Source organism: Saccostrea cucullata, unplaced genomic scaffold, assembly GCF_032062105.1.
Source record: "Saccostrea cucullata isolate Sc308-1 unplaced genomic scaffold, CSIRO_AGI_Scuc_v1 ctg121, whole genome shotgun sequence".
Lineage (NCBI taxonomy): Eukaryota > Metazoa > Mollusca > Bivalvia > Ostreida > Ostreidae > Saccostrea > Saccostrea cuccullata.
The window spans coordinates 200,704-327,555 of record NW_026928084.1 but is presented as its reverse complement, the minus strand read 5'-3'; the positions used below and the strand labels follow the sequence as shown (position 1 = coordinate 327,555).

General features: G+C 33.8%; 5 protein-coding genes across 5 annotated transcripts; 2 read left to right on the top strand and 3 right to left on the bottom strand.

Moving 5' to 3' along the window:
* Positions 1 to 16,381: 16,381 nt before the first annotated feature.
* Positions 16,382 to 18,748, bottom strand: LOC134276354 (uncharacterized). The gene is made up of 2 exons (XM_062758614.1): positions 18,688 to 18,748; positions 16,382 to 18,463 (listed from the first exon to the last, which is right to left on the bottom strand). Exon 2 carries the CDS (start codon positions 18,460 to 18,462, stop codon positions 16,417 to 16,419), a length of 2,046 nt encoding a protein of 681 aa, XP_062614598.1. The 5' UTR covers position 18,463; positions 18,688 to 18,748; the 3' UTR covers positions 16,382 to 16,416.
* A 5,863-nt stretch (positions 18,749 to 24,611) lies between these two features.
* LOC134276352 (integral membrane protein GPR180-like) lies at positions 24,612 to 31,303 on the top strand. The gene is made up of 9 exons (XM_062758611.1): positions 24,612 to 24,932; positions 25,980 to 26,126; positions 26,290 to 26,496; positions 27,357 to 27,537; positions 28,466 to 28,515; positions 29,198 to 29,349; positions 30,114 to 30,305; positions 30,541 to 30,618; positions 31,078 to 31,303. The coding sequence occupies exons 1-9, from the start codon at positions 24,749 to 24,751 to the stop codon at positions 31,231 to 31,233; spliced, it is 1,347 nt and encodes a 448-aa protein (XP_062614595.1). The 5' UTR covers positions 24,612 to 24,748; the 3' UTR covers positions 31,234 to 31,303.
* A 4,279-nt stretch (positions 31,304 to 35,582) lies between these two features.
* Positions 35,583 to 40,282, bottom strand: LOC134276351 (RNA-binding motif protein, X-linked 2-like). Its single transcript, XM_062758610.1, has 5 exons — positions 40,213 to 40,282; positions 39,645 to 39,803; positions 37,906 to 38,035; positions 37,089 to 37,269; positions 35,583 to 36,492 (listed from the first exon to the last, which is right to left on the bottom strand). Exons 1-5 carry the CDS (start codon positions 40,224 to 40,226, stop codon positions 35,963 to 35,965), a joined length of 1,014 nt encoding a protein of 337 aa, XP_062614594.1. The 5' UTR covers positions 40,227 to 40,282; the 3' UTR covers positions 35,583 to 35,962.
* A 1,446-nt stretch (positions 40,283 to 41,728) lies between these two features.
* Positions 41,729 to 77,171, bottom strand: LOC134276369 (NALCN channel auxiliary factor 1-like). The gene is made up of 3 exons (XM_062758637.1): positions 75,660 to 77,171; positions 45,462 to 45,633; positions 41,729 to 43,768 (listed from the first exon to the last, which is right to left on the bottom strand). The coding sequence occupies exons 1-3, from the start codon at positions 76,158 to 76,160 to the stop codon at positions 43,512 to 43,514; spliced, it is 930 nt and encodes a 309-aa protein (XP_062614621.1). The 5' UTR covers positions 76,161 to 77,171; the 3' UTR covers positions 41,729 to 43,511.
* A 34,294-nt stretch (positions 77,172 to 111,465) lies between these two features.
* Positions 111,466 to 119,276, top strand: LOC134276353 (monocarboxylate transporter 2-like). Its single transcript, XM_062758613.1, is given in 6 exon segments — positions 111,466 to 111,483; positions 114,746 to 114,893; positions 115,190 to 115,438; positions 116,151 to 116,528; positions 117,461 to 117,586; positions 118,992 to 119,276. Coding segments are annotated over 6 exon segments (1,116 nt in total). The 3' UTR covers positions 119,189 to 119,276.
* Positions 119,277 to 126,852: the final 7,576 nt, after the last annotated feature.

Here is a 126,852-nt window from a genome sequence, read left to right as displayed (position 1 = left end):
AACATAACTAGATAGGTAAACCCTTCCATTAAAGGCAATAAGACAAGATTTCATGCTATTGGACTGTGTATGTACGGGTGTTAGAAGACGAAGTTTGACAAATCCTGATGGTGTGTCAGAATCTTCCATCAGTATTATATGATGTTGTGAGTTATTGTAAATCGGGAAATGGGAGATGTCAGTTATTTATTTATAATCCCACGACCAAAGCATCGTGTCTATGTCAGATGATCTCAACCTAAATCCTTCTCTATAACTACCACTCTCAATCCTAACACATCCTTTATGAATAGTAGCAGTTTTCTTTATCATCTCAACCATGTCCATCACGTCCCTTCTGATGGCCACTTCTGTCGGTGTCCCTATCTTACGACACAGACCAACATACAGGACCTCTGATAGACGGGGAATGTGCTCTATTCTATATAAAAAGTCAGGTAAATATGCTATCTTTTATATTTTAAGAAAATAAATATCAGTAATATGACAATTAAAAAATGTATTCAATACTGAAGAGTGTACATATACTAGATCTATGAGTTTAATATCAATAGGCATTAAATCTTTTGATGAAGGTATTATACAGCTTAATTTCACGAAAAACCCTATAAAAATAATATTACTTTAAGGACTTTCTGTGATCTGTAGTTATAGATACCAGTAAATCATGTGCTTATGTTATGCCAGCTTGCAACCTCTCCGCTGGCTATTAAGGGTTTCTGATACGCAACTCTCCCTATGAATTTATAGCATAATGGTGCAGTCAAAATAAGGAAATATTTCGTCACGTGCTCATGAATCTACCAGGTACGTACAGATCACTTCATCGGCAGAAATAAAGAAGGATATTTTTAAAAATCAAAGTTTTTAAAGAATAATTAAGAAGCAAGTATTGGGTTATTCTTATCTATTATTTAAAATACAAACCTACGGCTTCAATTAAGATTCTTTGTCACATATTTTGAAGATATGATATGTTATCGTACGAATAGTTGTTTACATCAGCTTCAATATAGATTCTTAATCACACATTTTGAAGATATATGTTATCGTACGAATAGTTGTTTACATGCGTTTTTCCTTCCCGAGATTAAAGAATTACGATATATCCCGAACGTAGATCATCTACAAAACAAAACAAAAAACCAGTTGCTGATTGATCGAGCTGGCGGGTGTCGATCGACTCCAATCACAACTTGACCAAAAAAAGCAATAAATTTTCTAAAACCCACTACGCCAAAGGTTTATGAGGAGAGTATCGTATCAGAAACCCTTGGCTATCGAAGATGATTAGCACTCTGATATCTTAATTAAATTAACCTATATGTAGTTTTCCTGACTTAATTATTTCTGCAAATGGCGGCCTGTATTGCTGTACATTTCAAAGGGAATTTCCGCAAATCTTCTTTCGTTTTCTATTTAGATCATTTTTAAATTAATAAGTTTGACTCTCCTGACCGACTTCTTAAAATGGTCCAATTCAGGGGTTTTGTAAAATCATGTGTGATTTATTTCATATATTAATTATTATATTATCTTATTTTTTGAAAGCATTTCGAGGGACGTTAAACAAGATACAGTCAGTCAATCATTTATTGAATAAAACTACATTTTCGACATCAAATTGTCTTTATTGAATTATATTTTAGATGAATGACACCACAGCGATCATTTAAACGCCTATTCGTTTCTATTTATATCTTTATTCAATTGCAGTAGTATAGCATAGTATACAGTTATCTTCAAGTATATCATTGAGGGAGTTAGCAAGATTCCAGTTACCCAAGACCAGGACTATTTTCGGAGGCGCAGCGCGCCGAGGGAAATAGTTTTGGTCGAGGGGAACTGGAATCTTGCTAACTTCCTCAATGATATATTTTAAAGAGGCTGGGTGGTCGTTGCCATTTTTAGACTTTTTTATCTCCTTAAGAAGAAGAGCTCCACATTAAGATATAATAAAATGATCAAATTTTAAAATTGAAATTTTTCTCTGCTAAATGATGGTTGACAGCTTAACATATCATATCCCAAAATTTAAGTTATATCTGGTGGTTAATAAAACAATAATTTGTTGACCACCTAGCCTCCTTAACTGTTTTATTATACCGATACAAATTTAAATTGTAAAGATAACCTTTTTAAAAAAAATTCATTAACAGATTAACTAATCACAACTGAATAAAATCACAATTTATTTTTATTGAAAAAAAAAAATAGGCGATTACGGATAACCGCGAATTAGCTTTCGACGGAGGGATTAGCTCAAAAAACTAACGCACGAGGATTAGCATGACTAGTTTTCGACGGATGGATTAGCTCAGAAACTAACGCTCGGGGATTATACGATTCACAGCGATTTTTAGGGAATTGTTCAGATCTAATTACTTTATTTTGTATAGTGAAAAATCAGTAGAGGTATAATAACAGGAATTATGGACTGTGGTTAGGTGGTGAAGGATCTACATTTTATAATTCAGAATATTTTTTACTACTAAGTACATCTAAAATCGATGCAGACACAATGTTTGGTAATATAATTACTATGGAAGTAAAGACGAAAAGAACTTTTATCCATCGAGTTTTGTATTTTAAGGATCGGGGATAATAACACACGAGTTGGATAAAAATCATAAATGTATCAAACTACAAATCATAGGAAATTTTTTTTTTATCCCGTGATTAATTCTTCATAACCAAACATTTTTAACACTGTTTTTATACTGGATGTTTATTTAAGGGGGCCGACTATAGTTTTATTGTGTGAAAACTACAATAGCGAAACTCTTTATTTTTATATCATATATAACTTACATTAACTTCAGTGTACATGCAAAGTTTGGGGAAATTCTACCGTCCAGGTATTTTTGAGGGACTGTCTCAAAATACTATTATTTGATTTAGCGTGTTAGCGTCGCTGAAGCTTCATTGTGACGTCATGTTAGTGCATGTTTCTCCGTGTATGTTTCGACGCGTGAGTACACACGAAAATGGTTTTCAAATTCTAAATTTCACAGTTAGTAAGTTTTGTGTGAGTTATTGGTGTGTGAATCACACAGACTTGTCACGTTTGCACATTTCATGAAGAACATTCCTCATATTTACATTTTACATGTTTAGAAGACTCAAAATATACTCAATATTTGATTTTCTCGCTACCCTTTATCGTTATACTTTTACTAATGTCACTGTACCCTCGTTGTGATGTCACGTTAGCGCACGCTTCTCCGTGTATATTTTTACACTGAGTATACACAAAAATGGTTTTCAAATCAATTTCACAGTTGGCTTACTAGAAAAACACTAAAAATGTGAATATTATTAAAAATAATTGCATGTATGTTTTTTGTAATGCCCACATCATGTCCACATTGTCAAAACCAAGAGGGCCAAACCCAAAATGGATGAAACTTATGTGTAAGTTACGTATCGTATCTCACGTGGTCGATCATTTTAAAAAAAATATTTCCCTACAAACCTGAAGGACAAAAATGAATTTTGTCCTAAATACACCACCGTATAGGACCCCTGGCCCTCTCTTTTCAGAAAATCCTATGTCTAATTATGGTATCCGATCGTCATAAAAATACCTGTTCTATCCAGGAAAAATGGAATATGGGAACCAGAAAAGCTTTGAAAGTCTCGGGATCATGTTTTAATTTTAAATTAATTAAGACGTGCTAAAAATTAATTAAATGTCTTTTAACTTAATGTAAATCCTTCTTTGTTTTGTTACATCTATAATTAATATTGTTTTGCAAGTTATTTGATATTCCCTGCATGGCCGAATAGAGTGGTGGATCGGTATGTTTTAATGTCACGTGACATAGTCATATAAGTAACAAGTGAGTGCTTTTCAAAATAGTCACTCTACTGACCATAGAACATTTGATTGATTTGGAAATGGAAGCCAGTAAGTATATTTCTATAAATTTATATGTACGAGGGCCGTTCAAAAATTACGCGGACTGTGCTATTATTTACTCTTACAGACGTCACATAGTTATGAAATTTCACAGAAATATGTATCTTAAAGATTCCAATAAATTTTGGGCAAAATTTCTGTATTTAAAAAATTTTTTTACTAATATTATCGGTATGTTGATATCGCTGATGGAGAGGTACGGAGCACGACAAAAAATCTGAAGCAAAAACATGCGGAATCCAAAATTAAACTCACTAATTTTCTATAATTCGCGATATTTTTCAACAATTTTATCAAATGTATTCTTAAATTGTTCTATTATTATTGCCTTCAGATTTCTGACGTGATATTTGAAGTACTAACAGAAATATAATGATTTTTCTCTGATGCGTTTCCCGTGAAAATGACTGAAAATTACGTCTCTTGAATTGACGGCGCACCGAACTTTTGTTAAATTGTGTGTAATGCTCGAGATATCGCCAACTCGGATCCAAAATATGCATAATAAATCATATAGTAAACTAGGATATTCGTGTCATTCATCCACAAAAAGCAAATTGAAATTTTAGACCGTTAGACCTCTGTAAAAAGGCTATACGGGAGGACGGGAAGAAGATTATCGACGAAAACTTTATCCGGGCTGTAAAGAACGTGATTGAGAGTCACCAATATCACATTTTATTTCCTACCTAGCTTGTAACACGAGCTTTGATTGGTTACAAAGTCGGGTGTAAATATCCGTGCACCCGACTTGAGCCGGGTGTAAATAAAACGTGACGTCACAATGCATACATAGTTATCTAATAGATAGATTGAGACAAACTTTGATGTGCACAAAGCATTTTTATGGGTACAATGGAAATAAATTCGTTATCCAGGTCCAATCAAGGGTGTACGGGGATTTACCCCGGGTTGTATTCCATACACCCTTCGGCCTTCGGCCTCAGGGTGTATGGAATACAACCCGGGGTAAATCCCCGTACACCCTTGATTGAACCTGGATAACTGATAATATCCCATAAATACCTGCAGTTTTTGGTTTTAAAGCAAAAATAATATTCTTTACTTGTTTAATAGATTTTAAGCTTGACAAGAAATGGTGTCTGGATGTTGAGTAGACAAGGTAAATCAAACTGTACAGGAACTCTTGGGAAAATGTTGAGAAAATGAAAGCTCAATAACATATAATTTTATAATGCGTGTGACGTCGAAGATTTTGCTGCTCCATGACCTAATGATATGTCCTGAAAAATAACTCAAAATTGATACCAATTTACAACATTTTGATAGGAAATTTTGAAGACCATACAAGTAAAGATTCTTTATATTATGTGTGACATTTTGCCCGATTATGTCGTCAAATATTTTTTCTGTACAAAAAGTCCGCGTAATTTTTGAACGGCCCTCGTATATTTCTTTAAAATTATATGATTAATCGTCAGAGTGACTAGTAATGCTTTCAGATGTTGAATTTGACGAGGGAATTCTATTAGATGAATTTGTTATCTTTTCAAACTTCTTACAATATTCTAATATATTAAAGAATTTTCTCTTATATAGAGTAGTGGACATACTATCACCTACATCAAAGGATATAAGCGTACTTGGATGTAGGAAAAAGCCTGTCCACTTCTCTAAAGAGAATACTTAGAGTTAAATGAAAAATTATATTCTGTTGCATGTCCATCTTTAAAAAATGTTTTATTTTCCTTTCCCGGTTCATGTTTCTTTAAACAAAGATCTGTAGACACTTTTATGTTAGTTTTTGTAATGACCTTGTTCGTAAATATAACCTTTAATTTTCATTGGTCCATATTCTGACTTGTGTTTCATATCAATTGCAAGGCCTTAGTTTCTATACAAAATCTGACAATAAAAATCATGTTCCGTCTAATTCATAAATGTCTTAGGTTCAATGAAGTGACCAGTCAACAGGGGAAGCTTATGTGGACTACCCTTATGATCCGTATCCCATCTCTGCAATTTCCTGGGATTCGTGTTCTATGCCCTGCTCACGCGATCACATAATAATATGATACTGTAGATTCCTAATTATAAGCGAGGGATAAATTTCCGTGTAATTTCGCGAGAAGCATCACTCGCGAAATAATAAAACTCGCTTTTATTTTCAGGGTGCTGAAATCCATATAAATTCTATTGATCAACGGTCCATTCACAAATTATTATTCTCGAGATTTGACGTTAAAGAGTCAGTACGAGATAAAAAGTACTCGCCAAAAATAAGGAATCTACGGGATGTAGATTTTTCTTATCTCTATTATTGTTCGTTATCCTTACCTTACTTTCTTGTTTAATATATAATTATAAGTTGGTATGAACGGTCTCTTGATTAGATTATTTCTATCTGAAGTATATTTCAATAATAAATATTATTTCATAGTCGTTTTCTAAGTGGATTTTTCTCTAAATATGTAGTTCATTTCCATGCGTTATATTTCCTGACTGTCCAAATTCGATAACGTTATTCTGGTGTTATAAATAAAATGTAATGCTATTAATCTTTCTCCTTTTAAATTCTCTTTACTTACACCAACTTTCGTACATTTACAAAATTATATCTCACAGTACCTGTATGCAATACATATTATTTTTAAAGTTAAATGGATTAGTCTTAAATAATTGCTAAGACATTGAAAAACAACAGTCAAATTTAGATTTAACTCAATAACTGTGTGTACATGTATATGCATTATGAAGGGTGAAATACGTTGGCCTTTGCAAATATTTACACTATAACAACTTTTCTGTACATAGAATTTACTTTGAATTTTCAGCGGACCAAGTTTAGCAAAAATGCTTATTGTTACAGACTATCTATTTTTTTTTAAAGATATGTTAAAAATTAGTTTAATATAAAATCAAAATAAATACATGTATTGCAATACAGTGATTAAAAATGTATAAAAATAAAAAAAAAATCAACATACATAAATGTTCACGATATAAGATTACTAGTACATAAAAACTAAGAGCATCTTTATCATATATAATCATAATAGGCTTACCAACAAAATATTTTAAACAGATTAAAACATAAGCGGATGATATGATGGTAGTTTTCTACATGTATTTTATAAAGGTGAACATAAAGGTGAAAGGTCAACCACAAAAAAAATTTACCGAATTTAAGAAAATATGCCTATAATGATAAGTGATAACTTTTTTTTTGCATTTACTGTATATTACGTTGAATTGATAGACATTCGTAGATCAGTGTTAAAAATTATGTTAAAAAATATAATGCGATATTACCTGTATACAGTACTTTGAATAACATTTACAATGTATGGAATAATACAAAAATATTTTCTGCTTAATTTGCAAACCACGTGTAGTAGGAAAAGTTAAACCTGTTTAGGAAAGATCGAAGTATTGCTTGTAAACTCTTAGATCATTTTTTGAATTTTTTTAAACGGTAATGTTTATATATTTCCCTCTAATTGATCTTTAACCCATCTTTTTCTAATATATGTAGCTTCTTGTATTCCATGGAATGGTTCCTGTCTAATTGACTTTTCATAGGACTGTAATGCCCCGTGTAAGTCTCCCACATCATGCTGACAAATTCCTAGAATCTGCCAGGATATGTCTCTGATGTGTAAAGGAACGTATGTCCCGTCATCATAGAGCAGCAGTGTTTGTAGGTCTTTCAGTGACTGTAAACACTGACATTTGTGACCAAGTCCATAGTGAGATAGCACAGACAACATATATACTAAAACAAACGGTGGTATATGTAACTTTGGCTCTTGTTGCATATAATTTTGTTCTAAACGCAATTCTTCAATATATGGAATGTTCTTCAAAACATCCACATCTTGCACCCATGCTCTCTTCATCTTTCTAGATGGAGGGAGATTACATACAGCTTCAATGTACCATTGCATATCATAAGTATTATTATACATAATAAAGTTCTGTGACAATCTTTGCCTAGCAAGAGAGGTTATATTAAGTGCTTTATCATATCTACCAGTCTTATAGTAATACAATGCTAAATATAATAATTGAGACACGGAGCCTAACTTTGCTGCAAGTTTCAGCATGTTACAGATCATTCTATCTAAGTTATAGACATTTTTATGTGCGCTATCTAAGGCATTATTTGCCTTTTTGAATGCTAAATTAACGAGAGTCTGAGCGGTACAGTACTGTAATGTTAACAACCGGTGAGGTGAGATTGGCAATAATAATAGCTTATCAATTTGTTTCAAGTACAGAAAACAATCAGTTAATTCTTCAATAGCAAACAAGAGGCTGAAAATCTCCTCCTGGTCACACAAATCAATATCAATAATATTCTCAGAAAAGGCTAAAACAAAGGACGGGCTACTGAGGGCTGGTTCTAGGATTGATCTGAGAGTCGGACTCAGCAGTAAACAGGACACACCCATTCTGTAATATTGATAAAGTTGTTGGAAAAGAGATTCACGTGTGACACCCAATACTTTGTTAAGGAACATGTTGTTCTTTTGAATAAAGAAATTGGGAAACACTCCACGATAAACCGAATGAACGAGAAATTTGTAACATTTCCAAAAGCATTCAAGTAAATTGTTTGGGTGCCATTAAACGTTTCTCAGTTGCATTATCCAGAACATTGTGGTCTTCATGTAATATGAGCACAGTATTGTCTCTTGTCGGTAATTCACAACTTTTCAGAAGTCCGTAACAGAGAAATTGTGTATGATTCATGGTACACACTAGTTGCTGTTCGGCTTGAGAAAACGATAACCTCCATTCCAGTTCGTAAAAGGTCGATACTTTTTTACTTCCAACTGGCACACAGTGACATCCATTTCTTAGTATCTTTTCTAACACAGGTACAGGTGGCCAGGTATGTTTCTGGCATATTTCTACAAAACTTTTTAAGAATTTTCTGCCGCAAATAGTTGCAAAACATAGGGCATAATCAGTTTCCATAGATTTAATATAGCTATTTGTACAAGGGCCATGGATGGTGCTATTCGTTAGTAAGGAACCAGTCCTGCTAGTCGTATGAAAATGAAAATGGTTTCCCATCCATATAGAACTCGATATGTAAATCCCGCCATTAAAGGCAACAAGACATGATTTCACAAAACTGGATTGTGTAGGTATGGGTGTCAGGAGACGTAGTCTGACAAAACCTGGTGGTGTGGCAGAATCTTCCATAAGAATTATATGATATTTTGACGTATTAAAAATCCGAATATTGGAGATGTCAGTTATTAATTTATATTATATAACTTTGTGAAATCCGGTAATCTGATTGGTCAATACAAAGTACTTATTTTTTAATAACGACCGCTGAAAGCGAATAATGACTCGCACGAGCTGCCTCGTTTTAACTTTCGCTTTAGACAAACATGGAAGTTCGCAAGTTGTAGGTGAGGAAAATTTAAAACATAAAGTGAAGAACTCTGAGACTGATAATACAAAACAATTACTAGGATATTCGTGAATATTTTTCGGGAATAATTAGCATATACCATTTCATGGTTGAATTCGACCTTTCCACTCAGCCAGCAGAGTTTTGACGCTGTTTGTAAACGCGATTACGGAGACTAAAGAAAATATAGACAAGCATACCATGTAAGATTGTATTTATTCTTAGAAGACATAGGTATTTATATTTTTTCAGTGCATTTCGTCTGAGACTGATAATACAAAACAATTACTAGGATATTCGTGAATATTTTTCGGGAATAATTAGCACATACCATTTCATGGTTGAATTCGACCTTTCCACTCAGCCAGCAGAGTTTTGACGCTGTTTGTAAACGCGATTACGGAGACTAAAGAAAATATAGACAAGCATACCATGTAAGATTGTATTTATTCTTAGAAGACATAGGTATTTATATTTTGTCAGTGCATTTCGTCTGCAAGTGTAAACGAGAGGAATTCTCAATCTGGGGGAGGGGGTACTCTGTGTTATTGGGAGACAGATATCTTGCGTCATTTTTATGATATAGGAAATTTATTGCCAAAACAATTTCCTCTGAGTAATATTCAATGAATTCTGAAACATTTACATTCAACTTATTTATGGTTAATACTATCTCTGTAAATAATAGGATGATATACATTGCACTAATAAATTTGGGAAATTATTATTTATATAATATAATAAATATGGACTCAATGCACGGTCAATATGCATTTATAATGACCCAGAATGACAGATATTGACCTCAGATACATGAAGTATATCGACCTCGGGCTAGCGCCCTCGGTCGATATACTACATGTATCTTCGGTCAATATCTGTCATCCTGGGTCATTATAAATGCATATTGACCTACATTGAGTCCATATTTGTATAATAATTAAGAAACCAGAACATCGTTTCCGTGTCCGAAGATCGCAACCTGAATCCCTCTCTATAACTCCCACTATCCATCACAGCAATTCTTCTGCGATTATGGACAGGTTTCTTTATAATTTCCTCCACGTCCAGCACGTCCCTTCTGATGGCTACTTCTGTCGGTGTCCCTATCTTACGACAAAAACCAGCGTACAAGACCTCTGATAAACGGGGAATATGCTCCATTCTATTAAAAGAAATACAGGTATATAAGCTATATTTAATTTTCTTAAAGAAAATTAGTACCAGTAATATGATTTAAAATGTATTGAAGGATGATTTACATCTATATTAGTCTAATATAGACATTAAAACATTGAATGAAAGTATTTTACAACGTAAATTCATGAAAAACCTTTGAACAAAGTTTCATTTAATTGACTCTATGTGATTTGTAGATATATCATTATTATGTGTTTTATGATATGCCAATTCGCACCCGGATTTTTATACAAACTGTTTAATAAACACTAGTATACATGTATTCTACCTACACTGTATAAACATGAGTTCAATTTAACTTTATCATTTAGATAAAACATTCAAAACTTACAATAGCAGTTTACCTGGCTAATCCCTTACTACAAATGGCGCACTAAAAAGGGAATTCCCGGGAAATCTTCTTTCGTTTTCTATTAAGGCCATCGTTATCAAACTCTCTCGAGTCGCACACTAAACATGGCCTGACTCATTTCATTTATACTATTTATGTTAACTTGGTAATATTATATTTCGGGTCCTAGTAGATAATGTTATTTTTATGTAAAAAAAAAAAAGAAGAAGAAGAAGAAGAACATATATAATTTAACAAATAGACACCACATCTGATTGGCAATAATGTTTTTCTTTTAATTCTTAATATCCAGGGAAAAGATAATGACCTCCATATCAAAGACCATGCTACTGAAATCAAACGGTCAAATTTGATCAGACTTACATGTATACCATCATCTACATGTAGTAGTATCGTCTTTTTGAATCCATGAAAATTTCATTAATTTCTGAATATAAGAAATAAAAAAGAAAAATCCCTCCTAGTGTTATGGAAAAATTATGACAAACCAAAATTTAAGAAAAAAAATCATTTGCTAAAGAAGAATTATACCATCACCTAGTGATATTGTCTTCTTGGGTTTGTCAAAACTTTATGAACTTCTAATTAAAGACAATAAATATGAGAAAAAACCCTATTTATATTTGATAAAAATGAAGGCAAACCAAAACATAAGATAAAATCAGTTGCTAAATTAAAATTAAGCAAGGAAATAACTGACAATCAATTTTCTGAATACATTTTTGAATATATAAATTTAAAGTTGATTTTCTGCTCTATCCAAGATAAAATGATTTAATGTTAAAACTGAAAAGGAATTTTGAAAAATGTAAATTAAAATGACCTTTTATTCGAAAAAAAATTATCGAATCGTCAATTTTCTTAAGTATTCCAAAATATTTCCATTTATTTCTTATTTGTATGTACGGAGGAGAAAGCTTTCAAACAATGATGCAAAGGAAAACACCAAAGTCATATTACATGTATTAGTCATGTTGATTTTGAAGCATAGGTATTATTATACATGTATGTATATACGTTTCGCTCTTTAAAAATCAAGATACATTGTATTATTGAGTAGCAATGCATGCACACGCTTACATGCACAGGAGTGTCGTTTTTCATTACACAGATACATGTTTATATATTTCTATTTTTTATCGTTACTTAGTCACGAATAGCAGCATCCACGGCCCATATATCCATATATTTTCAATATATATAATGTATTTAAAATTGATTATAATTTGATATTTTATTATTCACATTTAGTAAAGGATTCTAAATATGCTAATAATAAATATCAAGTCACCGTTTTTAATTAAATTTGAGCTTGTCCACGAACTTTACGGACAACCTTCGTATGTAGAAAGTTTATTGTACTTTAAAGAGGCTGGAGGGTGGCAGCCATTTTCAGACTATTGCGATCTCCTTTAAAAGAAGAGCTCCATGTAAAGATATACAAAAATGATCAAATTTTTAAACTAAAGAGTATGATTTTTTTCTTTGGCAAATGATAGTTGACAGCTTAAGATACCGTGCCTAAAAAAATAATTAAATCTGGTTAATTTGTGTTTAATTTTATTGACCTCCCAGCCTCCTTAAAGACGGCTTTAAAAGTGTCATTACGTCGTGCAAATTGATAAATATGAAAATCATATATAATGCAATGACAAAATAAGAAGTGTTATCCGGTATAATACATGCGGACGATAGAAATCTTAAAATATTTCCCAACAAAGAAATGAGAGGGGGGTGTATACTGCACTAGATGAACAATTGTGTCGTACTCCTTCGTCCTCCCTTTTCAGAATTCGTCGATTCTAAAATTGGTATGTAATCGTCATTAAAAAAGCTTGGACACTTCCTGGAATGTAATACTTATATTTAATAAAAATTGACCTTTGGACCCATAGAGGGCTTATAATTGTCAAGAGGCACAGCATTCTCTAACTAGCTAGGGAAACATTGAAAGGGAATCGAGGGGGGACCGTGAGGTTTGTAGCTCTCAGCATCATGTTTTTATTTTGGCTCAATAAAGACACGATAGAAATTAGGTAAATTTCTTAAAACTAAAATGTAATTAATTTAATTTCTTAAAACTGAAACGAAAAGTTTGAAAATTTCTTTAGGGTGTATATAGTCAATATTATTCTTGCAGGTTATTTGGTATTCCCTACATAGTCAGATATAGTAGTGGATCTGCATGATTTAATGTTATGTGGCATGGTCATCTAGGTATTGTTTAAAAACACGTGACTTTGTTATCTAAGTTACAAGCGAGTGCTTGAATAGTCACTCCACCGACCGTATATAACATTGGATCAGTTTGGGAATGGAAGTCAGTAAATTACAGATGCATCAATATATATTTCTATTATTATATGATTAATCATCAAATTGACAAGTAATGCTATCGGGTGTTGAATTTGAATGTTATACTAATAATATAAAATGTGATGTAATAAACGTTTTGACGAGGAGCATTCCATTGAGTTTGTTATCTGTTCAAACTTCTCGCAAACTGATAACAGCCAACAGAGTAGAAAAATAAATTGGTTCATATTTTGATTTATGTGTTTTATATTAATTGCAAGTCCTTGGTTTCTATACTAAATTTGACTATGAATATTAATATTCCGTCTAATTGATAAAAGCCTTAGGTTCATTAAAGTTACCAGTCAACAGGAGATGCTTACATGGACTACTCGTTTGTACCTTATCCCATCTCTGGATACTCGATGAATCCGTGTTTTGTGCTATGCTCACAGATTTTTATGATAGATTGTGCTGAAATCGATCATTATTTCTTATAGTTTTAGCTTACTTTCTAGTTTAAAATGATTTAGTATGAATAGTCTCCTGTTCTGCGTACCGTACATATGTATATACTCGCCTTTAAGTCGGTTGTATTTATGAGGTTATTTTGCACGGAAATGTCATTGACCCGCTTATACGTCTGTGCATCTTTTTGCCAGAATCAGATGACGATATCTATTATTACATGTAAATGCTCTGATGTTTTAACCTGATTTCAATTAATATTTTTAGAAATCGATTGATTGATTGTATGTTGTTCAACGTCCCTCTCGAGAATTTTTCACTCATATGGAGACGCCACCCCTTGCCGGTGGAGGGCTACAAATTTTGTCCTATGCTCGGCACTCAGGGCCTTTGAGCAGTGAGGGATCTTTTTCGTGCCAGCACCTACTGCGACACGGGGCCTCGGTTTATACGGTCTCACCCGAATGACCGGTCTCCACGTCCCACAATAGGATTCGAACCCGCGACGTAAGGATTGACACCTTACTTCGCTACTCTAGAGCAGACGCTCTAACCACTGCGCCACGCGGGCGACTTTTAGAAATCGATATTTAACTTTAAATCATTGACATGTATAAAATATTTAAAAAAAATGTCCTCTTAAAGGTACTTGGACACAGATTTGAAGTCATCGACACATCCTTGCACTTTCACAAATTTTAACCTTATTCTTAATCCTTAGGAAAAGTTGCAATATTGTTGTGTATTATTGAGAAATATTTAAACTTTTATCCAGAAAAATAATTTTATTCAGAGTAGAAATGTTAGAAAGCAAAACCCCTTCACAAGTATCGTCATTCCGAACTAAGAGTTGCGTATAGAGTTTAGCAAATCGAGCACAATTGTCACAGCCTGCTTACCACAACTGCACGGACTGACAATATATTGTATGTTTGTTTTGCTTTCGAACATATCTGCTCTGAATTTTCTGGATTAAAATATTAATATTTTTCATTTTTACACAACGAGATTGCCACTTTTTCTGAGGATTAAGAATTGAATTAATTTGTGAAAGAGCAGGAATGTTTCAATCAAACCCACCAAAAAAATTAAAATTTTAATATCTTTAATATGAAATAAGATTTTTAGTTAATTTTTGTGTGAAATGCTATTAAAATATATAAGTAGTAATATTATAGAGAAAATGATAACTTCAAATCTGTGTCTAAGTACCTTTAAGTTTAAAAAAAAAATAAAATTATTAAATACATGTTTTTAAATACTTATACTCTATGTGTTATATATAAATACAAAAAGATTGGTATATCGATCCATGCACACTTTGTTCAACGATTCTGTTGAAAATGGATATAAGATACCGGTAGTTCTTTTCAAGCTACATGTATTTTTCAATAACAAATATTATTATTACCGGGTACACAGTCATTTTCCAGAACGGGAACTTTTTAAATATTCTGTAAATTTCCATGAGTAATATTCACTATTACTGTCCAAATCTGATAACGATATTCCTTTGTTAAAAATTAAATGCAATCAACAGATCTGTTTTTAAATCCTCCTTTACGAATACGAACTTTAATATATTTACAAATAATCATATATATCACAGTATAAAACAAATAAATTATGACTTCTACGTTAGAGGTACTCGGCTAAAAATGCAAAGACAGTGAATAAAGAAATGTTTTATCAAATTTAAATTAACTCCATATCTAGATGTACATGTATTATGAAAGGTAAAATATATCAATAAATTTGGCCTTTGCAAATATTGACAATTACCCTAAATTAACTTTTATGAATATTAAGTTTACTTTGAATTTTCAGAGGACCAATTAATATCAGAACAGATTATTAATGTTACAGACTCTGAAAAATGCTCAACATTGATCTAGTACGAGACAATTTCAAATCCAAATGGTACAGAAGGAAAACGATGCCAAGAGAAGAAATATCTTTAAATAAATTATTTTGACCTCTTGGCTTCAATATTTTTGTAATTTTAAATTCAAAGCATTTAGAACAGTAAAATTTAAATTACGTTTACATTTGACGAAAAAACACATAATAAAGTTTTACAGGTTTTTCTCTTCATTTTACTTTATTTGGATTTGTATTCTTTGGCGGGGGTACAAAATATATCATTTTCAATATTGAAAATTAGTTCAAAGTACAGATATTTTTGTAATTTACTTAGTAATTTAAAAATGTATAAAAGTAAACAAAAATTAAATCAACATAGACTTATGTTCACAACATTAAATAAAATAAAAACTACTTTAAGCACATCTTTATATAATCATAATTATCGTACCAGCAAATTATGTTAAGCTGATGATTTACATATGTGAATAAACATTCGCTGATGATCATGTTGGTAGTTATAATGGTGAATACGTATTCAACCTATTTTCAACCACCTATCGATATATCCGACTTTTAAGAAAATTGGCTACATGTATAACAAATATATTAATTGATTTCTTTAGGTATTTTTAATGGTATTTACTGAAAACTGTATATTTCCTTCGATTGACAGGTATGCCTATATCTGCAATTAAAAACATGTCCAAAAATATATAATTCAAATTTACCTGTCCATAACATGTACCGCAATAATGACATTTTTTCAAACCCATGTATTTGCAAACCATTTACATGTACATGTATTAAGTATGAAAATTTAAAAAACCTGTTTAGTAAAGTTGACCAATCTAAGTACTGGTTGTCAAACTCTCAGACCATTATGATGAATCATTTTTGGATTATTTTTTTTAACTGTAATGTTTATATATTTCTGTCTAATTGTCCTTTTACCCATCTTTTTCTTATATCTGTAGCGTCCTTTATTCCCTGGAATGATTCCTGTCTGAGTGACTCTTCATAAGACCGTAACGCCCCGCTCAAGTCTCCTACAACATGCTGACAGATACCCAGTATCTGCCAAGATAGGTCTCTGAGTTCTAAAGGAACGTATGTCCCGTCATCATAGAGCAGCAGTGTCTGTAGGTCTGTCAGTGACTGTAAACACTGAGATCTATTACCTAGTCTATAGTGAGATAACACAGACAACATTCCTACCATAACAAAAGGTGGTATCATTAAGAGTGCGCCTCCATTATGTTGACTCACAAACTGTTCTAAATATAATTCTTCAATATATAAAATATTATTTAATACACTCACATTGTCTACCCAGGCTATCTTCATTCTTTTAGACATAGACAGATTACCTACATCTTCTTTGTACCTTTGCCTTTCAAAAATAAAAAATCCACGCATAATAAAGTCCTGTGACAATCTTTGCCTAGCGAGATAAGTGATAGGTAGTGTTTTATCATATCTCCCAGTCCTATAGTAATACAGTGCTAAATATAATAAATAAGACATGGGACCCAACTTTGCTACTAGTTTTAGCATGTTACAAATCATTCTATCTAAGATGTAAACATCTTTATGTGTGCTACTGAGAGTATTATTTGCCATTTCGAAGGCTAAATTAACGAGAGTATTGGTGGTACAGTATTGTAATACTAATGATTGGCACGTTGAGATTGATAACCGTGAGACTTCATCAATTGATATCAAATAGTGAAAACAAGCAGATAATTTTGAAGTAGTAAAGACGAGGCTGAATATTTCCCTCTGGCCACACAAATCTATGTCTGTAACAGTCTCAGAAAAGGATAACACTAAGTAGGGTCTACTGAGGGCTGATTCTAGGATTGAACTGAGAGTCGGACTCAGTAGTAAACAGGACACGCCCATTCTGTAATACTGGTAAAGCTGTTGTAATAGAGATTCACGTGTTTCGCTGTCTAGTTTGTTCATAATCATGTTGTTTTGTGGAATAAAAAAATTGGGAAACACTCCACGATAAATAGAATGAATGAGAAATTTGTAACATTTCCAAAAGCAATCCAGTAAATTGTTTGGGTGCCATGTAACGTTATCATATTGCATTATCCAGAACATTGTTGTCTTCATATAATATGAGCACAATAATGACCCTTGTTGGTCTTTCATAACTTCCTTCAGAAATATTTTCAAAAGTCCGTAACATAAAAATTGTACATGACTCATTGTACAAACTAGTTGCTGTTCGGCTTGAGAAAACGACAACCTCCATTCTAATTCGTTAGAGGTCGATACTATTTTACTTCCAACAGCCACACAGTGACATCCATTTCTCAGTATTTTTTCTAACACGGTTGCAGGTGGCCAGGCATGTCTCTGGCATCTTTCCACAAAACTTCTTAAGAATTTACTGCTACATATAGTTGCAAAACAAAGAGCACTATCGACCTCAATAAATTTAAAATAGCTAGTTGTACAAGGGCCATGAAGGGTGAAATCCGTAAGTAAGAAAGCAGACTCGTTAGACGTTTGAAATTGGAAAGAGTTTTCCATCCATACAGAACTAGATATGTAAATCCCGCCATTAAAGTGAACATGGCATGATTTTACAAGACTGTATTCTTCATGTTTGGATGTCAGAAGGCGTAGTCTGACAAATCCTGGCGGTGTGTCAGAATCTTCCATTAGTATTATATGATGTTGTGAGGTATTGTAGATCCGGAAATGAGAGATGTCAGATATTAATTTATAATTACAAATCCAGAACATTGTGTCCTTGTCCGATGATTTCATTCTAAATCCCTCTCTATAGCTCCCACTCTTCATCATAGCAATTCCTTCATGATTATAAACAGGTTTCTTTATCATCTCCTCCATGTCCAGCACGTCCCTTCTGATGGCCACTTCTGTCGGTGTCCCTATCTTACGACACAGACCAACATACAGGACCTCTGATAGACGGGGAATTTGGTCCATTCTATACAAAAAGACAGGAAAATATCTTTCATCGTGTATTTGTAGATATATTTGTCGATTCATTATATAATGTGTTTAATGTAATTCCAGTTTGCACCCAGAGTGCTATCTTAAAAGAATCTGCTCACGTATATCTTAATATATACAATGTATATACACATCAATTTTATTATAAAGATATTTTGATCCCAACACATTTCAAATAAACCTACCTAAGTAGTTTACCTGATTTAAAATTCTTTCTGCAAATGGCGGTCTGTATTGCAGCAAACTAAAATGGAAATTCCCAGCAAATCTTCTTTCTTTTTCTATTAAGGCCGTCTTTTAAAAAGACAATATATCGATCTTCCCGGCCCGATTGACTGGCGAAAATGGGCCGACTCAGGGATTTTTACCCTAAAAGATTTAAAAAACAATAAAATAAAACTAGTGAATTTATTGTAGAGAATTACATTTTAACTGTAAATGTGGATCCAAGACTGTTTTTTTTTTTTTTTTTTTTTTTTTGCTTGTCAAGAAATTTCTGGTTTGGATATTTTTTTGGACTGAGGTGGACCCCCCCCCCCCTCTCCTGGAAAAAATTTCTGGATCGGTGCCTGGTGTCATCTCTAAAAAATAATATATAGACTGATGTAGATGAGGCAATGTAGTTAAGTCTATTTACAAGATGGATTTGAGTCTTATTTAGACCAAACACCATTTTACGTTTCATTTATGTTTGCATTTTTGTCGAACTATAAACCACTTTGTGAGTTTGGTGTGTAAAATGTTGCATTATTATTGCGTTGAAAAGTGCTTTTAGTTTGAAATCCCCTCTCTATATGTACACATGTATATTAATCAGTATATGGACCATTCTACCTGGGATAATATTCTTGGGTAAAGGGGTTCATGCAGGTCTTTTCAAATGGAGGGCTAAGTCTTCGAAGTCTCTCAGGAAATTAAAAATAAATAATGCTTTTTCTTCTTAAAAATCACATGGCCAGAAAAGTTGAAAATTATATGTATTTTTTTTTAGAAGTGTGGATTCCTGAAAGTTTTTTCCGATATACTTGATCAACGGAGGAAGGGAAGGGCGTAAAAAAGGCTCAAAGTTTAACAAAGTATACATGGAAATGTAAATGTAGGAAGAGACATTTTAAAATCATCTTCAGCAGAACACGCAGGCGCTTGAGATTTTTAAGCTTTCTTTTCATATATAAAAAATCCCAATACTATATATAATTATACTGTACATAGTAAAGGAAGTTTTTTATGTATTAAAAAAGGTTATAAACCTAAAGCGCCAGTGGAGCAGGACCATGCCTATAACATATGTAAAAAAAAAATCTAGTCTGAATTGGATCTCGAACTCAAGGCCTCGATCTTGTGTAACGTGCCAGCGCTCTTACCAATTATCTGCATGGGCTATTGAGAGTGGGTCTATTGACAGACTTTCATGCAACCTGTGAATCCTATGTTATATATACAATATCTTCTCTATATATATATGGAAGCAGAAGCATTCTCATGTACATAGCCTGGAATTATCATTCAAATTCTTGGGGGGTATACTGCCCTACTGTAATAGAATGAGGCTACAATATGGGGTTGAGGATATACATGTACAGGACAGGATCAAGGACCATGATCAGTGAAATTTATATGGAAACATCCATAAGATAAGGGCAAGATGGCTTGCAGGATGCCTAATGCATATAGCTTCACATATATTACTTATAATTCAGTCTGTGAATTACGTTTATAAACATTTAGAACAACATTCTCATTTTTGAAATTTTATGAGGTTATGAGAAACAAAACTTTTCAGTGAAATATTTTTGGAATTTTTTTTATTTAAAAAAGAAAAGTTCATTCTTCGTGTAGTTCGAACCCTAGCACTATATCCTGATTATCATTTTCCTTTAACAGTTAAAGCAATATGAGCTGCATTTTTGAAATTTTATTTTGCAGGTAAAATATGCTATTTTGATTAATTTATATGTAATTTAAACCCCTATGATCAATAAGCCCAAAATAGAGTTTAAAAAATGTTTCAGAGGAAATATTTCTGAACGACTGAATATACAGTATTATATAAGAAATCATTACTGTACAGGACGACAATAATTCAATTTTGCTTCAATCAAAGCTAATAAAAAACTTTCCATCGCAAATATGAACAAAAGAAGTGTATGAATGTTTTATTTTTCTGTCATAGAAATAGTTAATAATAAATTTGCAACAAAATTTTCCAATGTCAAACATGAGGCTCATATTGCTTTAAGTATTCGGTTTATTCCCACTTAGCCAAAATTCTGAATTTCTTATTCTCATCTAGCCAAAATTGGGATTTTCACACCTGCGTGGTCACCTGTGTATAGTCTGTTTTAGTCTTATTAACTGTAATAATTACCTGTGGTGCACTGGTTCATTATTCATATAAATATGAATATTTGTTTTAGATATAAGACTTATTAATAAAGTTCTACTTTGTATCAATTAAATATTTAAAAAGAACATAAAATAATATTTGTATTTTAAAGCACAAGTTATGGCAATAGCTAGGAAAAGAGAATGGAGAATGTGTTACGGTGTAAAATACAACATTTTTGGACTTATTTTAAATTACAGTGTAAATTAACTTTTCGGACTTTCTGTAAATTGTTGTCAAAACTTTTCTTATATTTCGGCAAATGTGATCAATTATATAAATTCCGCACAGCCTTAATCTCACCTGAGGCATCGTCAGGGATTGGACAGTTAATTCTTTAATTGACATCTGTTTATATTTATTGACACTTAATCTTTCATCTTTAATTCTATTATATACATACTGCTAAAATGTCACCATTCGCTCAATAATTGTTTGATACTTGATTTCTATATATCTTTTGTTAATCCTTTTATTTTACTCCGTCTTTGTTCAGTATGTATGTTTTGTTGTGAAAAATTATAGTCAGTTGGAATCAGACCTTCAGTACTGATACATCCCAAACTCGTGTAAAAGTATATTTCTTTGCTGATTCTATATAAAAGTAGAAAATCTGTATAACTCGTGTTTGTGTCTTGAGGTTTTAAAGAATCTAGGTTCAACATAAGAGGAAAGCTCACGGTTGAACCAGAATTAGTATTGACGAACGAAAACGTTCACGTAAAAAATGTTAAGTATGATTTATTTAAATGAATTAATTAAAAAATGATTTAATAAATTGTTTTTCAACATTGATTTAATTTTTTTTTTACTAATAACTAAAAAATAAAGAGATCGATAGAAAAATTGAAAAGAATAGGAATTGAGTTAAATTTATTGTGCAGAAATATTAATGCTAATCATTAGAACTTGTGTACATAGGCCTACATGATTGAAATTAAGATAAGTGCTTTTATGCATAGGTGTTTAAAATTAATTTATTATACGCATAATTACAATGCACATGCACTTGTTTCGGAATAAAATTTTATCACATAGTATGTTATTACTATAGTATGGTTAATTCTTTTTAGTGCTTGTGGTACAATGCCATAGAAGTCTTTTTCTGATAAATTTGTTATCCGATAAAAATAAATATTGACAAAAAAATCCAAACATTATAAAACACAACTCAGATAATCCTCTATTGTTGTAATATTGAATTTGTATAAATGATCATGATATATTTGATTAATTCAGTATACTAGAAAATGTGTCCGAACTGATATTTAATTCATAATGTACAAAAAATCTTTTAGAAGTAGAATCTTTATAAAAATGTCCATATTCCTTTGTAATTGCTTGTTTATAAGGATTAGAAATCCAGCATTTTATGCATGAAAGAAAAAACAAACCTTAGTATCAGATGCAAATTTAAAATGAACACTATTTGCAGTAACATTAATTTTATAATACAATCATCCTATTAAATTCAATTGTTTTTTTTAAATTTGATTTTTTTTAACTACATGAATCAGAATTTTACTGATTTTCGTTTAAACACATGATTTACGGTACAGATTCCAGATTTCAAAAGCATTACCAGTACCTTACTTTTGCATGACTGTATTAATTTTTTTCACCAGTACTGTGACACAGAGTGTAATAGAACTGGCACTTAAACATTTCAAATAAGTTAATATATCAAATCTCATGAATTAAAAATGAGTAGATATAAAATAAAAAAAAAATACAAATTAAATCAATGCAAATAAAATAAAAAAAAATTATTATAATATTTAGTAACAATTAATTTGAATTAATTAAAATATGAATTTATTAATAAATATTGATTTCAGTACAATTCATGAAATTGTCAGACTTTTTCTAGTGTTCATTTTAAACAGACTATAGGTCACCTGTAATTAATTTCTTTTGTTCTCTCCCTCCCCTTACCTGTACACCATTCCCACTTAGCCAAAACCAGTCACCAGTAACATTTTCAGAATTTTGGCTAAGTGGGAAGACACCAAGTATTCATAACTCTAGGTCGACAGTAGAACCGAATTACTACTTTTATATTAATTAAAATACAAGCTTCCGCATAGGGACTACATGTCCTTGTATTGGAGTATTTCTCACAAAGATGTTAATGTTGTGTCATAATTTAGTGTAATTGTATTTTTTAAGGTATAATGGGTCTTTGCTCTATCTTTTTTTTTTTTAAATAACCAAACATCGTTTATATTTATGCAAATATTCAGGATTAGTTTTTAAAGGAATTAACCATCTCGATGTGAATGTATGAACCGAGTGACTCAGGAATAAAAAAGGCGATATCTAGACGATTTTATTTTACTGTAAAACACTTGTAAATATCACAGGTTCTTGGGGGACATCCCACCCCCACCTCGTCCTCCGTACCCCAACTTGACTTATTCCTCTTCGCTCCTTGGGGAGCATAGGGCAGCAACCACACTGCGCCATCGGACTCTGTTTTGGGCTATCCCCTTTAGTTGGGTCCAGGTAAATCCAGCTTCTTTTGCTTCTGTTTCTATTGATCACCTCCAGGGTTGCCTTGGTCTCCCATTCCTCCTCCTTTCCCTGTGGATTCCAATCCAGATCCTGTTTAGTGGTGTTGTTTGAGGGTTTGCGTAAGGTGTGTCCTATTCCAGCCCCATTTCCTCTTCTTGATGTCAATATCTATAGGATTTTGGTTGGTTCTCTCCCATAGGCTGTTGTTCGATATGGTGTAAGGCCATCTGATGTTAAGAATATTGCGGAGGCATTTGTTGATAAAGGACTGTAATTTGCTGTTTATTGTTTTAGTAACTTTCCAGGTCTCGGAACCATACAAGAGAACTGCTTTAACATTTGTGTTAAAAATCCTGATTTTGCTGTTGATGGAGAGAGCTTTAGAATTCCAGATTTGTCCGAGGGTGTGGAAAGCATGTCTTGCCTTATTTATCCTGCTTTTGACGTCGTCATCTGCTCCAATCAATCAATCAATCTCTACCCAGAGTTGTCGTTCGCTTCGCTATAAGTGGAACGATTACTCTGGGTAGATATCGGTTGACAATGCTCCCAAGATAGGTTAATCTGTCAGTTTCTTTGATCTTCTCCCCATTCAACTGAATCGGTGTCTCTGTACCACAAGGGTTCTTTGAATTTTTTTTTTAAATAAATTTTTCTATCATGACATACTCACAAAGTATATAGCTTTACAACTGAAAAGTAAAAAAAAAATTAACTAGACTTTCATAAAAAAAAAAAAAAAAACTCAACTTTTAGTATCAGAGAGTATGCATTTTTTTTATAATAGGCTAGTTTTATCTTAAATTTTGGGTTTGAGTTGTACATGTAATATTCTTTGTGAGTACACAGAAAAATATCTGGGACAAAATATCTCATTTAGAAAAAAAAGATCAAAGAGGGATGCGCAAAATGGGTGGGGGTTTATCATAAATAATTGGATGCGTAAATTTTAATTGTACAATTTTCCTTGGGATAGTTTTAAAAGCACTTTTTCAGTCGGTTTTGCGAGGGCAAACGAACAATTATTTTAAGTTGGCCTTACTTGTTATGTTCCTACTTTTACCCTAAGCCAGGTTTGATTGTCGTAATCAATTAACCATTTTCTTGTTTGTCTTAGATAATTAACCAAAATGTAATATTTTTGTAAAATATGTACATTTTGAAAGGTAATTAACATAAATGTTCTTAATTCATTTCCATGATAGAAATGAGAATAAAATTTTACGACAACAGGGACCACCAAAAATGTAAACTGTCCACGTTGGGCAGACGCCGGTTTACATTTCACAGCTGGAGATCGAAAATAGAAAACCCCAGTAGACTGTTTTGATTCATAGAGGAAAGGGATGCAAACATGAAATGAGACCAAAATGTATCACAACTCCAAGAAAAAGAATGAGAGTTTTCTTATGTATTTTTATTCTTTATCAAATATCTGACTATGACAGTTATAAATGTCAAGCTAAAACAGTAGCGGGGGCATTTTCTTCAGTAGCTGCTCAGAGAGGATGGGGGCAGTACGTCACAACGTTTTGTTTTCACGGTAAATGTTTTGGTATATGATATTTTATGTCGTTAATGTATAATATTCAGGGTTAAGGGTTGCCCCTAAGAACCAGTGGTCTGAGCTAGAATTTCCCCACCCATAATGACATACCCCCATTCGGTTATACACTTAAAAGATATACCCCCTCAACCACCTATTATGTTAGAAATCCCGGTTTCTTTAATGCAACTTATCTCAGCAAGATTTTTAGAGACTAAAAATTTGAGTCTAGCTCCAGGTGTCTCTACGAATCTCAGACCTGTGTCAAATAATCTCCTTTGGGAAGTTGCGCTCGGACTTCGAACACTTGTTTCGAATAATGCATGCTGAAATGAATAAGCTGTCCGCTTCAAGTTTTTGCTTCTGAAATCCTTTTAATTAATACCCAGAATTCATGAACATTTTATCTCTTTTATTAATTCATTTAAGGAATAACTGTCTTAAGTTATTTTTCGAATTCATGAAGTGATCAATGGATTGGCTAATGGCTTGTGTGATAATTTGCATAAACGCCAAAGACGTTTATGCATAAAATTATTACACAAGCCAATCCATTGATCATCTTCATGAATTCGAAAAATCTGACAGTTATTCCTTATATTTACATGCGTTGATACCGCCAATCCACGGGCTCCAAGCCTGCTTCTCTCTAGGTGTTGTCCCGCCCTGCACATGGTTTTTTGGAACCGCGCCAAAACATTCATGAGGAAATCAATTACATTTACAATTCGTAATTTTATCTCAGACAAAGACATTGGAAATGTAAATATTATATGGTATTACTAAAATATGGTGTTGTGAAATTTTTGTGATCTACAATACTGTAATTGTTATAAGAAATGATAATTTAATTAATTAAGCTTATACAGTTGACTCTTCATTTTGTCAGTCTCAGTAAGTGTTAGTGTCTTTACATGCAACAGCAAAATTATCAATTATCTTCCATTTATAGATGCATGATCTAAATGACTTTAAATAAATTAATACAAAATAATAAAAAAATATCAGAGAATTTTGGTTGCATTTTGTTGTTTTTTTTTTTAGGGAATGCCTTGATAAATTACACCCTGGAGGTTGGAGAGGGGAACTTAGAGGAGTATAAACCCCAGTTGTTACTGTTCACAAAACAGGACTTAGAAGATCTCGAGGAGGAAGACTGTTCAGAAAAAATCAGCCGAGCCTCATTTACATGTAACATATTCTATAAAAACTTTCTGACTGTCCAAATTAAAATTAAGATTGCAATCTTCCATATGAACAGTTTAAGTAAAATGATGAACACATAAATCTTCTTAATGTAAACTTCCTTTCTAAAACATTTATTTGTAAATGACAAATTTCATATATTTTACAGTCGAGTTGAGAAATACAACAGGAAACCTGAGTGTTATTGCTCCAACCAATCCACACTTGTATCATGTCATGTATGGGGACCAGTTAACATGTCTGGATACAGACTCAAACGAGGACTCAGATTCCAGTTCGTTCAAGTTCAGAATCCAGTTGTTAAATCCAGACAGTCTGGGAAATCCAACCGAACACTTTGGAGATGACGAAACCGGTAAAATCTGCTTCTATATGACTCTATAATTATATAAGCTGGAGGCAAAGGTTAAAGTGAGAATATCTGAAGAGAGTTTTTTTTCTTTTGAGTAGACAGAACTTCAAGTTGGCCAAATTCAACATGTTCAAATTGGGACTCATCGTCAGATACCCACTTAGCTCGTCTTTTGATGAGTAAAAAACAAGATCACCCATGGGTATCCAAAGATGATTGGGGCTTTAAATTTTATATCTGTTTTCTTAAGACTCTTAAAATGTCCAGTCTATTGCATTTTGAGGAGATTTTTTTCCTCAAATTCACAAGATATAGATTTTTTTATGGGTTTTGTAAAATTCTTCTCTTAAAATATTTTTTTGTTGAATGCACATTCTCAATAATAGTCGCGATAGTTGCAAACTTAAATTACATCTTCATGATTATAAACAATGTTTTTACAGTGTACCTCGCCATCAGTATACAGATGACAGACATAAAAAGAGGGATTAGTTTCAAGTATTAAAGGAAAATTTATGTTGTACTGAATTATAAATGTTAATGAGTCGAGAATTAATGATGATAAGTTCTAGCCAGGGGATTCAAGGGATGAATTTGAAATGTTGATTTTGAAATGTAATCTACATGTATGTCCTGTAGTAATGATTAGGCTACATGAATTTAATTCTCTGGTTCTCAGGCTAATTTTCTCTGAAACAGATGCTGGAGGGAGGCATTTTATTAGCAATAAAGTAGATGAGGGAGGTGTTTTTTTTTTAATTTTAATTTTCAATTTTTCTTCAAAATAATGATAAAAATTCTTTGTTCACAGATATACTTTCTATGTCTGATAAAAATGAATAATTGATCATTTGTTTCCACAGGTCTGCTGCGGTTCTATCAGCTGCTGACCCTGGCGTACTTTGTACTTGGCTGTATATTTGCTCCGCGACTCTACGAGACTCTGAGTAAGGGGGGACCCATGCAGCTAGTGATTATACTTCTTACTGTCTCAACTTGTCTACAGGCCACAGGGACCTTTATCATGATGATACATCTGGCCAGGTATTAGTTTACATGTTCTTCATACATCATTAGGTGTTTAGAACAGATTTAGTTTAATATTATTTTATTTGAGCCAGGTTTTATTATGTGACTATCTTATAGTGATCTCCATAATCTACATGTACATGTATAGTGAAACATCAATATGGTACAGAAAAATAGGTGTCTTCCAACCTACACTGAGCCCACATACTTCATACATGTACATGTATTACATAAAAACAAAAATTCCAAAGTTAAAAAGAAACAACCATGCTGTTTTGCAGTCTGATTAAAATCAAATCTAGTCCTTTATTTTGATTGCGGCATGAAAAATCAAATTAAAAAGGAGCTTTTGAAGGATTGATTTTAAATAAGAGTGGGTTTTTTGAGGAGTCATTTGGACAAAGTTCAAACTGAAAGTTCAAGATTTATAGATATGTACAAGTAGTATTATAGCCTATCCAGAATCTACCGTATAAGTTGAAATTTTAGCAAGATGCAAATTTAGCCATTTCTGCCCAATATCTGTTTTTTTTTATTTTTAGCGAGAAGTAATTTTAGCAATTTCAAAATGCTAACTAAAGAAGCTATTACAAACAATACGTAATTAATATTTAACGATATTCAATTTCAGCGATGTCAGCGCCCTGGCTAATAATGCCAAAATTAAATCCTTGCTAAAAATTCTACTTATACGGTATAATATTTAGATTACCTGTTAGAGTCATTTTACAAAATTATTGTATGTGAAATGTAGAGTACACTGTATATAGAATCTTAGATAATCAATTTGTGTGCGAACAAGTTTTCCTTACTTGAAAAGTGATTCTGAAATAATTGTGAAAAATTACAAGATAAAGTTTTGTGAAATACTACATGTTGTAATACAAGGTAGTTATGTATATTTATATAATTATGAACAGAAATTCTTTTTTCCTTATTTTAGATATTCCAAGGATGGAATGGGATCTGCAGCCATTGAGTTCTTTGCTGAATGTGAGCCACTTTTAGAGAAAACTTCCTGCATCAATATTGATATTTTATTTAAATTAAATGTATATAGTACTCAGAACTATGTAGTAGCCCCCCACCCCTCACCCCCCTCCTTCCTGCACCAATAACATAATCCCTAAATGATACAAAGGTATTTTTTTAATCATCAGATTATTGTTTGGAACTATATTTTCAGTCCTTGGATGCATTGTCCCAGTTTGCTATGCTTTATGCTTCTGATCTTTGATGTTTTGGTGTGTTGTCCAAGTTTGTTAAGCTGTACATGCTTCTGACCTGCATAGAAATATATTAAGATGCTTCTGACCTATATTTTCAGTCTTTGATGTATTGTCCCAGTTTGCTATGCTGTACATGCTTCTGGTCTATATTTTCAGTTTTTGATGTGTTGTCCCAGTTTGCTATGCTGTACATGCTTCTGGTCTATATTTTCAGTTTTTGATGTGTTGTCCCAGTTTGCTATGCTGTACATGCTTCTGGTCTATATTTTCAGTTTTTGATGTGTTGTCCCAGTTTGCTATGCTGTACATGCTTCTGGTCTATATTTTCAGTTTTTGATGTGCTGTCCCAGTTTGCTATGCTGTACATGCTTCTGGTCTATATTTTCAGTCTTTGATGTGCTGTCCCAGTTTGCTATACTGTACATGCTTCTGACCTATATTTTCAGTCTTTGATGTGCTGTCCCAGTTTGCTATGCTGTATATGCTCCTGAGCCTCAGTCTTGGCTGGACTTTGGGCACCTCCTATAGATTTGCACACCTGCAGATGGTCAGTCGAAAACCAGCCGCTAAAGTTGTAGGCGTACTGGGAATAGTTCAGGTAAGTGTTTACATACATGACTGTCATGTGGTTTAAATAAATAATATAAATAAATATTTTTAATAATGTAAACTGTTAACTAGCTGTTTAATTTAGAAATATTGTTATTCTTGTTTATGGGCTGTTTTGTTCATATACATGTTATCATTGTACGTGTTATGTTATCATTGTACGTGTTGCTGCATGTATATCATTGTTTATGTATTTGTAAATTGTAAATTGTTTGAGAGCTGTTTTCTTTATGTGTTGGTACATGCATTTCATTGTATTAAAAATTGTGTTTTATTCATGTGAAAGTATATCATTGTAGATGTTTGTAAGGAATTTCCTCATCTGTTGGTATATCATTGTATTTGTTTGAAGGCTGTTTTGTTTGTGTGTGGGTATATCATAGTCTCTTTTTGTAGACTGTTTCATTCACATGTTGGTATTGCATGGTAATAAATTGAAGGCCAATCTGTTTGTGTGTTGTAATATTATTGGAATATCATTTTGTTTAGAGGCTGTTTTTTTTGTGTGTTGTATATACCATTGTTTTTGTTTGTAGGCTGTTTTGTTTGTGTCTGTTTATATAGCGTTGTATTTGTAGGATGTTTTGTTTGTGTTTGTTTGTATATCATTGTATCGTTTGTAGGCTGAAATGTTTGTTTATCATTGTATTTGTAGGCTGTTTTGTTTGTATTTTTTATATATCTTTGTTTTGGTTTGTAAGCTGTTTTGTTTGTGTTTGTGTTTTGTTTATATATCATTGTATTTGTTTGTAGGCTGTTTTGTTTGTGTGGGAGCAGATTCAGGACAGTGACCATAGGATGTACCATGCACATCGTAGCTTTGCAGGAATAGCCCTAGTCATTTTACGAATCCTTCTAGCAGCCTTGTTTGCATGGAATCTTAATGTTACCGTGTCATCAGAGCGCAGTGCTTTAAGACGAGAATTCTATAAATCATTTACTAAGGTACCTATTCATGTAATGATAAAACTTCTTCAAACATTATAACTGAAGGTTTATATGCTCCATGGATCTTAGCTTTACATATACATGTATAGAAATATACTAATTTTTATGTGTGCTATTAGTGGGTTTTGGTTGGGTTTTTATTACAGTTACTGTTGATTTATTTAACAAACTCTAAATATACATACAGCATAGTAAGTTTACGTACTTATTGAACATTGTTTTTATTTTTCAGAGCTGTATGCTTTGGTTTTTATGCTATCCACTTTTAGTTGTCCTATCCTGGATATTCTATGAATATCTACGTTATAAGGTATGTACAATATATAAGCTGCTATTTCTATGTTTATATAATATTCTACAAGTGCTTAAATTCATCGAGCTTATAATGTCCTTATCCAGGATTATCAAAGATTTAGAAAAATTACTTTTAAATTTTATAAACCAGCTCCTTTAGATGCTTGATTAAAGTTAAATTCATAAATTTTTCTTGTCTGTGTTCTTCCATTTTAATATTTTATTATATAACATAAATTGCCAGAACTACATTGACGTTTTCAGTTCATAGGTCCAATGTACAGAATTATGGCCCTTTGAAAACTTGAACTTGTTTTTTCTTCAAGTTTTTTTAATTTCACCTCAGGTTAAAACCTTAAATTTGTTCACAAGCATCAATAACCCCTCATGGCCATGCAGTGACAAAAATGACCTTAAACCAAATGTCTATCACAGTGTACATGTATATTGATCATGTGATTTTTCTCTGTTCCAGCTAATCACAATGGGGGTGGTATTATGTCAGTGCTGTGCCGTCGGCATGTTGTACAAATTGTTCTTCTCTAGAAGTCTGTACTGGGAAATATCTGCACTCTCCAGCACACTTCCACTGAGAATGGACAGAACTTTAGGACATAAACTGTACTCCTGACCAATCTTTTGATCATGTACTGTAGTCCTTATCACTCTGTATTTTGTCTTTCCTTCGAGAAAGACATCTTGGTTTTTTTAGCTCACCTGAGCTGAAAGCTCAAGTGAGCTTTTCTGATCACATTTTGTCCGGCGTCCATCTGTCTGTCTGTCCGTCTGTCTGTCTGTCTGTAAACTTTTCACATTTTCGACTTCTCAAGAACCGCTGAGCCAATTTCAACCAAACTTGCCACAAAGTATCCTTGGGTGAAGGGGATTCAAGTTTGTTCAATTGAAGGGCCAGGCCCTCATTCAAGGGGAGATAATTGGGAATTAATGAAAATTTGGTGACATATTTTTAGCTCTTCTGAGCCAAAGGCTCAAAGAGCTAATGCTATGGCCATTTGTGCGGTGTGCGTTAACTTTTTAGAATATGGGCCATAACTCAAGAACCCCTTGGCCAATCAGTACCAAATTTGTCACAGGGTATCCTTGGCCCAAGGGCTACCATTTATACTAAAATAAGGGTTGGGACCCTAAAACAAGGGGAGATAATCAGGAAAACAAAACCAAAAGTACTGGTTGCTAAAAAATCTTCTTCTCCAGAACCACCAGGCAGATTTTCACCAAACTTACATACAAGGATCAGGATATGTTGAAGATTAAAAATTGTTCAAGGCATGACCCTGGGGCAAAGGGCGTGGTCTCAAGGTCACTTCAAAGTTGACCTAAATTTACAATTAATAAAAACGTGTATATTTTTCTTACTATAAGGACTAGGATCATCAAATCTTGTAAGTTGATGCATCTTACGACTTCACATCATGTTAACTCAAAAGTAGGTCACGGTGACCTACTTTTAAAATTTTGTGGGGATTTGTTTTCAAATTGATTTGAAGGCATATTTTGGACACTTTAAGGCCTATGATCATCAAACTTTGTCAGTTGATGCATCTTGGGTCCTTGAACAATGTCAATTTAAAAGTAGGTCACTGTGACCTACTTTTTGAACTTTATGACTTATCCTTTTAAAAACATTAAATCCCATTATTTCAGACACTGGGAGGTTTAGAATCATCAAATCTTGTACTTTGATGCATCTTGGGACCTTAAAACATATTTATAACAAAGTAGGTCACTGTGACCTACTTTTTAAATTTTGCCGACATTTGTTTTTAAATTGTTTAAAATGCATATTTTGATTACCTTCAGACCTACGATCATCAAACTTGGTCAGTAGATGCATCTTTGGTCTTTGAAAAATGTCAACCAAAATGTAGGTCACGATGACCTACTTTCGACATTTTATTGCTATATTTCAGTATCTTAGGCATTTATTGGCGTAGAATCATCAAACTTTGTGAGTGGATGCATATTTAGTTTTCAGAGAGTGACGACCAAAAAGTAGTTCATGGTGACCTACTTATGACATTTTATGGCTTTATTTAAGTATCTCCGGTACTTATTGGCTTAGAATCATCAAACTTTGTGAGTTGATGCATCTTGGGTTTTCGGAGAGTGACGACCAAAAGTAGGTCATAGTGACCTACTTTTGACATTTTGTGGCTATAATTAAGTATCTCTGGTACTTATTGACCTAAAATCATCAAACTTTGACAGATGATGCATCTTGGGTTTTCGGAGAATGTCGACCAAAAAGTAGGTCACAGTGACCTACTTTTGAATATCTCAGGTACATATTAGCTTAGAATCATCAAACTTTGTCAGTTTAGGCACCTTGGGTTTTCGGAGAACGTCGACCAAAAGGTAGGTCACTGTGACCTACTTTTGAATATCTCAGGTACGTATTAGCTTAGAATCATCAAACTTTGTCAGTTAAGGCAGGTAGTGTAGATTCATGTTTGTTCAGATTATGACCCCCGGGGGTAGGGCGGGGCCAAAATGGCCGACCAAAGTTTTACATAGAAATATATAGGAAAATTCTTTAAAAATCTTCTTCTCAAGAATGACAGAGCCATAATTCATCATATTAATATGGAAGCATGTTCAGGTAGTGTAGATTCAAGTTTGTTCAAATCATGACCCCCCGGGGTAGGGCGGGGCAAAAATGACCAACCAAAGTTTTACATAGAAATATATAGGAAAATTCTTTAAAAATCTTCTTCTCAAGAATGACAGAGCCATAATTCATCATATTTATATGGAAGCATGTTCAGGTAGTGTAGATTCAAGTTTGTTCAAATCATGACCCCCCGGGGTAGGGCGGGGTGAAAATGACCGACCAAAGTTTTACATAGAAATATATAGGAAAATTCTTTAAAAATCTTCTTCTCAAGAATGACAAAGCCATAATTCATCATATTTATATGGAAGCATGCTCAAGTAGTGTAGATTCAGATTCATTTAAATCATGACCCCCAGGGGTAGGGCGGGGCCAAAATGGCCGACCAAAGTTTTTAAAGATATATATAGGAAAATTCTTTGAAAATCATTTTCTAAAAAATAGAAAATCCATGATTGGTCATGGGACTACTTATGGATTTAAACTTTACAATAACAAGCCATTTTCTTCTTTTTCCTACCCTTAGTGCTCAGGAGAGCGATGTGGCCCATGGGCCTCTTGTTTTTTCCTCTTGTTTGTGTTCGTGTTTTTTTTGGTCAGATTTTGTGCTTAAACTTTGTGCATGTATTTATGCTATAGAAGTATTTTTGATCAAGGGTTTTTGGTAGCATTTTATTTAAAACGAAGCTTATAATTAATTCACTTCACATTTTTCTCTTAATCTTTGTGCTTTGTTATAAAATTTTTTACCTCATTAGATACGAATACAGTTTATATAATAATTATTTGAGAAGAACAGTCTGCCAAATGTCAGATGTATACTAGCTTGAAATTTATTTTGATACATTTACAAGTTTATATATTTTCAATAATGTGTACACTTAAATTTGCAATTTAAAATGGCATTGCTTTTCTACAAGAAAGGGTATTTCTTTTAAAATAATAGTGTCTGTAGTTTTGCTACTTGATAACTTTATTAAATACATAAATGTAATTTAAATTTAATACTCAAAGTACAAACTAAATTTTCAAAACAAATATCAGAATATATATTGTATAGTTGCCTGTCCAATTTGAACAAAACATGAATACATGTAACTGTGTGCATCCCAAGGAACATTGTTTGAAAATTAATGTATATCACGGCCAAACTGAATTGATTGTTAAAGACATTCGTTGCATACTAAGAGTGTACCGGTAAATGTGTGTGTGAGAGAAGTTATGGAAATCTGAATAGTAAATGTGTGTGCTAGTTGTACACATGTGTTTGTTGTAACATTTACTTGCATTCATCATCATGATTCGAGAGACAAGTAAAATTTTAGTGGTTGTACAACATGTACAAGTCATTGTCAAACTTATGTAAAATTCAAAAAATTGAAAGAAAATAAATTTTATCATGAATCTTATTTACAGTGTACCTTGTGACTAGAATACTAATTTTTGCCCTCCCTATAATCATGTCTATATATTTGGACCAAACGAAAGGATGTCAAAGCACTGGCAGATGTAATTATCGAAGAGCTAGGTTCATTTTATGCATGAAATGGCCCTGTAGATATACTAGGTAACAATTTATTGGCTTACACTACACGTATGTTCCATTTCAAACATTAAAATGAAGTAGAGATTTTTAAGTACTTTAAAAATCCAATTCCAAAATTTTGAAATTGTCAAGTTCAGAATTTTTAAGGAAAACAGATATTTTTGAGTACATGTACTTTGAGAGAGGGAAATTAAAACGAGCATGCTCCTAGATTAAAAAAAAACATATTTTGTAATCCTCAAAAACAATTCTATCATGTTATACCGTATTAGAATTTTTAGTGAGGATTTAATTTTGGCATTATTAGCGAGGGTGCTGAGATTGCTAAAATTGAATATTGCTAAAAATTCATTGCATTTCATTTGCAATTGCTTATTTAGTGAGCATTTTGAAATTGCAAAAATTACATCTCGCTAAAAATAAAATACCAATTTTTAAGATCAAATTGCTAAATTTGCATCTTACTAAAATTTTCATTTACTTAGTATACGGTAATTGAATATTTTACTAGACCAGAGGTTGCTCTCTAATGAAATTTAACGCTTCAAAGTTTGACGGTTTTGTAAATTTTTAAAAAAGATATAAGGAAAATTATGCAGTTCATGATGTCATAATACAAATATATTGAGTAGTAAGAAAATTTTGTCATTTTTGAAAGAAATATAGACATCAATGCCATGGTCTAAAAATAAAACTAAGCAGTTTCCCTTTATCAGAAATTTGGAGGACCAAAAAAAGTCCAAAGAGATTCTTGTTCTTAAAAAAAAAAGATAAAACTCGACTGACAATCTTCTCTTTAGCTGTAATTGGTACATGTACACTTTAGCTTAATGAGAATACAAGAAATTCTAAATGCATTCTTTTAATTCAATTCTTCTTCACATTATTTCAACATACAATGTAAATTAAATTGATTGTTATTTATCATACTGTACAGACTATTATATTTTGTCCTTGTCTTAATTCTCTTGACCACTCCCTAAGATCCAACTCTTTTATGTATAAGTAGGTGCTGGATCTGTGGTATATTAATGCTTCTTTTTACCATCTCTTATCTCATCCACTTCATAAGACTTGTAACTGAAAATCCTCTCCTCAATACTAAGTCATCTCCTCAATACTAAGTCAGTTCCTCAAAAGTACATCTCCTTGATCTATCTGTGTCACCTCCTCTCATCTCTATCACCTCCTCCTGTCTCTATAATTATCACTATATCTATCCCTAGGGGACCTGTCCCTTCGATGAGGTGAATGCTCTCTGACTTGTCTAATAGGAGATCGATCTCGAGTTCTGGGCCTCGGTGAATAATCTCTTTCTCTGTCTCTTCTGTATGGAGGGGACTGCTCGCGTCTTCTTGGGGATTCCCTGTCTGTTTGTCTGGGGGGAATGTCTCTACCTCTGGGTGATCTGTCTCTATACCTATCATCTCTATACCTGTCTCTATCTAATCTTGTATCTCTATCTCTGTCTTGGTCTCTATACCTCACTGGAGATCTTTCCCTATCTTTTAGGTCTCTACCACTCTCTTTTTTCCTGTCAATTGATGACTGTTGTTTTTGATATTTACTTAGATCTTTGTTGGGTAATTCTTTTGCACCGTGAGATTTTTCACGTCTTTTTTTATTTTTGATCTTGCTAGAGTCTTCACTATCACTTTCTGACTTTTGCTTCTTTGTCTTATTTTTCTTTTTCTTCTTCTTTGCCTTTTTCTCTATAAGTATAAAAGTATCTATCATTCACCATCATTCTTTCAGTGAAGTCATGAATTGGCAGTGCATTTACTAATAGATGCAATTACATGAATCAACAATAAATATATCATTAATTGATTTTGATTGATGAATTTCTTATTGAAATGAAAGTACAGGGGTAATACATTACATGTAATCTCTTTTAATGAGAAAAGTATATGATAACCAGTTGAATATCCTGTATTTTAAGTTTTAAATTGTATCTGAATTTAGGACCAATGTCAGACAAGTTATGGTGTAAAGCTAAAAAGTTTGAAGCAGTGGACTTGATCAATGTACAAAGAACTTTACAATATGAGAACAATTTGCAAAAATTATTCATCATCTACACAAACCACACCGACAAGAACAAGAATTTTTAAAAATTTTGAGAATTTAATACATTTTTCTTTTATCCTTGAAACATTGTACCCCCTAATTCTTCTCCAAACTGCATATACATTCACCCACAGTTTGTAAGATTTTGGAAAATATCTAATTTTTCAAAAAGCAAGAGAGCACATTCAGGAGAAGTAACTCAGTAAGCCATGATCAAACTTATTATTATGGTACTAACCTTTTTTGTTTTTCTTTACTGGGATTGTATAGTCCTCTTCCTCAGAATCGCTCTCTTCTTCCTCTACTTTTGGGGCAATCCCTTCCATCCTCAGTTTCTTTGTAACTTCATCCTCATCCCCATGCTCTTTAGGGACTTTGTAATTTTCCACGTGATCTACACGGATGGTTCTTCCCAAGAGCTGCATGTATACAACATACAAACAAATGGAGGAATGACATAAATAAGTTTTAACAAAAGTCTTGTTTCAAACGAAAGTCTTCTTAAATCTTTGAGGACTCTGATTATGATTTTAAATCAGTTACACTGTAGGCAATTTTTATTTTGATGATTTAACAAATCTCTTCAGCAATATTATTAACAATTATTTTATTCTTGAAATTAAATTTCTATATATTTCATTCAATTTTTAAAAGTTTGATAAGTAAATTTGAAATTGTGATTGTGAGAAAGAGAAAAAATATCCCTGTACAGTATCTTATGAACCAACATGACCAAACCCACGTTATGTTACTTATTTATGAAATACTTTAAAATAATGTTTGTTTGCCCTCTCTTGACTCTGGGTAAAAAAATTGGATTGATAAATAGGTGGGAATATTTTTTTTCTGAAAATTATAATGTATTTGTTGATAAGATCAAGGGACAAAAGGGAAAAATTATTGTTTCCCAGGGGTTAAAAAAATTTTTAAGTCAGTCCTTTTTGAGCCAGTTGATCAGGAGAGGGCTACCAAATCATTTTTTTAAGGTGATCTAATAAATATACATGAACTTTGACTTCTCTAAAAAGCAAAACACTCAGAAGCTTTCAGCATACCTTGATTCCATTAAGATTATCAACAGCTAGTACAGTGCTTCTCTGATCTTCGTAACATATGAAGCAGAAGCCACGAGACTTCCCAGTCTTCCCATCTCTCACTAAGTTGATATTCACTAATTCTCCATATCTTACAGAAAATAAAACAAAATGTTTTACTTTAGACATACATGCTCAAGGACACTTGTAAATAACCACATATTTATGATAAAAAAAATCAATGCACTGTGGTTTCATCAATATTCGTTGAGCACCAGTTTTCAAGGATTTCATTGTTGGGCAGATCCATAAATTTAAATGTTCATTGAATTAAAAATATGTTATTCACTAGTATAGGCACTGCTTTTGTCCACGAAAATATGTATCCTCGAAAACATCTGTTTTAAAAATACACGAAAATTGATACCAACAAAAGCTGATGAAACCACAGTATGTTTCAGTTGAAGTAACTGCTTAATACTAGGGCTGTCACGGTTCCGAAATTTTTCGGGTCGGGTCGGTTCTGATTTTTTGAGGTTCGGATTCGGGTTTCTCGGGTCGGGTAGGTAACTGAAGAAAAGCTCATGATTTGTATTATTTTCAACAATAAAAAGAATATTCTCATTTAATTTTAGAAATAGCAATTAATTTAATAACTAGTTTAAGGTAGCCTCCTGACTAGACAACAACTGTACCAAATTATTTAAATCACCTTTCAGGGTTTCAGATTGAAATAAGTAACTATAGGACATCTGGCATATTTACCAGAAAAGTTATAGGCCATTCTGTCCTAAACTTCCTAACACTATAGGCCAATAGAAAAGTTAAACTAACTCAGATTTCTGTCAGACCTTTACAAAATAGTCATTTTATTACATAAATATTCATATATTAATTTTCCTTTTAATAAGGTGGAAATATTATTTTGTTTCTTTTAAACAAAATTAATATATTGAAACAGAATGGGAATTGTTTTTTTTTTTAATTCCATTCTCAATGGGTACTTAAACTTATATTAGTTCCACCTTTCATTACATGTAAATGTATTTATTTCTTGGGATTACAATTTTTAAAAATAGTAATCCAAAAATTTTTATCTCTGATGATATTCAATGTATAATTACGTTTAAAGATTACCTAGACTATTTTTTTCCCCTTAGGAAAACCTTGCAACATTGTCCGTTTCCTGATATTAGTCCGACCCCATATTCAATCATGGCGGCAAAAATAACAACATGGCATGGATTCCTTAGATGTTTTAAACATTCATCACTACTTAATGCTTCTTGCAGTTGAGTTTGGAAATAAAATTATAGAGTATTTTGCCAAGATCTATTTATAACAAAATATCATTGGCTGATTGAATCGACATTTGCAGAAAGTAGAGAAAAACAATGGGATCTGAATAGAGGAAAAATTATACGACTGGCCTTTACATATAGAAGATAATCGGCCATTGTGTCTGTTCATAAACTTTCATTGGCAAATGGCCGACGCCAATCTGAAACCCTGCCTTTTTAATGACAATTTACTAACAAAACTCGTTTTTGACACCATTTTATAGTAAAATCTACTCTATTATACAAATCGGGGAATTCCACAAAAACCCGTAGGTTAATTGTTCCCGGTTCTTATTTCGGGTACCCGTGACAGCCCTACTTAATACATATAATAATATATAATTTTAATATGAAGTCTATTTACAATAACATTGATTATTAGTATATGAATATTAACAGCCATTAATAATCATTACTAACTGTGAGAACACTGCTATGACATCTCCTTCAGTCAGGTCATAGGGAAGACCTCCAATAAAGATCCACGCACTGTCTTTGTACTGGTCATGCCACGATTTCTTCCCCACCAGACCTAATTCTAGTTCCCTCTCGTTCATCTTCTGAACATTTTTTATGTTTCTGTTAAACAAATTCCATAGATTTTAGCAGTGGATTTGATGAATATTTCTTTGAATAAATAACTAAAATCAATTTTACATTAGATTTTTAACACCAAAATGCCTACTAAGACTAAGAATCGAAAATTTTAACTTTGAAAATAATTGTGAATTCTAGGCACAAATTGATCAGTTGCAGATTTTAATTGATGTCTTGCCCATAAATGTATTTTCTATACTCGGTCTTCACTACATAGCATTTAAATAAAAAAAAATAAAGATACAAGCGCAAGTTAAATTTTATTTCGAATTTCTTCTGAATTCGTAAACAACCCTGCCATTCGCTGATCAAATTTCACAATCTATTAATGATAGAAATTAATTAAAATAAATAATTCCTTTATAACAAATGTTATATAAAGTTTAATTACGTTAGAGGATTCATGATGCCAAGCAGCAAAACGTTTTTCCTTCCCAAACGTTGTTTTTTTTCTGATCCACTTGGTGACTTCCGGTTTTCGGGTGTAAGACAAGTCGTGCGTTTTTTAATTTATTTTGGACGGTGTAATCTGAGTCTTCGTAGGGTAACCTTGTTGAGTTTTCAACATCACATGTATTCTACATATATTTCAAGTGTTAAAGTAATTTTGATAATATGCAATGAAAACATGTATCCACTTTCTCTCATTCCTGCAGTTTTTATGTGGCATCTGACAGTGTGGACAGAATGCTGAATATTTATATAATTTATTTTATTTCAAACAGCTTTCAATTTTTCAATTAAAATTGTTTTTAACACAAACGTGATCACACATTAAACTTGAGATATAATTTATTTTATTTTAAACAGTTTTTCATTCTATGCCTTTTCCCCAAGATTTTATTCAAAACATAAACTTATGTGTTTCCATTTAATACCAAAGTTACATTTTGATTTGAAGTCAGCATTTGGTAAATTTTATGACGGCCTTGTAAGCAAAATTAATGTAACCCTTTTTAATTGGTCTTATTTTGGATGAAATTGTTTCATATCATTTGTAAGGCCTTTTTGCACTAAGTTTGACTATATACGGAATGTCGCATACTTGGTGGATATATATCAATATATATAGGGATGAAGACGGATGTGACTAGTAAACAAGGCATCTTTACTCCTCTTGGGCATCTGATTCCATTTGTTTAATATCAAGTGATCGTTTGTACTAAGTTGACAACGGAATGTTCCGTCTAATTGATCAATACATACATAGGGCTGACAGCGGGTGTCACTAGTCAACAGCTAGACCGGGATCCTTACTCCTCTTCGGCTCCTGATTCCACCTTTGGAATTTCTGGGGGTCTGTGTTAATTTGTTTGTTTTTTTCATGTTTGTTTGTTTGTTTGTTTTGAACATATTTTATTGACAACATGATATCATTGAATCGTTTGTTCATTATCTTCACTTTTTTATGCGCCCGGAGCGATAAATCGGGGCGTATATTGTTTTATTTTGGTCTGTCCGTTTCTCTCTCTGTCTGTCTGTTGTCAACTCTAACCTTCGCCATGACTTTTGAACCGTGAGAGATAGAGACTTCATATTTGGTAAGCTTACTCCACTGTTTAAGATTTCAAATGACACCAAGGTCAATGACCTTGAGACCTTGACTGGGACCTATATGCTAAAAATAGCTTTCTCGACTTATGCCATACTTTTTGAACCATAGGAAATAGAGGCTTCATATTAAGCATACTCCACTAATTAAGTTCTTTCAAATGACATCAAGGTCAATGACCTTGTGACTTTGACTGTGACCTATATGCTAAAAATAGCTTTATCGAATTTTGTTGCCACCGGACGCATAGTGTTTCACAAACACATCCTGTTCACTGTTAAAATGTGTGTATAATTATACATGTATCTTCCCTTTACCTCTTTTGAAAGAATAAATCAATGATGAATACTTTTTTTTTACTTTTAATCAATAAATCTAACCATCTGTCATGAAAATATGATTGTAATGCTTTAAACCACAGTTGACGGTATAGATTACCAAAATTTTTTACAAACGTCATCCTCGTTCGATCAATGTTAAGTTTATTGCTGGTACAATGTGGTAATACAAGACATAAATATAAATGAAATTTGTATCCATAAATTATCGAATAAGTTATTATAAATCAAAACAAAACAACTCGAAACATATTAAGAAATCTTCAACAGATACAGTTGGTCAAAAATTGAACCTGAAAGACTAACAGGAAACTCTCAAGCTTAAGGTAAAACAGAACGCTTAAATAAACTACAAACTATTTTTAAAATTTTGACGTTGTGGTTTCTTTGAGAGACGTTAAATGTACGTTTTCTTTGTTCAAATGTACCCGTGTCTGTCTGCCAGATGTACTTATTTCCTTTTTTTTCGAAATATATAAAATTTAATGCTGATGTAATTTCATGAACAAATAATTTATGACATGTTATTTAAGATATTTTTTGCGGCATAAACCGTTGAAACTCTCAAAGTATGCCTATTTTTAATTTTGAAACCTAGCAGAAGTAATGAAAATAACCAAAATCTCGATTATAACAATTAATGTTGCCTTTGGAAAGTCTTTCCTTGACTGTTTGTTTGAACTTAAAAGTTCTTCAATAGAAATTAGAAAGTAACTGAGAGCCTATATATATTGATCTTCATTATTGCCATTTTTTTGGTTTTGCCCTTCCAGATTAAAAAAAAAGATTTTTCTTTTCTACGGTCATACCAACAAAGTTGAGTTGGTGACATTGTTTTTGCTAGACTAAAAATTTTGGCTGTAAGATTTTAAATTAAACTAAATACAAAAATGATAATCACCCGAAAGAATTCAGACAAAATGTTTTCATTTAAATAGATCTATAAATTTATCATTTTTTTGTAAATTAGAATTTCAATTTAGATAGAGAAACATTAATTTATCTGAATAGAGTTGTATCTTTAAAAAAGTAGATATTAATGTTTTTGGCCAAACCAAGACAGGGTATAAGTATTGCCTACTTTAGGAAACAGTATTTTAAACTTGGAAAGGACATAGACAGAAAGAAAGACTGACTGACAGACAACAAGATAATAACCGCATCAGTATCCTATCAAATACACCCTTCCCCTATATATACAGTCTCTCTGTTTACCAATAAATATTAATTTAGAAAAAGTTTTCTAGTTTTCCATCCAATTGTTGTCAAAAAATGTAAGATTTTTATTTACAGTGTTTATTGTTACAAGAAGAAATATTCTAAGTTTATATCACCTTTGAAAATGAACAGTATTTGGAATCTAGCCCCTCTAAACAATGAAAATAAAATAAAAATAATTGAAAGCACTGTTTCCAGAATGATGCTCATATACAAGCTGAACTAAATTAAGATTTCAAAGATAGATAAATAAAATTATAGACAGCAAACAGTGAATTTAAAAAGTAAAAAAAAAAAACAATATACAGAGGCCACTTTTTTCTATTGAAATAATTATTTATTGTAATCAGCACGTGTGTATAAACATTATTATTGTGCAGATGAACGAGTATACTACAAAATAAATTAAATAACTTTGCCAGTTTGAAGAGCAAGTCAGTAAATATGCTTTATTGCTCATAAAACAAATTCATCACGTGAGACCAAAACTAAGAAACGCAACACCTCACACAAACAGGCTTCACACACGCGCATTCACTTCCAAACTCAGTCACTACTACACCTAAATAAACAACTATTCCATTAAGTTAAACCTATAGAAATAAATAATAACAATGTCCTAACAAGGTATAGACCAATTAGATGCAAACATATCCTTGTAAATGAGTTTGTATAAATGGAGCAGCAGGAGTTACGGTCCGTGGTATTTGAATAGTGGGCAGCACTGTAGTTGTGTCGTGACGGAAAATGACGAAGACATTTTGCATTATTTTCGTCTGTTAAATAACACTGTTTGTAACATTGCTCCGAAAGACTTGGCACCATATCCGATGATGGATCTATAAAGAAGAAAAATTTTAATTTTACAAAAAAGAGACAGATTTTGTAGAAAGAACACAGGCTACCCAAACATCGAACATAATTGTAAATTTATTTTTAGCAAAACTACAAGTACGACATAAAAATGCCTCTGAATGTCTTCTAAACAAATGTAATTTATAACAGGACTTGCAGAAATAAATGAACATGTTGTCATTTTATTAACAAGTACGAAATAAAATACATATATATACTAAGGTTCAAGAACGAGACCGAAGAAAAAATTCAAATTAGAATGAGTCAGTGGGAAGACAGAGATGTCGAGGACTTAGTCAGGGGATATCAGGGAAATGACAGAGACTTAGTCAAGGGATATCAGGGTGTTGACAGTGACGTCAGGGACTTAGTCAGGGGATATCAGGATGTTGACAGTGACGTCAGGGACTTAGTCAGGGGATATCAGGGTGTTGACAGTGACGTCAAGGACTTAGTCAGGGGATATCAGGGTGTTGGCAGAAACGTCAGGGACTTAGTCAGGGGATATCAGGGTGTTGACAGTGACGTCAGGGGCTTAGTCAGGGGATATCAGGGAGCTGTTAGGGATTTAATCAGGGGATATCAGGGAGTTGTCAGGGACTTAGTCAGGGGCTATCAGGGAGTTGTCAGGGGCTTCGTCAGGGAATATCAGGGAATTGTCAGGGATTTAATCAGGGGATATCAGGGAGTTGACAGTGACATCAGGGACTTAGTCAGGGGATATCAGGGACTTAGTTAGATGGTATCAGGGAGTTGACAGAGACGTCAGGGACTTAGGCAGGGGATATCAAGGATTTGACAGGGACGTCATAAAATTAGTCAGGGGACGACAGGGAGTTGACAGTAACGCCAAGGATCAGGGAGTTGACAGAGACGGAAGGGATTTAGTCAGGCGGTACTAGGGAGTTGACAGAAACGTCAGAGAATGCAAATGGGATAGAGAGCGATGTCGGGAACAAAGACAGGGATTAATAGTGGGATGTCAGGGCGAGACAGAAAAGCGTTATGAATTGACAGAGGAACGTCAGGGGATTTTTTTCAGTCGTATGAGGAAAATCATTACAGCATTAAAAATATCAGCTATCTAAATTGAAAGAAAATTGATTACGTTGATTTAACTATAAAGAATACTAAAAGTACGATATAATATATATACTGTTTAAAACCAGAAATTTTGTTGAAAAGTTTTCTTGGTATATTTGGTTGAGACTGAAGAATTCAGAGTATGATCTAATCTTGAAAGATTTTTGGGTTTCCTTTATACAAAAAAAAACTCATCTAAACTGAGGGTCCAGTGGCGTAGCATTGTTTTTGAAAGTGGAGGGGGGGGGGGGGCATAGAATTTTTTTCGACTTACCTGAAAAATTCTTGACAAGCAAAAGAAAAAAGGAAAATTGTCCAAATTTTTCTTTCCATTCTTAATTTAACTGTACTGCAACAAAAGTAGGGTTGAGGGTTGCAACCGGACTCTCAAATGAACATTTACTATAATAGAACAAAGTTATGTCTGGAAAAAAGGAGGGGGCAGACCCTCCTCCGCTCACCCCTGATACTACGTGCCTGGGGCCAAATAATAATTTCTAAAAGAGCTAATAAACAAATACTAATCATTCATCATTTTACTTCTGATGTCGAAGCTGCAAGCCAGCAATCGTTAGTGCACGGAGAGTTACCCACCTTTGCATATAAAACTAGGTTCCCCTGCATAAGTTGACTCGGTCAGAGGCTTGAGAAATGGACACTGTTTTTCTACTCCTGAGCAGAAATCATCACAGGGAGGTAACGGGGAGGGGGAGAGCCGGCTATACACGGGAATATGTTGTGAGCATAACCAGAACTTGTAAGCCTCCTGAAATACAATAGAAAAATTGATGAGAAAAAAGTTGAAAGTTGTACAAAAATGGGTGTTCAAACACGAATGAGTCAAACTTGTGTAGGGTTTTCAACTCTTGCTGTTATAATACTTTTTGAAATAGTTTTTGGGTATGTGGATATGGGAGGGTGTCAAATAACAATTATCAATTGAAATACTCGAAACATATTTCAAGTACCGAATCCATAATAGAGCCATTATAAATGTAAATTGCCCAAAATAACAGTGGCACGGACAATTTCGGACTTGTCATATTCCCTCTAAGGTTACCTGATGCACCCTAACAAAAAAATACTATAGTTAACCATAGTAAACTATAGTTTACTATAGTTAACTATAGTGATAACTTTGACACTTTGAAAACTTTGATTTACTATAGTGATAACTTAGACACTTTGAAAAACTTTGACGAAAACTTTGACACTTTGAAAAACTTTGACGAAAACTTTGACACTTTGAAAAACTTTGACGAAAACTTTGACACTTTGAAAAACTTTGACGAAAACTTTGACACTTGGGTTTTGAAAAACTTTGACGAAAACTTTGACACTTTGAAAAACTTTGGCGAAAACTTTGACACTTTGAAAAACTTTGGCGAAAACTTTGACACTTTGAAAAACTTTGGCGAAAACTTTGACACTTTGAAAAACTTTGACAAAAACTTTGACACTTTGAAAAACTTTGACGAAAACTTTGACACTTTGAAAAACTTTGGCGAAAACTTTGACACTTTGAAAAACTTTGGCGAAAACTTTGACACTTTGAAAAACTTTGACGAAAACTCTGACACTTTGAAAAACTTTGACGAAAACTTTGACACTTTGAAAAACTTTATTGAAAACTTTGATACTTTGAAAAACTTTATTGAAAACTTTGATACTTCAAAAAACTTTATCGAAAACTTGGATACTTCGAAAAACTTTATCGAAAACTTGGATGCTTTAAAACTTTGAAAAAGTTTATTGAAAACTTAGACACTTTAAAAAACTTTATTGAAAACTTTGATTCTTTGAGAAACTTTATCGAAAACTTTGAAACTTTGAAAAACATTATCCAAGTCTTTGATACTTTGTAAAACTTAATCGAAAACTTGAATACTTTGAAAAACTTTATCAAAAAATTAAACACTTTGAAAAACTTTGTCAAAAACTTGGATACTTTAACACTTCGAAAAACTTTATAAAAATACTTTGACACTTTAAAAACTTTATCGAAAACTTTGAAAATTTCAAAAACTTTTTCGAAAACTTTGAAAATTTCAAAAACTTTATCTAAAACATGGATACTTTAACACATAGAAAAATTTTATCGCCAACTTTGACACTTTTAAAAAACTTTATCGCCAACTTTGAAAATTTAAAAAACTTTATTGAAAACTTGGGATGCTTTGAAAAACTTTATCGAAAAGTTTGATACTTTGAAAAACTTTATCGAAAACTTTGACACTTTGAGAAACTTTATCGAAAACTTTGACACTTTGAAAAACTGTGGCGAAAACTTTGACACTTTGAAAAACTTTGGCGAAAACTTTGACACTTTGAAAAACTTTGACGAAAACTTTGACACTTTGAAAAATTTTGGCAAAAACTTTGACACTTTGAAAAACTTTGACGAAAACTTTGACACTTTGAAAAACTTTGACGAAAACTTTGACACTTTGAAAAACTTTGGCGAAAACTTTGACACTTTGAAAAACTTTGGCGAAAACTTTGACACTTTGAAAAACTTTGACAAAAACTTTGACACTTTGAAAAACTTTGGCGAAAACTTTGACACTTTGAAAAACTTTGGCGAAAACTTTGACACTTTGAAAAACTTTGGCGAAAACTTTGACACTTTGAAAAACTTTGGCGAAAACTCTGACACTTTGAAAAACTTTGGCGAAAACTTTGACACTTTGAAAAACTTTGGCGAAAACTTTGACACTTTGAAAAACTTTGGCGAAAACTTTGACACTTTGAAAAACTTTGACAAAAACTTTGACACTTTGAAAAACTTTGGCGAAAACTTTGACACTTTGATTTACTATAGTTAACTATAGTAAACTATAGTTAACTATAGTTAACTATAGTTAACTATAGTATTTTTTTGTTAGGGCACCTTGGGATTTTTTAATGGTGGGGCTGATTTGTCATTTACGTAAAGAGAACTCAGCTCTTTTTTTTGTAGTATTGTAAACGTATTTTTTCTACGGTGTAATAATTCCGCGGAATCTCAATTTCTGTTTAATCCGCGTGTAGAAAATTAAGCGGATTTCCTAGACTGTCACTATATGCCTTACATTTATATTAAGCTTAAGTACGCTTGGACAAATTTACGCGGAAAATTTGTACCAAGCGATCGAAAAAAGTACTTAAGTACTTTTACAGTATATTTAATATAAAGTGGCAAAGAAGAATACAAAAGGGATACGTTTATACTTAAATTCACCTACGAAAAAAATATATACTTGATAAAAATGCTTATCAATCAGACTGTTTGCATTTTATATACTACTACTAGTATATAACTGAAGGACATTTTTTCTCAAGTCTCGAGAAAAACTAGAAAATCCTCGAGTCAAATCCTCTTTTTTACTGTAAAAATGCGGTTGAACAAGGTTGATCATGTTCATACAACCAAATATCTACTACACTGAGAATTATTAGAAAAATAGAATTGCTCTAACGAAGAATACACAAATTTACAAATGAACTTTTTGACCTTATCCTTCCCCTGAACGAGAAAACTAAATATTGGCTTCTATTTTAATTACTAGTATCTCATAAGAGGCTGCCTGCATATCAATCTGACGACTAGCAGCTGTCTAGTTTTAGGATGAGTTTTACAGATTTTTTATGTATTTCTTACATTTTTAAATTCAACAGCTGATTCCGAGGCCAAATTCCAATTAGCTGTGCTATCATCTGAGGATGCTTGCACTTTTATTTGTTTCCACTTTACAAAGCGAAAAAAAAAACTTGAATGGCTTTTACTATTAAAGTTTGCAAAAACTTCGAGGCCCTAAAATCATAATTGACTAAATAAACTTTAGAATGAAATGGTTAAAATAAAAAGACTTTAAGTTACATGTACACAATACATTTTCATATCAGTTACTTAAACAGTCAAGCCACGTTAATCCGCACACATATGAACCCTATAATTAATCGTCCCGAATAATGAAGCGTCCAAATTATTAAAACATGCGCAATCTTGGTAAATATAAACTGCAGCGCAAGAATTTGTCCGGAAAGTCTAATATACGCATTATTGGTGTCAGGGATGTTTGACTCCGTGTGTGTGAAACACTTGTGCCCCCGTATGACAGCTTATGAAGAAGGTTAATCAAAAGTTTCTCAAATTAAGTCAAACTTCAAGGCCAAGCGTGAAAAAAAGGACTTGTGTCAATGAATATATCTGGGAAAGATGAAAGCTCAATGACGCAACAACCATTCAAATGTTATGATCAAAGGTTAATGTTTTCTTAAAGTGGGTCGAACTTAAAGGTCAAGGTCAAATATGTTTACACTGGGAAGATTTCGTCGTTTGTATTTAACCCCAAAGATCCCTCAAAATGTATATTCTCAATTATATACATGTAGTGCATGCATGCAACACTCTTAAACACTCCCTTCATCCCATTCCCATGCAAACACACACATACACCCTGTACAGACAAAGCTTTCATATGACCATAGGGGTGTGACGGTGTGCCATGACGTTGAGACAACTGAAGGTCATTTTGGCAGTTCAAGGTCATCCTGATCATATTTGCGACGAAGTAGTATTGGAAGCCCAACATTGGCACAGGAATTTCAGGTGACCCGAGGCGTTACATGTAGATTCGAAATACATGGACATGTAATTGAGACAAGTTCAGTGTCATTTGCAAATATGACCCTGAACATAACTATGCGGTAAAGAAATAAGTTGAAGGACCTTACAACTTGCCACATTAAATTGGTAATTTGTTCTCTCAAAGTACTTTCACTTTTGCATGTATATACCGGTATGTAGTTCAAATAGATACATTTTTTTCATAACAATGGAGAAAATGGTTCATGATATAGAACTTTCTTGAATGTTTTTGTTCATATTTGATGGTACCATGTATTTTTTATTGAAACATAGACACACAAAATTTAAATATTAGTACACGTTAGCTTCAAACTTCCAAAAATATATAAGCACGTTCGTATATAGAGGGTTAATTATCGAACTTTATAAACTCCTGGAACACAAAAAATTCTTTAAGAGGATAAGCCGAAGGAATTCAGTTGATGCATGCAGTCAATAAAGGTCTTACATAAAAAAATCATAATTTGCAAAACGAGGGTTGAATTCTTTCAAATGCATGATTGTCAAACTCCAAACTTTAAGGGTAAGGTCAAAAGGGTTGATACCCAAAGGAAGTTCTTGTTAAAAGGAATACACCTGTGAAATATGAAAGCCCTATTTTGAACTGTTCAATAGATATGACCAAGCTTAAAGTTTTTTTTTCTAAAAGTTGATCAAACTCTTAGGTCAAGGTCAAAATATTTATACCAGCTGAAAGTTCTTGTAACAATAAATACACATATGTAGTATAAAGCCCTAGCTCCAAATGTTCAAAAGTTATGGCCAAGGTTAACATGGTTAAAATGTGTTAAATTTGGTAAAAGTAGGTCAAACTCCAAGGACAAGAGGTCAAATATGGTGGTCCCCAAAGAAAGATCTTGTCACTAGAAATGCACCTGTGAAATATGAAAGCAATAGAACCCACCCAATCAATAGTTATGGACTAGGTTAAAGTTGACAACAGACAGACAGAAAACAAACAGACAGACAGGACAAAAACAACAAACCCCTGGGATCTTTCGACCCAGGGGCATTAAAGCCCTATGTAGCCATTTAATTTGATTAATAGTACGAGCTACATGTAGTACTTTATACATGTACTGTAACACCATAAATGGAAAATAGAACACTTGAAGCAAAGTTCCCAATATGATTTCATTTGTAAACAAGGTAATTTATCGTGATGACAAGCAACTTCTGTGGACGACAGGTTTGTTACAGATCAGGGAATGAAAACAATCTATTGTCCCCCGTCATTAACAGCTGTGTCACTGCAAGAAATCGTCGAGTTCGATTGCATTGCTATGCACATTTTTATATACTTTCTACGCTTCAATCTTATTAGTTTTTATTTTGTAATTTTTAAAACAAAGAAACCACTTTTTTTGGAAGAAATAATTATGTATTTTTACCCTAGAGGTTGGTGTGTCCTTCAAATTGGTGAATGTGTACTAGTATCTCGTATAAACTAGGCTATAAAATCAATGCAAGATGCTTATTTTAGTCATTTTCAAAGGGATATATCATATCATACATGTTCAGTTTCCGTAGATACATTTGGACCTATTTTTCTTTTTAGCTTGAACACTACTACATGTAGTATAATTTTCTAGCTGATATAATCATAATTCATATCAGCATTTTTTTTTTTTGACGTGATAGATGTATACAGTAACTCTTAAAACTTTTAAAATATTTTCTCACAAGAGAATCAAACTTAAATCTGAACACGATTCGTAATTTGTCAGCCATTTTCGTTTGGTTCCTCGGGAGGTCTGAAGGCCCCTATTTAAAGCCACTCACGTATACACTGTTCAGTGTAATCAATCGTCACCGGTGAAGACGGATGTATGCCATACAGTACTCAGTAGCGACACAAAAAACTGTCTCCACTGCAGGAGAATAAGACACCATAATGAAGAAACTTACAACAGTTGCACAGGTCACTGCAGTATACAAAAACATGCACACAAATAAACGTAACTGCAATAAAATGTAAACAAAGGTAATGCAAGATGTCCAACAGGAACACGTATTGCCATTTAACGCCGATACCCGTGATAATAAAGCAGTCAGTTGTAATCAATGTGAAGAGTTCAACCCGGTGCTGTTATCGTTGACAGTAATATTGAAAATGGTGCATGCGTATTTAGAAAATGGTGCATGCCTATTTAGGAGTGTTCAGCTTTAAAAACTCTTTTAATATCTGTATTTGTGGTAGTCATCCTAGTCATATGTAATACTTTCCACTTTGCGCAACTGCAAGTTGTAACGCCCTAGACAGGAAGTTTGAATCTCTATAAAACTTTAACACTCCTTTCATCCACGCAGTTTTAATGAAATGGTATTCTGCCAATTAAACTTTCATTCGTCAGTGCACTTTAAAAGAAAAATTAAGACTCCTCTACAAATTTTCAAAAATTCATTTACAAAGAAGCCCCCACCTGCCTATTCTTTAAAAGAAAGTCACGAATTTCTCATCCTAATGCAAATCATGTATTTAGTGCTAGCCGATCAGTTTTCGAAGAAACCTATTTTCCCACCTTTTATCACTCCTTTTTATGAGACTTTGCACGTGATCTGTGACGGATCATTATGCTGCGTCTCACATGTGGCTTGTTAATTGGTTAATGTCTACCGGAAACGTTTACGATTGGCAAAGTTTGAATTATGAAAAGTACCCATTGGTCGATCAAGGTCTATAATTACCCGGTATCGGATAAGTGTATTCATCATTCCGTGAATTCTGTTACATGTAGGAAAATCCGTAAATCAAAATACACAACAAAATTAATTATCACATTTACAAGGCATTTAGGAATCGTTTTACAAAAGGACAGCTGAGTCCCTACTGTGCATTAAAAAAATATAAATAATTTTATTTTCACTGTGAGTCTCATTTAAAATGTGCAATGCAGCGAAATGTTTCTTTTTTCAATATAATTAATAGTCAAGAGGCCCAGGGGCTTCAACGATCACCTGCGTAATACAAACACTAACATTAATTACCACATTTATGTGAATAATTAAAGGGGAGTTAGTTTTTTCATAGAAGAGTAAAAAATTATCTACAATTTTCCCTTACAACATAGCCACAACCCATTGGTAGTGTTCGATTTCAAAGATCCTTTGCTTGCTTTTAATCAGCCCGGTACACAGGATGAACATAAAATATACAATGCGGTCAATTGAATGATCACTAAAAGATTTTGAAAATGAATTTACAGAGCCTTGCCATTCAGTCACTGCCATTTAGTCCCCTTTCAGTGGAGTTTCAGTCCCCTTTCAGTAAACTGAATGGTATAGATTCGTCAGGTGTTTGATGCCACGGTGCAGAGAACTGAGAAGATTTCTAAGGAAAATCCATTAATCAATAGAGAATAGTCCTAACATCAGAACCCCCTATCCTAGGCCCAGGAATATCACAATTAAAGTAAAGTCCTTCTATAGTCCCTCATTACTATGCACTTAATTTGTCTCCTTTATAATCGGGAGCAGGGGAGAAGATTTTTAAAGAAATTACATTTGAATTTTGTGTCAGTAGAGCCACCTGGCACCTTACGCACTAGAAACGTTAGCTCTTAAAATTTTTCAATTTTTGTGGATGACTCAATGCTCTTTCAATCATATTAACAATTTGACTGCTTGAAACTAGGGACCATTTTTAAAGATGGTTTTAGTCCCATCCATAAATCACAGGGGGGGGGGCATGAGGTTTATAGATATTTTACAAGAAATATACTTTAATTATAACCTAACAGCAAAGCTTATGATAATAAACGTGATGACTTCATCTTTTCCATTGTCAAATCCCCTTACTTAATATGCAGCAATAAGCTCTTATCATATTGCATATGGGGGTTAAGTCTCTCAGTTGATTCGATACGCAAGATCATGATCTACATATGAACGATTTCGAAAACGAACCAAGCTATTAACGAACAAGTTGCTTTCTACAGTCTCGTTGGAGGTCTTTTCAAATTTTATGGTCAATACAAATAGCTTGTTAACAAACCAATCTCTCATTAAGTCAATTGTTGACTGACGATTTCCATGGTGCTATAATTTTTGATACACCATTATTTGCACATTGGATACATGTATACCAATACATGTGACCGGTCAGCAATGGATGCTCCCTCCTCCATGGCATCTGATGCCCCCTCTGATGTTCTGGAGTATCTGTATGTTCTGTTCCCTATCCGTATTGTTTGAAGTGATTTTGAGCTTTTTTCGTTATTTCATTCAATTTTTTTGTCAATTTATCCAAAGATTCTATAAAAATGGTTGTTAATTGTTCATTGGCTTCAGAGAAGAAGATGAAAGTGTTCAAATGTTAACAGACGCCAAACGACGCCCAATGAAAATAGATTGGAACAGGTCACTCTAAATTAGATATTGACCTGAAAAGCTAAGAAAATATATAAATTAAAGTAAAAACGATTTTCCCCTTCTGATTTGTTTTAGCGTTTTATTTGAGTCTCCTGTTATATAAACTCTAACTGATACAACTTTAATGGCATGGGGGAATACGTATAATTATATTTATCTGGGTAAATAAGCATTATATAAGGAGTTCGTTTCTTTTTGAAATCAAAATTAAACTATCCATTAAGTTGTAAATTTCCTATTTAGTCAGAGGCAAAAAGACACAAAAACTTGTCTAGATCGTGAATTAACTTTTACTCGAACAGATTCCCACCGCACATTCATAAATCTTTGTCCCTAGAAGAATCAGGGTTTTTTCTTTTAGAATTTCCAGGGATGTGACAGCCAATCAGGAAGAAGAGACACCAAATATTCCGATTTTACTGTATACGTAAACCTGGTCGATGGTTTGGCGGAGAACAACTAGGGGATGCTTGGTCCGCAAAGAATGCATAATATAAGAATTTAATTTACAAAACATTTCATCGAAAGGCCGAGCTGCGAAATCAATGAAATAACATTAACCAAGTTATGCGACATTCGACTTTGCTTTATTCCTGCAGCATATGAAAACTACGACATAACACTCCCTATGTATTTACATAAACTGTAGACAAATTCACATCCATAGTCATTGTTTATCGAAGGGCACAGATTATAAAGTGTTATATAACGTGAACATTCTCCCCAATCTTTTGCTTAATTTACATTCATATAATGTGATGAATGAAAACCCTTGGGGGATTCCGAATGTTTTTTGACAGTCTTTATATTGATCAATTAACACAAAAAATGTGTTCACATCAAGGCTTATAGAAAAATCAAGGAATAAATTTTGTCCATCTGGAATTTATTGCTAGATTAGAACTTGATAACCCCCATTTAAGCTTTGAATGGAGAGTAATATTGATTAAACCTTCGATTCTCAACAAAACATCTCGATGACATTAACAATGATTAAGCTTATTTGATTGACACTCATTTAGCTTGTGTGAGTTCTATCTTTTTAAATTTTGTTTTTGCAAAGAAAACTATTACCATAAAAGCATCAGGCACCATACTACTCATCAATTCAAGAATACGAGCAATCGACACTGATCAGATGATTTTTGAGACGCCCCCTGCCCCCGTCAGATCTCTTGATAACATCCGGAGGGGAGCGTTCTGTCAAGCACGCCAAGAACAACCGCAGGAATTCCATTTTCCCTTTCATCTCCAGCTTTGTAACCAATATGCAGTCAACGTGAACATGTTTTCGGAAGGATGAGCTACGTAGGCCTGCTATTAGAATCCCATTCAGAGTGATTTGATTACTGACCCGAGATAGTCAATCACTAGTATATAGAAGGAGTTTTTACCTTGCACGTGATATTCCTTAATGAAAACTGCATATCATTTATTAGTTGCAAGAATATTGTATACCGGTACCTCATAAGTGAATTTCCTTTGAAAAACATTTGAAAGGAAATTTTCAAAAAAAAAAACATAACCATACAATTTTAGCAGTGCATAAGATTTTTGAGGTATAATTATGTGTCCTTATTGATTAATTTTTTTATTCGAAAAAAAAATTTTTAAAAGATTGTTTCTGATATTATAGGCAGTTTTCTGATTTGTCATTTCATAACGTGTTCCAAAAAGACACCATGCTTCTCGGTCACTGGTATTATTTTAATTTTTGAATTCCGTGTATAATTATGTGTCCTTATTGCTTAAATTTTGACTTTGTTTATTCGAATCGATCATTTCTTAGAAAGATGCTTCGATGTTTCTGGGAACTTCATTTTCATTTAATAAAAATATTTTCTATATACATGTTTAGATATTATTTTTTTTATCTGAATATGTAAGGAAGAGATAAAATCCTTCTGTTAATTGCGGAAAAAAAATTATGATTTGTAAAATATATCATTAAATCCTTATAACTCTGTAGTGTTAAGAGACTTGGAAGCGAACTAAAATAAAGCCAAAGCTTTTGGTTCACGGCAATTCTTCCAATATTTATATGTGGTGCCGAAAATGAGAACTTCCCATTGAAAACATTTTTTTTTCTTATATACATTTCTAAGGTCATAAATAAATAAAGAAGAAGTACGTATCACATCATGCGTTCTATAATTTAAGGATGTTGACATGTTTGAGTGCTTCCGGGCCATACTTCCGGAACATATGTCACTGTAATAAGGCATTGATGCATTTTTCATTAAATAATCATATAAGTGAATTTTTCTGATGGGGTCGCTTTAACGTTGGCCTTAAAGATAATGACTAACCGACGCATGTAATTCACACAACGATATGGATCTAAGCATTCGAAGAGGATTACCATGTTATTCAATTCAATAAGTTGGTTGCATAAGATTGCTATCTCTTAGAGACGCTTTATGCATACGAAGCACTGTTTATCGATAGAACCCTGACAGGAATCAATATTCATTACGGTCCCATCGCTCGAGTCCATCCATGGCAAACACAAGCATTTAACCCAAAACTAGCAGGTTTTGTTATCAACATTAGTGTGTGCTGAGAGACCATCCGCTATCAAATTAGAACTATTTATCAAGCTCGCTATATGCATACAACTGTCCCGAACAAAACATTTTAGATGCATTGAGGGTTTTACTCAAGTATCTTTTCGTCATAAAATGCATTGTTATTTTTCCACTTTTGCTTTCGTACATAAAACGTATGCAGATCGAGTCTGTAAGTTTGCAAATGATGGAAATGTGAAGAAGTTTTCAGGAAGTTTTACATAAAAATATTTCCACATGCTTTCTATAAGCGGCGCGCCACCCGTATAAAGTTAAAAAAAACGCCTGTTGTAACGATTCTTTCACAAGTTTCATTAAATGTCATATTTTTTCTGTGGCAGACAGTTTTTAATCCCTTAATTAAGTATGTAATAAAGCAAGTAATAATATAGTAATAAAACAGTGTTCTTAATCCTAGATGATTCTTACTTATCTCCCCTTGAAAAAGAACGAGGTGCTTGATAAGAATAAATTCGAATCTTTATGAAGAATGGATACAACGATTCAGTAAAATATTACATTTGTTCAAATGTTTACTCTATTTACTAATAAGACACACCATAATCCTATTCATGTAACAAGCTTAAGTATCACATGTATTAGTATACAGAAGTACCCTGGGGTATGGTGGTATGCAAAAAAAAAAAATAATAAGAATGTATGCTCCCGGGTCCTCCCAAATTATTTTCCACAATCCGCTTAAAACTTAACTTTGAACATGACCTAAAATTAAGATCATGCAAGGAGCAAGATCACTGTTGACCACACCGGCATATGAGTTTAATAAACGGTCAGTTTGATGTTACAGAGCTAGAATTTCAAAAGCTTTATGTGAAATTGATTCAGAACTCTAATAGCATGGAATTGGCAATTCGAATATGTCCAAGGGAATTCCGAAGCATTAAATGACTGAGATAAAAATACTTTTTTTGAAACCCCCGAGGTTTTCCGGACGCATGCGAGAGTTCTTCTAGACCATACAAATTCATACAGAAAGTTTGTTTCCAAAACAATATTAAAACTACAGGTCCGGTAGATAATTTCTGCCGGATATATTCGATGAAAAGTAAAAAAAGTCCCTAAGTTTCCAAATTTTCCTGAGCTACGTGTCGCTATTTCATGGTTGATTGTCCCATTATACATTGTACAATGTAACGCTATTTTCATCTCTTTTCTATCACAGAATAGTAATATATTTTCAAATTATAGCATTTTTTTTTTAAGTATAATGTTTCAGTTTAGAACCCTAATTATCTATCACAGATCTAGGGGTTCTGTGTGCTAGTACATTGTACATGTACATATACAACGAAACTATTTTATCTACCGAGGTATTTAACAAGGAATTTTATGCATACATATATATTGACATAGTGTTTCAATTAATAATATTTTGTTTCATTTTTATGTTGATTCGACAATCTAATTTAAATCAAAATAAATTATTTCAGAGTCTGGTTTATCATTTCATATCTGGACGTTTTACAAGAGAAAGTCACTGGGGTCAAACGGACGGCTTAACTCTTTGATAAACTTGGTGACTCTCTGTTGTATCGTTATTAAAACATCAATATCATCCTCATTTGCATAATAGTTTAACGTCCGTTAGTTTATTCAGAAGAAAAGGGTATATATGTATATATACAAACATGTGAACGAATAATATCTAAAACAAAGTCAAGCTATTTCATAAAAGTTGGTAATACAAGGATAGCAAAAACATTGTTTAGCATTTCGCAATGCCCTTGTGTGAAAACAACATGTATTTTACTCAAATGGTTAGTTATTAGTAATTAAAGTAATTACTTTCAGACTTCGTATTTTTTCGTAAACCTGATGTTAAAAAATCAGTAAAATGTTAAAAGCGTGTGAAGATCGAATCTGTAGGTTTGCAAATGATGGAAAGCGGATATGTCCGTTCAACAAAGGATGCTTCAACCTCTATAGCACATACTTTTATCAGTTATTAGAAGTAGTTCTAGGTTCTGTTCCTTATATTCGTATCGTTTTACTTTATATTGAATTTTGAGAGTGAGAACTATCCGTTATCTTTACATCTCTGTTTGTTTTTGTTTATTTTCAACGTATGTAGACCAGCTGAGCCCACCCAATTGCCTTAACCTGGAATAAGGTGTCATGCATTCTAGTATCTGGCAAAGGTCTATGCATTCATTGCAGTTACATGTATTTTATTTTTTTTTTTTTTTGTTTTGTTCATTTGATCGCAATTTGTTTCAAAAAACAATGAATTTTCTATATTTTATGTACTCAGTCCATACAGATGTATCTTGAGCCTTGGAATGAATTGTTTTTTCTTATTTTTCTTAGGTTCCAGACTTCAGGGAAGGGCTTTCATTCAATGCCCAAAAAAATTATCAGTACGCACAAGTTCAAGACAAAGCATTGACAACGTTCTTCTTTATTAGGCTCGTTTTAATACCCCTAAAAATGTTTTAAATCCTTCTAGTTGTAATCTGTCATATACTCAGACATATACTCAGTAGTTCAATTTCAAAGAAAAATATCAATATTTTTACGATTGTTATGTTAATCTTAATTTTTTTTCAATATTCCAAACAACCAAATTGAATAATCATACTTATATTGGATTTCAGAACATGGTACTAAGAAGATCACAACTTATTTTGGGTGGTTAAAACTCCAGATATCACGTATGACTTCAACTATAACTGATTTTTCAATAAAAATGGAACATAGATCGAAAACAGGGTATGTTTATATCTTGTAATTTTTAAAATCTAATCTTACAAACAAAATTCTGAAGTGGATTAAAATACATGTACTTGCTTGAACTCCTCTTTAACAGTATATGTGTATAGTCTATGGAGGCCAGGTGTTCCGAGACTTTTAGAATTTCCATGGATACTAAAGGTGTCCCAATAAAAGATTGTTTTGTATTCTAATGAAACAACATACATGTATTCCTTTTTTATTCTACATAAAGAAAACTTGTGTTGTCGCCCTCCATTCAATTTTTATACAAGTTCAACTAAATTAAATAAGAGGTCCATGGGCCATATACTGTAGGTCACGTGAGTATATAGGCCTTATACAGTTACTGTATGTCACGTGAGTACATGGGCCTTATACTGTAGGTCACGTGAGTACACAGGCCTTATACAGATACTGTATGTCACGTGAGTACATGGGCCATATACTGTAGGTCACGTGAGTACATAGGCCTTATACAGATACTGTATGTCACGTGAGTACATGGGCCTTACACTGGCTAGGTCAATTGAGTGTCATGTAACAACTTTTCTACAATTGAATTGGGTTCACTTTTTAAAAAACAGCCAATGACACACGCTTTTGAAGGAGACACCCTTGCTCATCATTACTATACATTGTTAATTTAATACATACCCAGAGGCAGAGCAGAGGATTATTAATGAATTAATGCATTTTCTCTATCATATCAGTTGAGCCCCACGCCAGAGGAACAATTGAATTTCACAATTTTGGAAAAGACACCCTTCCTTCTCAAAACTCTTATTTGAGTTTATTTTCAAGCAGCAGAGAAGATTCTTAAAGAAATAATGCATCATCACTATATATTCAAGAGAGCTCTGCTCTAGCACCAGAACCCCCGACCCAGGGGTCAGTAATTTCACAATTTAGGTAGATATCTTAAGCTTCATTATAATGTCCACAGTTTTACTGCTTGATTTCCAGGAGTAAAAGATGATTTTTAAAGATTGCATTAATTTTGGTGGTTTTAAACAATCCTTCAGACCCTAAGTTGGGGTAGGGAGCATGAATCCAAAATTGGTTGACATTTGTTCAGCATTTTTAAACAGAGGCAGGATACTGACAAATATATTGATGTTACAAGAATTGGGTTAATATTCTATCTAGTGTCAAATTTTTTCAATCTCTGTGGTCGATACATTCAATGCTTTTTCTTTGCACTAACTTAAGACTTAGGACTGGCTGACGGATTTAATACAGATTGTTATACCATTTTGGACTAAACTGCATGATTTGTATACAGAATGCCGATTTGTTACAATCAAAACAAAGGGTTTGAGACGGACGGTCAACAGGAGACACCTTTGTTCCTACATCAATGCATCTGATGTTTTTAGAGGTTCGTATTTGCTTTGCTCTATAATTTTATTGTTAACTAGACATTATCTATATGTTCTTAACATGAAACATATGGAGATAACGAACAGTCCATAAAACAATACCAAATAGGCGCAAGCAAACATTAACCTCCAAAACATCAGAGGTGAGATCAGGTGCCGACCGGTCACACTCGCCGCATGTTCCTTGTCATGATCGGGAAATGACAATAAAATCCATCGTCAATTCAGTATATAAGAAGGATATGGAGATAACGAACAGTATTCAATCTCAAAGTCCATAAAACAATACAAAATAAGAGCGGCTAGAGTAAACACGGACCCCCGAAACATCAGAGGTGGGATCAGGTGCCATGGAGGAGTGAGCATCCCCTGCCAATCGGTCACACCCGCCGTGTCATGATCAGGAAATAACGGGAAAAATCCGTCGTCAATTCAGTGTATAAATAATGAACTAACAATTGGTATGAAAAACGTCAGTCAGCATTTGACTCAATGATAAACTCGTATATTTGATGACAAGGTCATTGTATCGACCATAGAACTTACGAAATGATGACTTTAAACGAGACTGCTGATATTCTTGTTTCGTCAACTTCCTTGTCAATAATTTACCTCGTTTTAGATATTGATCATACGTAGAGCATGCTTTTGCGTATCGAATCAACTGAGATATATAAACTCCGTATGCAGGTGATGAAGGTATATTGCTGCATACTAGTAAGTAAGGGAAGTTGACGATAGAAAAGTTAAAGTCAACACGTTTATCATATAGCTTGGTTGTTAGATTACCGTTAGTGTCTTTTTCAAGTAAAATATCCAAGTATGAAACAGAAGTGTCGGACTTTGTGGTATCTTTTATCTCAAGCTCACCAGGAGATATCGTATCGACATAGGAATAGAAATTACCATTATTAATTGACAATACGTCGTCGATAAATATAAATGTCGAGTTATAGGCCACAGCAAGTGTTTTCTTCTTTTAATGCACAAGATTTTGCATAAATTCTGCTTCATATGAATATAAAAATAAGTCTGCTAATAACGGAGCGCAATTTGTACCCATGGGAATTCCAATAGAGTTGAAATACCTGGTCTCCAAAAAACACATAGATGTTGTCAATCAGAATCTCAAGCATCTTCTTGATGTCAGCTTCAGAGTACGTATGTGTGCAATCATAATCTGTTTTAACAAAATAATTTTGCAAATGACCAGTGACGAGGTGAGTAAATTTAGGAGTTCCATTTTTATTGAAGAAGCAGTTGTCATTGGTATCAAAAAGCCTGGATTTTCATTGTCGTGGTGAATTGTGTATAAAGTTGAAAAATCGTTTTTTAGCTGTTAATTAGCTCTACTGATCAGAGACCAGACGAGCTTATGCGATAGTAATGCGTCCGTCCGTCTGTCTGTAAACAATTTTTCAAAATGCTACTCCTACAGTTTTAGTATTATTTCAATATAACTTGGCACACAAGTAGACTACACCAAGATACATAATTCTGTGCATCGGTTTTTGAGTTCGATTTATAGTGTTGCCATGGTTACTAAAAATAGAAATTTCTTTGAAATTCTTTCAAAATGCTACTCCTCCTACAGTTTTGGTCTGATTTCAATATAATTTGGCACACAAGTAGATTACACTAAGATAATTCTGTGCACCTGTTTTTATTTTGACGAGCGGCAAGGATCATTTTTCTATTCATTGCTGTTTTAAAGTTTCAAGTCCCAACTGCTACTTTTCTCTTCCTTTGTTTCAAGTATAAACCAGTAGAGCTACATTCTTGACAGAGACTTCTGGTTTTTGTAAAGTCTTGTGATTTCAGTGTCCAAAAGTTCTTTAGAATTTTTTAGTATCCACATCTGATTCACACCACTTCTTGAATATATAGTTGCACAGTTCTATTGAAGTTTTTCTTTCACTACTGTCAATATCTTAGTGAGGAGTAACGAAAGAGGCTTGGTTAAACATTTACTGGAACCTGCAATGTATCTTTGTTTGTAAGGTTTCTTATGAAGTTTTGGAATCCAATATATATAAGATAGTTCAAATTCATTTTGGCTCTGTGTATATATATAATATGATAATAAAAGTATTCAAAACTGACAGGTGATTTTGAAGAATTTCTTCCTTAGAAAGGGATGTATGAGTATAAGTAGGATTACCACTTGTAGAATTAAATCCAAATTCTTCTAGAATGCAATTTATATAATGAGCCTTACAAACGAAGACAATGTTGTTACCTGCTTTGTCGGCAAGAACCAGTACGTACTGATCGTATAATCTATCTAACTCCTTTTTCTCTTCTGGTTTATTGAACACAGAAGGATATATGGTTTTCATATTGCACCTCAAACTTTTAATACGGGACTTTAACATGGATCTGATACTTTTAATCAATTCTGACAAGGTGCCAACGTCTTCTTTTTCATATCTTGCCCATCGTCCGGCGTAATTTTCCACAGAATCCATAATATTTATGAAATTCTGACGCCAGTTGAAGGATCGGGGTTCCCTATATTTAGGACCTTTTAAAATAAGTGATCTAAGGTCCTCATTACGAACTACTTGTATATGTACGTCACCTGTAATAACGTGTCCAGCAGGACTATAGTTATAGGGCGAAGAAGAACATGAACACGAAGGAGATTATGTTTCAGATAGTCGGTATCAAGGCCATGTAAAGTGTTTTTGTAATTGAAAAGTTTGGAAGCAGTGGTCGATGTATGTTTGTAGGAAATACAAGATGTAGTCTTTAACTTAAAATATGGTGAAATACAAATAATGGACGAAAACTTGTATGAAAAATGTCTGTCAGCATTTGACTCGATGATAAAAAAAAGGTATTTGCTGACAAGGTCATTGTATCGACCACAAAACTTACGAAATGACGACTTTAATCGAGACTGTTGCTGAAATTATTGTTTCATCAACTTGTTTGTCAATAATTTACCTCTTCTTGGAAACTGTTCATACATAGATCATGCTCTTGCGTATCGAATCAACTGAGATATATAAACTCCGTATGCAGATGATGCAGGTATATAGCTGCACAAGAGGCCCATGGGCCACATCGCTCACCTGAGAAGCTTTGACAATTTAATTCTATACCGGATACATATTGTGACCCCCCTACCCAATTGATCATAATTTAGACAATTTGAAATCTACATGACCATAGGATGCTTTGATTCCCCATTATAAAACTTTGATTCCCCATTGTGGCCCCGCCCAACCCCCGGGATGCTTCCACATTAGTTTAAACTTTTCTGGTCCAGTGCTCCTTAAGAAGAAGATTTTCAAAAATTTTTCCTAAATATTTCTATGTATAACTTTGACACCCCATTGTGGCCCCGCCCAACCCCAAGGGTCATGATATGAACAATTTAGAATCTACACTACCCCAGGATGCTTCTACATAAGTTTCAGCTTTTCTGGCCCTGTGCTTCTTGAGTAGTAGATTTTCAAAGAGTTTTCCTATATATTTCTATGTAAAATTTGATTTCCCATTGTGACCCCACACTACCCCCACAAGGGTCATGATTTGAACAATTTAGAATCTACACCACCCCAGGATGTTTCCACATAAGTTTAAGATTTTCTGGCCCAGTGCTTCTTGAGAAGAAGATTTTCAGAGATTTTTTCCTATATATTTTTATGTTAAACTTTGATTCCCGATTGTGGCCCCGCCCTATCCCCGGGGGTCATGATTTCAACATTTAGAATCTACACTACCCCACGATGCTTCCACATAAGTTTTAGTCTGGCCCAGAGGTTCTTGAGAAGATTTTTTAATAATCCCACCCTATTTTTGTCTTTTCTTGATTATCTCCCCTTGTGAAGGGACTTGGCCCTTCATTTTAACAACTTAAATTGTACCAAGTTTAATCAAAATTGGCCCCAGTGGTTCTTGAGAATAAGTCGAAAATGTGAAAAAGTTTACAGACGGACGGACGACAGACAAAATGTGATCAGAAAAGCTCACTTGAGCCTTCGGCTCCGGTGAGCTAAAAAGTAAGGGAGGTTGACGATTAAAAAGTTAAAGTCATCAGGTTTATCATATACTTAGAGCTTGGTTGTTAGATTAGTATTTAACGTCTTTTTCAAGTAAAATATCCAAAAATAAAACAGATGTGTCAGACTCTGTGGTATCTTGTATCTCAACCTTACCAGGATATATCGTATTTACATAAGAATAGAAATTTCCATTGTTAATTGACAATACGTCGTCGATATATCTAAATGTCGAGTTGAAGGTCACAGCAAGTGCGTGTTTTTTTTGATCACGCATAGGATTTTGCACAAATTCTGCTTCATATGAAAACAAAATAGTGCTTATAATGGGGCACAATTGGTTCCAATGGGAATTCCAATATAGATTGTTTGCAGACATAGTACTATTTATTATACATAAGATAATAAATATATAAGATTGTACATTTTTTTAACATTGAGAATAATTTTCTCACAGTATTTTCTACTTACATGCATCAATCACACTGTCAATCACACTGTCTATAAATTATCTGCTAAAGTATTTGTGGGTTAATATGTTTAAACAGAACAATTGCTAATATTGATGGATACTGCCTTAGTTTTTAGGATGCTATTCAGCAGGTGGAAGCTTAAATGCCAAACGAGATATAGCACGAAAAGTGCATCCCTGTTATTTTTATGCTCTTGTACAAGGAGATAAGTAGTGAAGGCACAGTGTACACAGACCAGCATACGAGGTGTATGTTGACGGGCTTATGTATATGTAAACCATCTAAATGTCAATCTGTGTATCTGATATAAGAATTCCCAGAATTCCTCAAATAGCTTTACGGATTAGGTCAGCCATTAACGACTTGTTACATAACATATTCTAGAATCAACATCCCCCACAAAAAACATGCAGTCTATAAGCCTGGATGGAGAGTGCTTTAGGTCTGGAAACGTTGAAATACCCTGTTTTCGACATACAGTGTACCCCACTTGTGGTGAAATATGATAAGAAGATTGAGAGAAAATGATGTCCAAAGCGACGATCTATTTAATTAATTCTCTTCTAAATGTTAATGAATAAAAGTTTTTCTGTCCAAGGCAATGGCTAATCGATATTGTTCCAATGACAGGTGATTGAAGTACGGATGCTCGTGTACTTGCACTGCTGAACAGGTATAAATTCTCTATATACACGGGACGGTTGTCAATTTGTTGTAATTAGGGTGGCTTAATTGAAATAGCACAGTAGATAACCGTCTCTTTCAATCCCCAGTTGTTACATCAGGGTCTTCGGATCAATACCGAATGTAGAGCTGTGCTGCGTGCAACAGGTTTTTACAAATCTGTTTGGCGATCGAATCGCTTTATCACCTCACAATAAATCCATGCTGACACGATAATTGTCAATTCCTTTGTTTGTATACTACAAGATAAAATTAATATACAGTCTATCCTGTGACCGTATGGATTATGCGTGCTTTTTGATTTTGATGAGTTTCACATGACGCATTTATAACTGAAAATACCAGATGTTGCATAGAACAAAACTGTTCTTCTTTTGATGTTGATAGCAATCTATTTCATTAATTTTAGATTATTATCTAACACTGCATCTATTTATTCTCTTCCCTACATTCTCTGAACAGCAAAAAAGGGTGTTCACCGAGGAATACCAGTATCCCCATTATTAGACCTATGATGGTGAATACTTTGTCTGACCTTGCAGATGTGAAAGATACATCTCATTTATAAACATGTCAGAAAATTCCAGCCTATCGGAATTTTAAGGCTTATCACTCCCGTCTTTCGGTAGGGTTTTTTGTTACCGTTTTTCAACAGATATTCTATCTCGTCTTTTTCAAGGACATTCTATCAACATGTGTATGTTAAAGCAAAACAGATTATTTCTTTCTAGGTGTTTTCAAGGTCATTCAATGAACAAGTGTGTATTTGTGATTGTTTGAGCAAAAATTATCACATTTTCATGCTGGGATGTTATATTTTTTTCCCCTCCCCAATGATTTATTTGTTTATGGCACGTGTTATGTGTCGTGGCATCATGTTAGTGCCTTATTAAAACAAAGGAGGGAAAAAGTATGATGAATTAAACCGATTTCTTTAAAATTAACTTTAAATACATTTTTTACGCAAGACCTTTATGATAACAAAAGCAAATTTAAGTGCAACATGTGCAACAGAAATCTTCAGTTAGTCGATTGTTACATAATTAAAACTGTCACTAAGTTGAAATACAGCACACTATTATATGTATAAGACTGCTATACATGTTGGTAAAATTATCTTATAAGCCCGATTTCAAACTTACAATTCAAAAAAGCAAGTTACCCCCAAAATTCAGCTGGCGAGTAATTTATTTCTGAACTTCCAAATTTTGTTTATTTAAACCTTAATTATCCAGTCCGTGTCAAAAAATCCACTCTCGGAATCCCGGATTGTTTATTCATTTGGTTAGGGGAAAATCTCTTTATTAAGTACTAGTATTTCAAATAGTATTTCAAAGAGAAGTAAGGTTCATGTGATTATCAAAGGTCCTCGGTTAAAGCCAATGATACTACAACTGTACTAACTTTCTGGACTAAATTTTGTTAAAAATTTTCCCCGTGACCTCTAGTTTTCCTAACCTTATTAAGATCCAGTATCATCTAGATAGAATCTTTGGTCCTGTGTGTACAAAAATCAATACGATATTTGTCAGCTGAGAGCAGCAAGCCGCCACGAATAATAGCTTCTTCCCCCTTCTGTCATTTCGATTTATCATCAATGTTCGAGATATTCTCTTATCCAAGTCGGAATACATAAGCTAAGAGCGATATATACTTAATGCAAGCGTTTTTCCAATACTTGGTCATTGTCTTTTAACGCATAAAATTAATGCGATTGTTAAGTAATACTCATATTAAGTAACCAATACATTGTGTAACCGTTTTATAATCTAATTAATTGTTGATTACACCGTATGGGTAAACGATTACTATTTCATTTTTTATTATTCTATTCTGTTGACATAGTGGAGCAACAACCCAGTTTGTTTTACACCATACATATATGCAATTTATTCATTTTGCATTCAGTACTTCAACCGTCATAAGGTACCTTCCAGAATTGAAGAGTTGCAGAATGCAAATACAGAAACCAAGAGCAAAAAGAATTGACAATTCCGAATTGTCAGATCAGCTGGTGTAAAGAGAGTATACAGGAAGTCGGTCACACAGACATAAATCAGCCACAATATGGGTAACCTACATCCTTAAACATAATATGTTATGTGATTTATATAGTGTACCCTTTGGCAACCGTAGAACTGAGCCAATAGAATTATCAAAGTGAAGCCGGAATGTGTAAACCTGTCACCCGATATTGCTATCACATAGGAAGAAAAGTGTGAGGTAATAAGAGAGTATTATGTGAATATTATTGGTTAAATATATATAAAAAGTATCAGCAAAGAAAAAAAACTGCACAAACTAGTTATATAATCTCCTTAATCTGTTATTATAGGAAAGTTGTTAGATAATCCTTAGCTTGTGGTTAAGGTTTCAAATTAATCTTACGGTATGGTGGATGTTATTCCTAATCTTCAACAAAAAATTATAACGTATTAACAAGTCTAAGAATGAAATTCTATATACAAGCATTGAACCTATCAGTATTCATGGTATTTGCTATATTTCTGTCATTGCCCCCGTAATCGAAGATTCGTGGATAAGCATAGTTTTTGCCCTGTCCGTCCATCTACCTGCTTGTTTGTCCACAGAAGCAGAAACAAATTGTCCTAAACGTTTGCTTGGTAGAACTTTGGCTCCCATACTCACAAGCATATTTCTTGTAACAAGTTTTTTTTTCAGGGTGCGGATAACAACTTATTTGACATATTTACTTTGACCTTCGAGTACTAGTATAACCCTTTTTGCAAGAATTGACCCTGACAATAACTTTTGATCAGTTGGTGCTGGATTGATTGGTTGTATGTTATTTAACGTCCCTCTCGAGAATGTTTCACTCATATGGAGACGCCACCACTTGCCGATGGAGAGTTACAAATGTCCTTGACTCGGCACTCAGGGCCATTGAGCAGTGAGGGATCTTTTCGTGCCAGCACCTACTGCGACACGGGACCTCAGTTTATACGTTCTCATCCGAAGGACGGGCAGGTGGTGCTAGAGCTTTAATATTATATTTTTTCAAATGAAAAGGTCTTCCTTTGGGTACTTTTAACTTTACCTCTGACTTTGACCTTGGACTTTGACCCATATTTTAAAACTTAGCCTTGGTCATAACTTTCTAATAGTTCGTGCTTGGGCTTTCACATACAGTATATATTAATTGAGACAAGTCCTTTCTTGACTTTAGGGAACAATATCTTTTCATCCCTTGACATTGGAGTTTGACTTGCATTTCGCCAAAAGCTGTCATACGGGGGCACCAACTTTCGCAAACACATTTTGTCCTTTTTTTTTCGATTTGTTTATTTCAAATTTTTTTTAGGTAAGCCCTCCATCTTCAAACACGAAACTACGTGCCTGGTAAGAAAAATGTGTTTTTTACATGTTTACAGGGAGGGGATTGTAGACACTGTCTTGGTTAAATGGAGGTATTCCTTTTTGGGACTTTTACTTATTTACAAACTACTTCCTCGAAAAATGTTGAAGCAGATCATAAATAAAGCAAGAGAATACTGAAACTGACTCCTCCCAAAGCAATGCAAGAATGTATATCTTTATTGTCATTATATATATATATAAAAAAATAACCATTGACCGCACTTTTTGCTTCTTGGTTTCCTCTGCATCGATTCTGAGCGTATTAAAAATAACAACATCTGGAAGCCTTATACAATAAGGACACTACAGTTACCCTTGTTAACAATTTTAAACAAGTTTGGAGCTAAGTATCAGCTTCAGAAACTCGGTTAAGTGCATTATGAGGACTATTATCCAGAAGGTTTTTTTCAGTATTTGGTCATTAAAAAATTCTTACAATTCACTCAGCATTCGGACATTGAAAATCAGTTTCTAAACACACAATATTTTGTCTTTACACAAGTTTCTAAAAATAACTGAAACATTTTTTAACTTTGATCAAAGAAATAAAGCATGATATTCCATTTCTGGGGAGATATAATAGCCAGGAGACTGTTTATTTGTGTATGACTTTGTGTGTGTAGTACGTCATCAAAATGTGGTGTAATGAGCCTCCTTATTAAATTTTATTATCATGATTATAAAAAAATGTAGTAAAACTAATGAATAAGGCCATTCTTCTAATTTTACTGTGATCCTTACAGGTAGAGGACTAGAGGTATCAAAATTACTGATTGTTTATTTGTTGTTTAATGTCGAGTCGGCAGTATTTCAGTAGTTAATTCTGCGGCTTATGGTAAATAATAAAAATTTTTCATTTTATATATTTTTTGCTTATTTTCTACTTGCAATTGCAGCCGAAATGCAACAATATATGCTAAAATAAAAAGGTTACTCTGTATAATGAGTCCATGGGGACTTTAAGTTTTATTTCCTTATCCCTCTGATTAACAAATACTATTACAGTGGTCAATTACTAAAAAAGTGTGACTCTCTTGAATGTACCATAAAAGTTATATTAATCATAATGTTTTTTGTGATCTAAAGCATACGTCTATGTTTTGAACACCATCAGAGCTTGTCTGTAAAGCATTCTTTCTTTTGACCTGACAAGGGGTTCAAATAGGAAGTCTGAGGTACAAAGGTTAATCTTCCTAACAACAATAATCTAATGGAAGCAGATGAAATATTTTCGCAGGAATTTCATTCACAAACAAAATTCTGCACACTTTACAATGTCAATAAATCATATCCTGATTCTCCATCTCTGAATAAGAATTTATTTCCAGAACAGATTACTTTTATGAAAATGACAATCTCTTTCCCATAAAAGCCCTAACGACGGCCGATACAAGGCTTGGAGAAGGAAAACAAACAAATTTCCTTCAAATAGGAAGGCCTTAAACCCAAAGGAGACTGTATAATGGTAATATTTTCAAATCATGCTTTATCACTATGGAGAGTCAACATACGGAGACAGATGGGCCTCTATCGCTCCTGTCGGATTCCGAATCCCAGAGGCGGGTGTGGGTCCGTCGGATCAATAATCCGTTACTAGAACCAGGCTACATTTACGAGGTATCGTCCCAAGTCCGCAGTCTAACGATCAATGGAAGTCTAGAGATGATATATAAACTTGTATATATACTTGTACGCATAGCTGCTCCATTCAGTGAGTAGTTTTTCAGTTTCAAAGGCTTTTTCCATGCTTTTTTTTGCATTTATCGCTGAATGCGTGAGTCACGGATTTCTAATTAAATTGTTATACCTGTATGCAAATATTTCCGTTTCGTTAAAAAAGAGAATGTTAAACAAAGATGAATTACACGCCTCGAGATAGAGTAAATCATAATGAATTCGCGGCACTTGAACTAAATTCAATATGGAGGAATGACTCCTTGGTAATTGAACATGGATGCGATGTAGAATCTCACGTATATAAACAACTTCCCACCGAACACGTTCAATTTTACATAAAACAAAATGTTGGTAATTAAAACATTTATCTATTCAAGTTCTCTATTGGAATTAAGTTTTGAAGACTTTAAAAAGATTTTCAATACCGGTATCAATCACTTTACATGTGATTCAGACACATTGTTATCATGTCGTGTAAATTTTGAATTTACTTGGAATAAAAATGCAAATTTTTAAATTTGATAATTTGCACTCTTACCTTGATCTAGTACAGTAATTTCAAAATTTTTAAACAACATACTATAAATATATTGCGAGGTACAAACTGTCTTTCAACCAATTGTTAATACAATATTAAACTCCTAATGACAACTTATTACATGTAATGAGGTTCTTTATTTCCATATATATTTGAAAATGTTTGCATGTTGTACTTTCAGATGCCGAGATTCAACAGGTGGGGAACACTGCAATTCAAAATGGCGTCCTGTATAATGTAAATTTTGAATTTACCGGGTGGCAACTTCTAAGTTTAAAATTTACATGACAATAATCTATCCAATATTTCCTTTTAAAAGTTAGCAGAAGAGGGCTTGAAAAAAAATAGTTTATTAAAACTGTAATACTGTTTTTTTTCCTGCAGTTTTGAAAATCATTTGTAACCTTATTTAGTATAAATTCAACAAAAGGCATTTAGAATAACATATTAATTTTCGCTTCTATAATTTCAAGAAAAAGCTCGAGTACCGTATCCTACACAAAGTAGATGAAAAGGTTAGTTAAGAAGCATAAACCAATAAGTGATAAAGTAAAGAAATGTAATTTTCTTTAAAGACTGGACTATACCAAGATTTGTTTTGAAGTGTTACGTTAGAATATTTGTTAACATTCAGAATACATATATCCCTTCTCTCTCTCTCTCTTTATATTTAAAACTCTGATATACATATTAAATCTGCATGTAAGAACTTGAAATTAGAAAATCATCTTTTTAAATCATATTTCAATCAATGGTTCTTGATTTCAAAGAAGAAAAATAGAAGTGTGTAATTAAAAACAAGATTATATGAACTTCTCAATGAAAAATATCTGGCCACAATTCCATTGTATAACTCCGAATAACAGGATTACACTATTTCCGGCAAAGACAATCGATTTTACCAATGTCTTTATTACATTATACAATGTTAATGAAGCGCTTAAAAAACCAAGAAGACTAGCTAATGCTTTCAAAACAATAGGATTGCCTTAGCTAACAATAAACATGCTTAAGAATTATAATTTAGAGGGGGGAGAAAAGCGCGTCGTGAAGGTTATTTGTTGATTTCTCAATAAAAACTGATTACTGTGATGATTAGCACGCACGATTCCATCATGATAAAATAATAATTTATAATAGCAAAGAATAAATATGCATTGTATATAAATAAGGGTGTACGTGTATGTGATTATAATTAATGGATGAGGACGGAATACACCATTAATGAAAATCTACAACTGACAATATGTTGAAGTCTTCACTGTCGTTATCCTCCCGAGGAAAGTCTGTGTCCCACTTCTTGGTTTTTAATTTAAAATCGATAGTCCCCTCTCACTGCTGTTTAATTTTCCTCGGGACTAGCTTCCATTAACCGTCGGCAATGCCACAACAACGAATGGTCACTTTATCGTAAAATTCCCGGAATAAATACATTTTAACCTCGCGGATAATGAATGATAGCCACAAAGCTTAAGCATCATTTATCATGTTTATTGTTAAACGTTTCATTTCTGTGAACGACCAAGGGTTCTAAGTGTATTCCGGGCAAACTGATGCTGTGATTTTTACTGAATTTGAATGCACCTTAAGGACAGATGATGCAAACAAAAAAGTGGATGCCTGGATTGGTATATTTTTTTTGGCCTAATTCCATTGCAAATGATGCAAATAATAATTTTCTACAATATTAAGAAATTGTAAACCTTCTGTGTATCAAAAGTCTGCCCTTCTAAACCCATCCTTATTAATCTATACAAATATATTTCACTCCAAATTCCATTTTTGTGAGATTTTGAATAAAAAATTAAAATCTACGCGATGAAATTATTTATTTTATACTCATTTAGACATAACCCAAGTTGTTATTTTCAATTTTTGGACAAATATTAGTTTGTATCATTTGTCCTTTATGCAAAGGTGGCGCAGAATTGGAAAAGCTATGTGACTCTAGTTTAAATATTTCAAATCAGTGACAAAGGAGGAGATAGATTATAATTGTTGGGATCTTTTAAATTTAGATAGAGTCCTTAAACATATCGAATTAAAAAAAATCTAAGTATCACCAATATCCATTGTGGAAGAATTTTGTAAAGTTTTTAGCTTTATTTTAGTTTACTTGCTATATGATTATTACTTGCACATGTTGTATATGTACGCAATATTATTGATACTCGCCGCCTGCATTAACTGTTTATAAAAATCCTAAAAGGATTTTAAACCATGCATGGAGCATTATTATAAGAAATCAGCGAATTTTAATTCATTTAGATCCAAACTTTAAAATAGTTACCCAACATAAAATAATATGTGATCAATCGAGTAGCCGAAATTTCTGGTTACATGTAATTCCCCACTGTTACCTTTTGAATTATCAAAAATTAATTATATAGGCGTGCAGAAAATGATTAATTACAGTAGGCCAAGAGCTGATTCTAGATAATATAAAAACAATAACGATTTCTCCCCCAATTTCTTCATACACGCAGTGTAGCAAACACTTATCACATTATCTGCCAACAACCATTAGCAATATCAATATACATAGTGCATCGGATTCTATATGGTAGTTAAAGAGCTACAATTATCAATTACTGAGAAAATCAAAACAGATAATACTCAGATATGTAGTAATCGTTATCCTATATACTACCGACTCCGAGATTAAGTACTAGTAAATAAAAATAAGACATGAAGAACGGATTATATATAAATATGATAACACTTTTAATATCATACACGTACCAACATTTACATGCATGTACATGTATGGATGTCTTGAGAGTAGAAGATGATTTTGTCATAAAATAGACATTTCAACTACGTATAAATTCATAATTAATGCGAGTTGTATTTTTTTTAATTATCACTTTAAAGACTAATTATAATTTACTTTTTTTCCCTAATGTATATTGAATGTATTAAGCTTTGAAATTGCCACCTTTTGCCCCCCAAAAGACACCTTTATATCAAGATGCTGAAATATTAACCTTATAAACAAATTATTTCTATAAAATACACAATGATTTATATCCCTATCACTTTATTAAAAACTCGTCATACTGGGAAGTCCGAAGAGGAAATGTCCTCAGTTTCAGATGCAATAATAAATAATCACCCAAATATGGCATCTGACAGCACTCCACGACAGTCTTCTGTCAAGGCCATGATAGAATAGCATTTATTGGTCCATTTAATCAGCCAATAATTATACAGCGGGGAACTACTAATTCTCTAATTACCGAGGAATAAGTCTTCAGTTAATTTGTTATGTAGTCGAGACCAAAGGGAAGCATTATAGAAACCCCCCATGTCTTGAAATGCACGAGTTCAAACGTACATCAAATCCAAAAACACTCGTTGGAAATCAAAATGACCGTTATAATCCAATTTATTGAATCAAGTTAATAAATTTCAAGATCGGTAACAGCTTTTCTAAGAAGTAATTTTAAGAGTGCTTAAGACCCGCGAATAATTCGTTTAAGAAGCTTGTCAAAAAGACAAGGAAGCTAGAGGGAATATTCAATAAATGTTTTATCCATGAGCTATAATGTCTATGTGTATTTTTTCCAGCACGGATTATCGTTCAAACTAAGGCTCTATTTGATCTACAAATCGGTTTTTAATTGATTCAAACAAATGCTTAACATAATCATAAAATATTAAAATATTTAATTAATTAGTGGAACAACTAGAATTCTAGAAAGTCTTTCAGTAAAACAAAAAACCTAAAGTCTCTTTTTTTATCGAGCTTGCTCCTGTTTCATTTACAACGGGGGAGGCTTGAAAGCGTTATTGGTAGGTATAATAATTAATATAAGCTAGCAACAGCCTTTCTCTCTTTTTTTTCAAAAAACCTTGACGTATCATGATAAATCTGATAAGGGCACATGCGGGCTTTCATGTAGACAGCGAATGATGAACAGATGAGCACACGATCGAGAAGGATTGGGCTATTCTCATTTTATACTCACTTTTAACTGAGAGAGCGCACGTGTTCCACAAATTCCAACATTATGATACACTGTACATATACTCACCAGTGAAATAGGTCGATCATAATATAGCGGTATAACATGCAGTTATTAAAGCCCCGTTAATGTCAGCCAGTGCTCACAGTTATCAGATTATTTGACTCCTGAGACGAGCCCTCAAGGAGATAAAGTGCTATTTAGAATAATTTGGCTACATTGCCAGATGTTGTGCTACTGATTTGATGGTCAGCTGGATTTCCTCGAGGCAAGTAAATCTCCGATTTATGTAAATAAATCAAGTGGCGGATCCAGTTACAAATTATTGATATCTCTAACCAGGATGTTTTCAAAGGATAAAAAAAAAATGGCTATAAGACTCACCCTACAAACGCTGCAGCTCCACCTGACGGAGTACACAGTATCACAGTCGACTCGCTCCAACAGACTTTCAAACAGTTGAAACTCCTCAAAAGCATTGTTGTCGTTTCCCATCAGATCTACCAGAGTTTGGTTACATTCACTGTTCCCCATCCATCTCGCGGATTCATTCTGAGGTATTAAATGGTTGAGAGTGTACATATTGCAAAATTTTAAGTGGGTCTCGGGGGGCCGGAGCGTCCTCTTATCGACACAAATATCTTGTATAAATTGTCTATCAAGAAAAAGGCACTGATTCTTGATTTTAGAATGTACATTCGAATAATATACTGGTCCGCAAACGGAGAGCTCAGGAAAACCCGAGCCAAGACAGGCTTTTGTAAACACCATAATGGTTGTTATAAGGATAACACACTGAGTGTATGAACACTTTGCCCAGACGTTCGGTTTGTGAATGTTCGGCTTAACATATGACGTATTCCCATCTTCATAGCTTAATATCATAGTTCAGAAAAAGAGCACACTTTCAGAAAATTTAGGAAAAGCATGAAAGATTTTTTTTTCTGTACCTGACTACATTTATCCAAAAGAATTTGTTTTTGCCTTTTTAAATAACACACTTTCTTCACTATTTGGCATTACCTTTCTTAAATGGTCGCTGTTTTGTTGACCAGAATAGCCTCCACCGATAGATTGAATAAAAAATCCTCTTGCGAGTTGCTGAAAACCGATTGCATTCCAATAAAACAAGGGCAGACTGGGAATAAAAGACATAACTAACTCACTCAACACTTGTTTGATAATTTCCAATCATCAATACACTTTTAGAAGTAATATTCCACAGAACACGACAAATTTAACACATGTTGAATATCGAAATATAAGTAAGTCGCCATCTTAACATTCCCAGCAATTACTCGCATCAGAAGCGCATGCGCGCTTCAAAGAACTTGTTGATCTATCTCTTCTGTTTATTTTCTGACTGAAGAAACTTGTCGGTCGAGATCTTATGGAGTGGCCATGCGTATATCCAAATGCTTATTCTATTCAGATTTCTGGACATAAAATTTTAACCCATTGACTAAATTTCCAGATATCTGTTTTTCCTTTCACATCCGTGAATTTCACTGAAATCCCGAAGTAACATCTGTGTCATATTTTCGGGGGGCTCTTTTTTTTTTTCAATTACACTCGTATATTTATGTACATATACTGCATCACTTGTGGCTACAGATCGATAAGTTTGAATTTCGGAACACAGCAATGTATGAATGTAATTCAATAGGAGAGGGATTTTAACGTCTCCTCCACACAAGTAATAAAGCAAACCATGCTATTGATCATTGGACTTTATCTTGGATGGCAAACAAGTCCGATTCTCCCGGTCAGCAGGAATTACTTGTGTTCACTCCAGGCAATCCCACTAGCCTTGCTTGGAGAGATAAGTTTTCAAACTCCGCCACTGAATCCGAGCTTTCAATCCATATTAATTACTTTTTACGGAGAACTCCGCAGTCTGGGCAGGTCGGAACAGCGAGTCGTAGTAAATGTCTAATAACAGTTACGTGTCAATTAGACGGCGCTTAACGGCGCTAGTGGCCTCACGTTGTCGCACCAAAGACATGTAGTTTGCTTATGGACAATTATCACGGAAAAGATGTGTTTGTGGCTGGCATTAATGAAATAACAAAGAGGAATTGAAGCCTTATTTAACTCAGGCAACGCATGTAGAAAGCTACCCTGGAACCTAAAGATCAGGGTTTCTGAAAATCTTTAAGCAGTCCGATCTTGAATAAAAAGAAAAATGTATTTCTTTTAAAATCATATATTTGACATTATACAATTTGTAATTGACGATCGAATGGATTTAGTAATTGGTTAAGATCTAAATTTGATATTAACTACATGGCTTGCACAAGGGAGATTTGCAAACACGATAACAAAATTAATATTTGACTTTCTACGAAGTTTGATATCATACAGATAACAAAAAAAATCAATGCAAATAACCCATCAATAAACTATGAGTTGTTACATGTAGTAATATCTCATAAAATCAATTGACAATCTGTTAATTCATATAACACCGATAGTACATGTATCTATACTTGATTTCTATCTCTTATTCACATTATAGTGTACTGAGAGTACTTGTATTCATTTCCTCTTCTTAAACTATACACCTGTTTTTGAGTTGACATGTGGAATTTTTAAAATACAAGAATATCATATTCATTACATTTATTACAAATCAGTAAACTATCTTATGTCGTTTCACCAACAAATAAAGTAATTATATTTTATACCTTGTAAAACAAACATAAATCTTTGTTGTTATTTCTCCAAAATGAAATTAACATCGCACCTTGTTGTTTCCTCAAAACACACCAACAACTTTAGTTTATTAATGTTAACCTTATTATAACAACAAGTTTACAGATTGTTTTTGTTTTAAAGAAGAGCAAAAAAAGTTTCAAAAAACTCAAGCTTATTTGTCTTTTATTTTAATATTGTCTCAGGTCAATCTACACGTGACTCTATACCATTAAGATACTTTTGTATGACCAAATAGTTGTTGGTCCTAGCATTCCTTAAGCTGTCAAATAGTTGAAATAAATTCAGATTTAACTTACAAAGACACATGGCACTACAATCACATTAAAAAACATACCATCATTTCAAGACATCGTAACATAGAAAAAAAAATGCCTTGTATTTGAAATCTGCAAAAGGAAGAAAGAACATATACCAGTAAACCATATCATAAGTAAAATTAACATCATAGCAGTTTATTATATATGTTACATTTATATCACATGTGTAAAATGCTTATAGAAGTTGGTTTTTGTCATTTGACCTTCACAACCCTTTAAATTACCACATTCCTACATGTAATATGAAAAGGGATTTTCTACTATTATAATCTGATATAATGAAATCTTACTTCTCTATATAAAATATGTAAATAGTGAGGTCGTTCTTTAACACGCACTTTATCGTAGTTTTATTATTATTATTTTTTTGGTTTGAACTACAGTAGATGTGTACAGGTATATCGGTATTAGTTTCCTTTAAATGGACAGAGAGGGGATTTTTGGCTGTGGCGGTCTACGAAGCTTTAATTCCTTTTCTAGGAGTAAGGAATCAAATCCAAGGGAAATCAATTAACCAATCGGAAGTGAGGAACAAATCGATAACCAATAGGAACCGAGGAGGAAATTAATAAATTAACACTTTACTTGTGGTGTAAATTTGTCCCCCCGTCGAACAAACAATATTACAGTCTTCAAAGTTTGGAAGCAAAATTCACCTGTAGCGCTATAGCTCTTTAATATCAATTTTCACCTTTGTAGGACTAATAAATGTTTTTTAATTTTCAATTACTACGTGTAAATGACCAGCTGAAGTATTACTGGTAAAACCAACACACTTTTGGAAATTAAAAACTAAATGTTTTTAATTTTCAATTACTACAGGTAAATGACCAGCTGAAGTATTGCTGGTAAAACCAATACACTTTTGGAAATTAAAAACTAAATGTTTTTAATTTTCAATTACTACAGGTAAATGACCAGCTGAAGTATTGCTGGTAAAACCAATACACTTTTGGAAATTAAAAACTAAATGTATTTAATTTTCAATTACTACAGGTAAATGACCAGCTGAAGTACTGCTGGTAAAACCAATACACTTTTGGAAATTAAAAACTAAATGTTTTTAACTTTCATTTACTACGTGTAAATGACCAGCTGAAGTATTTTTGGTAAAACCAATACACTTTTGGAAATTAAAAACTAAATGTATTTAATTTTCAATTACTACGTGTAAATGACCAGCTGAAGTAATACTTGTAAAACCAATGCACTTTTGGAAATTAAAAACTTGTTTTTAGTACAGATAAACGTACTTGTAAAAGCCGTCTACATTGCCGACGGAAGCTTAGAAAAACTTTCATAAATTAATTGTTTTTCTATATATTTTTTGTTGTGAAATCCAATATATATGACGAATGTTTAATATACTATTAATTTTCCCTTCCGTGAAGTTATCTCTTATTGGTCAGAATTTCAACCAATGTATCTTACTTTGTGTTTTATATTATAAAATATTTACTATAATTTATAAATTAGCACTCAGTATTTTTATATTATTATCAATAACAAATCAGAGTTTACAAACTAATAAAAACATATTAGCTCAAAGTTTACAACTTACCACTATATTATGTAGAAAATTCTCATGCAAAGTTATCAGAACACTATAGAAATATCAACTTTATATTTTCAAAGTAACTAAAGGTACGTGTAACTATAATTTCCACTTTCTAAAAATTATCATTATTTCAATTAAATGTCCATTATGCCAGACTTATAACTTTACTTAACAATAATTTCCATTGTTTTAATTTTTGACTATACATGTACATGTAGTTTACTACATGTTTATTTCACATTCAATGGAATACAATAAATGACTACTTGACTGACGTTTTTCATACTATTGTTAGTCCATTATTTATACACTGAACTGAAGACGGATTTTTCCGTTATTTCCCGATCATGACAAGGAGTACATGGCGGGAGTGACCGGTCAGCAGGGGATGGTCACTCCTCCATGGCACCTTATCCAACCTCTGATGTTTCGGAGGTTCGTGTTTGCTCTGCTCCTATTTTGTATTGTTTTATGGACTTTGAGATTGATTACTGTTCGTTATCTCCATACCCTTCACTTACTAGGTATCTGATCGTTACTTTGCCCTGTTCACTTTTCGTTTTGTTTAAACGGCGGATGTGACGGGTCAACAGAGAATGCTCACTCCTCCGTGACACCTGATCCCACCTCTGGTACTCTAGAGGACCGTGTTTGCCCTGCTCGTAATTTGTATTTTTTAATGGATTTTTGAGTTTGAGAACAGTTTGTTTTCTCCATACCCAAGTTACTTTTTCTAAAAGAAAATTATTTTCCCTTTTTCAGTCATTCATAATGACAGGAATATATTTCATATCTGAACTATACGACCTAACACAAACAAACGAAACACTTCATTAAGAGGACGGTCATATTTATTCATGACAAAAACTTTTATCATTTGATGTTTAAAAAAAAGAAAAATTAATAAATATATGTTTTTGATTCATAAAAAAAAATCCACATCAATTCTCAACAAGAGATTACAGTCAAATCTCAAAATCTCGAACTTGATGGGACAGAGAAAAAAACTTTGAGATATCGAGGGTAAAATTCTCAATATAATGTGGTTGGGACTTTCAAATCACTTCAACATATACATGGTGTTCGACGAACAGTATCCAAGCTCAAAAGTTAATTCAGATGATACAAATCAGGAACAAAGTTAACACAGAAAGTCTCTAAAACATCTTAGGAACACGTGGTATTTAGAATCGAGCATCCCCTGCCGATCTGACACACCCACGGTATGCATCTTGATTCGGAAATGATGGAAAAATAGTTGACAATAATTAAGCGTGTAAATAACGACCTAACAATCAGTGTAAAAAACGTCAGTCAGCATTTGATTATAAATGGTAGATTGTATTTGATGACAAGGTTATAATTGTATCGATAGAATTTGAAAAATGATGGCTTTAGATGAGCTTGTGCGTTTTCTTTTTTCCTCATCTTATTTGTAAATTGTTTGCATCTTTGTAGAAATTGTACGTAAAGCACCCTCTTGCATTTCGAATCAACCAGAGAGATTATAAACTCCATCTGATGATAATAAGGTACATGTTGCTATACAAGTAAGGTACATTTTGAAAGTGGAGTCATTACGTTTATTAGCATAAAAATTAATGTTTTTTTCTAGTAAAATTTAAATGATAAGACACGGTCGAATATATATATATATATATTTATGCATATATGAATGCTGGTTTTAAACGAGGTTGTTGAAATCCCTGTAACATCAACTCATTTGTCATGCAGTAGCCTTCCTATGATAAAAAAAAATCAATCGCACTCAGACCATGCTTTTTGATATCGAATAAGATAAGAGCCAAAGGCACTATAAGCAAGAGGAGATCGCATCGCGGGATATTTATATAAACTAGAGGTACTGTGAGCAATGAGCTCACTAAATGATACCCCCGCCTCCTATATGAATATAATGGCAGTATCAATGTTTTGCTGTGGGAAACCCAAAATATGTCGGCTCACTAAATGATACCCCCTGCCTTCTATATGGTTATAATCGCAAAGTCCATGTTTTGCTGTGGACGGGAAAACCAAAATATGTGTCTGATCAAAAAGTAAAATAGGAGGTGCACAATGGCAATATGTAATAAAGATTCCGTGAAAGTTTCATTAAATACCACTCAGTAGTATAAGAGGAGTTGCAGATAAAAGATGGGTACCCCAACGCGTAACAGACAGACGGACGGACGGACATACCGATTACTAAACCCTCCCGCTTTTCAAGCAGGAGGTATAAAAAGTAAAAATGACGATGAAAATGTTGGTCATCTCGTATTTTACCGTTTATTCAAAATGTTTTCCGCTCCTTCGGATGGGACCGTATAAACCAGTGTCCCGTGTCGCAGTAGGTGCTGGTACGAAAAAGATCCCTCCCTGCTCAATGACCCTAAGTGCCGAGTATAGGACAAAATTCGTAGCTCTCCACAGGCAAGTGGTGACGTCTTCAAATGAGTGAAAAATTCTTGAGAGGGACGTTAATATACAATTAATTAATCAATCAAATTGCTTTTAAACTATTAATACAATATTTATATAAAGTTTATGTTAAATAACAGATGAACTTTAATATAAAATAAAAAGAGTGTATTCGCACTTTAACTTTATTCATTAACCTCTCTTTAATTACTACAGTATATATTTTTGGCATGAATGAATTGTAATGAACTAAATAGATGATAATAATCATCATTATTATATGATTGAATAATTTCCATCTCTCTGATTGGCTGATGTTTACTACTTATTGACCTGCACGTGACGTTCCATCAATGTTTATTTCCTCTACATTGATCTAAAAATAGATCGGGATTTTCCAAATTGATACAAATTGATTTGGAAAGCTATTTAAACTAAATAACTTTTTTCACAAAAACAAAAATATATATTTTCGGGTGATTAACCTTTTTAAACAGCAATTTTTACTTTTTGTGTGTTATAATTTTTTTTTCATGGCGACTAAAATTGATAAAAAAAAACTTTAAAAAAAATAATAAATAAGACCTGTAAGGTCGATTAACATTTTAATTCTGCTTCTGTCTTAATTGTATTTGGATAGGACTTAATTAAATGCAAACAAGTAACGTGTTTTATCATTTTATTAGTGAATCATATAATAAAACAATCATTGCTGTTTTTTCCAGAAATGCTTAATTTTAGTTTGCTATCTATGAGCATTTGGTAGGATAATGGTCATGAATTTCGGCAATAAATTAAAACTATTAAAGTTTTGTACCCGGGTTATCTATAACTGGTACTTGTACAAAATAAGGGAACTGTCTATATAAAAATGATTTTCATTGTGTGATGCTTGTGTGTGTGAATCAATTTAAATGTTAATCCAGTTAAATTTAAAACAATCATTTTTGTTTCTTTCTTTCTTTAATTTCTTTCTCTAGAATTTTTCACTCGTATGGAGACGCCATCATTTAGCGGTGGAGAGTGCAAATTTGTCCTATACTCGCCACTCATGGCCATTTAGCAATAAGAGCTCTTTTTCGTGCCAGCACCTTCTGCGACACAGAACCACGGTTTATACGGTCTTATTCGAAGTAGCGAATGTGAATTTTAGGATCAATTGCTATCGATAGAGCATTCCTGCGCGAGCGATAAAAAATTAAATTAAAAATATTCGCAACAATAAATTTGCAAAGTTTTGTACCCGGATTATCTTTCATTTTTAACAAAAATGAGAAATAACTTGCTCAAAAATGCTTTGTATCCTCTAAAGATATGTTATTATAAAAATGCCATTTTCATTGTGTGATGCTTGTGTGTGTGAACAATGTTAAAAAACTGTTAATCCAAAAATATTTAAAACAATCATTTTTGTTTGTTTAAGCTTTTTTCAACAACTTTGCTTCTTTGATGTATAACAAATTCTCAATACTTTTTGAGATATCTGGAATAAACTTTTGGCCCCCCTAGATCCCTTAATTTAGGTGTCAGCCCTTTTTCCAACATATCATTTGAAAGATCTTCTAATTCTGCACAAATGACGTTCCATATATTTCAACAAAATATTTTTAGTTTAGAAGATAAAAAGCAAAATATGAGTAATTTTTGGTTCTTTTATGCGTTCTAATTTTTGACCCCTAAATAGCGCCATTTTGAATAGAGAAATCGAAAAACAAAAATCGATGTGCACAACTTCAATCCTTATATTATCTAAAATCAGTAGAATTTCTGCTCCACCTAGAGCCATTTCTGAGCCTTTGTCTGGAAACAAAAGCCTATAAATTTTCATTTAAAGGGAAATAACTCAAAACCGGAAGTGACTTTTTAAAATTTAAGAAACATTCTGATAGAGTTTAGTAACCTCTAGTACCTCTGGAAATTTGAGCTAAATCAATTGAGAAATGAGTGAGATATGAGGCTTCAAAGTTGGCGTCTAGGAAGTGAAAGAAAAAAAAAAGAATAATAATCTTTAAAATATTAAGCAATTTGTTTTGTTCGTCGGTTGGTAGTTTTAATGTCTCTTTCGAGAATTCTTCACTCATACGGAGACGCCACCACTTGCCGGTGGAGAGCTGCAATTTTTTTCTAATAATCGGCACTTAGGGCCATTGAGCAGTGGAGGATCTTTTTCGTGCCAGCACCTTCTAGATTTGCTTATAGGTCTCATTCGAAGGAACGGTCTCCATATTCCACAGTGAGATACGAACCCGCGACGTAAGGATAAACTCCGTACTTCGCGACTCGGAGCAGACGCTCTAACCATTGCGTCATGTGCATTAGCGACAAAAAGTCAAATTGGGAAAAAAAACGTTTGTTTTGTTTGTTGTTTTAATGCCTCTTTCGAGAAATTTTCACTCATATGGAGACGCCACCACTTGCCGAGAGAGCTGTAAATGTTGTCCTATACTATCGACTATACTCGACTCATGGCCAATGAGCAGTGAGAGATCTTTTTCGTGCAAGCACCTTCTGCGACAAGGGATCTCGGTTTATACGGTCTCATCTGAAGGAGCGTGGTCTCCACAGTGGGATTCGTAAGGTTCAATTCTAGACCAGACGGAACGCTCTACCCTCTGCGCCACGCGGGCGAGAAATAATGTTCTGTTTAATTGCTGTTTTAATGTCTCTTTCGAGAATTCTTCACTAATATGGAGACTCCACCGATTGAGAGCTTCAAATTTTGTCCTATACTTGGCACTGAGGGCCGTTGAGCAGGAAGGGATCTTTTTCGTGCCAGCACCTTCTCCTACATGGTATCTCGGTTTAAATAAACCGGTCTCACCATTCCACAGTGGGATTCGAACCCGGTCTTAATGAACAACTTCGTACTACGCGACTTTAGAGCAGACGCTCTAACCACTGCGTCACGTGAGCGACAAAATGTCAAATTGGAAAAAAAGACGTTTGTTTTGTTTGTTGATGTAATGGCTCTTTCAAGAATGTTTCACTCATGTGGAGACGCCACCATTTGCGAATACGGATGAGTACTTTACTCTCGATTCTAGAGCAGACGCTCAAACCAATGCGCCACGCGGGCTACCAAAATTATAAAACAATTTTTTTAAGAAATCAAAATTGAAATAAGTATTAAAAAACAGAAGGTAGGTACAAGTATAAGGTCCATAAGATGTATGCAAAGAAAAAAAACCTTAATATATAAGCATCACACATGCCGGATTATAGACCCCCCCCCCCCCACCCATCCCAAAAGAAGACTAAGGGCTTTTCAAACATTTTTATTAATTAAATTAATTTTATAATATATTTCTGATCTAATCCATGCTACATATTTTGTAGCAATTTGGAAGTTAACCGTCAACAAACACTTCATGAAAAGTCCTTTCATATATTTAAGGCATGAGGCGGGGCCATAACGTGTCGCCAGATTTGCCAATTGCCAATCCTTCTTCTGTCTATCCAATCCATCTTAAAACAGGAAGTGACTCCATTTTGTATAACTTTAACATCAGGTTTCGTTGAAAAACTTTCGATCTTACCGGAAAGGCACGAGCAGATGCAATTGGTTTGGGAGCTTAATTGTTGGCGTTTTCTTTTTAAATGTAAGCAAAAGTGTACATTCGAACTCAATAATGACTTTTATTCGAGCATATAAAGTGTCCCGCGTGGCGCAGTGGTTATAGTGTCTGCTTTACAGTTGCGAAATAGGGAGTTGAGCCTTCCGTCGCGGGTTCTAATCTCACTGTGATTGGAACTGGTCCTTCGGATGAGATCGTACCGAGGTCCCGTGTCGCAGTATGAGCGTCACGATAAAGACCCATCCCTGTTCAATGCGCCCTGAGTTCTGAGTATAGGAATTCGGTTTGCAGCTCTCCACCGGCAAGTGGTGGCGTCTCCATATGAGTGAAAAACTCTCGAGTGATATTAAACAACATACAATCAATCAATCGAGCATTAAAAATAAATCAGGTCAACCAAAATTGTTGTATAAAAAAATCCACCCTTCCGCCACTATTTAAGGTCAGACGAGACGTTCCTCAAAATCTGTTTTGTATATATTCGTGATGTATGAAAAATATTCAAAATTTTAATAACATTCTGATTTCTAAACCAGTTTCTAAACGTTTTTTAAAAAATTCAAACACTTAAACATTTGAAATTGGAAAATTATTTTTCTTCCCCAAAGGATTATATAAGAAAAACTACCCCTGGTATCTTGCAGAAATGCCTGGTAAGGTACCTCAATTTTTTGTGAGTAAACGTTTAAATAACAATACTTCAATGACAAACTTTTAGAAAAATTTATCTATCATTAAGGAACGTCTCGACTGTCCTTAAACAAGATTTTTTTGTGAATTTCTGATGTCCTAGTATGGCAACATTCGGCAAATGATGAAGTGTCTGAAATGAAGGTCTAATTTCAAGGTCAAGAGATACAAAATGTTGGTCTTGTGTCAATGAATATAGTAATAACATTCTGAAATTTGACAAAGATAATTTTTTTCAACTGGTTCAAACTCCAGGGTCATAGGGGAAAGAATGGTCCCCAACGGAAAATCTTAAGAAATTTGATAGAAAATAGTAAAAGCCCTAGGAATCGCCCGTGTGGCGCAGAGGTTAGATCGTCTGCTCTAGAGTTGCAAAGTAAGATCCTTACGTCGCGGGTTCGAATCGCACTGTGGGACGTGGAGACCGGTCCTTCAGATGAGATCGTATAAACCGGTTCCCGTGACGCAGTGCATGTGTGCTGGTACGAAAAAAATCCCTCACTGCTCAATGACCCTGAGTGTCGAGTATACGAAAATAAATATAATATAAATAAATATAAATTTACAGCTTTCCACCGGCAAGTGGTGGCGTCTCCATATGAGTGAATTTTTTTCGAGAGGGACGTTAAACAACGTACAATCAATAAAAGCCCTTGCACAAACTGCTTTTAGGTCAAGGTCAAAATGTTGGTATCTAAAGGAAGGCCATTTCACAAGATATAGACCTGGGAAATATGAAAGCCTTTGTCCTAACTTTCCAAAAGGTAATGAAGTGGGTCAAACACTTCAAGGTCAAGGTAAAAAATAATTCAACCCCATCTTGTCTCAATAAATATACTTTTGAGGTATGAAAGTCGTAGAATCAATTGTTCAAAAGCTGTTATTAAAATTAAGGGGTTTTATTTATGTATTTAATTTGCAAAAGTATGTCTAGCTCCCATTTCAAAGTCGAAAGGTCAAATTTGGTGGTACCCAAAGAAAGATCATGTCACAAGGGATACACCTGTGAAAAATGAAAGCCATAGCTCCACTCAATCGAAAACTAGACGAACGGACAGGGGAAATTCATTTAGCCTTCTTCGATTAAGGGTACATAGTGATGAATGTGATTCATAGATAAATTTTTATGCCCCTGGATCAAAAGCTTTGTGTTACCATCGGGGGCATAGTTTTTCACAAACACATCTTGATAATAATATTTTTAAGTCACCCGAGTCACTTAGGTGACCTATTGTTATCCGTTTTCGTCCGTCGCCATGTGTCGTGCGTCGTGTGTTAACATTTTAACATTTTCAGCTTCTTCTCTGAAACCACTGAACCAATTTCAACCAAATTTGGTATAAAACATCTGTGGGTGAAGGGGAACAAAAATTGTGAAATTATGGTCCCTGTCCCCCATGGGGCCTGAGGAGTGGGTCTAAACTGCTAAAATTACTGAAATCTTTAAAAATCTTCTTCTTTACTCCTGAAATCTTTAAAAATCTTCTTCTTGACTCCTGGACATCAAGCAGTCAAACTGTTTGCATGAATGTAATGAGCATTGAATCCTCTACCAAAATTGTGAAATTTATGGTCCCAGGGTCAGGGGTTCTAGTGCTAGGGTGGGGCTATATTGATAATATAGTGAAAATGCATGTTATTTCTTTGAAAATCTTCTTCTCTGTTTCTGGGTATTAAATAAACTAACTAAGTACATAGTTATGATGAGCAAGAGTGCCTCTTACAGAATTGTGAGAATTTTATGATTGTAGAGGCAGTGATTCTGTTGTAAATGCTAGGCTCTATTGATTATATAGTGAAAATGCATTAGTTCTTTAAAAATCTTCTTCTCTGTTTCTGGGTGTTAAATAAACTAAGTACAAAGTTATGATGAGCAAGAGTGCCTCTACCAAAATTGTTAATTTTATGGCCCCAGGGTCAGGGGTTCTGCTGTTAGGGCTGGGCTCTATTGATAATATAGTGAAATGGCATTAATTCTTTGAAAATCTTCTTCTCTGCTTCTGGGCAATAAATAAACTACGGTAACTAAGTACATAGTTATGATGAGCAAGAGTGTCTCTACCAAAATTATGAATTTTATGGCCCCAGGGTCAGGGGTTCTGGTGTTAGGGCGAGGCTCTATTGATTATAAAATGAAAATTCATTAATTCTTTGATCATCTTCTTCTCTGCTTCTGGGTATTAAATAAACCAACTAAGTATATAGTGATGATGAGCAAGAGTGCCTCTTCCAAAATTATGAATTTTATGGCCTCAGGATTAGGGGTTCTAGTGCTAGGGCGGGGCTATATTGATAATATAGTGAAAATGCATGTTATTTCTTTGAAAATCTTCTTCTCTGTTTCTGGGTATTAAATAAACTAACTAAGTACATAGTTATGATGAGCAAGAGTGCCTCTACCAAAATTGTGAATTTTATGGTCCCAGGCTTATATCTATTGATTATATAGTGAAAATGCATTAATTCTTTAAAAATCTTCTTCTCTGTTTCTGGGTGTTAAATAAACTAAGTACATAGTTATGATGAGCAAGAGTGCTTCTACCAAAATTGTTAATTTTATGGCCCCAGGGTCAGGGGTTCTGGTGTTAGGGCTGGGCTCTATTGATTATATAGTGAAATGGCATTAATTCTTTGAAAATCTTCTTCTCTGCTTCTGGGCAGTAAATAAACTACGGTAACTAAGTACATAGTTATGATGAGCAAGAGTGTCTCTACCAAAATTATGAATTTTATGGCCCCAGGGTCAGGGGTTCTGGTGTTAGGGCGAGGCTCTATTGATTATAAAATGAAAATTCATTAATTCTTTGATCATCTTCTCTGCTTCTGGGTATTAAATAAACTAACTAAGTATATAGTGATGATGAGCAAGAGTGCCTCTTCCAAAATTATGAATTTTATGGCCTCAGGGTTAGGGGTTCTAGTGCTAGGGCGGGGCTCTATTGATTATATGGTGAAAATGCATTAGTTCTTTAAAAATCTTCTTCTCTGTTTCTGGGTGTTAAATAAACTAAGTACATAGTTATGATGAGCAAGAGTGCCTCTACCAAAATTGTTAATTTTATGGCCCCAGGGTCAGGGGTTCTGGTGTTAGGGCGGGGCTCTATTGATTATATAGTGAAAATGCATTAATTCTTTAAAAATCTTCTTCTCTGTTTCTGGGTGTTAAATAAACTAAGTACATAGTTATGATGAGCAAGAGTGCTACTACCAAAATTGTTAATTTTATAGCCCCAGGGTCAGGGGTTCTGGTGTTAGGGCTGGGCTCTATTGATAATATAGTGAAATGGCATTAATTCTTTGAAAATCTTCTTCTCTGCTTCTGGGCAATAAATAAACTACGGTAACTAAGTACATAGAGTTGATGAGCAAGAGTGTCTCTACCAAAATTATGAATTTTATGGCCCCAGGGTCAGGGGTTCTGGTGTTAGGGCGAGGCTCTATTGATTATAAAATGAAAATTCATTAATTCTTTGATCATCTTCTCTGCTTCTGGGTATTAAATAAACCAACTAAGTATATAGTGATGATGAGCAAGAGTGCCTCTTCCAAAATTATGAATTTTATGGCCTCAGGGTTAGGGGTTCTAGTGCCTGGGCGGGGCTCTACTGATTATATGGTGAAAATGCATTAGTTCTTAATGTTGAAAATCTTCTCTGTTCCTAGGTATTAAATAAACTAAGTACATAGTTATGATGAGCAAGAACGCCTCTACCAAAATTATGAATTTCATGGCCCCGGGGTCAGGGCTTCTGGTGTTAGAGTGGGGCTCTATTGATTATATAGTGAAAATACATTACATCTTTGAAAATCTTCTTCTCTGCTCCTGGGTGGTAAACAGATGAGCTACCTATATTGTTATGATATGTAAGGGCTCTTTCAGAATTGTGAATTTCAAGGCCCCTGGGTCAGTAATGCCATAGAGGGGGGGGGGTCTACTTATATACTCAAAATGAATTGTTTGAAATCTGCTACTTGGTATTAATCAAACATTTTTGGTAAGCAAGTATGCCTTTTCAAAAATTGTGCAATGTGTGGACCTAGGGTCAGGGGTTCATGTGTGGTAGTGCACTTCTGATTATTGCTGAACATTACTGATTAGTTGAAATGCATTTTTTGTTCCCCTACCCTTCCTATGGGTATTAAGTAACGTATAGTTATGATTAATAATGCCATAGCATCTAGCTTAAAACATGAACCAAATTCAATCATTTGAAAGTTTTGCATGATGCTCAGGTGACATATAAGGCCCATGGGCCTCTTGTTAATAATAACTGTCGGACTGCTCTACTTTGATGCCTATTTTTATGGCCCAGTAAACGAAGATTTGAGAGTATGTAGCTTTTGTAGTGTCCGTCTCTTTTCCTAGCTGTCTGTCTGTTAGTTTATCTGTAAATCTGCAGGTTATCTGTTTGTTCACAAAAACTTGCATATGAATTTTGATATTCATTTATGCTATGGCTTTAAAATTACGCAGATGTGTTCTTGTGAGAAGACATTATTTGGATATGAATATATGTGACCTCTTGACCTTGACCCGATTTTTTTTTCAAATTTTACTCTGGACTCATAATCTTTGTACAGCCGGTGCTAGGGCTTGCATACTGCACAGGTGTATTTATTATGACACAACCTTTCCGGAATTATGAATATAATTATCTGTTGAACTTGAGTGAGACCCACCTTTAAAAATATTTAACCTTCGCCATTACTTGAAATACTTAGAAGTACTTTAACAATTCAGAAGTGTATTCCTTGTGACAAGACCTTTCTTCGGATACCAACATGTACTTATGGCAGTTAGAGTTTAACCAGTTTCTATGCCCCAGTAAACAACGTTTCGGGGGTATTTAATTTCTGCCCTGTCCGTTCGTCTGTTTGTCGGAAAAAAACTTTAACCTTGCCAAGAACTTTTTACTGGGTTGGACTATGGCTTTCATATTTCACGGTGATTCCTTGTGACAAGACCTTTCTTTGGTAATTTGACCTCTTGACCTTGGAGTTTGAAATACTTTTACACCAAAATTCTAAACTGTAACTTTTTTAACGTTTGGTGCTAGGACTTTCATACTCCATATATGTATTCTTCGTGACAACACCTTCCACAGGATACCAACAACTTTGACACTTTTTCCTTGACGTTGGAAATTTAAAACAAAATTAACTTTGGTAATAACTTTTGAACGGTAAGAGCTAGGGCTTTCATCCTTAAAATATTTAATCCTTGTGATAAGACCTTTCATTGGAAACCAACAACTTTGACCCATTGACCTAGACTTTGGAGTTGGATCTACTTTTTAAAAACTTAAAACTTGGCAATACCTTTTGAACAGTTAGTGCTAGGGCTAACAACCTTGACCCTGGAGTTTTATTTACCTTTAGAAAACGTTAACCTTCGCCATTACTTTTGAACAGGTAGAGCTAGGTTTTTATAGTTCACGTTTGTTTTCTTTCGAGAAGGTCTTCCTTTGGGTATCAACACGTTTGATTTACATTTCAGAAAATTTAATCTTCGCATAGTTGCCGAACGCGGGCATCGGTATCTTACAAACACATATTGTTTTTTAAAAAACCTTACCTTTGTCCATAACGTTTGAACAGTTAGTGTTAAGACTTTTACATTTCGCATATGTATATTTATTGTAAAAAATCTGTTCCCCTTTGACCTTGTTATTGGAGTTTGACCAACTTTTTAAATACTTTGACCATGGCCATATCTTTTTGAAAGATTGGTTCTATGGGTTTTTTTTATATTTGATAGGATATCCGAAGATATAGACCTTTGTTTGATAAAATAAATTTTTTTAGCTCTTGACAAGAGTTTTACTTGCATTTCAGAAACTTTAACCTTTGTAATAAGCTGCTATATGGGGGCATCAGTATTTCACAAACACATCTAGTTTCATTAGGAATTGCACTGATATGTATATTATTTCCCTTTCACGCATAAAATCATGATGTGTTTGTTAGTTATAAACACTGATGCCTCCTAAAGGCAGCTAATGGCAACAGTTAAAGTCAAACTGTAAGGTCAAGATATCGAAGATATATATTACTATTTACTGATACCCAGAGAAATGGTTGTCTTATTGAATGTACTTAAAAATATGAAAGCCAAAGTATAAGCAATTCAAAAGTTATGGCAGAGGTTTAAGTTTTTTAAAAAAGAGGTCAAGCTTAAAGGTCAAAGTCAAAAGCTCTTAAGGTCAAAATTAATGAAACGCGGGAGGAAAGCCTTGTCACAAGAAATACACATTGGGAATAAAATTTTCTAGTACCAACTGTTCAATACGTAAGCCCATTTGTCAATTCTTTTTGAAAGGAGGTAAAACTCTAAGGTCGAAATTGTTGGTTTTTAAACGAAGGTCGAACAAACTTGAACTTCCCTTAAATCACAATGTGGACAAATGCCAGCAAAGTACCAAGTATGTCGAATGGATCTCACCCCCCCCCCCCCCATCACTATATGGACAAATAAATGTACTAACTTTTTATGTCGAATAAAGTATTATCTTCCCCCGAAATAAATATATGGACGAATGCTAACAAATTATGTCGGATGGACCTTAACTTCCCCCTAAATCACTATGGACAAATGCTAACAATTAAACCAATAGTGAGACGGAACGCAAGTAGAAGCTAGGAGCGGAACCTTCCACTTAACTGACAACGCTTAATTTAGCTGTCAATTACAAGACAACTTATAACGAGATTCCCAACAATGCCATCAACAGAGGGACCACATGAATAATGATTACACTGTAATGATTACATTGTAATGTCTAGCTCATTCTGTGATTATGATGATGTTTTGGGAACGAATACTTTTTGCATATATTTCGATCGTTGTACATTGAGGACAATGGCAAAAGAAATGGCGCGTTGTCATGGCTCGGTTACAATTCTTCTTTTTGTATTTAAATGAAATGCAAATGGCATGAGAGCATCGATTGTGATGGCGTCTCTATCGACTTTATGTCAGAAGACATCGCCCGGAATCGCATGTAAACTAACAGCCTGTATGTAGCACCGCTCTGATTCTGAAGATTTAGTTCTCACACGCGAGATTTGCCGTGACTTGGAAGTACTTATCTTACAAACTATAACTGATGTTTACACGCCAGTTCTTACAGTAAATGGAAGTACTTACGTTACACGACAAAACTTAAGTTACATAGCAGTAGTTACAGTATATCGTTCGAAAAAAAAAAACGTTTATACGTCATATGGCAGTATTTGTGTTTCATGGTAGTGCAATTATCTTGGTAGTACTGATGTTATAAAGGAGTACTTATGACAGTACTTTGTTATACAAGATCGTTGTTATATATGACCGTACTTATGGTATATGAGAGAGTACTTAATTTACTTTGCAGTAGTTATTTTTCATGGTAAGATGGCAGTAATTATGTAATAAGGCATTAAATATATCGGTATAACATGTCATTTAATTACGAGGAATAACGCATTATAAATTGCCGAACAAATGGTAGATGACAGTATATAAGGTTCATGACAGTATTTATTTTCTACGGAAGTGCTTATCATAGTATTTGTAATACTAGTGAAAAATGGAAGTACTTACATATATGGCAGTACTTATTGTACATTACAGCATTTATTACTCATTACAGTAATTGTGTTACATGACATTACTTATATTACATGGCAGTACTTATGGCAGTGCTCTAGTAACATAAAAATTCTTATGCTACATGACAGTTCTTATGGTAATGAGAGTACTTACTAACCATTAGAGTACTTATTATACATTTCAGCACTTATGTTACATTAAACACATGTAACATTACAGTACTCATGTTATATGGCAGTACTTATGTTACCGAGAGTATGTTTTTATGTTACAGTTCTTAGATTACATTACAGTACTTATATTACCCGACAGTACTTACTAGTATGTTACTTGCAAGTACTCATATTACTGGAAATACGTATTTTACGTTACAGTCGTTTGGTTACATTACAGTTTTAACTTTTATGCTACATTACAGTGCTTATTTTACGTAACAGTTCCTTTGTTACATAGCAGTACTTATGTAACCGTCAATACGTATGTTACATTAGTTTTTAGGCTGCAATAGAGTATTTATGCTACATGACAGTACTTATGTTACTAACAGTACTTACTTTACATTGCAGTTTTCAGGTTATATTACAGTAATTATCTTACGTGGCAGTGCATATTTTACATTTACAGTTTTTAGGTTACAGTACAGTACATGGCAGTACACATACCTAAGTGTCATTACAGTGCTTACGTGTACGTTATGTTCGCTGCAGTACATACTAACAGTAAAAAGAACCTTCAAAGCTCTATGCAATGAATTTATACAAAGTTATGTCACAGGTGGTGAATAGTCAAGTCTCAACGGGGACTCGAACCCAGGGCCTTTGGCGAACCGTGCCAGCGCTCTAACCAACTGAGCTATTGAGATCCGATATTTTGACTGACCCTCACACCACTAAGAACGCGGTGACAGTTATATTGTGCTAGTATTTCCGGGGAAAATAGTCAGCGATTACTAGCATCTTCAAACTAAATTAAATAATTAAAAATTATCACTCATCAATGCCCACTGATGGTTTTTTTTTAAATTCTAAAATGGAGTGATACTACAAATGAAATATTATGTAGAAACAAACTATGGCTTTGGAAAGGGATTCATGTGACGAAAATTTCTCCCGTTGCCCGTGCAAATTGTGCATAGCTCGCCTGACAGTAATCATATTTAAGCGCTTTTTAAAAAAAGACACAGCCTGGCCGATGTAGCCTTTCTTTTACAAGCATCGAAGAACGATGACCTTGCGCTTTTGCAAGAGAGTGTCATGAAATTGAAACATCTGAGTCAGATAGAAATTTTCCTTTTTTTTCCTGAACATGTCAAGGAGCATACGCGGTGGGTGTGACCGATCGGCACGGGATGCTTATTCCTCCATAGCACTTGATCCCACCTCTAATGTTTTGTTCTGGGAGATTCGAAATAAGTGTCAGATCGAAAAGTAAGTCACTCCCGCGTGGCGCAGTGGTTAGAGCGTCTGCTCTAGAGTCGCTAAGTAAGGAGTTGATCCTTACGTCGCGGGTTCGAATTCCCGTGTGGGACGTGGAGACCGGTCGTTCGGATGAGACCGTATAAACCGAGATCCCGTGTCGAAATAGGTGCTGACACATTGAAAGATCCTTCCCTGCTCAATGGCCCCGAGTGTCGAGTATTGGGACAAACATCACAGCTTTACAACGGCAAGTAATGGCGTCCCCGTATGTAGTGTTAGTGGCGTATCCATAAATTCTCTAGAGGGATATTAAACAATATACAACCAATCAATCAACTGAACAGTTTAAAAGGAGGTGCACGATGACATTGTGTAATAAAGAATCCGTGAAATTATCCTTAAACTTTATTCAGTTGCAGATAAGAGATGGGTACATGTACATGTACCGTGTAATATTACAAAAAGAGCGGCAGTGTCCATGTGTTGCTATGGGAAACACCAAATATGTGTCTATCAAAAAGTAAAATAGGAGTTGCGCAAAGGCACTATATATAATTATATATATGTAACAAAGTTCATACTGTCTCATTAAATTTTATTCAGTGGTATATTAAGAAGAGTTGCTGATAACCCAAGGCGTATCAGACGGACGGACATCCTGATCACTATTATATACCCTCCCACTTTTCAAGAGGGGAGTATAGTAATGTAGAAATTTCAAACGAATTGCAATCGACGGACGACAAATTACGTCAAGGGAAATGTTATAGAATAAATGTATGTATTTTGTTTTTGGTGTGAGCTGGGCTCTCGCTTGGCTAGTGAGGGATGGATTTATAACTTGGTTTTCAGCCTCTGTGATTGCTGGCCTTAAAAGAAAACAAGTTGTATGTTTTTACGAATTTATTTAATTGAGAAACCGCAACTCTTAAATAAAACAATTAATTTTACAAAACATTCTGAAAAAGAAACAAATTATCAATAACATTTCATTCCTTTCAACATAGGTCTAGTTGCATTAACTTTTCAACAGTATATAAATATGATTAACATAAAGATGATTGAATTTTACATGTACGTACCTTAAAAGAAAACAAGTTGTATGCTTTTACGAATTTATTAAATTGAGAAACCGCAACTGAGGTTTTCAGGGCGCGCACGGCCATTATATACCCCAGAACCGGTTTCCATGACAATTTTACAACTTGTTCACTTTTTTAGTACCCTTGTGACTTGACTACATGTGGTCATCTTGTGATCAGTGTTTTCGTAATTCTATTAAGAAATTAACCTTTGCCAAATTTAGAATTTCATATTTGATATCTTCAATTCAAGACGTGTTCAAAGTCAATAAGTTTAACCAAAATCCACACTGTTATCATCTGAGAACACTGACCACTTACATGAAGTATTTAATCTATTGATAGCGATTGATTTTATTACTCAATCTCCTGGTCCGAATACACAGTTTGTAAATAAGTATAAGATAATAAGCTGACAACATCTTTACATTGCCCAAAAAGTTATATAACATCTGGCCTTGTACTGGTTATATGAATAACACATTGAAAATCAATAGATATTGGATTTGTACTTAAATTTATATAAAAAATGGAAAAAATATTACAAAAATTCTATATTAGAAAACAGCTAGTATTTTGACGATCTACCCTACAAATCGAACGAGACGCCGGAAGGAAGTAAAATTCCCGACTTAATTTTTTTAAATGGCGTCGAAGCCAAAAAGACAATGTATGATAATTATACTATTTGTAGGTCTTTGAATTCAATAAATGTCTACTTCTGTACTATTACTGTGATGAGAATACAAATCAATCTATAAATCAAGTTGCAAAAAGGCAATGTAAAGAGTGTCGGAATGAAAAATCTCTTACTATACACATTTAATGTGCCCCTGCTTTTGTGAAAGCGAGGGGACATTAAAACTGATCTGTTTGCCAGCCTGTCCTTTTGTAAACTTTAACTTATGAATAAGAAAATATATTACCTTCATATTTCACATGTGAGAAGACCTTTCCATATTTCCAGTATACTATGATTTTGACTCTCTGACCTTGACCCTGAAGTTATCCTACTTTTACAAAAAATTAACATTACTTTAAATTGGACATCACTATCGAAAAATGAGAGGTAGGACTTTCATATTACATAATTATGTGTATTACATGTTACAAAATCGTTTTAAATACACTATGATTTTACCATGTGACCTTGACCATGAAGTTTGACCTACTTTTCAAAAACTTTAACATTGACTATAATTTTTGAACGAACGTAATAATATAATATTACACATCTTTAGTACCTTTGACAAGACCTTTCTTAGTATACTTTGATTTTTGATCCTGTTACTTTAACCCTCACATTTGTGCAAGAAAACTTTGATGATTACTTTTAAATGACATATTATTGGACTTTCTTATTTGGTAAAAAAAACACCGTTAATAATGGCATCCCATCTACTTAGACACTGAGAGCGGGGGACGACAATTCTTTGAATTTGCTTGTTTAGCTTTGGAAATAATATTAAATTGGCTTCAGATGTAGGAAAGTGATAAAACGGTGTCAATGTAGACGGTAACGTACATAAAAAATAATGATCTTTTTTTTATTTTACAGTTCAGAATTAATTGGATTCTTTGTTAGACTCCAAACGCAAAGTCAGCAATTCACTGACCCGATTCAGCATCCGAATGATGTTTCAACTCGTTATCGTATGACAAGCGCCATCAAACCGCAGACTACAGAGAGTCAAGGTCTTCACAGACCCAGATTATACCGGAAGATGATTAACTACGCGTTCGGGTGGGGAGGAATTTACATGAAAACCCCTTTGGCATCGAGCATGCCAAACAAAGTTTAATCAATACATCAAAATCAAAGCTTTGATTAAAAAATCTCCCAAATTTGAACGAAGGAAATCATTAATATCAAGTTATTTCCAAAAATAGCTTTGTTTAAATTGCGAACTCTGTCAATACTGTTATTAGTCTCCATCACGCTAGAAATCCAAAAATAGGAATCCAAATCCAGTATTGGTGATGTCGCTGTTAAATGTTTACGTGGATTTGTAATTTTATTCTGCAAAGCTTCTTTCATGTTGTGTAAATTTAGATTTGACCAGGTGAGAGTAAATACAATTTTGTATTAATTTTACTCTCACATGGTTATTTCGAAAATTGGAAATATTTCCTCATACAAAGTTTTGAAATAATTTTTTCAAAACAGAAGCATCTAATAGATTTAAAATATTATAGAATTTGCTTTGATTGTTATTCTTTGCAAGAGTATTGTCAATGTTAATGAACTGAACTTAACGTGTTAATTTGAAAGAGTATTATTTTATTACAAGGTATTTTATTAAACACCAAAATTTAGAATAACCGATTTTGACAGAAAGATTGATGATTATTCTTAACTGACTTCCATGTTTTAAGCAAAACTAACTCACTAGTATAATCAGCCCATACGGCACGCCAAATTCACAAAAATGAGCTAAACATAATTTCACAGTTGATAAACTAAGTTTATGGATTGTAAACTATAGTTTACAGACCGTTAACTATAGTTTTCATCTGTAAAACTAACTATAGTTTACGAATGCTAATCTAAGTTTATCTGTCTGTAATAAAGCGTTAACAATAGATTTTGTTGATAAACATAGATTCACGTTTGTAAACTATAGTTTACATAGGCGTAGTCACAGGGGGGGGCAGCGGGGGCATTAGCCCCCCACTTTCAGGTCTGGGGGGGGCAAGAGTATGTCTGTGCCCCCCCACTTTTTAATGAAGAGGAAAATCACAGCTATTTTGAAATAATATTAATACATAGTTGTATATTAAAATTGTGTAGAAAAATTGAAATTGAAAGTATCTTGCCTTTGAAAAAAAAAATTGGCCACTGAAATTGAAAGTATCTTGCCTTTGAAAAAAAAATTGGCCACTACCCCCCCCCCCCCCCCCCCCCCCCCCCCCCCCCCCCCCCACGAAATAGGATTTTCGAGTTTGGGGAACTTTAAATTTTTTTTTGTTTTTTTTTTTATTTGCTTTTCAAAGAATTTCTGGACTTGAGCCCCCCCACTTTTTAGGTTTTTTTTTTTTTTTTTTTTTTTTTTTTTGCTTGTCAAAGAATTTCTGGACTTGACCCCCCCCCCCCCTACTTTTTAAGTTTTTTTTTGCTTGTCAAAGAATTTCTGGACTTGAGCCCCGGCCCACTTTTAAGTTTGTGACTACGCCTCTGGTTTACAATCGTAAACTATAGTTAAGAGTTGTTAATCATAGTTTTACAAATCGTGAAACTATATTTATCAGATCGATAACTATAGTTAACGGTTTGTAAACTATAGTTTACAATCGTAAAACTGTATTTATCAGATAATCTATGTTTTTGCAATCGCAAATAATTGTTTCCGGCGTTAAGTATAGTTTACGGTTGTGAAACATAGATTTTCGCGTTAACTATGGTTTAACGTTGTTAACTATAGTTTACAGTCCGTAAACTATAGTTTACAACCGATAAACCTAGTTTGTCGACTGTGAAACTATGTTTAGCTCATTTTTAGGTCACCTGAGTAAACTCAGGTGACCTATTGCTATCCGTTTTCGTCCGTCGTCGTGCGTTGTCCGTTAACATTTGAACATTTTCAGCTTCTTCTCTGCAACCACTGAACCAATTTCAACCAAATTTGGCACAAAGCATCTATGGGTGAAGGGGAACAAAAATTGTGAATTTCATGATCCCTGCCCCCCTGGGGCCTGAGGGGTGGGGCCAAAACCACTAAAATTAATGCAATCTTTAAAAATCTTCTTGTTTACTCCTGGACATCAAGCAGTCAAACTGTTTGCATGATTGTAATCAGCAATGAGTCCTCTACCAAAATTGTGAAATTCATGGCCCTGGGGTCAGGGGTTCTAGTGCTAGGGCGGGGCTAAATAAGTAGGTAGTGAAAATGCATTATTTCTTTGAAAATCTTCTTCTCTGCTCCTGGGTATTAAATAAACCAACTAAGTACATAATTATGATGAGCAAGAGTGCCTCTACCAAAATTGTGAATTTTATGGCCCCAGGGCCAGGGGTTCTGGTGTTAGGGCGGGGCTCTATTGATTATATAGTGAAAATACATGAATTCTTTGAAAATCTTCTTCTCTGCTCCTGGGTATTAAATAAACTAACTAAGTACATAGTTATGATGAGCAAGAGTGCCTCTACCAAAATTGTGAATTTTATGGCCCCAGGGTCAGGGGTTCTGGTGTTAGGGCGGGGCTCTATTGATTATATAGTGAAAATACATGAATTCTTTGAAAATCTTCTTCTCTGCTCCTGGGTATTAAATAAACTAACTAAGTACATAGTTATGATGAACAAGAGTGCCTCTACCAAAATTGTGAATTTTATGGCCCAGGGTCAGGGGTTCTTGTTTTAGGGTGGGGCTCTAATGATTATATAGTGAAATGCATGAATTCTTTGAACATCTTATCCTTTGCTCCTGGTTAATATATACTAATGATCTAATTACATATTATAGGCCAGGATTTATTTTATTTTCAGTTTTACAAACCCTCCACTCAAGGTTTTGAATTTTCAGAAAAAAATAAAAACAATTTTTTTCTTTCCGATGTCAAATTTGAGTCGGGATCGAGATTTCAAGTTTACAAACTCGCACTTCCGGTTTTAAGATGAAACGGCGCGTAAATAAAGCTAATCTGAGAAGAAGCTTGGTTTGGTGTAAAATTCATCGATACTAGTGCCATTCAAAACGTTTCACCCGTTCAAAGGACAAATAAAATGCTGACGACTTTGTTGCACAATGACATGCTGGTGAGATAATTATGTATTCGTTTCAAAAGTATCTGTCTGTAAATTATTTTCCTCCCCAAGGTTTTAAACTGCCCGTGGTATCTTTTGCATATTGCCAGCGACATTGTTTAGGTCTCTGTTATAGCTTACAGTCTAAGCATCATTCTTCAGAAAAGGGTTGCTTATGCATCAGATGTAATGAATAAAACTATGTGAGAAGTTAAGTCCATTTGAGGAAGAATTTTAGGCATCAGGTAAATTTTAGAACAATGTCTACACATTCACCTAACACAGATTAAAAAAAATGAAGACGTATTGAAAGACTTTTAAAGAATTGATTTATTAAAATATATTTTGACCAACATCACAAAATTTATATAACTTGCCCAAACTGGCAGATGATGAAATAAGCAATTAAATGTTCTACTTTCCTATTTGTAAGCATTATTTGTAAGCATTATGTGTCCAGTGGTAAGGAGCCTATTAGAATAGCATAAAAAAAAGAATGTACAAATGTTAATAATTGATTTATCAAAAAAAAAAATTTAATTTCCTTCTCCTTCAGGACTTTTTTATTCTCATGTTCATAACTAAACCTAAACAAAAAAAGATGCTGGCCTTATAATGAAGAAAGGGGCCTCTTTCAAAATAGATAATTTCAGGGCCGCTGGGTCAGGGGTACCAGGGGGGTACTTTAACTAAAAATAGATTAATGCTTTGAAATCTGCCCTTTGATAAGCAATGGTGCCTCTTCAATATTTGTGAATTTCATGGCTTTTTGATTAAAACACGAACCAAATACAATCACTGGAAAGTTGTTACATGATACTCAGGTGACCTATAAGGCCCGTGGGCCTCTTGTGAATTTGGCGTGCCCATAAGCCCATGTTCAGTGTTGCGTTAAGAGTTGAACAAATTGAATACACCTGTAAAACGTGAATAGCAACATATAAGTCATGTAATTATACAGAAATTTTGAGAAAATATTAACTTCAAATCTGTGTCTAAGCACTTTTTACATAAAAAAATTAGGACAAGGTCAAAGAGAAGCTCTCAAGGTAAAATAAATAGCCTTCTTCAAGATGGAGTAGTGTATGAAACTTGATAAAAATGTTTGGGAATCGTTTCTTTGAAAGTGAGCTAAACATGAAGTGAGGCGATACATGTAGGACGAAAGGGCGGGTCGAAGAAGGACATGACAAAGTTTAACACCATATGCCCCAACCATAAAAAACAGCAGATTGGTTATAACCACATTCTATTTAACTCCATAATGTGAAATGGTTTATGAGGAACCAATATCGACATGAAAAGTTCTTTTTAGGCCTCGAAAAAATGTAACGTAATAGCATGGAAAGAGTATCTGTACTCAATCCAAACTTGGTAATTAGCAGTCACCTGCTTGAAGAAGTAGCTGCAGTTCCTAACAGTAATCAGCATCTGAAATGTGTTATCTTGCAATCTCACAGGTTTCCATTCATAAAATGTCACGCAAATATTTCTTTAATGACCGTTCCCGCTGTATCGATTTTGATGCAAGCTCTAAACCTTCGAGAGAGCCATGTACAGCACGATTTGTCGGAAATCTTGTCACAATCGCGCGATTTACCTTTTGACTTACCGCTAAAGAATAAACGGACAATTTACCTGACGACTTCGCACGAAAGGACATTGCCATCTGTCCAAGAAACGCAGAAAGAAGTAAATTTGGTTTTGAAAAAGTCTTCGGTTAAGATGTTGTGCACTAGAACGCAGGTCCGTTGTCTTTTGATACACTGTAGTTTGATGAGTATGCTTTAGAATAAAATTAATTTATATTAATTTATTAATATACATCATTATTTGAGATTTTCTTGAAAGCTAGTGAAAAAAAAACTGCTATCGTGTTCTTTGATGTTAAAACAAATAATTATACGATTTTAATTTGCATGTGTCTTTTTGAAAAGCCTTTTGCACAATACCGGGGTATATATTAGGTGGTATACATGTATCTCCCGCATGCATGTTAATTTCATTTATTATGTCGACATGCAGGAAACTTATTTCTATACACATGTTGGTATGTTAAAAAAATGCAATAAATTAAAATTATACATTTTCATTCATTTTCACAAAATTTTGAACTCTATATTAATGGTCAAATGTTTCTCCTATAACGTATATAATTATCCCTTATTTTATGACAAAAATGCAATAAGCTTCATATCGAATACCCAAAATATTTTGTCCTGTATTCTTTAATTTGACATTAATTACCCAATGCCAATCTTTCTTGGAGTAAACCAATTGCATTCTTCGGTCCGAAAAGATGCGTTCACTGACATTGAGAAATACATGAAAGAGGTATCTAATTAATTTTACATGTGTTAATTGAACGTTTTATTGTAAAACGTTGCATATTTTAAAAAGTTCTCAAATAAGGATTTCAATAATTGCCTAGAAAGAACTATTTGTGTAAATGCCGGTTCAGGAAGTCACGTGACTGACATACGGCAGTTTAAATAGGCACTCAATTCCGCAAATTTTTACATTTTAAAAAGAAAAGGTCATGTTACCAAAAAGAAGACAGTGAATCAGATATAAATTTTAACAATGTCAAGTCTTTTTGGGTATGACAAATTTCACTTTTTATTTCACTAATGTGAGATCTTTTTATGACGCGCTCGCGTCATTCAATTTTCCAGCAATGCTGTCAACCAAAATATTCTGTAATGACAATTAAAACGCACTTCATTCTTAAATTAATAAGCATCATAAGGCAAGTGTTGTAAGAAGTTAAAAGTGCCATCATTATACGAGATTTGCCCCAGTCTTTAACATTAATAAGGGGTTTCAATGGCTCACTGCAGTGAAACCTTAAGTTCCATTTAATTCATTCAATGCACTTCAATCAATTCTTGAAGATGCTTTGAAAGGAAGTTAGCCTCTTATTCTAATATCAGCTATTTTCCCCTTAATGCTCCATTCAAAAGATAAAACTTAGCCCTAATTAATCTTCCTATAAATGTTTTTGACTCTTCAAATCATTCAAGGATCTGGTATTAAGATAAACCTTTGTTCGAATCAATAAGTAGGTCTTTTTAGGGCTTTTTTCTTCTTTCCCCTAAATGAAATGCTTTGCGAGACCGGTCGCGCTCCGACACTGGGAAAAAAGCTCGTGATATGACACGAGAGAAGCGCGTCTTTTCTATGCTTTTTCATTCGCGTTTTCTGTTTGCCACTGTCCAATTTCTACTCCCAATCGATCGCCTGTTGTCCGCGCCATGACGAGGATGTTTTCAAAACTCGGCTACCATTAAGTTTTCCAATACCAATATTGTCACGATTTCTTTATTAATTACATTCTTGTCTAGTTTGAGATTTATAAGAACACATGTGAAGAACCATTATATAGCTGACACGAATACTTAACGAGTGTTGGCGCTGCTCTTGGCATTGAGGGGAGAGAGAGACTAAAGATGTGTTTCTAAAATTTTAATGATATCTGAATATAACAATAAATTCTCAGAATAATTATATTAATTTCATTGATGAACTTTATTAATATATTCACTCAATACGCCCTTTGTCCAACAGAATAATCAGAATTCTCTCTCTCTCTCTCTCTCTCTCTCTCTCTCTCTCTCTCTCTCTCTCTCTGATAAAAACGCAATATATTCATCGATATACATTCCTCTTTAGAACCATCCCACCCTTTGCTTGTCTAATCGACTTGCCATTCATTAATATACCTCAGGGAAGTCAAAAGTTTGGCTACACAGGCTGATATGTTAGAGACCGTTGTGTTTTTTCCAATAGTGAGATCATTATAAGTAGGATGAAATTGACAGGCGCTCGTCATGTCCGCTTCCAAACCTTTTTGTCAAAATTTGCATGTAAATTGGCCTGGTTACTCCTACGCGCCCTTGTACTTCATGTCAAAATCTTGCTGATTTCAGAAAATTTTGCTGTGTAATTTTAATGCTGTCGTAAAAAAAAGATGTTACTTCTTGTATCTGATAAGTTGTTTGCATGTATGTATTTGTGAAGGCTTGTTTTAAAAAGGATCAATTTTCAAGAATAACAGAAGAATTGGCATCTATCTATAATTACATCATATTGTATGTTTTTCAGTAAGGTCAGTCCATAACTCAGAATTAATGTAATTTATTCACATCTTCTGACATTCATTGATCAGGGAATATTTTCCATATATGTTCTTTTTAAATGTTGTTAAAGGATAAGCTCAATACTAGAATAATTAATGTATTTATTCAATTGATAAACGTTCAACTTTTGACATGCTTCATGTAAATTGATGCAGGTCAATTTATGGTAATAGTATGTGGTACATGTATCTTTACGGAAATATACTCTTGCATAATTACTACTCTTTAATAACATTTTTTTTAATTGAGATACGTGCAGATGAAAGAAGAAAGGTAACTCCGATACTGAGAAAAGTCTACATTGGAGGTTGCTACCTAATACATGTATAAACAAGAGGCCATATGGATTAACCACATCGCTCACCTGAGCACATTGACAAAAATACAAATACAAAATAGAAGAAATCAGATTTGTATGTAAAAGGTTCAATATGCATGTATATTAGGTGATTACAAATAAGGTTTACCCCACCCTCCCTTGAAATTCAAAAATATCGAAAATATATCAAACAATTCGTTTTCTAAATCGCTGTATAGTAACTTTTTCCAATCTATATTTTTCAATATAACGGTTGTACTTACAAGGTTCTTAGTGTTCGATATATTTTCTGGTGCTTCAATATTATATAAAATCATGGGTAAAAGTCTATATCGGTTGCAAATTAACAAGTCTTAAATCAGAGGTTATATTTAAGTAGGATCTTCAACAACAACTGTCATATTTAATTCATCTTTTGAATCAACACAGGCAAAACTTCAACAATTTCTACATTTTATTATCAAGTTAAAGCAATGGTTTATTAACTGGCATATGAATTTTTATGCAATCAATTTAAGCTTTGTGTATTCATTTTCAAAATCGATCAATGTGTGGAAAAATGCATTGCATGTATTGCATGACATGTTGCATCAAAAATGCAAAGTCACTACGTCTTAACCGATATAAAACAACTTTTTTTTTCAAAATGAATAAAAAATTTATTTTAAACATCGATGACTTTTTGTCACTATGTTCAAAAATTGCCCTCTGAGAACAACAAACTCGCCATCTTGTATTCATTATCGATGCGGGTCAAAGTTGAAAACTATAATGATTGTTCATTTTTAGCTTTTTAGTTTTTCTCATATTGTTTGAAAAATAGAATGTCGTATAATTTCGTATTTTAAAAGCTTTTATGTAGTAAACTATCTTTTTAAACTACATGTATAGTAAATCAAGTATTTTACTATGGACTTCAGATTGTTACAGTTTAAATATGTGTTACAGTTTTAAGAACTTTTAAATGAAATAAGATTTTTAATTAATTTTTGTGTGTAATGCTATTAAACTATATAATTCGTGATATTATACAGAAAATATTAACTTCAAATATGTGTCCGAGTACCTTTAAACTATTAAATTCGATGTCAAACGCCAAGGTCGTAAATTCATACATTTTATGTGTGTGTGTGAGGGTGTGTGTGTGTGTGTGTGTAAAACTTTCATTTCCGGGCGATATCTCAAGAACCTTTTGAGTTTTTTGCAATTAAATTTTACACCGTAACTTCCTCTGCCCCACTCCCCCACTGCCTTTCTGTCCGCCCCATCGTTCGTGCCTTTACATGTAACACTTTCATTTCCAAGCGATATCTTGAGAATTCTACATTACAACTTCTTATGGCCTAAAGAAAACGTCTATTGGTTTTGAAGTCAAAAGGCTCGGTAGAGGCTAATTATATAAACTAGACACACTTTTTTTTTAATTTTCACAATATAACGTGATGTAAACATGTATACCTAATTCATCGCCATGTCAAGTTCGTCGATGACCGAGGGGAAAGATTCTCGCTTTGCATGCGAAAGGCACCCGACTGAGCCCTTTTTTATGGCAAAGCCCTTTTCCTATTTATTCGTGAAATAAAAATTTTCTTTCAATAAGAGAGATATCTCTTTTATTTAGCTTATACAGATATCTCTTTGACTAATAGAGATATCTTTATGTTTTAGAGAGATATCTCTTTAAACAATAGATATCTTTTTTTGTAAGAGAGATATCTCTTTTATTTAGAGAGATATCTTTGTAATCCAGAAAGATATCTCTTTAACGATGTTCGATCCTGATATTTAAAGTCTTAAACTTTTTTTGCCAATTATATTTTTAGTTTCTACATACATAGCTTAATTAAAATTCAAATCGAAAAATGGGGGTCAATACGCTTCCTTTGGCGCTACAGTACATTTAATATGACCTTTTTGCACTGAAATTTGTGTCTTAATTAAAAATTAAATTTTTGACGTTTTCCCTCCAATATTTCTATCCAATTAAAGCATGAAACAAAATGAACTCTAAGTTTGTTTTTAAAATGACACTTAAAAATCGTGACTAAGATAAAGTTTCAAATTGCTTCGCATAATCAATTATTTGAACTTTCTGCACTAATAAAAAGTGAATTTTCTGGCATTGAAAATTTAATAAGCAAGAAAACTATTTTAAAGTCTTAAACTTTTTCTGATTTTAAGTAAATAAGTCAAATTTATCTTGAATATATAGAAAAGGACATCAAAAGTGGGGGTATATGATGTAAATTTTTAGATATTACTAAAAAAGTGTCAATTGTAAGTTAAAATTGGCTCAATTTTTTCCAGAATTTTCAGAATATACATGTATTTACTATATTTGTCACACTTTGTTGATAGAATTCATAACAAATAATTTAATAGATTTTTCAGAACCAGCATAACACATTTCACTGCAAAAAACAGCTTTGTGTGCAACCAGGATGGAAAAATAGGAATCCAAAATTAACAGTACTGTTTTAATTCAAAATAGAAAAACTGATCATTTTCGTCTAAAAAACCTTCCGCCACAAAATATAGTCCCTAGCTTAATTCTACTTGAATGGAATTTAATCGCGGTTTTTTCATTGAATATAGTTAAATTTGCACTGTAGAATTCAAATTTAATGATAGAATTTAAAAATGATGTAGAATTTTATAAATAAATGACCTGACCAAAATACGCTCAAAATATTAGGATCGAACGTCCTTAAGCGAGAGAGATTTATCTTAAAGTAAGAGAGATATTTCTTTAACAATGTTAAAGAGATATCTTTCTTAGAGAGATATCTCTTTAGATTTTCAAGAAGAGATATCTTTCTAAGCTAGAGAGATATCTCTTTTACTTTTGGAGATATATTTCCAAGTTAAAGAGATATCTCTTAAAGTAAAAGAGATATCTCTCTTAGTTTATCTAAAGAGATATCTCTCAAAGTGAAAGAGGTATCTTTCAAAAGTGTTTAAAAGAGATATCTCTCAAGCAAAAATTATTTCATTTTAAGGATGACTGGAAAAGAGATATCTCTTTCATTAAAAAGATATCTCTTTTCCAGTCATCCTTAAAATAAAATAATTAATTCTCCCTTTAAAACGAAAGCGAAATAGGAAGCTATGTATCTGAAATAATTTCGCTGTCATTAGAAAAAGACAGAGCATGCAATACCCATAATAATATAATTATGTACCATGTATACAAAAATGATATAAATCTCTTGTTTGAAACAACAAATAATAATGGCAACTTCGTTGATAAAAATGCTTAAACCTTAAAAGTTTAATAATCAGGAAAACAAGAGTAAACATAAAATCTCAAATGCAATGGACCGAATTTTCCCAGCTTATGAAAAAATCAGCTATAATTACTAATTTGAAACCTAGACAACACTGAGTTACTTTATGATAGAAATATCATTAAACGTTGCAGTGCAAAGCTCAATGTCATTAATCATTGCATTAATAGTTGACATGCTCATGCACTGAATGACAAAAATCTTTCATTAAGCGGCGATTTAGCATTTGGGGTTGAAAAGGTCAACCATTAGTGCATTGATTGCACTAATAATTGTTATTCGCAGATTTTATAGTCAGCAACTGTAGAGCGCGCTTATTTCGATACTACATTGTAACTGAAAAATTGATTCGAAACCAGGAAAACAAAGGCGAGGTTGTCGTAATTGGCATCTCTGGGCCACAGGTGTTTGTGGACATGACCTTCCTTTTGCGATGCACTACACTTCTATGATTTTTTTAACAATTATAATTTTGATATATTTTTTGTATTTTTCATCTCTTTCTATCCTTCATCTACACGTTCCTGATTTTAAAAATCACCTTGAAATTTGGCACATTGCCTTTCTATACATATTATTTATAGGGTAATGAATATTCATAGAATTTGCACGTACCTCGGATTTCAAGGTAATTCTTAATTGTATCATCTGTCCTATTGTCTTAATAGTAAGATAATTCATATTTTTAGAATATAATAAAACGGAGTACTAGTTTCATGAAATTTTCATGTCGAGTGAATGAAATCCCCCCCCCCATTCACTCCCTCTCCCAGCAACTACATCACATACACACCGACTTTATTTTTTTCTTTTCTGAATCTACCGTAAAACGTTTCTTTAAAAACTATGTTGACACCCCCTGCCTTCTCCATAACTGCAGTACTGAATAGAATGACTTGGAATGAAAAAAAACCTCTATAATTGATTGGTCTAATAACCAACCAATTGACACCCCATTCAGAAAGATCCCGCAAAGGCGGCAGTGTGACACCAGAGGCGATCTAGTGAACACCAAATCATCAGTAGTGTAAACCAAATACTTGTAAATAAATACATATATCAAATCCCTTATGGCCAGAAACATACACGCCAAATTTAAAAAGAATTAGATATATTTAATTTTGTAAAATGTTCACTATCGATATAAGTTTTCTAATTTACTTTTTTTATTCAAGGCCATATCATAAGAATAAATTACAGTAAAATAAAATTTGCAACCTATACGTGAATAATCATGAAGGTCTATGTCATGTACAGTCATTTTAATTACCAATAAACGTTGCATTTTAAACTGAAAATCTGACATACACATACAATGTTTAAGTAGGAATGGGAATCAATTGCACTTGGCACTTGTAGTGGTTCAATAGCTCTATGCTTAGTGTAAACGTTTTGTATGCGTTGACGGCTGTAAATTTCTTTGGTGTATTTCTTGATTATAAATTAACAAATATGTTTATTTGAGAGATAAATTTTTCAAGAATGTTCAAAATCATAATTAAAAATAATTGGTTGTGATTTAGTTTGAATCTAACTAGGCAGTACCGTAAATTTTGGCGATAATAGTAATGCCAGACTTAAAACACTTTTACTTTTTAAAAATGTGTCCGTATATAAGGTTTTCTACGATTACATAGCGAAATGTTGTAAAGCAGAAAAATTAAAAAAAAAAAAAAAAAAGAAAGAAAGAGAGGGTATAAAAGAGTGAGAAAGTGGTGTGAAAGAAATATGATGGGAGAGGGCGACATCGGATAGGGAAAAACGAAAGGGAAATTTACCCCTTTCTGTTTATCTGCCCTATTCGTATGCCTCCTTGACTCCGTACTCTTGGATGGAGTGGGGAGAAGATAACTCTCTCATACTCTGCTCTCGTGAATGGGGCGAGAGAGAGAGAGAGAGAGAGTGTGTGTGTGTGTGTGTGGAGAGAGAGAGAGAGTGTGTGTGTGTGGAGAGAGAGAGAGTGTGTGTGTGTGGAGAGAGAGAGTGGGGAGAGTGAGACTGTGGGGGGAGAGAGAGAGGTGAGTGGAGAGAGAGAGAGAGAGAGAGAGAGAGAGAGAGAGAGAGAGAGAGAGAGAGAGTGGAGAGAAAGAGAGAGTGAGTGGAAAGAAAGTGGGGAGAGAGAAAGTGTGTGGAGAGAGAGTGAGTGGAGAAAGAGAGAGAATGGGGAGAGAGTGTGTAGAGAGAGAGGGAGAGAGTGTGTAGAGAGAGGGAGAGAGTGTGTGTGGGGAGAGAAAGTGTGGAGAGAGAGAGAGTGTGAGGGGTGGGGGAGAGAGAGTTGGTAAGGGTGAGAGAGGGGAGAGAATGGGGTGAGAGAGATGAGAGAAATTAAGAAAGATGGAGACAGAGAAAATGGTAAAATTAATAAATTTTAATGTAAAACCGAATAAGTTAAAAAAAACAAATAAGTACTGATCAATCTCTGGAATATGTGTGGGTAAGGGTTGAACTGGAAACCCCAAACACAAAAACAGTTCATCATACACACTTAGGCTATACACACAATAAAGGACATACACCACATAGTTTGAACTTAACGAGATGGAGTCTAATTCGAGTGCGCATGACTTTGCACAGCTTTTTAATTTCATGCAGTCATATGTGCGACAGTATACCTTTCCCAAATATTGTAATTTTAATACAATATTACCATTATCTGAAATACCTACTGATTATGGGCCTCTTGTTTACCCAAATAATTCATTTGCGGCAATATTTCATCTGCATCGATATACTATATTTATACCGCAATATGGCATTGGACACTGAAAAAAATAACTTTGTCATTAAGTCCTAGACCAATTAAGATGATGAACTTTTTTTGAAATTTCGCTATTTTGTGACTTTTTACAATAACTTTCATTTACTTGGCTAAAAAAGAAATCTCTAGGGCAGAAATACAAAAAATATGGAAAAAAATGTGATAATTTGGCAATTTTCCAGCAAATTCCGATAGGGTCCAGTGGTAAAATTTGGACACTTTTGAGGTGTCCCCTTAGAAAACGGGCTGTAAACCTCGTTAATTGTCTTTTCCCCTGGATTTGAAGAACTCGAAAACTTCAGTAAAGCCTGGAACTGTGTGCTACATGTTAATGTTTATTTATCCTGTTGTACACATATTCCAAAAGAAGTTTGGATTTTTGTTTATTTTACTTTGAATTATACGGGAATTTTCTTGATTGATATCCCCCCTCCACTTGAAGTGGGGAATATTAATTTCGGTCTGTCTTTCTGTCCGTCTAGCTGTTTGTCCGTCCGTCTGTAGTTACACGTTATTCTGTCTGTGCGCATCGCCGCAAACCGAATCAACTATCGTAACAATGGTCTGTGCGTAATGACATTGCTCACAGTGTTGGTACTATAAAATCTGACTCTTTATAAAAAGGATTGCATTTATTTACAGTAGAACACTTTGGCACATACATTTGGCTTCATACAACATTGAAATCAACTCACATTACCTTGGAAAATCTAATGATACACCTGAGTAACCTTGTGACCTAGATTCAAACCTATTGTGATACTTGTTAGACTAAATTATATACCCTATTGAGCTATTCAGCAAGCTATTGAAAACTTTACCGCTATTTCGTAATTCGCTGTAAGGTTTAGTAGAGGGTAAACTGGACGAACTTGTTTATTTTTCTAAAATTTTGACAAGGAAGAACGTGATGTAAACATAATTATGTATGTGACCTATTGTTTGGATTTAATTAGATAAGTTTGTCGATGGCCTCCATCATAAACGTAATTACTTTAATTTACTTTTCTACCGTCGACTTCCATTACTTAATATGCAACAATATATCTTCATGACATACATACGGGATTTATATCTCTCAGATGATTCGATACGCAAGAGCATGCTCTACGTATGAACAATTTCTAAAACGAGATAAACTATTGACAAACAAGTTGATGAAACAAAAATATCAGCAGTCTCGTTTAAAGTTATAATTTCGTAGGTTCTTTGGTCGATACAATGACCTTGTCAGCAATACAATTTACCATTGAATCAAATGTTAACTAACGCTTTTCATACTAATTTTTAGACCATTATTTACACACACTGAATTGTCGACGGACTTTTTCGTTATTTTGACAAGGAGCACACGGTGGGTGTGACCGATTGGCAGGGGATGCTCACTCCTCCATGGTACCTGATCCCACCTCTGATGTTTTGGAGGGAGGTCCGTGTTTGCTCTGCTCCTACATGTACTTTGTATTGTTTTATGGACTTTTGAGCTTGAATACTGTAACGGTTTCGTTATCGTCATATATTTTATTCTTACAAAGCATGTATGTAAGGAATGTCTTATTTTTCGATTTCATGATGTGATCAATCGATTAGATTGCGTGATAATTTGCATAAACGCCGAAGGCATTAGATTTTTTGAAATTGGAGAGAAATTTTATTTTACTTACCTGAAAAAAGTTGAAAAAAAAGGAAAAGTTGCCCAAAGTCGAAAATCCTATTTCGTGGGGGTGGGGGGGGGGGGGGTTATAAAAAGAAAAAAAAAGTAAAGTACTTTTTCTCAGTATCAACTACTTTCAGTACCACGCATTTTCGGTACATTAAAAAGGCATTCACCTTGACGGACGCTTCTAAAACATCATATAGCATCGAGCCCGATATAAGAAAGAAAAACAAAGGAATATAGCTGCATGCACTTTAAAAAAAAAGGTTATGAGTGAATGGTCATTGCAATAACGGTAAAGTATTGATAACACTATAAGTTGTGAATATATTTATATATCGAAAGACTATAACGTATATATAGTAAATGTATGTTTTCCTTATAAATTTATCGGTAAATTTGTATACATATTCCTTACTGAGAGCATCGTGGCAACGAACCCGACGTACAATTTGTACTTTGTAACTAACTTGGTTACAATAAAAGAGAAAACTTAAGAATAAGGTATTGTTCAAATGCAATTAAAGCTGTAAAGTTTTGTGCTTTATCAGATACATTTCATTTTTTTTTCTAAAAACATTCTTTTGTATCAAGAACACGGCCTATTCATAAGGGGGTGGGGGGGGGGGGTACTTGGTACTTTCACAGGTACTTGGTTTTGGTTAATGAATGTGTACATGTATGTACCTTATTGGTATGTAAAAAAAAAAGTAAGTACAAATTTTACATATAGATAAGGTATACATAATTATAAACCAAGACCCAAGTACCTGCGAATTTTACCCCTCCCAACCCCTAAAAAATTTCAATTTATCGGTATATTGAGCATGCTTTTATCCTTCACGGAAATGAAATAAGAACACCCGAAGTACAATATCCATAACATTGTATAACAGGTTTCACATAAACGTCAATTCAAGAAATTTTTATTTTTTCAAGTTTTCATAAAAAGTCCGTAGGGGTGGTGACGTACATCTACTTTATGCAGGCTTTTGAAACAAAGCATTTCTTAATTCTATAAGCCTGTAGTCTGTCAGTAAAAACTACAATTTACAACTACAATTTATTTCTGTTTGGAAATGGTACTATACATAAATTCAATTTACCGCGCTTGCGCTGGATTTCAGAACGAAGCAATTTACAATTTATTCAAACATTATTTTGTAGAAATGTTAAGAAGTCTTTGGTCTCCATTTCAGCATGCACCCCTTGTGTCAATCTTAACGGAACTGGTGCCTTGTAGGTTACTTATTATAACCGGAAATGTACTGATCAGTGTGGGCTTTTTCTGCGCAGCTTTTATCTCATCAGTTCCGGTTCTTATTCTGTGTCTGGGGGTTCTTCCAGGTAGGTGAAAATAAAAGTTTCGTTTATAAGTGAACTTGATGAAAAAGAAATCATTGGAATGTGAACTGTGCCTTATATAATCATTTTTATTCATACAAGATGTTAAAATGAATAATAATTCAGTAATAAAACAGTGAAATCTTTATATCCTATTTCGTTCTGAACAAGTTCTACAGTAACTGTTCGTGAATGCGAAGAGTGCATAATTATATAAATAAACTCGCTTTTCAGGTTTATTTTTATATTTCTCTGTATATTTAATAATAATATGTTACCAAACTAATTGTATTTTGCAGGTATTGGGATGAATTAAGTAATGTTTTCCTAAACAATAATCCTGAAGGGATATTTTGTGCAAAAAATGTCCCTTGCTTGGGGATTTTGCCTGGCTGGTGCTGGCGTGGGCATGATAAGTTTCCCGCCATTTTATGTTTACTTACACACAACCTTTGGATTAAAGGGATCCTTCCTCATATGTTCAGGCATTTGCTTCAATTGTATTGTGTTTTCTTGCTTATCCAAACCAAGTAAATTTCATTCTCGAAGTAAGTACCTAATTATAATTTATTCTTATAAAATAATTTGATATTTCAACTTTTGACTTAAAAGGGATACAGATCCGGTTTTATTCAGTCCAAATTTATTCTCCGTATTGAAGAAAGACGTGCTAACCTTTACAAAGCATACTTTTCTTATTCATACTGTCCTGTAAAGTCAAAGTGGAACACAAAAGCTTTTTTTTAAAACTGTATATATACCGTATAGCGGGTTTTCTTGGCGTGGCGTTTTGCCTGCTGAAAGGTATGCCAGTAATGTTGGCGTAATTAATTTAAGCGGACGCAGGGCTTCAGCTCTTTGCAGGTGGACACTAAGAAGAGTACTGATTAAAATTTAAGCGGAGTATTAGCAAAACGCCAAAATAAGCCAAAATTAGCACCCCGCTAAAATAACCCGCTCTGCAGTATCTTGCTAATAAAATTATTATTATTATTACATGTACATGTGACTGTCTCGGGCTTGCGACTATTTCAGTTCTCTTGATATTTGGAGACAATATTCCATTAGTGACTTGTTCATAGAAAAATACGAAAAATGAATAAACCAACAAATTGACAAAATTATTGATCTTTGGAATGAAACTTCTGGGGTTAGAGTGACCAAAGAAATCCACAAACATTAATCCCCGTTTACAAAGATTATTCCCAATTATGTTTGAGTATGTGGATATTGGTAAAATTATCGCACATTCTTTTATAGAAAAGCGATCGGAAAAGGGATTCTTAAGGACAGAACTCTTTGACTTTAGCCTTTTTAAATCACATAACTTTGTTTTGTTTGTGACGGCTCATCTTTTCTTCAACACTGGGTACGCTGTCCCTTTCACTTACCTGCCAATCAAAGGAGAGGAGGAGGGCTTTTCCGAACAGTCGTCTGCTCTCTTTATTACGTCACTTGGAGCTGGGAGTTCAATAGCAAGAATAGCCTTCCGATGGTTTTCATCGAAATTTCCTGCACTCCGGACAAGGACATATCTTTTTGTTGTGTTCACTGCGACTCTGTCGTTGCTTCCCGTGGCATTTTCACGTTCCTACCCATTAATCATAGTTTGTTCAGCGGCGTTTGGCGCATGTTCAGGTAAAATGAAATGCATTAATCAGGCCTATATAATTATTTCAAGCATTTATTTTCTTAATTTAAGAGCACATTAATTTTGAATATCAAGTAATCAAGAGAGACTGTCATGGCAGCAGAAAAGGCAACTAGAAAACATGGCATATTCTCAGCGCAAAAAATCTGTTCAGTCACTTTCTCACCCAGTCGCCACCTCTGTTTTTTCTCCAATTGCCCCCTCGTTGGCTTTCTGTTAAAAATTGAAAGAATCTGGTCCCATCGATATAGAAAGTACAACATCGATAGCTTTAATTATGTTTTAAGAAGTTCGAAATCATATACCGGTACATAGTACCTATTTCATTTCGTAAACATTTTTGATCGTATTTCGGCTGACTTGTTTCAAACCTATTGTCATTATTATTTTAATTTCTTCATTATTTTTACTACGGAATATTTACCTTCCTGACCACAAGTAGACCTCACGGCGGGTGTTACCGCTGCACGTACAATGGATGCTTACTCCCTCAAGACACCTGATCCCACATCCTCAATTTTCCCTCGCCCTGTTTAAGTCTCCTTCACAGATTTGCATCGTTTAAAGATTTTTTTTTTTGATTGATCAATCTGTGATTTCTTCACCCTTTTCATCTTTTCAGGAATCGTCGCCCGCGTGGTTAGAGCGTCTGCTCTAGAGTAAGTAAGGAGTCAATCCTTACGTCGCGAGTTCGAATCCCATTGTGGGACGTGGATACCGGTCCTTCGGATGAGATCGTATAAACCGAGGCCCCATGTCGCAGTAGGTGCTGGCTCGAAAATATCCCTCACTGCTCAAAGGCCCTGAGTGCCGAGCATAGGTCAAAATTTGTAGCCCTCCACCGGCAAGTGGTGGCGTCTCCATATGAGTGAAAAATTCTCGAAAGGGACGTTAAACACCATACACTCAATCTTTTCAGGAATCACCCACACGGAGATCCCTTCAGTTCTTCTTTGGATGTTAGGAGTTGACAGATTTCCCAGCAGTTTATCTATAGCAGCTATGCAACAAGGAATCGGGTCCCTTATAGGAATACCGCTTGCAGGTAAAACAATTTAAAAAAAACTTTTTAAAAATACATTTTATTCTTTTTGTTCAAATATAAACTTTACTTGGCCTGGGGGTCATAAAACTTTAGAGGAACTCACTTTTGATTTTAGTCTCACATTTGGAAAAAGTGAGACTGGGATCAAAAGTTTTATGGCCCCCAGGCCTGTTTACCTGTCAATTATATAAAATCCTCATTACAAATACAGTTTATCATCATCATCACAAGTAAGGTGATCACTTATACGACCTTCTATCAGTTTCTTTCCGTCGTGTAGTTTTCTATTTTGAACATAAATTAATCAGCCTTTTCCTTTAAGGTCTTTCCACCCTCACAATTTTAATGGTTTAAAGTACAAAAATTGAATTTATTTTCATTTAATAAAGTTTAAATTTACCAATTATTGCCAGAAATGTATAGGTCGCCATGTTATTTAAGATGGGAGACGTAAATAAACAGAAGCATATGTCAGCATAAAAAATGTACATTTTTTGTAATCAGTATCATAAATATTATGTATAAAATTATTCAAATGCATAATTTTGATGCTGAAAGTTCCTTAATACTTGCTACTTATCAGATACTTTTGAATTGTGAATATCAGGGAAACTATTTTGCATTAAAAGTACAATAAAGAAAATGCCCGAATGAAGCTACCTGAGCAGGAATTATTGCACTTGTCAACATTTTTTTTAAAGATTGAATAATTCATTAAATAAAGAAAATATGCATTTTTTAAATTCTTTTACTTGACAATTTTTATCATTACACCTATGGAAAATCATTCTTTTAAAATATATTATTCTATTAGGTATGAATTTGATTTAATAACAGTTTTTTTTCAAAAACCTATCATGGTTTTCTAAAAACCTATCATAGGAGGATGGAATTACCTTAAATGGATAATTTATAATCTTATGTTCCTCGTAAAGTAAGTGTTATTAGTAACCATTTTGCATGATTTATTCTCAAATATCTTATGCCTAGAAACATGTACCTCTTTATTCAAAATACATTTTTAAATTAAAATTTATATATCCCTATGTTCTATGTTGGAACTAAACTGGTCATACATTGAAAATGTGTTCATTTTTTCTTAAATTTTTCTGCAGGCTTCAACACTTGGGCGTGTCTCAAGTTTTATTATAGACTTATTCAGTATCTAGCAAACTGATTTGCAGGATTTCAATTAGTGATTATAAAATTATTTTCCATAATTGTGCTCTTTAATCCATCAAGACAAGCTTGCAGACCCCTTGCAATTTGAAGGATAAGTTTATCAAATATAAAAATATATATAGATGATTGTTTCTTCAAAAATGCTCTTTTTGTTGGTGGTGATGGTTGTTGTTGATGGTGATTCCTGAATGGGACAATATATCTTCCGCATTTTTTATTTCAGAAGTGATATGTCGAAATGCTGGGGACAACAGTGTTGCCTTTTTCTTAACCTCTGGTATGTATGCGATGGCTGTTATCCTTATGGTTTTGTCCTTCTACTTGCCTGATAAAGCTTTAACAAAGAATCAAGAACAAAAGCTAAAGTCCAAACTCGCGGTATCCATTCCGGAAGTATATGTTGTCCATTCAATGGATTAGGAAATCAACAGACCAACGGCAGCTTGATGTCATGGATATCCGTGCATTTGTTTAATTATTTACTATTACATTATGCACTGTATAAATATTATTTATACAGGGAAATGACGACAAGATGTTTGTTTTAACCTTTATTTTGGCGAACATTGGCCGTGGCATAGTATTTTGTGGGATGCCAGTTAATACACACAACTTTTGGGCAAACCCACACAAAATCAACAAATTTCATCACACAAAATCAACAAATTTCATCAACACAAACAATTCATATGTTCAACAATGACCACCCCGGGTAAACCGCGGGTGGTTACTTATTTAAAGTATTTATTTAAGGTACTTATTTAAGTCAAATTAGTTATATGCACAATTCAAGCACAAAACAAATCATATCAACATATCAGCAAATATTTTGCACATAAAATGGTTCAACAGTTCAAACCCCTTCACAGTTCAATGTTGAAAACTTCACAACAAAACAAAGTTTATGTAGGCCTCAGTTGCTTTGGTGTGCGCAAACGCCATTCCTGTACAGGTTATGCCACGACATTTCATGAAGACGACTTCCACTGCAACGGATTCTGTAAAATACAAAGGAAAAGCCAGCAACAAGAACCAAGCATACAATCATTTAAACTCGAAATTATGGGAATGGGTGGGTGGGATATTTAAGACCGATGCAAAAAATTTCTTACAAATATTATGAAAAAACTTGACAAAGAAATATTCAACCTACTCTGTATCCAGCAAGTTGATGAAAAGAATGTTGATCCCGAGCTTTCCGACTTATATATACCCAAGGCCGCAGGCCGATCCCGACCAAAAATTAATACCTTTCCCGTAAAATAAAGTCATCTGATTTTATATGCATAAAATAGATGATATTATTTATACAGGGAAATGACGACAAGATGTTTGTTTTAACCTTTATTTTGGCGAACATTGGCCGTGGCATATATTTTGTGGGATGCCAGTTAATACACACAACTTTTGGGCAAACCCACACAAAATCAACAAATTTCATCACACAAAATCAACAAATTTCATCAACACAAACAATTCATATGTTCAACAATGACCACCCCGGGTAAACCGCGGGTTTACTTATTTAAAGTATTTATTTAAGGTACTTATTTAAGTCAAATTAGTTATATGCACAATTCAAGCACAAAACAAATCATATCAACATATCAGCAAATATTTTGCACATAAAATGGTTCAACAGTTCAAACCCCTTCACAGTTCAATGTTGAAAACTTCACAACAAAACAAAGTTTATGTAGGCCTCAGTTGCTTTGGTGTGCGCAAACGCCACATGACAGCGAACAACCAAAGGAGAGTTCGCAGTCATCCCACACATGGGGGAGCACCCAAGCAACTGACAAGAGCCCCCACGGACCAATGTTCTTTATGTTTTGTTCAAGGATACACATTGCCTTGTTTTAAATTCTAGCCCCTCCCTTTGACATTATTAAGAAAGAGTTTATTTTCTAGGTCATTGAGCTGTACACCATCTGGCAACAGATATTGTGACATGTTTTTCAATAAAATAGGGTACTTTATGTAACAGCACCCAACTCTAAAACTAATAGAGCAGGTACCCTAATGGCATTAAGACAGGATTGATCCATTACTTTATTGTCCCCGAGTACCTCCATTTATTACGTGGCAGGTTCTGTGAGCTAACAAGTGTTAAATGTGGAAAGTGAGCCTTAATATCTTTAAATCAGATTTAATTTTTTTAATGAGAGTATACAGATGAATTGACCCTACATGCATATTGTTTGCACCACAGTGGATAACCAAAAATCAGGGGATTCCTCGTATTCTGTCGGAAAACTAAAAGCTTTCTTTTAAGTCCCAAAAATCATTGCATTCCTAATAAAAGAGGACCTCACACACCAGACTTTAACTTCAGGGACCTAATAATATCCAATAATTTGCATATATCTTTAATTTCCAAATTACAACTTATTTGCCCCCATCATCTGCCCAATAGGACATCTTATTATGAACTGTATGCCCTAGACTTCCAATGCCCTGCTTCCATTATGATATCTTGTGAGCAACCAAAGAGAAATGATACCTGGTAAGGGGATTTTTTTTTTTTTAATAGTGGATAAATAATGGCCTGTTAATTTTTGGTCTTACTGCAAGATAATCTATCAAACTTGCTACTGGACACAGGATTCCCTTACTTTTATCAATGCCTAAAGAAACCCCCTTTCTATCCTGATCACATTTTGACATTCTTATGTGTACAAAAAACCTTGGAATAGTTTAATAGCTTGACATTGAACAACAGTCACTTGTAAAATTGTATGAACACTATTACCAGTAGACAATGTGAATTCCCCTTTTTTGAGAAACCAAAGAAGGCTAATAGATAAGCAGCTCTCCCCTTTTCGGAGAAAACCAAATAGGGCTAATAAATAATCAGCTCTGAACAATTTTGTTTCACAACTATCACTACAAATTCTCGGCAAAACCCTAACAACTTTAGTGAGCAACTGCAAGGTTATAGGTAGCCTTGAATCTGCAGACCTACCAGTTCTTCTCATACCCTCAAAAACATTTACAGCCAGAAAGTTCTTCATTTCATGAACCAAATTATGGATTTTGCATTGAAAACAAATAGAAGATAGATAAGATTTAGCTGTAGCATAGGAACACTTCTTAGATGACAGCTCCGGGAGATAAGCAACAAAGTGAACAACCTCCCTAAGAGGTGAGGGCCATGAAATTTCGTACCCAAATTATTTCCGGAAATTATAAAATGAATTTTTCCTGTTTCGTATACTGTCTTAATGTTGTAAGAGATTGAAGCATCTAGCAATCCATTCATTTGAATCTGTAAATCATGTTGACTAATTCTGCTGGAAGAGGGTCTGGTCTGGTGCTTGCCTCTGGTGCCAAAGCTTGAATCGGAACCACAGTTTGCGAGAAATAGAATATGCAACATTTTTTTTTTTTTTTAAAGCTTCCAATGTGATTTGCCCTAAATATAACATTGTTGATCATCAGTCTAAGAACCAAATGTCTTACCAATTTCATAACTCGTTTGGACTTGGAAGATTGGGTATTGATGAAACTAACATTGAAAGGTTATCAACATGAAACTGAACTTTTTTTTTTATGTAGCAACCTAGTCCCCACATCTCTTTTGCTAAAACTACTGGTATGAGCTCAAGAAAAGTCCTGTCTCTCAAAATGTTTAGATTGTTCCAGTGTTTTGGCCATTGGAGAAAAAAAAAAAAAAAAAAAAAAAAAAAAAAAAAAAAACCAACTTCCACTAAAGTAACCCCCACAACCTAAATGACCTGAACCTGCATTATCTGTAAATAACTGTTAAATGCTAGAATCTTCCCGTACAGTATTAGGAAAATATGCTACCCAATTGAAATGATTCAAGAACACCAGCCACATTCTAAGGTCACTTTTAATTCCAACTGATAATCTTATGATGATGTGGCTTGAAAACTCCACTAAATGCATCATACATTCTTCGAATAAAAGCTCTACTAGATCTGATTGCCTTTGAGAAAAAATTGAGCATTGCAACTAAAGACTGCATTTTGTAGTGTAACTTTTTCCCTATCTAAAAATTTTCAATCAGACTCTTTAGGATTCCTAACTTTGCTTCTGAGATCTTATTTGTCATCTCCAGTGTATCAACTTTGAAACCTAGAAATATTAATTTTGTCATTGGACCAGAAGTTTTCTCATGGGCTAGTGGTACCCCTATATCCCCAGCTAAGTTACTAAAAGTAGACATTACAATTTCACATTCATCACTACCAGACCTACCTGCAAAAAGGAAATCATCTAAATAATGATCTAATGTATTCAATTTGGACTTGAACTGAGTAAGCCAGTGTAGAAAAGTTGCAAATGTTTACAAATTCTGCAACTAATTGAACAACCCATGGGAAGTCATTTATCTATGCAATATAATCCATCTACAGAGAAACCTAACAAGTCAAAATCCCCTGGATTGATTGGAACTAAACGAAAAGCACTTTTAATATCCATCTTACCTATCAATGCTCCCCTTCCCAAATTTGCGATCATATTGACTACACCATCAAAAGATGCATACTTCACTGTACATAAATCTGGGTATATAAAGTTGCTGGGTAATCATTTGCCGCCCTCCATCGGATTTAGGGACAATGCCAACTGGTGAAATGTGGAGGTTAGAAATTGGAAGTTGATCGAAAGGACCCATGATTCACCCAAGCTTTATTTCCTTATTTATCTTATCCATCAACTCATCACGGTGTTCAATTGCAGACTTAAGATTTTTTGAAAACACGTGACACCTCAGGCCTGTGTAATTTTTTTTTTTTAAAACCCTTTGAAAACCCATATTTTATATAATTAGCAGCATATTTGTCTGGATATGGTTGCAAGTATTCATTTAACTTTTCCACATAAATAGGGGAATTTCCTAGGGCCCATATACCTTTGTGGTCTTGAGGTTTGGGTTGGGTGTGACATAAGGGGTCTAACTTGGGGAATCCCCTGCAGTGGTCCTCTTGGGTAACTTGTGGACTTACCAACTTAATTAGATTGAGGGCACAAATATTGCAGATGACTTGCAGAACATTTAATACACTTGTGCATGTACTGGTAAGAAGGTCTGTCACAATGACCCTTGAAGTTGAAATTATAGCACTTGTTGTAGGCTGGGCTGTTTAGTTTAATTTTTTATTTTAGATTGTGGGGATGATGATATTAACATCAGCCATAACTCATAGTCTACTTTAGACCAATCTATGGTGGGATCGATACTGCGGCGAAGTCGGAACTGCTTGCATATTTCTTACATCCCAAATCCCCCTCCCCACATCTTGATAACCAGAGTCTTATGTCATGTACACATTTCAGCAAACCCTGACAAGATTCCGGATGGGCTGAAGTATAAATGTTAGCGTTAACTAAGAATGCATCTGTCCATTTACTGATATTTTGAATCTTATTGCTAAGTTTAACAACCTCTCTTTTGACCAACTCCCCCTTTTAATTATAATTTTTTGCAAATTCTGTTAGGGAAGTGTTATTAAACGACAAATTATTCTCCATGTATGCTGATCTAATGATTTAGACTTAAACGAGTAAAAGACATAGCTAGCCAATAGTGAATGAGTGCTATTTACTATTGATTCTCATAACCAATGCTTGTACCTAACCTGATTGAGATTCAATGGCCAAAGCAGGCACAGGTGCTGGGGGAGAGTTTGACATTCTGGAGTGGCACCAACTATATTCTCCTGGGCGGTGATGCTTCCTGAAAGACCTGGTTCCTGTACTGTAGGATTATCGTCAACTGCTACCGCTGGTCGCTTTTGCCTTGACCTTTTTGATCTTGATGCTTTCCCCTGGCCTCGTTGTCACTCAGTCTGCGTTCCTCTTATTATTTTTGGTAGGCATTGCCGCAAGTAAATAACAAACAAAAAATTACTAACTGTAATTCACTATAGACACATTTTTAAGGTTGAATTTGCTACGGGCAAAATTAGTAACAATATATTCAAAATGGCAGTCGTGTCACGTTTATGTGATTTAATCGGGCTGTAAATCTAGCACAATCCAGAGAAAATATGTACGCTGGATTAAAATAACTTTAAGAACATACAAACTTTATTATCCATTTACCAAAATCTAACTATATTTAAGACCGATGCAAAAAATTTCTTACAAATATTATGAAAAAACTTGACAAAGAAATATTCAACCTACTCTGTATCCAGCAAGTTGATGAAAAGAATGTTGATCACTTATATATACCCAAGGCCGCAGGCCGATCCCGACCAAAAATTAATACCTTTCCCGTAAAATAAAGTCATCTGATTTTATATGCATAAAATAGATGATATTAATTACCACTGTTATCATATTGATAGCAGCATTCAGAATTTTATTATAAATACACAAAACATAAAAGAAGCTAATTGACGGATTTTCCATTATTTCTCGATCAATACAAGGAGCACACGGCAGGTGTAACCGGTCGGCAGGGGAGCTTTACTCCTCTGAATGTCACCTTATCCCACATCTGATGATTGAGAAGTCCTTGTTGCTCTGCTCCAAAATTTGTATTTTTAATGGACTTTTGAGCTTGAATACTGATTGGTATCTCAATATATTTAATAAATTTTAAATATTCCTTAACAAAAAATATAGTTAATGATTATGCTTCCTGTCAGTTTGTCTCTATATAACCCATACCCTACTATTTTCGCATAGTGGTCTAAGGATTTATATAGCGTAAGCATACTATGCCGAAATAGTGCATGGCTTTCTTCACTGAATAAAATTCTTCATTGCACACGCCGGGATCGAACTCGCGACCATGAGGTTGCCAGTCCGATGCCTTATCGATTACGCCACAGAGATGATCACTGACTGAGATAATTTTATTAAATATATAAACTTAATTTATACAATTGACACAAGAAGGAGAAAATAGACAAATACTATTTGAAAAAAGTTAAGTCATTCTAAGGAACCTTAGATAAATGTGTAAAACAAAGTTTCAAACTTATTACATACAGTTCGTTAGATGAACTGATATCACGGGGTCATTAAAACGTTTTTTCATATAACGCTTGAATGAAGGATGTAAAAGAGAATTATCAATGAGAATCGACGTCTGCAAACAAACCAGTCTTACTAATAAAACAGAAAATAAAGATGAGTTGCTTCGGGACAGAAAATCCCGACATATTTAGAGAAAATACTAGCGACCAAAATAACTAAGCATCCAACCAATTTTAGCATGAAGAGTTTGGATGAGTTCTTGCAAGTGCGCTGTGTTAGCGCCGATATTTTCAGGAAAAAGTCAAATTGTCGCATAAATAATAACAACAGTCAGCATAATAATAACAATAGTGTTGCATTTTTGATGCCTAAATAGTAGGCAGGGTTTGACACATAGTGCACTTTCGTGCACCATGTGTCAAACCCTGCCTACTATTTAGGCATAGTAATGCATAATGCAACACTATTATATAAATACAGTTTACTCTAGCAAACTATAGTAAATCAAAGTTTCAAAATTATCACTATAGTAAATCAAAGTTTTCAAAGTTATCACTAGAGTGGCAAAGTTATCACTAATAGTAAATCAAAGTCTTCATAGTGTCAGTTTGATTACTGCTGTAAATCAAAGATTTCATAGTGATCACTATTAATAGTAAATCAAGGATTTTAAATCAAAGATTTCATAGTGATTACTATAATAAATCAAGGATTTTAAATCAAAGATTTCATACTGATCACTATTATATAGTAAATTTAAGATTTCATACTGATCACTATTATATAGTAAATTAAAGATTTCATAGTGATCACTAGAGTAAATCAAGGTAGTGAATCAAATATTTCATAGTAGTCACTATGGTAAATAAAGGGTAGTAAATCAAATATTTCATAGTAGACACTATCATGGTAAATCAAGGGTAGTAAATCAAAGATTTCATACAGTGTAGTGATCACTATTATAGTAAATCAAAGTGGCAACGATTAAAAATCAGCATATGGATCTTGAAGGTTTTTGACATGAATCCTCTAGAAGTCAAAAGTTTAACTTGTATTTCTACAGTATACAATTTTCTGTGATACATGTGGAGGATGTTAAATTTCACAACATTGTATGTATCATC

Coding starts and splice junctions, on each gene's coding strand:
- LOC134276352 (XM_062758611.1), top strand. CDS start 24,749: ATGAGACCAAAATGTATCACAACTCCAAGAAAAAGAATGAGAGTTTTC. Junction 26,497..27,356: donor CTTTGGAGATGACGAAACCG/GTAAAATCTGCT, acceptor TTGTTTCCACAG/GTCTGCTGCGGTTCTATCAG. Junction 29,350..30,113: donor GCGTACTGGGAATAGTTCAG/GTAAGTGTTTAC, acceptor ATTTGTTTGTAG/GCTGTTTTGTTTGTGTGGGA.
- LOC134276351 (XM_062758610.1), bottom strand. Junction 38,036..39,644: donor GTCATAGCAGTGTTCTCACA/GTTAGTAATGAT, acceptor ATTTTCTGTAAG/ATATGGAGAATTAGTGAATA. Junction 36,493..37,088: donor AGTAAAGAAAAACAAAAAAG/GTTAGTACCATA, acceptor TTATACTTATAG/AGAAAAAGGCAAAGAAGAAG.
- LOC134276369 (XM_062758637.1), bottom strand. CDS start 76,160: ATGATATTAAGCTATGAAGATGGGAATACGTCATATGTTAAGCCGAAC. Junction 45,634..75,659: donor GGAGCTGCAGCGTTTGTAGG/GTGAGTCTTATA, acceptor ATTGTATTTCAG/GAGGCTTACAAGTTCTGGTT. Junction 43,769..45,461: donor ACCTAGTTTTATATGCAAAG/GTGGGTAACTCT, acceptor TCTTCTTTATAG/ATCCATCATCGGATATGGTG.
- LOC134276354 (XM_062758614.1), bottom strand. CDS start 18,462: ATGGACCAAATTCCCCGTCTATCAGAGGTCCTGTATGTTGGTCTGTGT.